At 45.4% G+C, this 144,179-nt stretch overlaps 1 protein-coding gene across 1 annotated transcript; it reads left to right on the forward strand.

The window, feature by feature from the left end:
* The first annotated feature begins 98,652 nt into the window (after positions 1-98,652).
* Positions 98,653-99,628, forward strand: LOC123161857 (uncharacterized). The gene has a single exon (XM_044579705.1). The coding sequence runs from the start codon at positions 98,832-98,834 to the stop codon at positions 99,306-99,308; it is 477 nt and encodes a 158-aa protein (XP_044435640.1). The 5' UTR covers positions 98,653-98,831; the 3' UTR covers positions 99,309-99,628.
* Positions 99,629-144,179: the final 44,551 nt, after the last annotated feature.

Genomic DNA, 144,179 nt, shown 5'->3' on the forward strand with positions numbered 1-144,179 from the left:
ATTACTACCAGTATGACCCTCCCAGGAGGGGCCGCGCCAGCCCTAATGATGGGTTACATAAGAAGCCTGATAAACATTCAAGATGATAGTTTACTAAAAGTATAGAAGGCCCAAAGGCATGGGGCTGGCTTAAGGCCTGATACTGTAAACCGCCGTATGTAAGGAATGACTTGTAAAGACAGGCATGTAAGGGAAGTCACCGAGCCGGACACGATTATGAGCCGGCCGGGATTCTGTAGGCCACTAGGCGTCAACCCGTGTATATAAGGGGACCACCCAATGGCGGTTTAGGAGAAGAGACAACCAAGTCGATAACCAAGCCGGCGAGTTGAGCCTCTTGGAGATTGAAACCTCAGCAATACCAATCCCAACTAGACGTAGGCTTTTACCTTCATTGTAAGGGGCCGAACTAGTATAAAAACTCTCCCGCGTGTCCTTTGTCCTGATTAACCCCTTTAAGCTTCCTAGTGCGATGGCCCTACAACTAAGTCCTTGCTCTAGGACATCTGCCGTGTCAATTCCACGACAGTTGGCGCCCACTGTGGGGCCTGACCATGGCGGATTTGAGTTCTTGAAGGGCAACTTCGAAGGGCTCAAGGGATACGCTGTGGGCCGGATGACCAAGAGTCGTCACAGAAAACTCTACATCGACGCCGAAGGCTGGGGCCCTGAGGCCGTCTCGATTGAGTACGGGTACCGGGTCCCCTTCGGCGGAATTCACGTCTTCATCGACCGGATCGGTGAATCAGGCCCTGAGCCGTACGTCCACACCAACCTCATCGAAACGGCTCAGCACGCCGGGTCCACCCGTGTTCAATCTGTCATGAAACATGCCTTCGTAGGCTGCATCCATGGAGGTGAATACTCCGAAAGATCAATGGAAGGCGGGGAGACGGCCGTCTGCTCTGATACTGCATCATCAACAGGTGAGACGGACTCGTTGTACCAGCTGCAAGACGGCATGCTCGGGGGCTGTTCCGATGGCAGCAGTATTCCGGACCCCCTTGAGCCGCCGAATTTGGCCGGAGTCTTCATGGCGGGGACGCAGCCCGGGCAGAACTCCACCGTAGCGACAGAAGTAGCTACCGGGTCGACAGCAGCCGGGTCAGGAGACCCCGCGCGCCCCCCGGCTCAGGTTCTAATGGACCTCATGGATAGGCTGACGACTCTGTTAACTATGATGGTAGAATTGGCGGATAAAGCCCAGCACGACGTAGAAGTGGCATGCGTGAGGGAGGAGATGGTGCATGCTAAGGAAAATCTTGCCGCGGAGGAAACCCGGATGGCAGCATAAGGAGCAACTTTGGATGCTCGTGCTCAGCAGCTTCAAGCGGAAATTTTCTGGCTCTCGGTGAATCTTAATGCATCAAACGAGGTCATGAGGAGGAGGCATCAGAAAACTCAGTCGCGTCTGCCTCTAATGCTGGATCCGAGGAACCTGTTCCATACACTCGGGGCCGAGGGGAGCAACCCGCCGGAGGCAAACCGGGTCACGACACCTGGTGCACCAGTTCAGCCACGCGCCATGGATCCACCTCGCATGAATACAGCTCCTCCTCGTTATGTATCAACACCTCCGGGTCACTTCTCCAACCCTATGGAAAATCTCATCGCAGCGTCGGCTCGTTCGGCAGCTCTCCCAATGGAAGGTGACTCACCAGCAGCAAATGAAACCCGGAGGGTAAGAGAACTACTTCAGACAACTTTGGCCCAGCAGGACGCATACTCCTACAGTCGAGACAGGATTCATTCAACTCCTCGCGCAAGCCGGAGCCCGAGTTACAGTAGGCACATGGAGTCTGAAGAGATGTCAAGTAATGCTCAACGCCACAACCGGCCATACATGCATGAGCCGGTGCGGGCTGGAGCCCTTAACTTGGCGGATCAGGAGAGGATTCGTCAAGAGGCGGAACGGGCGGCTCAGATAGCAGCAGAGCAGGCGGCTCACCAAACCTTTCCAGCTTATCCAGCAACCTCGGTTGAGGCCGGAGTGGCCACAAGAACCGGAGGCGTGCCTTGCCTGGTCCCAGCCATACGCAATGAGCGGTTGCCCAAGGATTTCAAGGGGCCTCGTAAGGTGCCTAATTACACGGCTGACCGACAGCCGAGGGCTTGGATTGAGAGTTATGAGATGGCTATGGAGCTGTTGGAGGTTAGCGATGCTGCAATGGCAAAGTATTTTACCATGATGTTGGATGGAACGGCTCGGACCTGGTTGAAGGGATTGCCACCCAATTCTATCGGCTCATGGGCAGAATTGAAAGCACAGTTCATCCAGAACCTTAAGGACACGTGTAAGAAGCCAATGTCGATTGTGGACCTGACCAATTGCAAGCAAGAGGATGGTGAATCTACAACCCATTGGGTGCGCCGGGTCAAGGAGATAATACATTCATCTGATAAGATGGATGCCGGCTCAGCAGTTTTGATGTTGGAGAAAAATTTCCGTTTTGATCCTCTGAAGCAGAAGTTGGGGCGGCTTAAACGTGACTGTAATGACATGGAAATGTTGATGGCAGCTCTTGTCAAGTATGCCGATTCTGATACCACCAAGGACCCGGTGTCTGACGAAGAAAAGGCAACGAAGGGAGAGAAGAACGGCAATGGCAAGGGTCACCAGCATAACCCGGCGAATCAGGGAGGTAATAAACGTAAGGCTAATGAGTTTGTTGCTAATACTAATGCACAGGGTGGTAATCAGCGGCGCAAGGGGAGACAACCCCCTCGATCGGGCAGGTCAGGCCCCACCCTTGAACAGTTGTTGAATGAACCTTGTCCAAAACACAGCACCCGGGAGAAACCAGCCACCCACTTGTGGAAGGATTGCACGATCATGAAGGCATTTAAAAATTCAAACGCATTCGATGGGGGTCACGGCCCAGGTGGCAGCTCAGGTGGAGGCGGCTTTCAGGGCCCGGGCGCCTGTTCAAGCGGAGGAGGTTTTCACGGTCAGGGTTATCCTGGTCACCAAGGAGGATATAATCAGCAACACGGCCAAGGGAATCAGCAACAGCAGTAATCTGGCTATCAGAGCGACCCAAAGCAGTTGAGTAGCGGACAATATCATGTTTTTACTACTATTTTATGTAAGAGGGACCAGAAACTCTACAAGAGGGACGTCAATGCCGTTGAACTGGCAATTCCATGTTATCTACGTTGGTCAGAGCAGCCTATTGTGTGGAGTAGAGAGGATCACCCGCCCCGGGTTGATAATCCAGGTCACTTGGCTTTGGTAGTGGCACCTCAGGTTGGTGGGTACAAGTTTACTAAGGTGCTCATGGATGGAGGCAGCAACATCAACATCCTCTACTATGAGACATTCCGCCGAATGGGATTAACGCATAAAAATCTTAAATAATCCAACACTATTTTTCATGGTGTGGTACCTGGTAAATCGGCATACCTAGTTGGTAAGATTGAGCTGGAAGTAGCCTTTGGGGATGAGTATGACTCCACAGCAGAAAAATTAACCTTTGAAGTGGTTAAGATCAAAAGCCCATATCATGCTCTGTTTGGGCGGCCGGCTTATGCCAAGTTCATGGCTGAGGCGTGTTACGTATATTTGCAGCTCAAGATACCGGGTCATAAGGGCACCATTACAGTACATGAGAGCCGGAAGATAGCCTTGGAATGTGAAGAAGGTGATGCTGCTTATGCTGAATCTGTTTGTGCAACAGAGGAGTTAAAATTCTACAAGGATCATGTTGACCCGGCGGACATGACGTCATTAAAGAAACCAACAACAGAGCATGAGCCGGAGTTGAAATTCAAATCACCTGATGACACTAAGATGGTTGACTTTGTACCTGGTGACTCATCCAAACAGTTCATCATCAGCGCAAACTTGGATCCAAAATAGGAAAGCACGCTCATCGAGTTCATCCGTGAGAACCGGGACATCTTTGCATGGAAACCTTCAGACATGCTGGGTGTCCCGAGGGAACTCGCTGAGCACACTCTTAATATCGATCCAAAGTTCAAACCTATCATACAGTTTCTCCGGCGGTTCAATGAAGAAAGGCACGAGGCCATTGGAGAAGAGGTGGCCCGGCTCTTGGCATCCGGGTTCATTGTGGAGGTCTTTCACCCCGAATGGTTAGCTAACCCGGTGCTTGTACTAAAAAAGAATGGCACCTAGCGTATGTGTGTGAATTACACAGATTTGAACAAGGCTTGTTCGGCTGATCCTTTTGCTCTCCCCTGTATTGATCAGATCATTGATGCTATGACGGGTTGCGCACGGTTGAGTTTCTTAGATGCTTATTCCGGTTATCATTAGATTAAGATGGCAGTCAAGGATCAATAGAAGACAACTTTTATAACTCCTTTTGGAGCTTTCTGCTATGTGTCTATGCCTTTTGGGCTTAAGAGTGCCCAGGCGACTTACCATCGGTGTGTGCAGAATTGTCTTCACGATCAAATTGGGCGCAATGTTCATGCTTATGTGGATGATATAGTGGTAAAATCCAGGGAAGAGGAAACCTTGGTCACAGACCTGAAAGAGACTTTTGATAATCTTCGGGTTTACAAAATGATGCTTAACCCGGCCAAGTGTGTTTTTGGAGTGCCAGCCGGCAAGCTCTTGGGTTTTTTGGTGTCTAACCGAGGTATTGAAGCTAACCCGGAGAAAATCAAGGCAATTACATCTCTATCCAAACCAACCTGCGTCAATGATGTTCAGCGACTGGCGGGTCATGTGGCTGCTTTGAGCCGGTTCATAAGCCGGTTAGGGGAAAAGGCTATGCCTTTGTATCAGTTGATGAAGAAAATGAATGTTGTTGTTTGGAGCGATGCTGCGAACACTGCTTTTGAGGATCTGAAGGCACAACTGGCTGAGCCGCCGGTCCTGGCTCCTCCAATTGAGAAAGAGCCGCTATTGTTATACGTAGGTGCCAATGCACGGGCTGTTAGTGTGGCTATTGTGGTAGAGCGCCAGGAGGCTGGCAAAGAGCATCCGGTTCAGCGGCTGGTTTATTATGTTAGTGAAGTGCTAATTGAGTCTAAGCAACGATATCCACATTGGCAGAAGCTTGTTTATGGGGTGTTCATGGCAAGCCGGAAGCTTAAGCATTACTTTCAGGGACATCCAATCACTGTGGTTAGCTCTGCTCCTTTGGGAGACATTATTCAAAACAGAGAAGCCACAGGGCGAGTTGCCAAGTGGGCAATTGAGCTTGGGTCTCATGGGTTGAAGTATGTTCCACGTACTACAATCATGTCTCAAGCCCTGGTTGACTTCATCAATGACTGGACAGAGATGTAGATGTCAGAAGAGAAGCCAGACAACACATATTGTACTATTCATTTTGATGGATCCAGGCAATTGGAAGGCTCGGGGGCTGGAGTCGTATTAACTTCCCCACGAGGTGATAAATTTTGTTATGTGTTATGGTTGATGTTTCCATGCACTAACAACGCAGCAGAGTATGAAGCCTTGCTCCATGGTCTTTGAGTGGCAAAGGAGATGAGCTTGAGCCGGGTGAGATGTCTTGGTGACTCGGATCTAGTGGCTCAATAGGTATCTGGCAAGTGGGATTCCAAAGACCCTCTCATGGCGGCTTATCGCCGAGAGGTCGATGCTGTTGCAGGATATTTTAAAGGTTATCAGGTGGAACACATTGACCGTCGAAAGAACGAAGCAGCTGATGCTTTAAGCCGGCTGGGGTCTCAGCGTAAGCCGGTACCACCCAACACCTTTTTGGATGTTTTGCATAACCCCACTGTCAAGTTGCCCACAGAAGAAGATTTTGCTGTTCCTGACCCAGAGTGTCGGGACCCCGATTCCAAGTCACATCGATCTAGCCGGTAACACCTCATATCACTTTGCGGCCTCACGCACGGTATTCCCACGGGTGTCGCCTTACCCTGGCCCGGGATCGTTTGCGCCTTTTGGCTCACGTATATGATTGTGTCACTAGCATCCATATGACAGAGAACCCGGGCTGACATAGCTAGTCGTGAACCCAAAGCGGCACTAACCCATGGGGACAGGCATACATGATTCACATCGAGCATGTCGGTCAGCAGCGTGTGAATCCGGGCTGTAGCACTAGGCTAACAGGACTCCGGATGTCACCGCGTGACATTTCCCCGAAGGGACAGACACAGGAACAAAGTGAAACACATGCCGGCCAGTCAAGTGTCCTGAGCAGTAGTGCTGGGCTAGCAGGACTCCGGTGAACAGGGCTGTAGTGGACTACTATGGCTCAAGGAAGCACTAGACTACATTTCCCCATATGAGAGGCTGCCAAGGATAAACAACTAGTTTGTCGGATCCCACACATAGCAATACATGTCACACGCACGCATAACATGCAAGTATGTGCTGTACAACATGGCATCACAACATAACGCAAACTCATATAGATAAAGGCTCAGAAGAGCCACATGGCATTAATACAAACAGGGGTCACATGACCCATCATTCAGAGCATACGAGCAATGGAAGCATTACATGTCTGAGTACAGACAACTACAAAAGAAAAAGGCCGAGAAGCCTGACTATCTACAAGTCCCTCCAAGGTACAAGATCGTAGCTGAGGTAACAAGCTACTCGTCGAAGTCCAAGCGGTACTACTAGTGAGACAGATGTCTCACCTGCAAAACATAAATAAAGCAAACGTGAGTACAAAGGTACTCAACAAGACTTACATCAGACCCTATCATACATGCATTGTATCAAGAAGGTAATGTGGGGTTTAGTTGCAGCAAGCCAGCTTTGACTCAGTGGCTATCCTGTTCTACGACAACGAGAAACTTCTTTGAGGTGAGGCAGCACACACGAGTCCACTAATCACCACATCAATACACTACTATGGATTCATCCTCGTCTCCTATGAGAAGGCCATCCATAGCACTCACACTTGTCTTGAGCATTTTAGTGTATCCACTTTAAGTTGTCTATGAACCACATAAGCATCCAAGAAGTCCATAACCGAGGACACGGCTATTCAAATAGATCATGAAAACCCTGCAGGGGTGTACTTCTTCACACACGCTCTCACCACTTATCACCATATACACGTCATGTATCTCGGCAACCTTCAAGCGGAAGCCTAGCGAGGGTGTCGGCCACGACCTGACTAACCACACAAGACTCTAGTACAGGTTCATCGCCTATTCGGGTTCCATCTGCAAGGAGATCCGGCCAGGGTGTCGCACACGGTCCCAAACGATGTGAGCAGGGTTCCCAAGCCCACCATCCGGGTGCCACTTGGTACACCATGCCACGGTGCCTAGTCTGTCCCAATCCCACCTGGCCGGGTGCCACTTGGTAAACTTCTAACACTACCTACAAATACCAGAAACTAATTACAACTCCTCGACAGAGATCAAGTTGGCTAATAAGTCGAGAGAGCTTGGAGCGCCCGGAGCCCAATGTGTGGTAGTAACTAGTCATTGGACAACTTACACCGAACTCAGTTCTTAAGGACGACTCCAGTGAGACAACCCACCATGTACTCCTACATGGCCTCTCACCGCTACCTTTACCAAATCGTGTTCACACGCTTAACTCTTAGCACCAGAACATATCGTACCACTCCAATTCATTCCCGATGAGTCAGACTTGACACAACTCTAAGAAATAGCAGGCACGACATGGCAAGAACACAACATGGCTCAATCAACTCCTACACATGCTAGTGGGTTTTAACTATTTAATGTGGCAATGACAGGTCATGCAGAGGAATGGGTTCAACTACCGCAGCATAAAGTAGCAGTTGAATCGTTGTTGTCCTAATGAAAAAAATGAGAGCAGGAGCGAGAGAGTAGGATTGTATCGGAATGAACAAGGGGGTTTGCTTGCCTGGTAGATCAACAGGGGGGCACTGCTCCTCAGACAGGTACTCTCGAACACTCTCCGGATCAGGACCTATCGAGAAGGAACGGTGTCGGAAATCAAACACAAGCATATGCAACAATATGATGCATGAACATGGCATGAGTAAGTGATGTTGTTTGAGTTAATGCATCTATCATTTATTTAGTTGAGGTCCATTTGAACCAAGGGTCCAAATGCAACTCCAAAATAAGCTCTTATAAATGCCATACATGTGTTTTCATATATACATCATGTATAGGTTGGTTTGTCATGTATGAAAATGGTACAGATGGATAGATTGAATTTTTCTGATCGTTTTTCATATATAAATTATTTCAATTTGAGCTACGGTTGAATTTCTATGAAGTTTTGAAGTTTTGAATATATTCTGGAATTTCCTGATTTAAAATAATACCAAAAAATGATATATTGCATCAGCACAGCGTCATGCTTACATCAACAGGTCAAAGGCGGTTGACCAGGTCAAACCTGATGTGTGGGGTCCACACGTCAGTGTCTGTGGCTAATCCTGATTTAAAATAAACCTAAACTGGTTTAGTTAATGGGGTTGGGCCTACGCGTCAGTGACCCAATTAGCTAAACAAGGTTTAATTAGTTGTTAAACTAATCCTAACTAAAACTTAACAGGGTCGGGCCCCACATGTCGGCGACCCACGGAAAAGGTCAAACCTCCTATCTGCGGGGTCAAAGCCCACCGGCGACTCAACGCCGGCGAGGCCAGATGCGGCGGAGGCGTCAGAAATCGCCTTCCGGCGACCAAACGCACGGCGGAGACTACCTACGTGAAGCTGGCGAAAGTGCGCAACCAACGGGGCAAGTGGGAGTGGCTGGGGTGGCCGGAGCTCGCCGAAAAAGAGCTCGTGGTGGCAGCCGGCTTGCGGGTGTGCTCGGGATCGGCGTTGCGGCTTGCAAACAAGCTGGCTATCGTGCTAGCATTGCTCCACGGGTCGTTGCGAGTGCAACAGACGCACGCGCGGGGCCACTTGGTCACCGGGGCTTCGCCGTGACGAGCCCGTGCGGCGACGACTACGGTAAGCAAGGGGGCGACGGCTACGGCATGCAAGCGAGCAAACAGAGAGGGGCAGGAGAAGCAGCAGCTCACAGCAGTCTCGGTGGGCTTGACGGCGAGCTCGGGGATGCACTGAAGACGGTGGGGCGGCGATGGGGATCCACGGTGGCCGGAGAAGAATATGGCGGCGATGGAGGCGCTCCAGGGCCTCCCGAGGCGCGTGGCTCGACGGAGAGCTTCGGGGCGAGGTGGCGGAGCTCGCAGACACGGAGAGAGGGCGAGGGGGAGGTGGTGGCTGCGGCAACGGTGGCCGGTGGCGACAGCAGCGCTCGGCCGTGAGCGGGGAAGCGAGGGAGAGGAGAGGACTAGGGAGAGTGAGCGGTGTTCAGGGGGGGTGCGTGGCGTCGTCGGGTGCCTCCAGCGGCGAGCGGGGAAGCAGGAGGTGGCCGGCGTGTGCTCACGCGCGGCGAGCGCGTGCCCCTGTCCTCCTGGCGCGAGGAAGGGGACGACTGGCAGTGCCAGTCGGCTGGGCCGGCCTGCTGGGCCGCTGGGCCAGGCCGGCTGCACAGTGCCAGGCCGCAGGTAAGCACAGGTAGGCTTTTCCTTTTTTTGTTTTCTTTTCTATTTTTCTGACATTTGTTTGGGTTAAATAAAATACTAAACCATTTTATTTTCTTATGCCAATTTTTGCAGGGGCTAATGGTATTATTCCAGAGCTCCTCAACAACTGGCATAATTTTTGGACAATATTATATATATAATATATATATATCCAAAGCAAATAATTACTGCATTAATTCCAAATTCCCAAAATAAATACTTTTGAGCTCATAAAAATATTGATTTGATTTTTATCTCTGTCCAATATTTTTAGAGAGCAACATGAGCATTTTCTTGGACCCTTTTGGAGCAATTTTTACTTGGGTCATTTTCAGAAATGATTCTGAGGGTTTCACAAATCCCCATTTCAAATTTTAAATGGAATTTAAACATGATGCAAACATGAAGGGCTAGCCTAGGTCATACCAAAACTAGGGATGTGACAACTTGCCCCCACTCGGAAGAATCTCGTCCCGAGATTCAGGAGTTGGCGGAAAGAAAGTGGGGTACTCAAGTCGAAGACTATCTTCACGCTCCCAAGTAGCTTCTCTTTCGGAATGATAAGACCACTGAACCTTGAGAAACTTGATGTTATGACGTCGAGTGACACGCTCTGCTTGATCCAGAATGCGGACATGGTACTCTCGATATGTGAGGTTATCTTGGAGATCAAGCGTTTCGTGGTCCACTCCGCGGATGGGATCCGAGAAGCAACACCTGAGTTGAGAGACGTGGAATACATCATGAACTCGGGAAAGATGTGGGGGTAGTTCCAACTGGTAGGCAACCTCTCCTCATTTAGCGAGAATGCGAAAATGACCAATGTAATGAGGAGCCAACTTGCCCTTGATACCGAAACAATGGGTACCCTTCAAGGGAGTAACCCGAAGATAAGCCTTGTCGCCAACTTCATAAGCCACTTCCTTATGACGACGGTCATACTGGCTCTTTTGACGAGATTGGGCTGTTTTCAAATTCCCACGAATGATGCGAACTTGCTCTTCTGCCTCCTGGATCATATCCGGTCCAAAGAATTGTCTTTCACCGGTTTCTGACCAGTTCAAAGGTGTTCGACATCTTCGTCCATACAGAACCTCAAAAGGAGCTTTCTTGAGGCTGGATTGGTAGCTATTGTTATAAGCAAACTCGGCAAAGGGAAGACACTTCTCCCAATCCATACCGAATGAGATAACACAAGCTCTAAGCATGTCTTCGAGAATTTGGTTGACCCTTTCCACCTGACCACTTGATTGAGGGTGGAAAGCGGTACTGAAGGAAAGATGGGTGCCCATGGCAGTTTGGAAACTCTCCCAGAAATGAGAAGTGAAAAGACTACCACGGTCTGAATTGATCTCTAGTGGAACACCATGAAGTGACACTATTCAAGAAATATATAAGTCAGCGAGCTGACTAGCAGTGATACTCTCTCGAACAGGTAGGAAGTGAGCCACTTTGGAAAGACGATCAATGATTACGAAGATAGCATTATTCCCTTTCTTGGTCCTGGGAAAGCTGGTGATGAAGTCCATACCAACTTTATCCCATTTCCATTCAGGAATAGCTAAAGGCTGAAGGGTGCCAGCAGGTCTCTGATGCTCTGCCTTCACGCGATGACAAACGTCACAGTTAGCAATAAACTGAGCGATTTCTCTCTTCATCCTAGTCCACCAGAACCTCTGGCGTAGGTCCTGATACATCTTAGTACTACCGGGATGAATCGTGAGAGGAGATTCATATGCCTCCTTAAGAATTAGTTGTCGCAGATGTTGATTCTTGGGAACCACAAAGCGATTCTCAAAGAAAACAACACCACGATCATCTATAAAGAAACTGCCACCAACTCCCTTGTTAATGTTTCTCTTGATCCGGGAAATTCCCGTATCCTGCTTCTGAGCAGAGATGATTTGATCCACAAGAGTAGGTTTCGCCACCAAGGTAGAAAGGAATCCGTGAGGAGCAATGTGAAGGTTATACTTACAGAATTCCTCATGAAGAAGTGGTTGGCCCTGCTGCAACATGAGATTGTAGCAATAGGACTTACGACTTAGCGCATCAGCCATGACATTGCCCTTGCCTGGGGTGTAGGTAATCCCTAAGTCATAATCTGAGATCAAATCCAACCAACGTCTTTGCCTAAGGTTCAAATCTGGTTGGGTGAAGATATACTTGAGACTCCGGTGATCGGTGTAAATCTCGCAATGTTTACCAAGAAGGTAATGTCGCCAGGTCTTAAGTGCATAGACTACGGCTGCAAGCTCTAGATCATGTGTAGGATAATTCTCCTCGTGTGGATGCAACTGTCGAGATGCATAGGCAATCACATGGCGATCTTGCATAAGGATGCAACCTAGTCCCTGTCGTGAGGCGTCGCAGTAGATAACAAAGTCTTTAGTGAAATCCGGTGGCACAAGTACGGGAGCAGAAGTCGGGCGTCTTTTCAGTTCCTGAAAACTGTACTCACACTATGGGGACCACTCAAACTTTTTATCTTTCTTGAGAAGTTCCGTCAGAGGTTTGGCCACTTTGGAGAAATTCTCAACGAAGCGGCGACAATAACTGGCTAGAACAAGGAAACTCCTAACTTGTTCAACTGTTTTAGGCGGAGTCCAGTCAAGAACGGCCTGAACTCTCTTGGGATTGACAGCAATGCCCTTACCAGAGATTACGTGGCCGAGATAGGTCACTTCTACCAAAATTCGCACTTGGAGAACTTGGCAAAAAGGCGGTGCTCTCTGAGTTTTTCGAACACAAGTCTAAGATGTTCGGCATGCTCTTCCTCGTTCTTCGAGTAAATAAGAATATCATCGAGGTAAACCATGATGAACTTATCTAAGTACTCCATGAAGATCGAGTTCATCAAGCGAGAGAATGTAGCTGGAGCATTGGTTAGATCAAAGGACATGACGGTGTACTCGTACTGACCATAACGAGTGACAAAAGCCGTTTTAGGAATGTCCCTGTTTCTGATCTTGATTTGGTGGTAGCCTAACCTCAAATCCATCTTGGAGAAGACTGAGGATCCAGCGAGCTGATCATACAGATCGTTGATCCTGGGGAGCTGATACTTGTTCTTTATCGTGACCAAATTAATGGGGCGATAATCTACAACCATCCGGTCCGTACCATCCTTCTTCTTGACAAAGAGGACGGGGCAAGCCCAGGGAGAAGAACTAGGACGGATGAAACCCTTTTGCAAGGACTCATCAAGTTGTTTCTTAAGCTCGGCTAGCTCTAGGGGTGCCATCTTGTAAGGTCTCCTAGAAATTGGGGCGGTTCCGGGGATAAGATCTATGACAAACTATACATCTCTGTCAGGTGGAATACCTGGCAGTTCCTCTGGAAAGACATCCAGAAAGTCACGGACTACTGGGATATCTTCAAGGTCAGGAAGAGGGCTGGCATTTAGAGAATAGAGCTGACGCTTTGCAACTCTGGTGGAGACAATGACTATCTTGCCAGATGAATGTGTGAGCTGAACAGACCTGGTGTAACAATCAATCTTGGCATAATGAGCTTTCATCTAGTCCATACCCAAGATGATGTTAATATCTGTAGACTTGAGGGCTATAAGTGATGTAAGGAATACAAGTCTGTCAACAAGGATTTCATTACCATGGCTTATGCTAGAAGTTTGCCATTTGGATCCAGGAGTTTGAATGACTAGGGGAGAGGGCATATCACAAAATGAAATGTTGTGCGAGTTAGCATAGCTTTCGGAAATGAAGGAATGAGATGCTCCGGTATCAAATAAAACCGATGCTGGATGGCAATTGACAAGGAGTGTACCAAGAACGACATCCGGATCATCATGAGCGTCTCTAGCTGAGACGTGATGCACATGTCCACGTTCAGTGGAAGCTGACTTGGCACTGATCATCTTGCGTGATGGCTTACTACGAAGAACAAACTTCTCAGGCTGGGGTGGGGCATAGTTGGCTTGAGAGTAGTCACGTGCATAGTGTCCTGGCTCTCTGCATGTGAAGCAAATCCCTGAAGTTGGACGTGGACCCGCATTGACAAGGGGTCTACCCATAGGTCTGGGTGGAGCATACTGCTGAACTGGGTGAGGCGCCACATAAGATGGCCTCGGTGAGTATCCGGGTGGAAGAGCGGAGTTCGGAACCCAAATCCGGCGCTTCTGCGAAGTAGAACCGGAGAAAGAAACCAAATCACGGGTGTGCTTACGAGACTCCATGTAAGTGAGTTGAGCTGTCTCTGCATTAATGGCCTTGTTCACAAGAGCCTGGAATGTATTGCAATGATGCAAGTGGAGATCACAACGCAACTTGGGGTTGAGACGCTTCCGGAACCTAGCCTGCTTCTTGGCGTCCGTGGACACCTCTTCTGTAGCATAGCGGGCAAGGTTCTCAAATTCCCTACTATAAGCATCAACAGCCATCTTACTCTGGGTGAAACTAAAGAACTCTTCTCTCTTGCGGTCAATGAGAGCCTGAGGAATGTGATGCTCGCGGAAAGCCTCAGTGAAATCTCTCCAGGTGGTTATCTGGCCAGCTGGAAGTATAGCCTCATAGTTCTGCCACCAAAGACTAGCAGGACCTTCCAGGTGATAAGAAGCATATGTGACCTTGTCACCTTCAGCTACGTTCGCAGAACGCAGCTTGTGTGTGATACTACGGAGCCAGTCTTCTGCATCGAGTGGTTCAATGGAATGATGGAAGGTAGGTGGTTTCAGACCAATGAAATCATAGATGGTCGCTGACTCTTTGTGCTGATGGGAGGTGTTCTCCTCAATACGTGCTAACAAGCGGTTAGACTCTCGCTTGTTCTTCTCCATCTCTAACATGAACTCTGCCAACGAAGGCTGGTCGGGAGGATCCTCATCCCTACCATCTCCGTGGTTCCGGCTACGAGCAACAGAACTTCGGTTAACTGACAACATCCTGAAGAAACCAACCAAGGAAACAAGGATGGATTCAGCATCATCATAAGGATGTAGAATATAGTACGAGGAAAATACTATCTCTTGAACTCCTAGGACAATTCCGGCAGCATAACGGCAGTAAAATGCTCAAAATGAGACATTCTGCAAAGACGGGGTAGCACCATACTCAACATCATCACTCAAGGTTCTGAGATATTACTAAACAGGCTACACCGGAGGTACTCAAACTGGGATAAGACTCAGATCAACCAAACCTTAGAGACTACGGAGTAGTAACACGTGATCCTGATAGACGGAAGAGAAAGCCTAGTTCCTTAACCCCGTAGGAAAGATAGGATGACTCAGATCAGAAGGCATGAGGTATAAGGAGTAAAAAGAGCCTTACGTTCCCTTCCACAATCAATTCCCCTATATAGCTAAAGAATTTCTAGACTCAACTTCGACCAGGTTGGCTTGGAAATCCTACAGGCAGTCAGGCTCTGATACCAAAGCTGTCGGGACCCCGATTTCCAAGTCACATCGATCTAGCCGGTAACACCTCATATCACTTTGCGGCCTCACGCACGGTATCCCCACGGGTGTCGCCTTACCCTGGCCCGGGACCGTTTGCGCCTTTTGGCTCACGTATATGATTGTGTCGCTAGCATCCATATGACAAAGAACCCGGGCCGACATGGCTAGTCGTGAACCCAAAGCGGCACTAACCTATGGGGACAGGCATACATGATTCACATCGAGCATGTCGGTCAGCAGCGTGTGAATCCGGGCTGTAGCACTGGGCTAACAGGACTCCGGGGAACCCGGGCTGTAGCACCGCGTGACATTTCCCCGAAGGGACAGACACAGGAACGAAGTGAAACACATGCCGGCCAGTCAAGTGTCCTGAGCAGTAGTGCTGGGCTAGCAGGACTCCGGTGAACCGGGCTGTAGCGGACTACTATGGCTCAAGGAAGCACTAGACTACATTTCCCCATAAGAGAGGCTGCCAAGGATAAACAACTAGATTGTCGGATCCCACACATAGCAATACACGTCACACGTACGCATAACATGCAAGTATGTGCTGTACAACATGGTATCACAACATAACGCAAACTCATATAGATAAAGGCTCAGAAGAGCCACATAGCATTAATACAAACAGGGGTCACATGACCCATCATTCAGAGCATACAAGCAACGGAAGCATTACATGTCTGAGTACAGACAACTACAAAAGAAAAAGGCCGAGAAGCCTGACTATCTACAAGTCCCTCCCAAGGGTACAAGATCGTAGCTGAGGTAACAAGCTACTCGTCGAAGTCCAAGCGGAACTACTAGTGAGACAGATGTCTCACCTGCAAAACATAAATAAAGCAAACGTGAGTACAAAGGTACTCAGCAAGACTTACATCAGATCCTATCATACATGCATTTGTATCAAGAAGGTAATGTGGGGTTTAGTTGCAGCAATCCAGCTTTGACTCAGTGGCTATCCTGTTCTACGACAACGAGAAACTTCTTTGAGGTGAGGCAGCGCACACGAGTCCACTAATCACCACATCAATACACTACTATGGATTCATCCTCGTCTCCTACGAGAAGGCCATCCATAGCACTCACACTTGTCTTGAGCATTTTAGAGTATCCACTTTAAGTTGTCTATGTACCACGTAAGCATCCAAGAAGTCCATAACCGAGGACACGGCTATTCGAATAGATCATGATAACCCTGCAGGGGTGTACTTCTTCACACACGCTCTCACCACTTATCACCATATACACGTCATGTATCTCGGCAACCTTCAAGCGGAAGCCTGGCGAGGGTGTCGGCCACGACCTGACTAACCACACAAGACTCTAGTCCAGGTTTATCGCCTATTCGGGTTCCATCCGCAAGGAGATCCGGCCAGGGGTGTCGCTCACGGCCCCAAACGATGTGAGCAGGGTTCCCAAGCCCACCATCCGGGTGCCACTTGGTACACCGTGCCACTGTGCCTAGTCTGTCCCAAGCCCACCTGGCCGGGTGCCACTTGGTAGAACTACTAACACTACCTACAAACACCAGAAACTAATTGCAACTCCTGGACAGAGATCAAGTTGGCTAATAAGTCGAGAGAGGTTGGAGCGCCCGGAGCCCAATGTGTGGTAGTAACTAGTCATTGGACAACTTACACCGAACTTAGTTCTTAAGGACGGTTCCAGTGAGACAACCCACCATGTACTCCTACATGGCCTCTCACCGCTACCTTTACCAAATCGTGTTCACACGCTTAACTCTCAGCACCAGAACATATCGTACCACTCCAATTCATTCCCGATGAATCAGACCTGACACAACTCTAAGCAATAGCAGGCATGGCATGGCAAGAACACAACATGGCTCAATCAACTCCTACACATGCTAGTGGGTTTTAACTATTTACTGTGGCAATGACAGGTCATGCAGAGGAATGGGTTCAACTACCGCAGCATAAAGTAGCAGTTGAATCGTTGTTGTCCTAATGCAATAAATGAGAGCAGGAGCGAGAGAGTAGGATTGTATCGGAATGAACAAGGGGGGTTGCTTGCCTGGTAGATCAACAGGGGGCACTGCTCCTCAGACAGGTACTCTCGAACACTCTCCGGAGCAGGACCTATCGAGAAGGAACGGTGTCGGAAATCAAACACAAGCATATGCAACAATATGATGCATGAACATGGCATGAGTATGTGATGTTGTTTGAGTTAATGCATCTAGCATTTATTTAGTTGAAGTCCATTTGAACCAAGGTTCAAATGCAACTCCAAAATAAGCTCTTATAAATGCCATACATGTGTTTTCATATATACAGCATGTATAGGTTGGTTTGTCATGTATGAAAATGGTACAGATGGATAGATTGAATTTTTCTGATCGTTTTTCATATATAAATTATTTCAATTTGAGCTACGGTTGAATTTCTATGAAGTTTTGAAGTGTTGAATATATTTCTGGAATTTCCTGATTTAAATAATACCAAAAATGATATATTGCATCAGCACAGCGTCATGCTTACGTCAACAGGTCAAAGGCGGTTGACCAGGTCAAACCTGATGTGTGGGGTCCACACGTCAGTGTCTGTGGCTAATCCTGATTTAAAATAAACCTAAACTGGTTTAGTTAATGGGGTTGGGCCCTACGCGTCAGTGACCCAATTAGCTAAACAAGGTTTAATTAGTTGTTAAACTAATCCTAACTAAAACTTAACAGGGTCGGGCCCCACATGTCGGCGACCCACGGAAAAGGTCAAACCTCTATCTGCGGGGTCAAAGCCCACCGGCGACTCAACGCCGGCGAGGCCAGATGCGGCGGAGGCGTCAGAAATCGCCTTCCGGCGACCAAACGCACGGCGGAGACTACCTACGTGAAGCTGGCGAAAGTGCGCAACCAACGGGGCAAGTGGGAGTGGCTGGGGTGGCCGGAGCTCGCCGAAAAAGAGCTCGTGGCGGCAGCCGGCTTGCGGGTGTGCTCGGGATCGGCGGTTGCGGCTTGCAAACAAGCTGGCTATCGTGCTAGCATTGCTCCACGGGTCGTTGCGAGTGCAACAGACGCACGCGCGGGCCACTTGGTCACCGGGGCTTCGCCGTGACGAGCCCGTGCGGCGACGGCTACGGTAAGCAAGGGGGCGACGGCTACGGCATGCAAGCGAGCAAACGGAGAGGGGCAGGAGAAGCAGCAGCTCACAGCAGTCTCGGTGGGCTTGACGGCGAGCTCGGGGATGCACTGAAGACGGGGCGGCGATGGGGATCCACGGTGGCCGAGAAGAAGATGGCGGCGATGGAGGCGCAGGGCCTCCCGAGGCGCGTGGCTCGATGGAGAGCTTCGGGGCGAGGTGGCGGAGCTCGCAGACACGGAGAGAGGGCGAGGGGGAGGCGGTGGCTGCGGCAACGGTGGCCGGTGGCGACAGCAGCGCTCGGCCGTGTGTGGGGAAGCGAGGGAGAGGAGAGGAGAGGACTGGGGAGAGTGAGCGCTGTTCAGGGGGGGTGCGTGGCGTCGTCGGGTGCCTCCAGCGGCGAGCGGGGAAGCAGGAGGTGGCCGGCGTGTGCTCACGCGCGGCGAGCGCGTGCCCCTGTCCTCCTGGCGCGAGGAAGGGGACGACTGGCAGTGCCAGTCGGCTGGGCCGGCCTGCTGGGCCGCTGGGCCAGGCCGGCTGCACAGTGCCAGGCCGCAGGTAAGCACAGGTAGGCTTTTCCTTTTTTTTGTTTTCTTTTCTATTTTCTGACATTTGTTTGGGTTAAATAAAATACTAAACCATTTTATTTTCTTATGCCAATTTTGCAGGGGCTAATGGTATTATTCCAGAGCTCCTCAACAACTGGCATAATTTTTGGACAATATTATATATATATAAAATATATATCCAAAGCAAATAATTACTGGATTAATTCCAAATGCCCAAAATAAATACTTATGAGCTCTAAAAATATTGGTTTGATTTTTATCTCTGTCCAATATTTTCAGAGCAACATGAGCATTTTCTTGGACCCTTTTGGAGCAATTTTTACTTGGGTCATTTTCAGAAATGATTCTGAGGGTTTCACAAATCCCCATTTCAAATTTAAATGGAATTTAAACATGATGCAAACATGAAGGCTAGCCTAGGTCATACCAGAACTAGGGATGTGACAACTCGCCCCCACTCGGAAGAATCTCGTCCCGAGATTCAGGAGTTGGCGGAAAGAAAGTGGGGTACTCCAGTCGAAGACGATCTTCACGCTCCCAAGTAGCTTCTCTCTCGGAATGATGAGACCACTGAACCTTGAGAAACTTGATGTTATGACGTCGAGTGACACGCTCTGCTTGATCAAGAATGCGAACAGGGTACTCTCGATATGTGAGGTTATCTTGGAGATCAAGCGTTTCGTGGTCCACTCCGCGGATGGGATCCGAGAAGCAACGCCTGAGTTGAGAGACGTGGAAGACATCATGAACTCGAGAAAGATGTGGGGGTAGTTCCAACTGGTAGGCAACCTCTCCTCGTTTAGCGAGAATGCGAAAAGGACCAATGTAACGAGGAGCCAACTTGCCCTTGATACCGAAACGATGGGTACCCTTCAAAGGGGTAACCCGAAGGTAAGCCTTGTCGCCAACTTCATAAGCCACTTCCTTATGACTACGGTCATACTGGCTCTTTTGACGAGATTGGGCTGTTTTCAAATTCTCACGAATGATGCGAACTTGCTCTTCTGCCTCCTGGATCATATCCGGTCCAAAGAATTGTCTTTCACCGGTTTCTGACCAGTTCAAAGGTGTTCGACATCTTCGTCCATACAGAACCTCAAAAGGAGCTTTCTTGAGGCTGGATTGGTAGCTATTGTTATAAGCAAACTCGGCGAAGGGAAGACACTTCTCCCAATCCATACCGAATGAGATAACACAAGCTCTAAGCATGTCTTCGAGAATTTGGTTGACCCTTTCCACCTGACCACTTGATTGAGGGTGGAAAGCGGTACTGAAGGAAAGATGGGTGCCCATGGCAGTTTGGAAACTCTCCCAGAAATGAGAAGTGAAAAGACTACCACGGTCTGAATTGATCTCTAGTGGAACACCATGAAGTGACACTATTCGAGAAATATATAAGTCAGCGAGCTGACTAGCAGTGATACTCTCTCGAACAGGTAGGAAGTGAGCCACTTTGGAAAGACGATCAATGACTACGAAGATAGCATTATTCCCTTTCTTGGTCCTGGGAAAGCCGGTGATGAAGTCCATACCAACTTTATCCCATTTCCACTCAGGAATAGCTAAAGGCTGAAGGGTGCCAGCAGGCCTTTGATGCTCTGCCTTAACGCGACGACAAACGTCACAGTTAGCAATAAACTGAGCAATTTCTCTCTTCATCCTAGTCCACCAGAACCTCTGGCGTAGGTCCTGATACATCTTAGTACTACCGGGATGAATCGTGAGAGGAGATTCATGCGCCTCCTTAAGAATTAGTTGTCGCAGATGTTGATTCTTGGGAACCACCAAGCGATTCTCAAAGAAAACAACACCACGATCATCTATAGAGAAACTACCACCAACTCCCTTGTTAATGTTTCTCTTGATCCGGGAAATTCCCGTATCCTGCTTCTGAGCAGAGATGATTTGATCCACAAGAGTAGGTTTCGCCACCAAGGTAGAAAGGAATCCGTGAGGAGCAATGTGAAGGTTAAGCTTACAGAATTCCTCATGGAGAAGTGGTTGGCCCTGCTGCAACATGAGATTGTTGCAATAGGACTTACGACTTAGCGCATCAGCCATGACATTCCCCTTGCCCGGGGTGTAGGTAATCCCTAAGTCATAATCTGAGATCAACTCCAACCAACGTCTTTGCCTAAGGTTCAAATCTGGTTGGGTGAAGATATACTTGAGACTCTGGTGATCGGTGTAAATCTCGCAACATTTACCAAGAAGGTAATGTCGCCAGGTCTTATGTGCATAGACTACGGCTGCAAGCTCTAGATCATGTGTAGGATAATTCTCCTCATGTGGATGCAACTGTCGAGATGCATAGGCAATCACATGGCGATCTTGCATAAGAATGCAACCTAGTCCCTGTCGTGAGGCGTCGCAGTAGATAACAAAGTCTTTAGTGAAATCCGGTGGCACAAGTATGGGAGCAGAAGTCAGGCGTCTTTTCAGTTCCTGAAAACTGTGCTCACACTATGGGGACCACTCAAACTTTTTATCTTTCTTGAGAAGTTCCGTGAGAGGTTTGGCCACTTTGGAGAAGTTCTCAACGAAGCGGCGACAATAACTGGCTAGACCAAGGAAACTCCTAACTTGCTTAACTGTTTCAGGCGGAGTCCAATCAAGAACGGCCTGAACTCTCTCGGGATTGACAGCAATGCCCTTACCAGAGATTACGTGGCCGAGATAGGTCACTTCTGGCAACCAAAATTCGCACTTGGAGAACTTCGCATAAAGGCGGTGCTCTCTGAGTTTTTCTAACACAAGTCTAAGATGTTCGGCATGCTCTTCCTCGTTCTTCGAGTAAATAAGAATATCATCGAGGTAAACCATGACGAACTTATCTAAGTACTCCATGAAGATCGAGTTCATCAAGCGAGAGAATGTAGCTGGAGCATTGGTTAGACCAAAGGACATGACGGTGTACTCGTACTGACCATAACGAGTGACAAAAGCCGTCTTAGGAATGTCCCCGTTTCTGATCTTGATTTGGTGGTAGCCTAACCTCAAATCCATCTTGGAGAAGACTGAGGATCCAGCGAGCTGATCATACAGATCGTTGATCCTGGGGAGCGGATACTTGTTCTTTATCGTGACCAAATTAACGGGACGATAATCTACAACCATCCGGTCCGTACCATCCTTCTTCTTGACGAAGAGGACGGGGCAAGCCCAGGGAGAAGAACTAGGACGGATGAAACCCTTTTGCAAGGATTCATCAAGTTGTTTCTTAAGCTCGGCTAGCTCTAAGGGTGCCATCTTGTAAGGTCTCCTAGAAATTGGGGCGGTTCCTGGGATAAGATCTATGACAAACTCTACATCTCTGTCAGGTGGAATACCTGGCAGTTCCTCTGGAAAGACATCCGGAAAGTCACGGACTACCGGGATATCTTCAAGGTCAGGAAGAGGGCTGGCATTAGAGAATAGAGCTGACGCTTTGCAACTCTGGTGGAGACAGTGACTATCTTGCCAGATGGATGTGTGAGCTGAACAGACCTGGTGTAACAATCAATCTTGGCATAATGAGCTTTCATCCAGTCCATACCCAAGATGATGTTAATATCTGTAGACTTGAGGGCTATAAGTGATGCAAGGAATACAAGTCTGTCAACAAGGATTTCATTACCATGGCTTACGCTAGAAGTTTGCCATTTGGATCCAGGAGTTTGAATGACTAGTGGAGAGGGCATATCACAAAATGAAATGTTGTGCGAGTTAGCATAGCTTTCGGAAATGAAGGAATGAGATGCTCCGGTATCAAATAAAACCGATGCTGGATGGCAATTGACAAGGAGTGTACCAAGAACGACATCCGGATCATCATGAGCGTCTCTAGCTGAGACGTGATGCACATGTCCACGTTCAGTGGAAGCTGACTTGGCACTGATCATCTTGCGTGATGGCTTACTACGAAGAACAAACTTCTCAGGCTGGGGTGGGGCATAGTTGGCTTGAGAGTAGTCACGTGCATAGTGTCCTGGCTCTCCGCATGTGAAGCAAATCCCTGAAGTTGGACGTGGACCCGCATTGACAAGGGGTCTACCCATAGGTCTGGGTGGAGCATACTGCTGAACTGGGTGAGGCGCCACATAAGATGGCCTCGGTGAGTATCCGGGTGGAAGAGCGGAGTTCGGAACCCAAATCCGGCGCTTCTGCGAAGTAGAACCGGAGAAAGAAACCAAATCACGGGTGTGCTTACGAGACTCCATGTAAGTGAGTTGAGCTGTCTCTGCATTAATGGCCTTGTTCACAAGAGCCTGGAATGTATTGCAATGATGCAAGTGGAGATCACGACGCAACTTGGGGTTGAGACCCTTCCGGAACCTAGCCTGCTTCTTGGCGTCCGTGGACACCTCTTCTGTAGCATAGCGGGCAAGGTTCTCAAATTCCCTACTATAAGCATCAACAGCCATCTTACTCTGGGTGAAACTACAGAACTCTTCTCTCTTGCGGTCAATGAGAGCCTGAGGAATGTGATGCTCGCGGAAAGCCTCAGTGAAATCTCTCCAGGTGGTTATCTGGCCAGCTGGAAGCATAGCCTCATAGTTCTGCCACCAAAGACTAGCAGGACCTTCCAGGTGATAAGCAGCATAGGTGACCTTGTCACCTTCAGCTACGTTCGCAGAACGCAGCTTGTGTGTGATACTACGGAGCCAGTCTTCTGCATCGAGTGGTTCAATGGAATGATGGAAGGTAGGTGGTTTCAGACCAATGAAATCATAGATGGTCGCTGACTCTTTGTACTGGGGTGCGGTGTTCTCCTTGATACATGCTAACAAGCGGTTAGTCTCACGCTTGTTCATCCCAACCTCTAACATGAACTCTGCCAACGAAGACTGGTCGGGAGGATCCTCATCCCTACCATCTCCGTGGTTTCGGCTACGAGCAACAGAACTTCGGTTAACCCGCAACATCCTGAAGAACAAAACCAAGGAAAACAAGGATGGATTCAGCATCAACTATAGGATGCGGAAGGTAGCACAAGAATTTAGTATCTCTTGAACTCCTAGGACAAATCCGGCAGCATAACGGCAGTAAAAAGTTCAAAATGAGACATTCTGCAAAAGACGGGGTAGCGCCAAACTTAACATCATCACCCAAGGTTCTGAGATATTACTAAACAGGCTACACCGGAGGTACTCCAACTGGGATAAGATTCAGATCAACCAAACCTTAGAAACTACGGAGTAGTAACACGTGATCCTGATAGACAGAAGAGGAAGCCTAGTTCCTTAACCCCGTAGGAAAGATAGAATGACTCAAATCAGAAGGGCATGAGGTATAAGGAGTAAAAAGAGCCTTACGTTCCCTTCCACAATCAATTCCCCTACATAGGTAAAGAATTTCTAGACCCAACTTCGACCAGCTTGGCTTGGAAATCCTACAGGCAGTCAGGCTCTGATACCAAAGCTGTCGGGACCCCGATTCCAAGTCACATCGATCTAGCCGGTAACACCTCATATCACTTTGCGGCCTCACGCCCGGTATTCCCACGGGTGTCGCCTTACCCTGGCCCGGGATCGTTTGCGCCTTTTGGCTCACGTATATGATTGTGTCACTAGCATCCATATGAAAGAGAACCCGGGCCGACATGGCTAGTCGTGAACCCAAAGCGGCACTAACCCATGGGGACAGGCATACATGATTCACATCGAGCATGTCGGTCAGCAGCGTGTGAATCCGGGCTGTAGCACTGGGCTAACAGGACTCCGGATGTCACCGCGTGACATTTCCCCGAAGGGACAGACACAGGAACAAAGTGAAACACATGCCGGCCAGTCAAGTGTCCTAAGCAGTAGTGTTGGGCTAGCAGGACTCCGGTGAACCGGGCTGTAGCGGACTACTATGGCTCAAGGAAGCACTAGACTACATTTCCCCATATGAGAGGCTGCCAAGGATAAACAACTAGATTGTCGGATCCCACACATAGCAATACACGTCACACGTACGCATAACATGCAAGTATGTGCTGTACAACATGGCATCACAACATAACGCAAACTCATATAGATAAAGGCTCAGAAGAGCCACATGGCATTAATACAAACAGGGGTCACATGACCCATCATTCAGAGCATACAAGCAATGGAAGTATTACATGTCTGAGTACAGACAACTACAAAAGAAAAAGGCCGAGAAGCCTGACTATCTACAAGTCCCTCCAAGGTACAAGATCGTAGCTGAGGTAACAAGCTACTCGTCGAAGTCCAAGCGGTACTACTAGTGAGACAGATGTCTCACCTGCAAAACATAAATAAAGCAAACGTGAGTACAAAGGTACTCAACAAGACTTACATCAGATCCTATCATACATGCATTGTATCAAGAAGGTAATGTGGGGTTTAGTTGCAGCAAGCCAGCTTTGACTCAGTGGCTATCCTGTTCTACGACAACGAGAAACTTCTTTGAGGTGAGGCAGCGCACACGAGTCCACTAATCACCACATCAATACACTACTATGGATTCATCCTCGTCTCCTACGAGAAGGCCATCCATAGCACTCACACTTGTCTTGAGCATTTTAGTGTATCCACTTTAAGTTGTCTATGAACCACATAAGCATCCAAGAAGTCCATAACCGAGGACACGGCTATTCGAATAGATCATGAAAACCCTGCAGGGGTGTACTTCTTCACACACGCTCTCACCACTTCTCACCATATACACGTCATGTATCTCGGCAACCTTCAAGCGGAAGCCTGGCGAGGGTGTCGGCCACGACCTGACTAACCACACAAGACTCTAGTACAAGTTCATCGCCTATTCGGGTTCCCTGTGCAAGGAAATCCGGCCAAGGTGTCGCACACGATCCCAAACGATGTGAGCAGGGTTCCCAAGCCCACCATCCGGGTGCCATTTGGTACACCTTGCCATGGTGCCTAGTCTGTCCCAAGCCCACCTGGTCGGGTGCCACTTGGTAAACTTCTAACACTACCTACAAACACCAGAAACTAATTACAACTCCTGGACAGAGATCAAGTTGTCTAATAAGTCGAGAGAGGTTGGAGCGCCCGGAGCCCAATGTGTGGTAGTAACTAGTCATTGGACAACTTACACCGAACTCAGTTCTTAAGGACGGTTGCAGTGAGACAACCCACCATGTACTCCTACATGGCCTCTCACCGCTACCTTTACCAAATCGTGTTCACACGCTTAACTCTCAGCACCAGAACATATCGTACCACTCCAATTCATTCCCGATGAGTCAGACCTGACACAACTCTAAGAAATAGCAGGCACGGCATGGCAAGAACACAACATGGCTCAATCAACTCCTACACATGCTAGTGGGTTTTAACTATTTACTGTGGCAATGACAGGTCATGCAGAGGAATGGGTTCAACTACCGCAGCATAAAGTAGCAGTTGAATCGTTGTTGTCCTAATGCAAAAAATGAGAGCAGGAGCGAGAGAGTAGGATTGTATCGGAATGAACAAGGGGGTTTGCTTGCCTAGTAGATCAACAGGGGGGCACTGCTCCTCAGACAGGTACTCTCGAACACTCTCCGGAGCAGGACCTATCGAGAAGGAACGGTGTCGGAAATCAAACACAAGCATATGCAACAATATGATGCATGAACATGGCATGAGTAAGTGATGTTGTTTGAGTTAATGCATCTAGCATTTATTTAGTTGAGGTCCATTTGAACTAAGGGTCCAAATGCAACTCCAAAATAAGCTCTTATAAATGCCATACATGTGTTTTCATATATACATCATGTATAGGTTGGTTTGTCATGTATGAAAATGGTACAGATGGATAGATTGAATTTTTCTGATCGTTTTTCATATATAAATTATTTCAATCTGAGCTACGGTTGAATTTCTATGAATTTTTGAAGTTTTGAATATATTCTGGAATTTCCTGATTTAAAATAATACCAGAAAATGATATATTGCGTCAGCACAGCGTCATGCTTACGTCAGCAGGTCAAAGGCGGCTGACCAGGTCAAACCTGATGTGTGGGGTCCACACGTCAGTGTCTGTGGCTAATCCTAATTTAAAATAAACCTAAACTGGTTTAGTTAATGGGGTTGGGCCTACGCGTCAGTGACCCAATTAGCTAAACAAGGTTTAATTAGTTGTTAAACTAATCCTAACTAAAACTTAACAGGGTCGGGCCCCACATGTCGGCGACCCACGAAAAAGGTCAAACCTCCTGTCTGCGGGGTCAAAGCCCGCCGGCGATTGAACGCCGGCGAGGGCAGATGCGGCGGAGGCGTCGGAAATCGCCTTCCGGCGACCAAACGCGCGGCGGAGACTACCAATGTGAAGCTGGCGAACGCGCGCAACCAACGGGGCAAGTGGGAGTGGCTGGGGTGGCCGGAGCTCGCCGGAAAAGAGCTCGTGGCGACGGCCGGCGTGCGGGTGTGCTCGGGGTCGGTGTTGCGGCTTGCAAACAAGCTGGCTGTCGCGCTAGGGTTGCTCCACGGGTCGTTGCAAGTGCAACAGACACATGCACGGGGCCACTTGGTCACCGGGGCTTTGCCGGCGACGAGCCCGCGCGGCGACAGCTACGGTAAGCAAGGGGGCGACGTCTACGGCATGCAAGCGAGCAAACGGAGAGGGGGAGGAGAAGCAGCAGTGCACAGCGGTCTCGGTGGGCTTGACGGCGAGCTCGGGGATGCACTGAAGACGGCGGGGCGGCGATGGGGATCCATGGCGGCCGGAGATGAAGACGGCGGTGATGGAGGTGCTCCAGGGCGTCCCGAGGCACGTGGCTCGACGGAGAGCTTCGGGGCAAGGTGGCGGAGCTCGCAGACACGGAGAGAGGGCGAGGGGGAGGCGGTGGCTGCGGCAACGGTGGCCGGTGGTGACGGCAGCGCTCGGCCGTGTGTGGGGAAGCGAGGGAGAGGAGAGGAGAGGACTGGGGAGAGTGAGCGGTGTTCAGGGGGGTGCGTGGCGTCGTCGGGTGCCTCCAGGGGCGAGCGGGGAAGCAGGAGGTGGCCGGCGTGTGCTCGCGTGCGGCGAGCGCGTGCCCCCTATCCTCCTGGCGCGCGGAAGGGGATGACTGGCAGTGCCAGTCGGCTGGGCCGGCCTGCTGGGCCGCTGGGCCAGGCCGGCTGCACAGAGCCAGGCCGCAGGTAAGCATAGGTAGGCTTTTCCTTTTTTGTTTTCATTTCTATTTTTCTGACATTTGTTTGGTTTAAATAAAATACTAAACCATTTTATTTTCTTATGCCAATTTTTGCAGGGGCTAATGGTATTATTCCAGAGCTCCTCAACAACTGGCATAATTTTTGGACAATATTATATATATAATAATATATCCAAAGCAAATAATTACTGCATTAATTCCAAATGCCCAAAATAAATACTTATGGGCTCATAAAAATATTGATTTGATTTTTATCTCTGTCCAATATTTTCATAGAGCAACATGAGAATTTTCTTGGACCCTTTTGGAGCAATTTTTACTTGGGTCATTTTCAGAAATGATTCTGAGGGTTTCACAAATCCCCATTTCAAATTTTAAATGGAATTTAAACATGATGCAAACATGAAGGGCTAGCCTAGGTCATACCAGAACTAGGGATGTGAGACGGAGGCGCAGTTGGTAGCGGCTCTTCATGTCATCCCAGATTGGATGGTGCCGTTCTTGGCTTACATGACTGGGGGAGAGTTGCCAGCGGAAGAGACCCTGGCTCGGCAGATAACCTGGCGATCTAAGTCCATGACAACTTCGGATGGAGAGTTATTTCATCGTAGTGTTTCCGGAGCGTTTCAACGGTGTGTTTCCGCCGAAGAAGGTCAAGAAATCCTTCGTGAGATCCATGAAGGAGATTGCGGTCATCACGCCGGGTCAAAATCTTTAGTGGCCAAAGCGTTTCGTCACGGTTTTTACTGGTTGACGGTCATGCTGATGCAGAAGATCTGGTCAGTAGATGTGATGGATGTCAAAAATTTGCACGACGAGCGCATGTGCCGGCTCAAGAGCTTCGGATGATTCCAATCACTTGGCCGTTTGCGGTCTTGGGGCTTGACATGGTGGGACCTTTCAAAAGGTCTAAGGATAAAAAGACAAATCTCTTGGTGGCAGTTGATAAGTTCACCAAATGGGTTGAGGCGGAGCTTATGAGTAAGTGTGATGCAGCCACGGCAGTTCAGTTCATGAAAAAAGTAATCTTCCGTTTCGGTTTTCCACGTAGTATTATCACAGACAATGGCACTAATCTTTCCCAAGGGGCTATGGAAGAGTTTTGTCAGCGAGAGCACATCTGGCTTGATGTTTCTTCTGTAGCTCATCCTCAATCTAATTGTCAAGCTGAGAGAGCCAATCAGGAAATTCTAGAAGGGCTAAAACCCCGCCTTATGGTTCCTTTACAGCAAACGCCGGGTTGTTGGGTAGAGGAGTTGCCCTCAGTGTTATGGAGCATCAATACTACGCCCAACAGGTCTACGGGTTACACACCCTTCTTCATGGTTTATGGAGCAGAAGCAGTGTTGCCTAGTGACATCCGTCATGACTCGCCCCGTCTAGCGGCTTATGTTGAGGCTAACAATGAAAAAGCCAGACAGGATGCGCTTGACTTGTTGGATGAAGAAAGAGACTTAGCAGCGGTGCGGTCAGCAATTTATCAACATGACTTGCATCGTTATCACAGCCGCCGGGTTAAGTCTAGGACTTTTCAGGAAGGCGACTTGGTGCTCTGGCTCATCCAGGATCTTTCAGATGCACACAAGTTATCCCCACCTTGGGAAGGACCCTTTGTGGTCAGTAAAAATTTAAACAATGGGTCATACTACCTCATTGACGTTCGAGAGCATGCAGACTCACGTAAGTCGGAAGAGGAGACCCGCCGGCCATGGAACATTGCTCAACTTCGGCCATATTACACCTGAGCCACCGGCTCTCAACATGTACATACGTTCACATTTTATATACTATGATAAGCAATAAAGTAAGACCATCAGTCTCTTTTCTTTTCACAGACTATACATCTTTATTATTTCTTACTTACAAATGACTATTAAGGAGCTGATCATATTTGAATCAAGTTTAACCTTTTTGGTCCGGCTTATGATCGTATCCGAATCTAGCTGCAAATCTCAAGGTCACTTGGGGGCTTCCTGTTCAAACATAGGTCGTATTCGAACCAAAGAGAACATAGTTGTCGTAACCCTCTTGATCGGCTCAAGGCCAAACTCACTTGGGGGCTTTTTGATCGTATTCGAATCATAGCTTAACCCCTTTTGAGTCCGACTTGGATCGTATTCGAATCAAGGTCGTTAAAAACCTCTCAAGGTCATTTGGGGGCTTCCTGTTCAAACATAGGTCGTATTCGAACCAAAGAGAACATAGCTGTCGGTACCCTCTTGATCGACGCAACGCCAAAGCCACTGGGGGCTATATGGTCGTATTCGAACCTTAGCTTAACCCCTTTGGTCTGGTTTACTGATCGTATTCAAATCAGAAACCCCCAGCATTTTGAATACAGAGTTAAAATTATGTTTGTTACCTATTGCCCGCCTTTTAGCTTTTGTTGTTTCAATTTTACAAATAAGATAGCCTGGTTTTCTTCACCGGCTCAATTATTGAACAACACAGCCGCCCGGGTTATTCAAGCCGGTGGCTCAAGGATCCAAAGGTATGAGCTACTAAGATATGATGATCATTGAGTATTCAAGAAGTATTAACTTTTCATACATATTGAATTATCAAGTTCACCACAACCCGGTGATCTAAGGATCAACAAGGACAAGGTATGATTCTTACTTATACGCACTTACCCGCTACGTTAACTCAAGAATCCGGATTAACCCTTATCCTTTCTTTATATTTGTCTCCGTTTTTTATTGAGGTAAATATATTGGCTGTAAATTAGGGTGTTTAAGCCCGTTTGGTTCTAAACCGCCTTGCCAGTCTTTTTCTTGTATTCGCAGGAACAGAGTTCAAATATCGCAGAGACAAATATTAAATGATGCACACATTGGCATCTGGAAGCAGATTCACATAGAAGTATTTTATGCACGATGGCATAAGCAAACATGCGGTGTTTTAGCAACTAAAGTTATTACAAGGCTTTATAAGCCTATGAAGATGATCATCGTCCCTCCCTCGCCGGTTCACCACCTTCTGTTTGCTGGAAGTTGGATTTTGACCAATCAAAGCCGTTCATGGCGACAAATTCGGCTTCGTCGTCAATCAGGCTGACCGGGTCAATTTCCGGGGCAAAGGTATCTTCTCTCACTGGTGGGATCAGATCTGCTACTTTGTATGAAGGAGTGGCCATCTTCTTATTTTCACTATCAAAACCCGGCTGGTACTTGTCAACATTGGTGTCATCTCCAAGACTAGTCGCCTGAGGCCGGACTTCGCGTACGCATGCTATGAAATCATCCTGATCAAACGGAGACCCGTCCTCCTTCACAGTAGGGTAACCTCTTGCTACGTCCGCCGGGTCTAGGTCTGGCACCCAAGCCTTGGAGCGGCTTAGGGCAGTCAAAGCTCCGGCTCACGCGCAGGAGCGTTTTACTTCTTGGAATCTAGCAGGAAGGATGGACAGCTTCTTCAGGACATCGCTAAGCCGGTTGGGTCCTTGATTTGCAGGAGAGATAGCGGCCAGAGCCCGTTGTGCACCAATATACAATTGTTCAACCAAGGTGTATACTGCCTTCAGTTTAATCAACGGGTCTTGGCTCAGATTTTTACTTCGCAGACCTGCATATTTTTTTAACAGAGTAAGTTGGCGGATCATATTCCGGTTTGGAAAAAATTATACGAGAGGTCAAATCAGGCAGCTTACCAAAGATAGCAGCAACCATCTGAGACACCCGGCCCTTCAAACTGTTCAGCTCTGTTGAAATTTCTTTCAGAGCTGTTTCGGCTGTCTCAGCTCGTCGGGTCAGGAGTGTTTTCTCATTTTCCCAAGCCTTCTCCTTGGTAGCAAAGCTGGTCTTCAAATTTTCCGTTGCAGAAAGGCTCATTTGCAGTTTGGAAGTGGAAGATTTGATTTCAGACTCTTGACTTGCTAGCCGGGTCTTTGCGTCCGACAATTGAGAGTTCAATTCCGACAAGGCATTCTGTGAAACGCCCGGATAAGTCAAGGCTTGGTTTCAAATTCAAATATCCAAATTCAAGATTCAAGTCTCAAAGTACTTTACGAGTAAACCACTTGACACTTGGGGGCTAATGTATGCCAAATCAAATTTTTACGACTCTACAAACATATTTAAAGTCCCAAGTCCCTTACAAGTAACAGCACTTGGCACTTGGGGGCTAATGTACGCAGTTCAGCAAGTTTATCAAGGTTAAACCGGAGGATTAAGTATTTTGAAGACGATTTTAAATTCTAAAGTACCGATTCATTGATGGTCAAAATAAACCGGTCCTTGGGGACTATAGGTGAAGTTTTTGTTTCTATCAATATCAGGCAAAGATTCAGAGGTAAAAGTCTCGGACTATACTTTAAGCCTACAGGTTATTCTGTTTCTCTCATAATCTGAAGGCTTGGGGGCTGAAGAAATATTAGTAAACCAGAAACAACGTACCTCATACTTCAACTGAAGCTGCTTGACCATCTCGATCTCAGACTCACGACTGGAGTGTACATGACTGAGATAGCCGGATAAGATATCACTGGCATTGAGACGGTCATAATTGGCAACATCAAAGTGAACCTTCTGCCTCTCCAATGCTTCTTGCTTTGCTGTGCACCGAGCCAACACCGTTGGGTTCCCCGGCTCAACAAAGCGGCTCCCAGTAATTTGAACATCTTGAACACGTGGAGACGGCGGGTCGGTTGAGCTTGACGGTCCAGCTGTAGAAGGATTCATAGTGGCTTTGTCAAGGGACGGCTCCGGAGGATTTGCTTCATTGACAATAGGCGGGTCTTCTGGGGCGTCAGTTAATGGAGAAGGCGGCCTAGCCGGGTCAGATGCTAGTACTGGCGGGTCTTCCGCCGGTTTTGCTGCCTTCGCCTTCTTGGATTTAGCCTGGCCGCTAAGGAAAAAATATTGCAGGATAGTCAGCATCAAGATACAATTGATCAACCCGGAAGAAAAGAGGATTTCTGATTACCCAGGAGCAGTCTTGAAAGCCGGAAATTGTGTTTGTGATGAGTCGCCTGAGGAACGAGACACCTCCTGAAAAGGTAAAAGAAAGGAGTTAAAAGAAATACAAGGAGCAGGATTCATTAAAACAAGTTAAGGACAGTAATAAGTAAACCTCGTTCGGGTGTTTCGAGGGGTCTGTTGAAGGACGACAGCCGGTTCATCTTCAATCTCAACTTCACGGCGGCTTTCATGTTGCTGCTTTTTCAAATGAAAGTTGGGATCCAAGTGAGCTAAGGGGTTAGAAAACCTTACTTTACGGATCACTCGTCGAACTTTGTGTCTTGGTAAGGGCTCTGAGTCGGAGGAAATGATAGTTACCTCTGCTTCCCCGGCCTGACTGGCCCCAGTGTCATCCTGGTAAGGATCAGTGTCAATAAGATTGTTAAAAAGTTGGCCAAGGGAATCAAGGGCTACCTCCGAGTCAGACGTGTCATCAAGTTTCATTAAATCTTCAACAGTGGTTTTCTTCTTCTTCTTCGTTCTCCGGGTCGATTTCTTGGCGTTCATGGCGGCAAGTTTCACCTTCTTGGCAGCTTCGTGATCATATTTGACTTTCCAAAAGTCAGAGTTGGCCTACAAAGGCAAGATGAAGGATCAGTGATAAACAATACGGCTGGACAAAATACAAAGGAAAAAAGATCAGAATATCCTTACTTCTGGTACCGGGTTAAATTTACAGAAGGGATTTAACCCAACAACACTGCAATCTTCATACTTCGCATTCACCAGAACATTTGACATTGCGACAACGTCCTCCTCGGTTAGTTGAACCGGGGTATGACGGAGAGAGTCGTCCAGGTCTCCACCATATTCATACATCAACTTTGAACGACGGCTTAATGGAATAATCCGCCATGAGATCCAGCAGCGGGTTAGATCGACTCCGGTTAAACCGTTCCCCAACAAACCGTTGATTCTTCTGATAGATGGAAGCAGCTTCTTGCGTTCAGCAACGGTAAGTTTATCTGGCAGGGCGAACTTGGTGTCAAGACGATCGGGGCGGTAACCCGACAGTGGCTTCTCGTTGGCGGGTGAGATGTCCTGACAGTAAAACCAAGTTTGGTTCCAGTCCTTTGGGTGACTTGGTAAAACTATGAGAGGGAAAACCACACCCTGCCGTCGCTGAATTGAGATGCCTCCAAGTTCTAAGCTAAGGCCATTGGTGCTCTCGTTCTGCTGGTTCAGAGAGAAGTACTCTCTAAATAGTTCCATAGTCGGCTCTTGCTGAAGATATACCTCACAGAGCACTTGGAAGTTACAAATATTGGATATGGAATTGGGCCCAATATCCTGAGGATGGAGTTTGAAAAAGTGAAGAACTTCTCTGAAAAACTTTGAGCCGGGCGGTGAGAAGCCCCGGTTCATGTGATCAGTAAAGACGATCACTTTGCCGTTGGATTGGGTCGTTCTTCTTCCGGGTCAGGAGCACGATAAGACATGATGTTTCTTGAAGGCAGAAACCCAATGAGGAAGAACTCTTTCAGACGCTCCTCAGTTATGGTTGAGGGGACCCAATTGCAGATGGTGGGTGTCTTTGACAACATGATGTGCAAGGGACTGGAAAAGGAAAAACAACATGCCGATTCAATTTACGGCAAAAGGTTGAAGTTATAAAACAAGTAACGGCAGCTTAAACTAAAGGCTAATGACATATAAGGAAAAGAAAGCCGGAGTGGTAAGCCGCCATGACTACAGACTTTCTCAGAAAGCAGATTCAGCTAAGTGTTGGCATAAACAAGTTTCACCAAGCTATCATCATTATTTTGGATCAAAAGGCTGTACCAAAATGAAAATATTCTAGACCTAAAAGTCCAGTACAGATGAGTTTATCAGCTAACAAAGCATCTATATAGGAAAAAGGGATCTACTACTATCAAAAATGAATGCAAGACAGCTACCGCAGCAGTTCTACATTATCTGACGATCAGGAAAGGGCATCGGAGGTGAAATCTATCAAGAGTCTGTAACAGGCAGCGACGAACACCGACGAACTCGAGAAGCCGTAATGCAGATCTAAGGCAGAGAAGGAAAGGGACTTACAGATGCAGGGCTACCGTGGAGGTTCGTCGTGTTTCTCTGGTCAAATTAGGTCGATGCAGCGGCCTGAGGTGGAGAAGATGAGGAGATCTGCGGCGGTGGCAACGACAGAGCTCGAGCAGCAGCGAAACAGTGAGAGGAGGAAGATGACCGAAGGGGGAGAATGAAAAAGACCTAGGTCGTGCCTATTTATAAGGGAGTACGCGAACAGGCGGGCACGAAAATCAAGGAGACCCGAATAATGATTATCCAACTAAATGGGCGCCTCGATTCTCGAAAGGTATTAAAAAATAAAAGATCCGTTGGAAGATGACATCATGAAAGTTTTGTGTTTTCAGAATATGACGTCACGGCGGGTTACAGAAGTTTTCAGAGAGAGGATGAATTCCATCTAAGTATTGAAGATTGACAAAGAACAAAGTTCAAAGTCAACCTGGGGCCTAATGTTGGGGATATTACTACCAGTATGACCCGCCCAGGAGGGGCCGGGTCAGCCCTAATGACGGGTTACATAAGAAGCCCGATAAACATTCAAGATGATTGTTTACTAAACGTATAGAAGGCCCAAAGGCTTGGGGCCGGCTTAAGGCCTAATACTGTAAACCGCCGTATGTAAGGGAAGACTTGTAAAGAAAGGCATGTAAAGGAAGTCACCGAACCGGACACGATTATGAGCCGGCCGGAACTCTGTAGGCCACCAGGCATCAACCCGTGTATATAAGGGGACGACCCGGCGGCGGTTTAGGAGAAGAGACAACCAAGTCGATAACCAAGCTGGCGAGTTGAGCCTCTTGAAGATCGAAACCTCAGCAATACCAATCCCAACTAGATGTAGGCTTTTACCTTCATCATAAGGGGCCAAACTAGTATAAAAACTCTCCCGTGTGTCCTTTGTCCCGATTAACCCCTTTAAGCTTCCTAGTGCGATGGCCCTACGACTAAGTCCTTGCTCTAGGACATCTGCCGTGTCAATTCCACGACACAATATATCTCGGAATGGCTATGGAAATGCCATGATAGGTAGGTATGGTGGCTGTTTTGAGGAAGATATAAGGAGGCTTATATGTGATAGAGCGTATCGTATCACGGGGTTTGGATGCACCGACGAAGTTTGCACCAACTCTCGAGGTGAGAAAGGGCAATGCACGGTACCGAAGAGGCTAGCAATGATGGAAGGGTGAGAGTGCGTATAATCCATGGACTGAACATTAGACATAAAGAACTCACATACTTATTGCAAAAGTCTATTAGCTATCGAAACAAAGTACTACACTCATCCTCCAAGGGGGATAGATTGGTAGGAAAATACAATCGCTCGTCCCCGACCGCCACTCATAAGGAGGACAATGAAAAATAAATCATCCTCCGACTTCGTCACATAACGGTTCACAATACGTGTATGCTTCGGAAATCACAAACCTTAACACAAGTATTTCAACCAATCCACAATTACTCACTAGTGAAGGAAATATGCCCTAGAGGCAATAATAAAGTTGTTCTTTATATTTCCTTATATCATGATAAATGTTTATTATTTATGCTAGAATTGTATTAACCGGAAACATAATACATGTGTGAATACATAGACAAACAATATGTCACTAGTATGCCTCTACTTGACTAGCTCGTTGAATCAAAGATGGTTAAGTTTCCTAGCCATAGACATGAGTTGTCATTTGATTAACGGGATCACATCATTAAAGAATGATGTGATTGACAAGACCCTTCCGTTAGCTTAGCATTATGATCGTTTAGTTTCATTGATATTGCTTTCTTCACGACTTATACATATCCTCTGACTATGAGATTATGCAACTCCTGAATATCGGAGGAACACCTTGTGTGCTATCAAATGTCACAACGTAACCGGGTGATTATAAAGATGCTCTACAGGTGTCTTTGAAGGTGTTTGTTCAGTTGGCATAGATCAAGATTAGGATTTGTCACTCTGTGTATCTGAGCGGTATCTCTGGGCCCTCTCGGTAATGCACATCGCTATAAGCCTTGCAAGCAATGTGACTAATGAGTTAGTTGCGGGATGATGCATAACAGAATGAGTAAAGAGACTTGACGGTAAGAAGATTGAACTAGGTATGATGATACCGACGATCGAATCTCAGGCAAGTAACATACCGATGACAAACGGAATGACATATGTAGGAGCCAATATGTAGGATCTTCGTAGAATATGTAGGAGCCAATATGAGCATCCGGGTTGCTCTATTGGTTATTGATCGGAGATGTGTCTCGGTCATGTCTACATAGTTCTCGAACCCGTAGGGTCTGCACGCTTAACATTCGATGATGATTTGTATTATGAGTTATGTGTTTTTTGTGATCGAAGTTTGTTCGGAGTCCCGGATGAGATCGGACATGACGAGGAGTCTCGAAATGGTCGAGAGGTAAAGATTCATATATTGTAAGGTTATATTCGGACATTGGAATTGTTCCGAGTGATTCGGGTATTTTTCCGGAGTACCGAGGGGTTACTGGACCCCCCTGGGGAAGTGTTGGGCCAACATGAGCCTAAGGGAGAGAGAGGGAAGCCCGCAGGGGGTGGCCATGCGCCCCCTCCTAGGGAGTCCGAATAGGACAAGGAGGAGGGGGCGGTTCCCCCTTCCCTTTCCCTCTCCCTCTCCTTCCTATTCCCTCCGGTGGAGAAAGAAAATGGGAGGGGGCGAATCCTACTTGCACTAGGACTCCAAGTAGGACTCCCCTCATGGCGCGCCCCTCTAGGCCGCCGGCCTCCTCCTCCCCCCTTTATATACGGGGGTGGGGGGGCACCCCAAAGGCACACCAAGAAATCTCTTAGCCGTGTGCGGTGCCCGCTCCACATTCTATTCCTCTGGTCATATTGTCGTAGTGCTTAGGCGAAGCCCTGCGCGGATCACATCACCATCACCGTCACCACGCCGTCATGCTGTCGGAAGTCTCCATCGACCCTCTACTGGATCAACAACTCCAGGGACGTCATCAAGCTGAACGTGTACTGAACACGGAGGTGCCGTACATTCGGTACTTGGATCGGTTGGATCATGAAGACGTTAAACTACATCAACCGCGTTAACCTAACGCTTCCGCTTTCGGTCTACGAGGGTATGTGGACACACTCTCCCCGTCTCGTTGCTATGCATCTCCTAGATAGATCTTGCATGATCGTAGGAATTTTTTTGAAATTGCATTCTACGTTCCTGAACAGTGGCATCCGATCTAGGTCTATGCATAGATGATATGCACGAGTAGAACATAAAGAGTTGTGGGTGATATTTCTTACCACCAACGTCTTACTTTGATTCAGCGGTATTGTTGGATGAAGCGGTCTGGACCGCCATTACATGACCGCGTTCATGAGACCGGTTCTACCGACGTGCTTTGCACACAGGTGGCTGGCGGGTGTCTCTTTCTCCAACTTTAGTTGAATCGAGTTTGACTACGGCCGGTCCTTGTTGATGGTTAAAACAACACACTTGATGAAAAATCATTGTGGTTTTGATGCATAGGTAAGAACGGTTCTTGCTAGAAGCTCGTAGTAGCCACGTAAAGCTTGCAACAACAGAGTAGAGGACGTCTAACTTGCTTTTGCAGGGCATGTTGTGATATGATATGGTCAAGACGTGATGAGATATAAATTGTTGTATGAGATGATCATGTTTTGTAAAAGTTATCAGCAACTGGCAGGAGCCTTATGGTTGTCGCTTTATTGTATGAAATGCAATCGCCATGTAATTGCTTTACTTTATCACTAAGCGGTAGCGATAGTAGTAGAAGCAATAGTTGGCGAGACGACAACGACACAACGATGGAGATCAAGGTGTCAAGCCAGTGATGATGGAGATCATGACGGTTCTTTAGAGATGGAGATCAAAGGCACAAGATGATGATGGCCAAACCATTTCACATATTTTGATTGCATGTGATGTTTATCCTTTATGCATCTTATTTTGCTTAATACAGTGGTAGCATTACAAGATGATCCCTCACTAAATTTCAAGGTACAAGTGTTCTCCCTGAGTATGCACCGTTGCTACAGTTCATCGTGCTGAGACACCACGTGAGGATCGAGTGTGATAAGCTCTACGTTCACATACAACGGGTGCAAGCCAGTTTTGCATGTGCATAATACTCGGGTTAAACTTGACGAGCCTAGTATATGCAGATATGGCCTCAGAACACTGAGACCAAAAGGTCGAACGTGAATCATATAGTAGATATGTTCAACATAGTGATGTTCACCATTGAAAACTACTCCATCTCACGTGATGATCGGACATGGTTTAGTTGATATGGATCACGTGATCATTTAGATGACTAGAGGGATGTCTATCTAAGTGGGAGTTCTTAAGTAATATGATTAATTGAACTTTAGTTTATCATGAACTTAGTACCTAATAGTTTTTGCATATCTATGTTGTTGTGGATCAATGGTGCGTGCTACCGTTCCCTTGGATTTTAATGCATTCCTAGAGAAAGCTAAGTTGAAAGATGATGGTAGCAACTGCATGGACTGGGTCCATAACATGAGGATTATCCTCATTGTTGCATGAAAGAATTACGTCCTAGAAGCACCGCTAGGTGCAAGACCCGCTGCAGGAGCAACTCCAGATGTTATGAACGTCTGGCAGAGCAAAGCTGATGACTACTCGATAGTTCAGTGTGCCATGCTTTACGGCTTAGTATCGGGACTTCAAAGATGTTTTGAACGTAATGGAGCATATGAGATGTTCCAGGAGTTGAAGTTAATATTTCAAGAAAATGCCTGAGTTGAGAGATATGAAGTCTCCAACAAGTTCTATAGCTGCAAGATGGAGGAGAATAGTTCTGTCGGTGAACACATACTCAGAATGTCTGGGTACCATAACCACTTGACTCAACAGGGAGTTAATCTTCCTGATGATAGTGTCATTGACAGAGTTCTTTAATCACTGCCACCAAGCTGTAAAGGCTTCGTGATAAACTATAATATGCAAGGGATGGAAAAAAACAATTCCCGAGCTCTTCCGACGCTAAATGCTGTGGAGGTAGAGATCAAGAAGGAATATCAAGTGTTGATGGTGAACAAGATCACTAGTTTCAAGAAAAGGGCAAAGGGAAGAAGGGGAACTTCAAGAAGAATAGCAAGCCAGTTGCTGCTCAAGGGAGGAAGCCCAAGTCTACACATAAGCCTGAAACCGAGTGCTTCTACTGCAAACGAGAGTGGTCACTGGAAGCGGAACTGCCCCAAGTATTTGGCGGATAAGAAGGATGGCAAAGTTAAAGGTATATTTGATATACATGTTATTGATGTGTACCTTACTAATGCTCGTAGTAGCGCCTGGGTATTTGATACTAGTTCTTTGCTCATATTTACAACTCGAAACTGGGGCTACGGATTAAACGAAGATTGGCTAAGGACGAGGTGATGATGCGCGTGGGAAATGGTTCCAAAGTCATGTGATCTCTGTCGGCATTCTAACTCTACGTCTACCATTGGGATTAGTTTTAGACGTAAATAATTGTTATTTGGTGCTAGCGTTAAGCATGAACACTATATCTGGATCTTGTTTGATGCGAGACGGTTATTCATTTAAATAAGAGAATAATGGTTGTTTTATTTATATGAGTAATATCTTTTATGGTCATGCACCCTTGATGAGTGGTCTATTTTTGTTGAATCTCGATTGTAGTGATACACATATTCATAATATTGAAGCCAAAAGATGCAAAGTTAATAATGATAGTTGTTGACCCACAAGTATAAGGGATCAATTGTATCTCTTTTCCATAATTAAGAGTGTCGAACCCAACGAGGAGCGGAAGGAAATGACGAGTGGTTTTCAGCAAGGTAATGTTTGCAAGTGCTGAAATTGTAAGTAGTGGAATAGTTTGATAGCAAGATAATTTGTAACGAGCAAGTAACGATAGTAGTAACAAAAGTGCAGCATGGTATCCCAATCCTTTTGAGGCAATGGACAAGCCAAATGGTCTCTTATGATAAGCAAAGTGTTCTTGAGGGTACACGGGACTTTCACAAAGCACATACATTGATAAAGTTTTGAAGAAGTTCAAAATGGATCAGTCAAAGAAAGGGTTCTTGCCTGTATTACAAGGTGTGAAGTTGAGTCAGACTTAATGCCCGACCACTGCAGAAGATGGAGAGAAAATAAAAGTCATTCCCTATCCCTCAGCCATAGGTTCTATCATGTATGCAATGTTGTGTACCAGTCCTGATGTGTGCCTTGCTATAAGTTTAGCAGGGAGGTACCAATGTAATCCAGGAGTGGATCACTGGACATCGGTCAAGAACATCCTGAAATACCTGAAAAGGACTAAGGATATGTTTCTCGTTTATGGAGGTGACAAAGAGCTTATCGTAAATGGTTACGTCGATGCAAGCTTTGACAGTGATTCGGATGACTCTAAGTCACAAACCAGATACGTATTTATATTAAATGAGTATCCTGCCTTGAGGCTCATTATATGTCACTTGGGGGCTTCCTGCTCAAACATAGGTGTATTCACCAAAGAGAACATAGCGTTACTACCCTCTTGACCAAATATGTCACTTGGAGGCTTCCTATTCAAACATAGGTGTATTCACCAAAGAGAACATAGCGTTACTACCCTCTTGATCGAATATATCACTTGGGGGCTTCCTGTTCAAACATAGGTGTATTCACCAAAGAGAACATAGCGTTACTACCCTCGTGATCCGGCTATCAAGCCAATATTATCATTTCATAAGAGCACAACTCTGATTACCTTGGTAATTCGGCTATCAAGCCAATATGATAATTTCATAAGAGCAGAGCTCTGATTACCTTGCTAATTCGGCTATCAAGCCAATATGATAATTTCATAAGAGCACAGCTTTGATTACCTTTGTAATTCGGCTATCAAGCCAATATGATAATTTCTTAAGAGCACAGCTCTAATTACCTTGGTAATTCGGCTATCAAGCCAATATGATAATTTCATAAGAGCACAACTCTGGTTACCTTGGAATTTCGTCTATCAAGCCAGTATTATAACTTCATATGAGTATAGCTCTGACCTACTTGGAGGCTTAATGATCGGGTTACAAAGACCAAAGAGAGTCTGTTGCACAGCACAGCTCAAACATAGGTATATGATGAGCCGGCAGCATATGATGATATTAAGTACTTGGAAGTATTGTCTTCTAGGTTTTGGGTTATCACCCTGACTGCTTTGGTATGGAAAGCCGGCAGTTTAATCACACGTCACAGGTATGATATCTTTGATTATGTCTAATTATGATTGAACCGACCCTGCTTGTGCACTATTTTAGTCACCAGTGGTTTTATATGGGTATTATGACCCGTCCTGCGGTAAACTGCCAGGGCGCTTGTTATTTACTTATGTGCAGGGTAATAATACATCTCATCTGCATAAATCGACGTTATCATAAGCATAAAATCGATGTTAAGTCGCCAGGATATCTTTGCCTTGAGCAATCAAAATCATGATATTGCATGCCTACGGGTCAATACATGCGACGGACTATAATTATTGAGATATCGCTATGATGTCAATCTCTAGGTATGTTTTTTCAATAATGGTATGAATATGCGAGGTTTGATAACCCACCTGGTCTTTGGACTTTAAGTCGCCCATACATTTTGGCTTGAATGGCCTTAATTTTAGTCTTTTCTATAAATGCATAAGACTATATTATGTTTGGGTTGTTACCTACCCTGGCTTTTGACGTTAAGTCGCCAGGTCATATGTTGTTTAACCTCTGTGCAAGATTTGCAGAGCTAGGACTTATATAAATGATTAAGTTCAAGCCATCATCAAAAATTGAAATCGGTGTTTCAAAAGGGTTATCAATTATTGATTTTCACACAGGCTATAAGCCGTCGGGTTACAAAAATCCTGGATTACAATAGATGGGCATTAAGTCACCATCGGCCAAGAGCCGCCAAGTATTTAACTCTGGATTTACTTGTCAACAGACAAAGTATTCAAATCTTTAATAGCCAAACTTGGCTGGATTTTCATTATGATATTGAATGATTGAGGTTTTCATACAGGATTATATTATTCAAATCTTGAATAGCCAACATGGCTGGATTTTTATTATGGTTATCATAACCAGTATTATGATTAAGGTCTTCAAAGTCGCTTTAGTGCAATGGCTATTATTTTATCAATGTATATGATTTATTCTACAATGGAAGGAATAGTCCCAAGTCGCTGCAGGCTTACGACCCGACACTTGGGGGCTACATTATTCAGATTGAGATTACATCAAATATGCAAGTCCCATGTCACTACGAGCATGCACCATGGCACTTGGGGGCTAATGTAAAGTCATTTTTTTGCTCGCCTTATTAAAGACCCGACTCATCACATTATAATGAGCCGGCCCTTGGGGGCTACACGTTGTTGCTCAAGTCTACATGATCATATCTACAAAGTCCCTGCTGATTATTGCACAATGACCCGGCCCTTGGGGGCTACACTGGTTGAAGTTTTAATGAGCATAAGGCAATTACAAGTCTCAGGTTGTTGCAAGCATGACAACCCAGCACTTGGGGGCTACATATATGGAATATCCAGTTTTTACTAGTAACCGAGTTGAACAACTTGGATTTCTTCAAGGTTGCAACATTTATATTGAAGCAAGTCTTAAGCTGTTACTACGCCCCCTTCTTAAGACTTGGGGGCTACAAGTAATATGGATATAATGGAGAAATATCTTCAAATTCTCAGTTTTAAGCAAACCAGATTGACCCGGTGTCTGCAACAATCATGACCCGGTGTCACCAACAATTATGACTCATGATCATCTGTTTATAACCTGGCAATTTGGGCAATGATAAACCGGCAAGGACTACATCTTTAAGCCGGCTGAAGATCAGATGAGTATTTCAAAGACCACTATTTTTATTAAGCATTGGGAGCTGAGTCAAATGAATTATTCTTCACAATATTTCTGTGAGAAACCACTGTCAGCAAATTGATTATGAAGATGGCCTATTGACCCAGACTTTCTAGAAGAAGGAAATGACAAGGACTTTAGGATGATCAGGTGCCGGCTTACAAGATTTTTTAACCCGGAGCACAACCTGTCAAATTTGTTCTTGTGTTTATTTTGCAGGAAAAGTTTAACATGGATACATCCAAATTAAACTGGGGCTAATGTCGGGGATATACCCCACGGTATGACCCGGCCGGATATATTAGCCGGCCGGACTTGGCGACTAACTAGTGACCCGCCCTGACTTGGTGACTCACTAAGTGACCCTCTCGGATCTCTCCACTCGCTGATGACCGGGCCAGGCCTGGTGACTCATTGGTGACCCGGACAGGCGGGGCAGAGGAGCGACAAGACCCAGTGGCCCAGAAGGCCGGCTTATGTTATGGTGGCCGGCTTAAGAGGAAAGCATAAGGAATATTCCCTTACAAAGGAAGCAAGACTAGAACTCCACTTGTAATAGAGTAATCCTAATCCTACTAGGACTAGTCATGTAAGCCGCCCTTTGAACTTATATAAGGAGGGGCAGGGCACTCCAAGAGGGACAAGGACCACAAGTTTTCCAAGTTAGGTTTAGACAGACAAGTCTACAGCTCTCGAGATAGAGCACCCATGTAATCGTTTTCATCATCATCAATATCAATGAAGCAGGATGTAGGGTTTTACCTCCACTGTGAGGGGCCGAGCCTGGGTAAAACCTCACGTCTCTCGTTCCGCTCAACCCCTCTCAAGCTACCACATAAATGCGTTGGCCTCACGACTAAGTCCTCACACTAAGGACATCTGCCGTGACAAATCCACGACAGTGGAGCTGTCAGTTGGTGCAGTTCCAAGCAGAGTGTTGTGGCAGGATCTACGTGTGAAGCGGAGTACATAGCTGCTTCGGAAGCAGCAAATGAAGGAGTCTGGATGAAGGAGTTCATATCCGATCTAGGTGTAATACCTAGTGCCTCGGGTCCAATGAAAATCTTTTGTGACAATACTGGAGCAATTGCCTTGGCGAAGGAATCTAGATTTCACAAGAGAAACAAACACATCAAGAGACGCTTCAATTCCATCCGCGATCAAGTCAAGGAGGGAGACATAGAGATTTGCAAGATACATACGGATCTGAATGTTGCAGAACCATTGACTAAGCCTCTTCCACGAGTAAAACATGATCAGCACCAAGACTCCATGGGTGTTAGAATCATTACTATGTAATCTAGATTGTTGACTCTAGTGCAAGTGGAAGACTGAAGGAAATATGCCCTAGAGGCAATAATAAAGTTGTTATTTATATTTCCTTATATCATGATAAATATTTATTATTCATGCTAGAATTGTATTAACCGGAAACTTAGTACATGTGTGAATACATAGACAAACAAAGTGTCCCTAGTATGCCTCTACTTGACTAGCTCGTTAATCAAAGATGGTTAATTTTCCTGACCATAGACATGTGTTGTCATTTGATGAATGGGATCACATCATTAGAGAATGATGTGATGGACAAGACCCATCCATTAGCTTAGCATTATAATCGTTTAGTTTTATTGCTATTGCTTTCTTCATGACTTATACATATTCCTCTGACTATGAGATTATGCAACTCCCGAATACCAGAGGAACACCTTGTGTGCTATTAAATGTCCCAACATAACTGGGTGATTATAAAGATGCTCTACAGGTGTCTCCGAAGGTGTTTGTTGAGTTGGCATAGATCAAGATTAGGATTTGTCATTCCGTGTATCGGAGAGGTATCTCTGGGCCCTCTCGGTAATGCACATCACTATAAGCCTTGCAAGAAATGTGACTAATGAGTTAGTTGCAGGATGATGCATTATGGAACATGTAAAGAGACTTGCCAGTAACGACATTGAACTAGGTATGATGATACTGACAATCGAATATCGGGCAAGTAACTACCGATGACAAAGGGAATGACATATGTTGTTATGTGGTTTGACGGATAAAGATCTTCGTAGAATATGTGGGAACCAATATGAGCATCTAGGTTCTGCTATTGGTTATTGTTCAGAGATGTGTATCAGTCATGTCTACATAGTTCTCGAACCCATAGGGTCCGCACGCTTAACGTTTGATGACGATTTCTATTATGAGTTATGTGTTTTTGGGTCTCGGATGAGATCATGGACATGACGAGGAGTCTCAAAATGGTCGAGAGGTAAAGATTCATATATTGGAAGGTTATATTCGGACATCGGAATTGTTCTGAGTGATTCAAGTATTTTTTCGGAGTACCGAGGGTTTACCGGAACCCTCCGGGGAAGTGTTGGGCCAACATGGGCCTAAGGGAGAGAGAGGAAAACCCGCAGGGGGTGGCCGCCCCCCCCCCTCTTAGGGTGTCTGAATAGGACAAGGAGGAGGGGCGGCGTCCCCCTTCCCTTTCCCTCTCCCTCTCCTTCCCATTCCCTCCGGTGGAGAAATGAAAGGGGGGGCGAATCCTACTTGGACTAGGAGTCCAAGTAGGACTCCCCCATGGCGCGCTCCTCCTGGCCGCCGACCTACTCCTCCCCCCTTTGTATACGGGGGCGGGGGGCACCCCAAAGGCACACCAAGAAATCTCTTAGCCGTGTGCAGTGCCCCCTCCATAGTTTACTCCTACAGTCATATTGTCGTAGTGCTTAGGCGAGGCCCTGCATGGATCACATCACCATCATCATCACCACGCCGTCGTGCTGTCGGAACTCTCCCTCGACCCTATACTGGATCAAGAGGTCGAGGGACGTCATCGAGCTGAACGTGTGCTGAACACGAAGGTGCCGTACGTTCGGTACTTGGATCGGTTGGATCATGAAGACGCTCGACCACATCAACCGCGTTAACCTAACGCTTCCGCTTTCGGTCTATGAGGGTACGTGGACACACTCTCCCCATCTCGTTGCTATGCTTCTCCTAGATAGATCTTGCGTGATCGTAGGAATTTTTTTAGAATTTCATGCTACGTTCCCCAACAACTAGCATGACTCTGATATCCACCATCTTCATATCCCAAAACAATTGCAAGGAATCAAACATATTATATTCACTGATCTACAAGTTTTATGTATGCTTTTATGACTAACCATGTGAATGACCAATTCCTGTCAACTCTCTAAATAGATATAGGTGAAGCAAGAGAGTTTAATTCTTTCTATAGAAGATATGCCCACGCTCTAACAAATATAAGTGAAGCGAAAGAGCATTCCACAAATGGCGGTTTTCTATGTGTAGAGAAACAGGCAATCCAAACTACAAATGATATAAGTGAAGCACATGAAGCATCCTATAAAGCCATACTCAAAAGATATAAGTGAAGTGCAAAGAGCATTCTATAAATCAACCAAGGACTATATCATACCAGCATGGTGCATAAAATAAATAGGAAAAATAAACACAAAAGACACTCCAAGATTTACGCATATCACATGATGAATAAAAATATAGCTCCAAGTAAAATTACCGATGATTGTTAGAAGAAAGAGGGGATGCCTTCCGGGGCATCCCCAAGCTTAGTTGCTTGGGAGTCCTTGAATATTACCTTGGGGTGCCTCGGGCATCCCTAAGCTTAGGTTCTTGCCACTCCTTATTCCTTCATCCATCGTGATCTCACTCAAAACTTGAAAACTTCAATCACACAAAACTTAACAAAACCCTAGTGAGATCCATTAGTATAATAAAGCAAATTACAACTTTAAGTACTGTTGCCAACCAATTCATATTTTGTTTTTGCATTTTAGCTACTGTAATATAATATTTCCATGGCTTCTACCACTGATACAAACAATAGTTTCATCAAAACGAGCAAAACAATGCATCAAATACAAAATCTTTCATAAACAGGACAGTCTATAGCAATCTGAACATCTACCATTCTTCTATAACTCCAAAAATTCTGAAAAAGTAGGAAAAAATAAAAAAAATTCTATGAAGTACTGTGCAAAAAGTTTCAGAAGCGTTGACTTTCTAGTAAAAAATTTAAAATCGCGCACTATAGCCAAAGTTTCTGTTTTTTGCCCCAGACAAACCAAACAAGCAATCTAATCACCCTAAAGGCAAATCTTGGCACATTATTTTTATAATACAATCGATTTATACATGGGGATAATTATTTTAGTTGAAAAGTTTTTGTAATTAAGATTCACAAAGTTTCCACGGGCATGAACAAAGTTCAAGGCATGCTCCCACTTTAACAATGCTTGTCTCTCTCACTTTCACTTTTCTTCTTGAAAAAGTTTTAGGTTCCCCTATTTATTTATTTTTGTTTTAAAACTATTTAAAAGCACATAATAGAAATAAACGACTCTCTAAAACTTCCGGGTTGTCTCCCTGGCAACGCTTTCTTTAAAGCCATTAAGCTAGGCATATAGTGCTCAAGTAATGGATCCACCCAGATCCCAAGGTATATCAAAGCCAATTTTAATTAACAATGATTTGTGATTTAGTAGTGAGCACAAAGTAACATATATCATGTAATGATGAAGTCTAAATCTCTTCCTATGCATCGGCATGTCATAAAAGAACAATTCACGCCCACAAAGTAAAGGCCAATGCATAGTATAAACAGTTTGTTGCAATTTTATCGTATTGGAAACATAGAGAGGCAGAGATGTAGTTCCTCTCTCATAATAATTGCAAGTAGGAGCAGCAAGCACATGCATATTATATCTATCAAAACCATCAGGTGTAGTAGTAAAACGAAACCCATCAATATAATCCTTAATAAGCGCAAACTTCTCCGATATAGTGTAGTAGGGAGAATTCAAAAAGATAATAGGACTATCATGCGTGGGTGCAATACCAACAATTTCATTCTTAACATAAGGAACTATAGCAAGTTCATCGCCATAAGCATCATTCATATTGGCATCATGGCCACAAGCATAGCAAGCATCAAGTTCATCAAAAAGGGATATTTCAAAGGAATCAAAGGGATCATAGCAATCATCCTTCGGTAAGCACGAAGGAAAATTAGACAATGTAGGAGTTGAAGAGTTACTCTCATTAGAAGGTGGGCACGGGTGATCAATCCGCTCTTCCTCCTTTTGTTCTTCGCTCTCCTCGTCATCTTTTTCATCTAATGAGCTCACAGTTTCCGCAATTTCTTCTTCCATAAATTCATGCAAAATATTAGTATCTTCTTGGACAACGAAGACTTTCTCAATAACTGCATCAATATTGGAATTATATTCATAATTCTCATAGCAGTATTTAAGCATAGAAAAAATTTTAGGTCTATAAACATCATCATCAAAAGCTTCATACTTTTTAAACAAAGATACAATTTCATAAGCACCCTTAAAAGCAATGAATTCTTCTATTCGTTCCACATCATAGTAATCATAAATATCATTAGCATAAGAAGCCAAGGTTTGATTGTCATTAAATTTACATGAAAAGGGAAGGTGTGGAGCCTTCATCCTAGAGCAACAAGTATAATCATATCTCAAGCATAGTTCCCGAGCATACCAATGCAACATATGAATTTGATCCCATAATAGTTTTCCTTTATGAGTCAAGCGATAATACCTAAAGTATTCACGTTGATCCAACATGTCTCCCATTATATAGTTGGATGGGGTTTTCTCAGGATTATTAAAGTAGTACATAATATCTTTCACATAATGAGCATCGAGGGTTTTAGGAGATTCCCCATCTCCATGAGTAGCAAGTACACCTAATTTTTTTGGTATTTTGTGTTCCATATCTATAACTAAAGATAGAGAACAACTTAGAACAGCAAATAAAATCTACTTAGTGAATAAAGCAAACAAACACACACGAGAATATTCATCCCACGCTATTGCTCCCTGGCAACAGTGCCAGAAAAAGGTCTTTATAACCCACAAGTATAGGGGATCAGTTGTATCCTCTTTCCATAAGTAAGAGTGTCAAACCTAACAAGGAGCTAAAGGTAGAACAAATATTCCCTCAAGTTCTATCGACCACCGATACAACTCTACGCACGCTTAACGTTCGCTTTTCCTAGAACAAGTATGAAACTAGAAGTACTTTTTAGGTGTGATAGGATAGGTTTGCAAGTTAATAAAGAGCACATAAATAAAATCTAGTTGCTTTTTAGATAAAGACACAACTAAGTTAGTTTTAGTAGAGAGCTTCTTGTCACAATAAAGTTATTTGTCCCTAGGCAATCGATAACTAGACCGGTAATCACTATTGAAATTTTATATGAGGGAGAGGCATAAGCTAACATACTTTCTCTTCTTGGATCATATGCACTTATGATTGGAACTCTAGAAAACATCCGTAACTACTAAAGATCATTAAGGTAAAACCCAACCATATCAGTAAAGTATCAAGTCCTCTTTATTCCCATATGCCATAACCCACTTATCCGTGTTTGTGTTTCTATCACTCACGCAACACAGACAAGAAGCAAACCATGAACATATTGCAAACCCTACAGCGGGGATCCCTCATGCGTGCACGACATGGAGAGTACCATATGACAACACCAATAATAAAACATGCAACTCAAACCAATCACGATCATCAATCAACCCATAGGACAAAACGGATCTACTCAAACATCATAGGATAACTGAGGGAGTCCTGGATTAGGGGGTCTCCGGACAGCCGGACTATATCCTTTGGCCGGAGTGTTGGACTGTGAAGATACAAGATTGAAGACTTTGTCCCGTGTCCGGATAGGACTCTACTTGGCGTGGAAGGCAAGCTAGGCAATGCGGATATGCATATGTCCCCCTTTGTAACCGACCTTGTGTAACCCTAGCCCCCTCCGATGTCTATATAAACCGGAGGGTTTTAGTCCGTAGGACAACATACAATCATACCATAGGCTAGCTTCTAGGGTTTAGCCTCTTCGATCTCGTGGTAGATCAACTCTTGTAATACTCATATCATCAAGAACAATCAAGCAGGACGTAGGGTATTACCTCCATCGAGAGGGCCCGAACCTAGGTAAACATCGTGTCCCCTGCCTCCCATTACCATCCACCTTAGACGCATAGTTCGGGACCCCCTACCCGAGATCCGCCGGTTTTGACACCGACATTGGTGCTTTCATTGAGAGTTCCACTATGTCGTCACCATAAGGCTTGATGGCTCCTTCGGTCGTCGCTAGCAATGCGGTCCAGGGTGAGGCTTTCCTCCCCTGACAGATCTTCATATTCGGTGGCTTTGCACTGCGGGCCAATTCGCTTGGCCATCTGGAGCAGATTGAGAGCTACGCCTCTGGCCGTCAGGTTGGATTTGGAAACTTGAAATACATGGCCGATATCCGTGGAGACTTGATCTTCGATGGATTCGAGCCCATGCCGGACGCGCCACGCAGTCACGACGAGCAAGACATAACTCTACCGTCGGACAGTGTTCGGGAGATTGCATCCGCAGCTACTCCGGCTTTTAATCTGGAGCAAGTCATGCCATCCGACAGCGGAGGGATGGACCCTGCCATGGAGGCCGCACTCTCAGCGGCGATAGAGCCAGATACTGACTTCACCCCTTACGAGAGCCGTGTTGCCGAACCACTGGATTCATCTTCGTCCATGGACTTCGAGCCGCTCGTACTCGTGCCCGTCGAGTCCGACTGGGCGCCGATCATGGAGTTCACCTCCGCGGATATCTTTCAGCACTCACCCTTTGCAGATGTGCTAAATTCATTAAGGTCTCTGATACGTCTCCAACGTATCTATAATTTTGTTTGCTCCATGCTATATTATCTACTGTTTTGGACTATATTGGGCTTTATTTTCCACTTTTATATTATTTTTGGGACTAACCTATTAACCGTAGGCCCAGCCCAGAATTGCTGTTTTTTGCCTATTTCAGTGTTTCGGAGAAACAGAATATCAAACGGAGTCCAAACGGAATAAAATCTTCGGGAACGTAATTTTCTCACCGAACGTGAACCAGGAGACTTGGACCCTACTCCAAGGAGTCAAAGAGGAGGTCATGAGGGTGGGGGCGCACCCCCTAGGGCGTGCCCCTGCCTCGTGGGCCCCTCGGTGCTCCACCGACGTACTCCTTCCTCCTATATATACCTACGTACCCCCAAAAGATCAGAACAGGAGCCAAAAACCTAATTCCACCGCCGCAACTTTCTGTATCCACGAGATCCCATCTTGGGGCCTGTTCCGGAGTTTAATACCCTCGATGCCACTATAGCTCCCACGTGTCGAGGCACGACTTAGAGACATAATCGCATTGAAGGCATATGTCGCAAGTTAGGCAATCTTCACAAACATCCCATGTAATATAATAATAAAAGGGGAGATAACATAGTTGGCTTACACTTGCCACATCAATCAAGTACATAAATAACATTACATCAACCAAACACTCATGGCCCGACTACGACGCCAAAATAAAAGATAACCCAACAAGCGACACGGTCCCAATCACCCCCAACTGGGCACCACTACTGATCATCAGGAAAGGAAACATAGTAACATTGAGAGTCTTTGTCGAACTCCTACTTGAGCTCATACGCATCTTCTGGAGCGGAATTATCAGGCCCTGCATCTGGTGTAATAGTAATCTGTGAGCCACAGGAACTCAGCAATCTCGCACCCTCGCGATCAAGACTATTTAAGCTTATAGGTAAGGCAAAGTAAATATGAGTGCAGCTGCAGCAAGCGACTAGCAAGATGTGGTGGCTAACTTATACGCAGAAGAGAGCGAGAAGAGGAGGCAAAGCGCGAGCGAGAAACTAGAGAGCAACCTGCACAAACATTACTCCAACACCGTGTCCACTTCCCGGACTCCGCCGAGAAGGGGCCATCACGGTAACACACTCAGTTGATTCATTTTAATTAATTAAGGTTCAAGTTATCTACAACCGGACATTAACAAATTCTCATCTGCCCATAACCGCGGGCACGGCTTTCGAAAGTTCAATCCCTGCAGGGGAGTCCCAACTTAGCCCATGACAAGCTCTCATGGTCAACGAAGGAATAGACCTCCTCCTAAGACGTTCCGATCAGACTCGGTATCTCGGTAATTCAAGACACTTCGACAGGTTAAAACAAGACCAGCAACACCGCCCGAATGTGCCGACAAATCCCGACAGGAGCTGCACATATCTCTTTCTCAGGGCACACTCAGATTGTCTTAGGTACGGGTAGGCCAGCCCAGAGTTGCCCCTGGTGGCCACCGGCAGCTGACAGGTGGACCAACACTCAGAGGAGCACTGGCCCGGGGGGTTAAAATAAGATGACCCTTGAGTCTGCAGAACCCAAGGGAAAGAAAAGGCTAGGTGGCGAATGGTAAAACCAAGGTTGGGCATTGCTGGAAAAGCTTTAATCAAGGCGAACTATCAAGGGGTTCCCATTATAACCCAACCGCGTAAGGAACGCAAAATCTGGGAACATAACACCGATATGACGGAAACTAGGGCGGCAAGAGTGGAACAAAACACTAGGCGAGAGGCCGAGCCTTCCACCCTTTACCAAGTATGTAGATGCATTAAGATAACATGGCAATATAATGATATCCCAACAAGTAAATAAATGTTCCAACAAGGAACGGCCTCCAATCTTCACCTGCAACTAGCAACGCTATAAGAGGGGCTGAACAAAGCGGTAACATAGCCAATCAACGGTTTGCTAGGACAATGGTGGGTTAGAGGTTTGACATGGAAATTTGGGAGGCTTGCAAGCAAGTGGTAGGCATCATAGCATTGGCATAGCAAAAGAGCGAGCAAACTAGCATAGCAAAGATAGTAGTGATTTCGAGGGTATGATCATCTTGCCTCCACAGTTGTCAGAGTTGACTGGATCCTCAAAAGCAAACTCAATGGGCTCCTCGTTAGCAAACTCTTTTCCTGGCTCTACCCAAACAAGATAAACAAGCAATAAGGATACAATCAACCACGTGCAAACTCAAACAACACAATGCAAAGATGATATGCTATGCGGGATGCGATGCGGGATGCAAAATGCAAGATATGACAGGAAATGCATGAACTTAGCCTCAACTTGGAATTCCAAGTGTGCCACTGGAAAGATGAGATGAAATCGCTTGAAAACGATATAAAGAACGCCGGAATCGGAGTTACGGTTTGGAAATGGCAAGCGATTCAAAAATGACACCGGTCTGCGATTTACAGCAAGTAGGCATCTAAATGCAATGAGATGAACATGCTACAGCAACCAAACATGACAACAAAATACATGGTAGGGATGCACACAAGATGCTTAACAAAAGTCTAGCATTGAGCCACGGCCAATTCATCCATTAACAGGTTCAAACAAGCATGGCAAAAATGCATATGGCAAACAGATCTCAGACTTAGTGAAATTAACACTTGTCTGGAATTTCAGATCAGGTAGCCCTCTTCGGAGCAACAAAACTACATGCTACAGGACCTGAACATGGCAAACTAAAGCATGGCATGGAGCTACTCAAAGAGCTTAACAAAAGTCCCTTAGTGACCTTGAGCCAAAAGGGATCAGAAAATACAATTGCAATCATGTGAACATAGCAAAAACATAATCAGTTTTCAGACTTAGTGAAAACTGGCACATGCTGAAATATAACTCAAGTAGGCATGTTTACAAGATCGATGCACTCACTACGGTGCAAGTCATGGCAAGACAAGCACACACCCAACAAGAAGGCACAAAATGCAAGCTAGACATGGCAAGAACAATAACATAGCATACACGGATCAACTACAACAACACCGGCAAAATTGCAAACAAGTTGACAATCTGCCCAGATTCACAAAGTGGCAAAAGTAGAGCTCGATTGACTCAAGCTAGGGTGCTCCATAATTGCAAACAAAGACATGGATGGATAGAGCACTACAATATTAACAAAACATCCTTACTGATCATCCTCAAAAGAGGCACGGATCACTAGGAAATAACATGAACATATGGCATCATGAAATAAACAGCTCCAGGACTTGGTGAAATTACAAAGTCCCTGAAAACAGAATTAGCAAGTGCACCACTTTACAAGCTTGCACAAGTCACCACACACATCCTAAAAATACATGGGTTGCACCTCTGGAAAGATGACAAAACCCTTAACAAAACACATGTAGAGCATCAGGGCATATCATGCACACAATAATCATGGCAAAAATGACAAAAGCCTAAATGGAGTAGCAGATCTGACAATTAACTCAAGTAGCCCTCTTCTAACATCATTTCGGGCATCAAGATGAACTCAAATGAAAATGATGCGATGGAATGAAATGATGTACTCTCTGAGGTGAACATTTTGATATGCTATATGCATGAATCGGAGCTACGGATGCAAAGTTACGGAGCTACGAACATGGCAACTTGGATCTGAGAAAACTGGGACTTAGAGAAAATTCAACCTCCGATCTAGGGTTTGACCCGGAGCGGAAATCGAGGCGGGGTCAGGGCACTGTAGCTGGCCGGATCCGTCGGGGAAGCAGCGGCCGGCGGGAGAACGTGGTGGCCGGCTCCGGTGGCCGACGACCGGATCTGGCCGGGGCGGAGTCGCCGGAGCGACGAGGAGGAGGCGGCGGCCGGTGGAGCAGTCCGGCGGGGTCGGACGGCGAGGCGGCGGTGAGGTGGCGCGGCGAGGAGGTGTCGGCGGCGGCGAAGAACCGCGGCGGTGCGGCGAGCTGGGCGAGGAAGCCGGCGAGGGGCGCTGGCGGCGGGACGAGCCGGGGGCTGGGCGAGGGACTGGGTCGCGGGGGCCCGCGCTGGGCTCGGCGGGCCTCAGCGGCGGCGGCGGCAAAGCGGTCCCGCAAGGACACGTGGCGACTGTTGGCTGGTGCGGGCGGCGGAGCGGACGCGTCCGGTCCGTCCGGACGTGTCCGGCGGCGGCGGAGGAGAAACATCTAGGGTTAGGGGGGGAGGAGACCCGGGATTTCGTGGAGGGATCTATTTATAGGCATAGAGGGAGCTAGGAGAGTCCAAATGAGGTGCGGTTTTCGGCCACGCGATCGTGATCGAACGCTCTAGATGATGGAGCAGAGTTTGGTGGGTTTTGGGCCAAATTGGAGGGGTGTTGGGCTGCAACACACACGAGGCCTTTTTGGTCCCTCGGTTAACCGTTGGAGTATCAAACGAAGTCCAAATGGTACGAAACTTGACAGGCGGTCTACCGGTAGTAAACCAAGGCCGCTTGGCAAGTCTCGGTCCAATCCGGAAATGTTTAATCCCCACACACGAAAGAAAGCTAGAAATGGCCACCGGAGGAGAACGAAGCGCCGGAATGCAAAACGGACAACGGGGAAAATGCTCGAATGCATGAGACGAACACGTATGCAAATGCAATGCACATGATGACATGATATGAGATGCATGACAACGATAACAACACACGGAGACAAAAACCCAAACCCGAGGAAATAAATATAACTTAACGCCGGAAACGGCAAGAGTTGGAGTACAAATTGGGAAAGTTATATCCGGGGTGTTACAACACTCCACCACTATGAAAGGATCTCGTCCCGAGATCTAGGACTGAAAGAACGCCGGGTACTCAGAACGGAGGTGATCCTCGCGTTCCCAGGTAGCTTCACGGTCGGAATGGTGTGACCACTTGACTTTGAGAAATTTGATTGACTTGTTGCGAGTCTTGCGTTCAGTCTCTTCAAGAATAGCAACTGGGTGCTCACGATAAGAGAGATCTTCTTGGAGCTCAATGTCCTCGAAGTTGATGGTGCGGTCAGGAGTCTTGAAGCACTTTCGAAGCTGAGAGACATGGAACATGTCATGAACATTTGCAAAGTTTGAAGGAAGCTCGAGTTGATAGGCGAGGTCGCCTCTCTTGCTGACAATCTTGAAAGGTCCCACGTATCTGGGGGCAAGCTTCCCTTTGATACCGAAGCGACGAGTACCTTTCATAGGAGAGACGCGGAGGTAAACATGATCTCCGATCTCGAAAGCCAAATCACGGTGCTTACTATCATAGTAGCTCTTCTGACGGGATTGGGCTGCTTTGAGGTTATCTCGAATGACTTTGCACATTTCTTCTGCCTCTGTGATTAAGTCATTACCCAACAGATGACGTTCACCGGTTTCGGACTAGTTGAGAGGGGTACGACACTTCCTGCCATACAGAATTTCAAATGGGGCCTTGCCCGAACTTGCTTGAAAACTGTTGTTGTAGGAGAATTCAGCATAAGGAAGGCAATCCTCCCACTTCATGCCGAAGGAGATCACACAAGCCCTGAGCATATCTTCAAGAATCTGGTTGACACGCTCGACTTGACCGCTAGTTTGAGGATGGAAAGTTGTGCTGAAGCGGATGTTCGTGCCCATGGCCTTCTGAAAAGAATCCCAAAACTTCGAGGTAAAGATGCTGGCACGGTCTGAAGAGATCACTTGTGGAATACCGTACAGAGAGACAATACGAGAGGTATAGAGTTCCGCCAATTGAGCTGCAGTGATCGACTCTTTAATAGGCAGAAAATGAGCCACTTTGGTGAGTTTGTCGATGACAACGAATATAGCATCATTGCCACGCTTGGACTTTGGAAACCCAGTCACGAAGTCCATTTCAATGTGGTCAAACTTCCATTCTGGAATGGAAAGAGGTTGGAGGAGACCTGCTGGCCTTTGGTGTTCTGCCTTGACTCTTCTGCAGACATCACATTCATTCACGAATTGAGCAATCTCGCGCTTCATTCGAGTCCACCAATAAGCTTGCTTGAGGTCCTGATACATCTTCGTGCTCCCAGGGTGGATGGAGAGGAGAGAATTGTGAGCCTCGTTCATGATCACTTTACGGAGGTCACCTTTGGGTACAACAATACGATCCTCGAAGAAGAGAGTGTCCTTGTCATCAAGGCGGTAGCACTTGTACTTGGACTGACTCTTGGCAATCCCAATCTTCACCTTTTTCACCATAGCATCAAGAAGCTGGGCTTGGCGAATCTGGTCTTCCAAGGTAGGAGAGACTAGAAGGTTGGCGAGGAAACCTTGAGGAACAACTTGCAGATTAAGTTTGCGGAAAGCTTCACAAAGCTCGGGTTGATAAGGCTTGAGAATCAGACTGTTGCAGTAAGCCTTCCTGCTCAAAGCGTCAGCAATCACATTGGCCTTGCCTGGAGTATACTCGATACTCGGATTATACTCTTGAATCATTTCGACCCATCGAGTTTGCCTGAGGTTGAGATTAGGCTGAGTGAAGATGTACTTGAGACTCTTGTGATCAGTGAAAATGTCCACTTTTCTTCCCAATAGAAGATGTCTCCAAGTCAAAAGAGCATGCACAACTGCCGCCAACTCGAGATCATGAGTGGGGTAGTTCTTCTCATTAGGCTTCAACTGGCAAGATGTATAAGCAACAACTTTCTTCTCTTGCATCAATACTGCGCCAAGACCTTGGAGAGAGGCATCACAAAAGACCTCGTACGGCTTGGATTCATCAGGCGGAGTCAGAACTGGAGCAGTGATCAATTTCTCTTTCAAAGTGTTGAAAGCAATATCACACTCCGGAGACCAAACGTACTTGACGTGCTTCTGGAGAAGATTTGAGAGAGGCTTCGCGATTTTGGAAAAGTTTTCAACGAATCTTCGGCAATAGCTTGCGAGACCGAGAAAACTGCGGAGTTGCTTCACATTCTGAGGAGGTTCCCAATTCACAATTGCAGACACCTTCTCAGGATTCACGGCAATGCCCTTGGCAGAGATGATATGACCAAGATAAAGTACTTCATCGAGCCAAAATTCACACTTGGAGAACTTGCCATAGAACTGATGTTCCCTTAGCTTATCAAGAACCAAACGCAAGTGCTTGGCATGATCTTCCTTGTTCTTGGAGAAAACCACAATGTCGTCGAGATAGACCAAAACGAAGTCATTGGTGTAGGCGTTGAAGATGAAGTTCATCATGCGAGAGAACGTCGGAGGAGAGTTGGCGAGACCAAAAGACATGACAGTGTATTCATATGAACCAAAGCTTGTCCTCAAAGCCATCTTGGGAATATCTTGCTCACGGATTCGAATCTGATGATAACCCATACGGAGATCAAGCTTGGAGAATACTTGTGCACCTTTGAGTTGTTCGAACAGCTCATTGATATTGGGAAGTGGGTATTTGTTCTTGATGGTCTTCTTGTTCACTGGACGGTAATCAACACAAAGTCGGTCCATTCCATCCTTCTTCTTCACAAAGAGAACACCACAACCCCACGGAGAAGAACTAGGCCGGATGAGACCCATTTTCTCTTGAATATCGAGTTGCTTCTTCAGCTCCTTCAACTCTTCAGGTCCGAGCTTGTAAGGACACTTGCACACAGGTTCCGTGCCAGGCTCAAGATCAATAACGAATTCAACTGGCCGGTGCGGAGGCATTCCTGGAAGCTCTTCTGGAAAGACGTCTTGATATTCGCAAACGACTGGAATTTGAGAGATAGCATCCAATTCACCCTTCTCATTGGGAGAAAACAGACGAATGGTATTATCCCGAGCGGCAAAGACAATTACATCCTCAGACGAATGAGTCAATTGAATCTGCCTGGCTGCACAATCAAGATGAGCCTTGTGCTTAGAAAGCCAATCCATTCGGAGAATAAGATCAATATCCGAGTCACCAAGAACCATAGGAGAAGATAGAAACTTGTAGTCTCCCAAGGTGATAGTAACATCCGGAGCAATGGAGTTAGCATGCATGCACTTACCGGGAGAGACAACTGCTAAAGGACTGGGCAAAATTTGCAAAGGCAAGCCATGCTTAGATGAAAACAGTCTCGAGATGAAACAATGCAATGCACCCATGTCAAAAAGAACTTTTGCAGGAACATCGTTAACAGGAAGGTTACCCATGATGACATCTGACGAGTCCACTGCCTGAGCTGCATTCATCAAGTTGACCTTGGCATGCTTGGGATTATGCTTGACCATAGTTGTACTTGCCGATCTAACAGGAGGAGTAGGAGGAAGACGCCTCTGGTTGAAACACTTGTTGGCATAGTGACCCTTCTGTTGGCACTTGTTGCATGTGACCTCTGAAAGAGGACGGTGATACGGAGCACTCGATCTTGGAGCTTGAGACGAAGTCTTGTTCTGAAAGCCAGGGTTGGGTGGGTGGGAAGAAACACTGCCACCTTTGCTCTTCTGCTGATACGGCTGACGGAACGGAGGAGGAGGAAGCCAATACTTCTGCTGCTTGGCCACTTGAGTAGAGGAAGAAGAAGTAACATCTCTGACTCGCTTCTTGGAAGCATCACACCTCAACTGAGCAGCCTCTTGCTTCAGTGCCATGTTGTAGAACTCATCGTATCTCAAGGGCTCAAAGAGGACAAGAGCTAGCTGAATTTCTTCTCTGAGATCACCCCTGAACTGATATATCATGCTCTTCTCATCAGGGACGTCCTGCTTAGCAAAGCGGACGAGCTTCTGAAACAACTTGTTGTAGTCATAGACAGACAAAGAGCCTTGCTTCAGATTGCAGAATTCCTCACGCTTGCTTTCAACCACGCTCTGCGGAATATGATGAGCTCGGAAATCTCGACGGAAATCATCCCAAGTGATAACACGTCCACCTCTGGAGTCCTTGTACTGCTGGAACCATTCTGCAGCTTGATCTTTGAGTTGGAAGGAAGCGAACTTGAAGAAGTCCTCAGGCCTGACGTTACTGCACTCGAAATGCTTGCACAGATCCACAAGCCAATCGTCGGCATCGGTTGCCTCAACACAATTGCTGAAAGTCTTTGTCCCGCTAGCAAGGAACTGGTTGAGTGTAGCAAAGTGACTCTGATTGCTGCATTGATTCCCATGGTTGCCTTGATTGCGCTCTTGAAGAATTTGCATGATCAACTGTGTGTTTGCATTGGTTGCGGCCATCATAGCTTGCCATGCCTCCGGAGGAGGTGGAGGTGGTGGCGGATCAGGATTCGGAGTCGTGCGCATTGGAGGAGCCATCCTGAAGAGGTTGACGTCCATTAGCACAATGACAGACAAATATTGAAGCTGAATCCAACGGAATGAAAATTGTAACATATAGTCTTCACATCCGAACAAAATGAACGAATGCATTCCTCTTGAAATGGTCACATATCCATAAATTGAGAAGCCACGTAGAATTAAGGTAGAGAAATAAATCAACAAGGTACGGATCAAGAACGAATAATCGGTAAGAAATCCCAATCTCAAACCAATATCCGTGGAAGAAGAACTAGAGCTACTAGAATTCCCACCTATGAAACTCCCGAACCTTTCCGGTTATGCAATCAGGTGTTGGGGATACAGGGGAAGCATAATATCTCACCCAAACTAGCAAATCCTACATCCAGCTGTATCCATCCTTCAACACATAACCAAGAAAACCTTCGGAAACCATCTACCTCAACCTTCGAAAAGCATCCGTTATACAAGTTATGGCGATACTCCCGAACTCCCGCCCCAGTACTGGGTGGCGTCGAGGTTATCTCACCAACGAACTGCATAAAAGAGATTTTCGATGTCGGCGTACTAAACTCAGGTATTCCAGAACTGCAACGATAAAATTATGATGACAACACCTCAGAGCTCAACTCCCCGGGACACTTCCACTAAACCCCTGACAGGAGGCACCAAGACAATGTTCTCATCATAAAACCATCGGAACGATTCCAAGATACCCGCGTGATCCTAAAATTTTTTTAGTGAAATTTGAGAAGAGAAGAGTCAAAACTCTACGTCAGGATGCCTTACCAGAGCGATGAGGAGACTGGGAAGTAAAAAGAATTCCTAAACTCTGCGATATATAATTCCTAAATGACTCAAAACATTTTTCTAGACACAACTCGGCCGCTAAAAACGATCAAGCAATGGGGCTCCTAAGGGCGGGGAAGGCTCTGATTACCAACTTGTATTACCCTCGATGCGACTATAGCTCCCACGTGTCGAGGCACGACTTAGAGACATAATCGCATTGAGGCATATGTCGCAAGTTAGGAAATCTTCACAAACATCCCATGTAATATAATAATAAAAGGGGAGATAACATAGTTGGCTTACACTCGCCACGTCAATCAAGTACATAAATAACATTACATCAACCAAACACTCATGGCCCGACTACGGCGCCAAAATAAAAGATAACCCAATAAGCGACACGGTCCCAATCAGCCCCAACTGGGCACCACTACTGATCATCGGGAAAGGAAACATAGTAACGTTGAGAGTCTTCATCGAACTCCCACTTGAGCTCATACGCGTCTGCTGGAGCGGAATCATCAGGCCCTACATCTGGTGTAATAGTAATCTGTGAGCCACAGGGACTCAGCAATCTCCCACCCTCGCGATCAACACTATTTAAGCTTATAGGTAAGGCAAAGTAAATATGAGTGGAGCTGCAGCAAGCGACTAGCAAGATATGGTGGCTAACTTATACGCAGAAGAGAGCGAGAAGAGGAGGCAAAGCACGAGCGAGAAACTAGAGAGCAACCTGCGCAAACATTACTCCAACACCGTGTCCACTTCCCGGACTCCGCCGAGAAGGGGCCATCACGGTAACACACTCAGTTGATTCATTTTAATTAATTAAGGTTCAAGTTATCTACAACTGGGCATTAACAAATTCCCATCTGCCCATAACCGCGGGCACGGCTTTCGAAAGTTCAATCCCTGCAGGGGAGTCCCAACTTAGCCCATGACAAGCTCTCACGATCAACGAAGGAATAGACCTCCTCCCAAGACGTTCCAATCAGACTCGGTATCTCGGTAATTCAAGACACTTCGACAGGTTAAAACAAGACCAGCAACACCGCCCGAATGTGCCGACAAATCCCGATAGGAGCTGCACATATCTCTTTCTCTGGGCACACTCAGATTGTCTTAGGTACAGGTAGGCCAGCCTAGAGTTGCCCCTGGTGGCCACCGGCAGCTGACAGGTGGACCAACACTCAGAGGAGCACTGGCCCGGGGGGGTTAAAATAAGATGACCCTTGAGTCTGCAGAACCCAAGGGAAAGAAAAGGCTAGGTGGCGAATGGTAAAACCAAGGTTGGGCATTGCTGGAAAAGCTTTAATCAAGGCGAACTATCAAGGGGTTCCCATTATAACCCAACCGTGTAAGGAACGCAAAATCCGGGAACATAACACCGATATGACGGAAACTAGGGCGGCAAGAGTGGAACAAAACACTAGGTGAGAGGCCGAGCCTTCCACCCTTTACCAAGTATATAGATGCATTAAGATAACATGGCAATATAATGATATCCCAACAAGTAAATAAATGTTCCAACAAGGAACGGCCTCCAATCTTCACCTGCAACTAGCAACGCTATAAGAGGGTCTGAACAAAGCGGTAACATAGCCAATCAACGGTTTGCTAGGACAATGGTGGGTTAGAGGTTTGACATGGAAATTTGGGAGGCTTGCAAGCAAGTGGTAGGCATCGTAGCATTGGCATAGCAAAAGAGCGAGCAAACTAGCATAGCAAAGATAGTAGTGATTTCGAGGGTATTATCATCTTGCCTACATAGTTGTCAGAGTTAACTGGATCCTCAAAAGCAAACTCAACGGGCTCCTCGTTAGCGAACTCATTTCCCGGCTCTACCCAAACAAGATAAACAAGCAACAAGGATACAATCAACCACGTGCAAACTCAAACAACACAATGCAAAGATGATATGCTATGCGGGATGCGATGCAGGATGCAAAATGCAAGATATGACAGGAAATGCATGAACCTGGCCTCAACTTGGAATTCCAAGTGTGCCACTGGAAAGATGAGATGAAATTACTTGAAAACGATATAAAGAACGCCGGAATCGGAGTTACGGTTTGGAAATGGCAAGCGATTCAAAAATGACACCGGTCTGCGATTTACAGCAAGTAGGCATCTAAATGCAATGAGATGAACATGCTACAGCAACCAAACATGACAACAAAATACATGGTAGGGATGCACACAAGATGCTTAACAAAAGTCTAGCACTGAGCCATGGCCAATTCATCCATTAACAGGTTCAAACAAGCATGGCAAAAATGCATATGGCAAACAGATCTCAGACTTGGTGAAATTAACACTTGTCTGGAATTTCAGATCAGGTAGCCCTCTTGGGAGCAACGAGACTACATGCTACAGGACCTGAACATGGCAAAGTAAAGCATGGCATGGAGCTACTCAAAGAGCTTAACAAAAGTCCCTTAGTGACCTTGAGCCAAAAGGGATCAGAAAATACAATTGCAATCATGTGAACATAGCAAAAACAGAATCAGTTTTCAGACTTAGTGAAAACTGGCACATGCTGACATATAACTCAAGTAGGCATGTTTACGAGCTCGATGCACTCACTACGGTGCAAGTCATGGCAAGACAAGCACACACCCAACAAGAAGGCACAAAATGCAAGCTAGACATGGCAAGAACAATAACATAGCATACACGGATCAACTACAACAACACCGGCAAAATTGCAAACAAGTTGACAATCTGCCCAGATTCACAAAGTGGCAAAAGTAGAGCCCGATTGACTCAAGCTAGGGTGATCCATAATTGCAAACAAAGACATGGATGGATAGAGCACTACAATATTAACAAAACATCCTTACTGATCATCCTCAAAAGAGGCACGGATCACTAGGAAACAACATGAACATATGGCATCATGAAATAAACAGCTCCAGGACTTAGTGAAATTACTAAGTCCCTGAAAACAGAATTAGCAAGTGCACCACTTTAAAAGCTTGCACAAGTCACCACACACATCCTAAAAATACATGGGTTGCACCTCTGGAAAGATGACAAAACCCTTAACAAAACACATGTAGAGCATCAAGGCATATCATGCACACAATAATCATGGCAAAAATGACAAAAGCCTAAATGGAGTAGCAGATCTGACAATTAACTCAAGTAGCCCTCTTCTAACAGCATTTCGGGCATCAAGATGAACTCAAATGAAAATGATGCAATGGAATGAAATGATGTACTCTTTGGGATGAACATTTTGATATGCTATATGCATGAATCGGAGCTACGGATGCAAAGTTACGGAGCTACGAACATGGCAACTTAGATCTGAGAAAACTGGGACTTCGAGAAAATTCAACCTCCGATCTAGGGTTTGACCCGGCGCGGAAATCGAGGCGGGGTCGGGCACTGTAGCTGGCCGGATCCGTCGGGGAAGCAGCGGCCGGCGGGAGAACGTGGTGGCCAGCTCCGATGGCCGGCGACTAGATCTGGCCGGGGCGGAGTCGCCGGAGCGACGAGGAGGAGGCGGCGGCCGGTGGAGCAGTCCGGCGGGGTCGGACGGCGAGGCGGTGGTGAGGTGGCGCGGCGAGGAGGTGTCGGTGGCGGCGAAGATCCGCGGCGGCGCGGCGAGCTGGGCGAGGAAGCCGGCGAGGGGCGCTCGCGGCGGGACGAGCCGGGCGGCGGGCGAGGGACTGGGCCGCGGGGGCCCACGCTAGGCTCGGCGGGCCTCATCGGCGGCGGCGGCGAAGCGGTCCCGCAAGGACACATGGCGACTGTTGGCTGGTGCGGGCGGCGGAGCGGACGCGTCCGGTCCGTCCGGACGTGTCCGGCGGCGGCGGAGGAGAAATATCTAGGGTTAGGGGGGAGGAGACCCGGGATTTCATGGAGGGATCTATTTATAGGCATAGAGGGTGCTAGGAGAGTCCAAATGAGGTGCGGTTTTCGGCCACGCAATCATGATCGAACGCTCTAGATGATGGAGCAGAGTTTGGTGGGTTTTTGGGCCAAATTGGAGGGGTGTCGGGCTGCAACACACACGAGGCCTTTTTGGTCCCTCGATTAACCGTTGGAGTATCAAACGAAGTCCAAATGGTACGAAACTTGACAGGCGGTCTACCGGTAGTAAACCGAGGCCGCTTGGCAAGTCTCGGTCCAATCCGGAAATGTTTAATCCCCACACACGAAAGAAAGCTAGAAATGGCCACCAGAGGAGAACGAAGCGCCGGAATGCAAAACGGACAACGGGGAAAATGCTCGAATGCATGAGATGAACACGTATGCAAATGCAATGCACATGATGACATGATATGAGATGCATGACAATGATAACAACACACAGAGACAAAAACCCGAACCCGAGGAAATAAATATAACTTAACGCCGGAAACGGCACGAGTTGAAGTACAAATTGGGAAAGTTATATCCGGGTTGTTACATGGAGCTCCGCCGGAAGAGGGCTGTCATCACGGAGGGCTTCTACATCATCATAGCCTCTCCGATGAAGTGTGAGTAGTTTACCTCAGACCTTCGGGTCCATAGTTAGTAGCTAGATGGCTTATTCTCTCTCTTTGAATCTCAATACAAAGTTCTCCCCCTCTCTTGTGGAGATCTATTCGATGTAATCTTCTTTTTGTGGTGTGTTTGTTGAGACCGATGAATTGTGGGTTTATGATCAAGTCTATCTATGAATAATATTTGAATCTTCTCTGAATTCTTTTATGTATGATTGGTTATCTTTGCAAGTCTCTTCCAATTATCCGTTTGGTTTGGCCAACTAGATTGGTAGTTCTTGCCATGGGAGAAGTGCTTAGCTTTGGGTTCAATCTTGCGGTGTCCTTTCCCAGTGACAAAAGGGGCAACAAGGCACGTATTGCATCATTGCCATCGAGGATAACAAGATGGGGTTTACTTCATATTGCATGAATTTATCTCTCTACATCATGTCATCTTGCTTAAGGCGTTACTCTGTTTTTAACTTAATACTCTAGATGCATGTTGGATAGTGGTCGATGAGTGGAGTAATAGTAGTAGATGTAGAATCGTTTCGATCTACTTATCACGGACGTGATGCCTATATACATGATCATGCCTAGATATTCTCATAACTATGCTCAATTTTGTCAATTGCTCAACAATAATTTGTTCACCCATAGTAGAATACTTATGCTCTTGAGAGAAGCCACTAGTGAAACCTATGGCCCCCGGGTCTATTCTCATCATATCAATCTCCAGCACTTTAATCTTGCTTTGCTTTTTTACTTTGCCTTTACTTTTTACTTTGCATCTTTATACCAAAAATACCAAAAATATTATATCTATTAGTTCTCACTCTCATAAGTGACCGTGAAGGGATTGACAACCCCTAATCGCGTTGGTTGTGAGTAGCTATCGTTTTGTGCAGGTACGAGGGACTTGAGCGTGGCCTCCTACTGGATTGATACCTTGGTTCTCAAAAACTAAGGAAAATACTTACGCTACTCTGCTGCATCATCCCTTCCTCTTCGGGGAAAACCAACGCAAGCTCAAGACGTAGCAAGAAGGATTTCTAGCGCCATTGCCGGGGAGGTTCGCGCAAGTCAAGATTTGACTCCCGACAGCAAGCCATTTCTGGCGCCGTTGTCGGGGAGTCTACGCAAAAAGTCATCATACCAAGTACCCATCACAATCCCTATCTCTCGCATTACATTATTTGCCATTTGCCTCTCGTTTTCCTCTCCCCCCACTTCACCCTTGCCGTTTTATTCGCCCTCTCTCTCTATCCTCCCTCTCTATTTGCCTCTTTTGCCCGCTTGCTTTTTGTTTGCTTGTGTGTTAGATTGCTTTTTTGTCGCATGGCTCAAGATACTACCAAATTGTGTGACTTCACCAATACCAATAATAATGATTTCTTAGCACTCCGATTGCTCCTCTTACCGATGCTGAATCTTGTGAAATTAATACTGCTTCATTGAATCTTGTTATGAAAGATCAATTCACTGGCCTTCCTAGTGAAGATGTCGCTACTCATCTGAATAGCTTCGTTGATTTATGTGATATGCAAAAGAAAAAAGATGTTGATAATGATGTTGTTAAATTGAAGCTATTTCCTTTTTCGCTTAGAGATCATGCTAAAGCTTGGTTTTCGTCTTTGCCTAAGAATAGTATTGATTCTTGGAACAAGTGCAAAGATGCTTTTATCTCTAAGTATTTTCCTCCCGCTAAGATCATATCTCTTAGAAACGATATTATGAATTTTAAGCAACTTGATCATGAACATGTTGCACAAGCTTGGGAGAGAATGAAATTAATGATACGTAATTGCCCTACTCATGGTTTGAATATGTGGATGATTATACAAAAAATTTATGCCGGATTGGATTTTGCTTCTAGAAATCTTTTAAATTCGGCCGCGGGAGGCACTTTTATGGAAATCACTTTAGGAGAGGCTACTAAACTCCTAGATAATATTATGGTTAATTATTCTCAATGGCATACTGAAAGATCTTCTAATAAAAAAGTGCATGTGATAGAAGAAATCAATGTGTTGAGTGGAATGATGGATGAACTTATGAAATTATTTGCTACTAAGAGTGTTTCTTCTGATCCTAATGATATGCCTTTGTCTACTTCGATTGAGAATAACAATGAATCTATGGATGTGAATTATGTTGGTAGGAATAATTTTGGTAACAACACTTATAGAGGGAATTTTAATCCTAGGCCATATCCTAGTAATCCTTCTAATAATTATGGGAATTCCTACAACAACTCTTATGGAAATTATAATAAGATGCCCTATGAATTTGAGAATAGTGTTAAAGTGTTTATGAATTCACAAAAGAATTTTAATGCTTTACTTGAAGAGAAATTGCTTAAAGTTGATGATTTGGCTAGAAACGTTGATAGAATTTCTCTTGAGATTGATTCTTTAAAGATTAGATCTATTCCTCCTAAGCATGATATCAATGAGTCTCTCAAAGCCATGAGAATTTCCATTGATGAGTGCAAGGAAAGAACCGCTAGGATGCGTGCTTCCAAAGATGCCTTTATTAAAGCGTGTTCTTCCAATTCCTATGAAAATCAAGATGAAGATCTAAAAGTTATTGATGTGTCCCCTATTAAATCTTTGTTTGGCAATATGAATCTTGATGAAACTGAATATGATCTTCCTTTACCTAGAAGGCGTTCTAAAAATTCGGAGTATTTAGATCTTAATGATGAAATTGATGAAAGTGGGATTGAAAGAAATAAAAATCTAGATGTTGCTAAACCCACTATATTGGATTTCAAGTAATTTAATTATGAAAGTTGCTCTTTAATTGATTGTATTTCGTTGTTGCAATCCGTGCTAAATTCACCACATGCTTATAGTCAAAATAAAGCCTTCACCGAACATATTGTTGATGCCTTGATGCAATCTTATGAAGAAAAACTTGAGTTGAAAGTTTCTATCCCTAGAAAACTCTATGATGAGTGGGAACCAACTATTAAAATTAAAATTAAAGATCATGAGTTATATGCTTTGTGTGATTTGGGTGCTAGTGTCTCTACTATTCCCAAGACTTTGTGTGATTTACTTGATTTCCGCGATTTTGATGATTGCTCTCTAAACTTGCATCTTGAGGATTCCACTATTAAGAAACCTATGGGAAGGATTAATGATGTTCTTATTGTTGAAAATAGGAATTATGTGCCCGTAGATTTCATTGTTCTTGATATAGATTGCAATCCTTCTTGCCCTATTATTCTTGGTAGACCTTTCCTTAGTACGGTTGGTGCGATTATTGATATGAAGGAAGGGAATATTAGATTTCAATTTCCATTAAAAAAGGGCATGGAACACTTTCCAAGAAATAAAATAAAATTACCATATGAAACTATCATGAGAGCCACTTATGGATTGCCTACCAAAGATGGCAATACTTAGATCTATCCTCGCTTTTATGCCTAGCTAGGGGCGTTAAACGATAGCGCTTGTTGGGAGGAAACCCAATTTTATTTTTATTACTTTCTTTTTGCTCCTGCTTAGTAATAAATAAATTATTTATCCTCTTTTTTGTTTGTGTTTTTTGTGTTTAATTAGTGTTTGTGCCAAGTAGAACCATTGGGAAGACTTGGGAAAAGTCTTGTTGAACTTGCTGTAAAAAACAGAAACTTTAGTGCTCACGAGAACTGCTGTTATTTTTATTTGAAGAGCGCTATTTAGTTAATTCTTTTTGAATATGATTAACAGATAAATTCCTCACGTTCAGAAATTTATTTTATAATTTTTGGGGTTCCAGATCTTGCGCTAGCTACAGATTACTACAGACTGTTCTGTTTTTGACAGATTCTGTTTTTCATGTGTTGTTTGCTTATTTTGATGAATCTATGGCAAGTAAAATAGTTTATAATCCATAGAGAAGTTGGAATACAGTATGTTTAACACCAATATAAATAAATAAGGAGTTCATTACAGTACCTTGAAGTGGTCTTTTGTTTTATTTCGCTAACGGAGCTCACGGGTTTTCTATTTTGAGTTTTGTGTTGTGAAGTTTTCAAGTTTTGGGTGAATTCTTTTGATGGATTATGGAACAAGGAGTGGCAAGAGCCTAAGCTTGGGGATGCCCATGGCACCCCCAAGATAATCCAAGGACACCAAAAATTCAAAGCTTGGGGATGCCCCGGGAGGCATCCCCTCTTTCGTCCACTTCTATCGGTAATTTACTTGGAGCTATATTTTTATTCACCAACATGATATGTGTTTTGCTTGGAGCGTCTTGTATTATTTGTGTCTTTGTGTCTTAGTATGCCACAATCATCCTTGCTGCACACATATTTTGAGAGAGCCATACATGAATTAAAATTTGATAGAATACTCTATGTGCTTCACTTATATCTTTTGAGCTAAGTAGTTTTTCTCTATGTGCTTCACTTATATCTTTTGAGCTAAGTAGTTTTGCTCTATGTGCTTCACTTATATCTTTTGAGCGTCATAATTTTGCTCTATGTGCTTCACTTAGATCTTTTAGAGCACGGTGGTGGATTTGTTTTAAAGAAACTATTGATCTCTCATGCCTCACTTAAATTATTTTGAGAGTCTCGTAATAGCATGGTAATTTGCTTAATAATAATATGCTTGGTATTCAAGATTTGTGAAACTTTCTTTTGAGTGTGCTGAATACTAAGAAAAGATTGAAACATGATAATTGTTTTGAGATATGGAGGTGATAATATTTAAGTCATGCTAGTTGAGTAGTTGTGAATTTAAAGAATACTTGTGTTAAAGCTTGTGATTCCCGTAGCATGCACGTATGGTGAACCGTTATGTGATGAAGTTGGAGCATGATTTATTTATTGATTGTCTTCCTTATGAGTGGCGGTCGGGAATGAGCGATGGTCTTTTCCTACCAATCTATCCCCCTAGGATCATGCGCGTAATACTTTGCTTTGATAACTTCTAGATTTTTGCAATAAGTATATGAGTTCTTTATGACTAATGTTGAGTCCATGGATTATACGCACTCTCACCCTTCCACCTTTGCTAGCCTCTCTAATGCCGCACACCTTTCGCCGGTATCATACACCTACCATATACCTTCCTCAAAACAGCCACCATACCTACCTATTATGGCATTTCCATAGCCATTCCGAGATATATTGCCATGCAACTTTCCACCGTTCCGTTCATGACACATTCCATCATTGTCATATTGCATATCCCGGTACAATGCCGGATGCATTCATATAGAGTCATATTTTGTTCTAAGTATCGAGTTGTAATTGTTGAGTTGTATGAAAAATAAAAGTGTGATGATCATCATTATTAGAGCATTGTCCCAAGTGAGGAAAGGATGATGGAGACTATGGTTCCCCCATAAGTCGGGATGCGACTCCGGACGAAAAATAAATAAAAGAGGCCAAAGAAGCCCAAATAAAAAGAGGCCATAAAATAAAATAAAGAGAAAAGGCCCAAATAAAAAATATAAAAAATGAGAGAAAAAGAGAGAAGGGACAATGTTACTATCCTTTTACCACACTTGTGCTTCAAAGTAGCACCATGATCTTCATAGTAGAGAGTCTCTCATGTTATCACTTTCATATACTAGTGGGAATTTTACATTATAGAACTTGGCATGTATATTCCAATGATGGGCTTCCTCAAATTGCCCTAGGTCTTCATGAGCAAGCAAGTTGGATGCACACCCACTTAGTTTCTTTTTGAGCTTTCATATACTTATAGCTCTAGTGCATCCGTTGCATGGCAATCCCTACTCACTCACATTGATATCTATTGATGGGCATCTCCATAGCCCATTGATACGCCTAGTTGATGTGAGACTATCTTCCCCTCCTTTTGTCTTCTCCACAACCACCATTCTATTCCACCTATCGTGCTATATCCATGGCTCACGCTCATGTATTGCGTGAAGATTGAAAATGTTTTAAATACTTTGTGTGGTGAAGATAGAGCATAGCCAGACTATATGATTTTGTAGGGATAACTTTCTTTGGCCATGTTATTTTGAGAAGACATAATTGCTTTGTTAGTATGCTTGAAGTATTATTATTCTTTTGTCAATATGAGCTTTTGTCTTGAATCTTCCGAATCTGAATATTCATATCACAATTAAGAAGATTTGCATTGAAATTATGCCAAGTAGCACTCCGCATCAAAAATTCTCTTTTTATCACAAGCAGGAATTAAGCTTGGGGATGCCTGATACGTCTCCAACGTATCTATAATTTTTGATTGCTCCATGCTATATTATCTACTATTTTGGACTATATTGGGTTTTATTTTCCACTTTTATATTATTTTTGGGACTAACCTATTAACTGGAGGCCCAGCACAGAACTGCTGTTTTTTGCCTATTTCAGTGTTTCGGAGAAACAGAATATCAAACGGAGTCCAAACGGAATAAAATCTTCGGGAACATGATTTTTTCACCGAACGTGATCCAGGAGACTTGGACCCTACTCCAAGGAGTCAAAGAGGAGGTCACGAGGGTGGGGGCGCCCCCCCTAGGGCGCGCCCCCTGCCACGAGGGCCCCTCGGTGCTCCACTGACGTATTCCTTCCTCCTATATATACCTACATACCCCCAAACGATCAGAACAGGAGCCAAAAACCTAATTCCACTGCCGCAACTTTCTGTATCCACGATATCTCATCTTGGGCCCTGTTCCGGAGCTCCGCCGGAAGAGGGCTGTCATCATGGAGGGCTTCTACATCATCATCGCCTCTCCGATGAAGTGTGAGTAGTTTACCTCAGACCTTCGGGTCAATAGTTAGTAGCTAGATGGCTTCTTCTCTCTCTTTGAATCTCAATACAAAGTTCTCCCCCTCTCTTGTGGAGATCTATTCAATATAATCTTCTTTTTGCGGTGTGTTTGTTGAGACCGATGAATTGTGGGTTTATGATCAAGTCTATCAATGAATAATATTTGAATCTTCTCTAAATTCTTTTGTGTATGATTGGGTATCTTTGCAAGTCTCTTCGAATTATACGTTTGGTTTGGCCAACTAGATTGGTAGTTCTTGCCATGGGAGAAGTGCTTAGCTTTGGGTTCGATCTTGCAGTGTCCTTTCCCAGTGATAGAAGGGGCAGCAAGGCACGTATTGCATCGTTGCCATCGAGGATAACAAGATGGGGTTTATTTCATATTGCATGAATTTATCTCTCTACATCATGTCATCTTGCTTAAGGCGTTACTCTGTTTTTAACTTAATACTCTAGATGCATGCTGGATAGCGGTCGATGAGTGGAGTAATAGTAGTAGATGCAGAATCATTTCGATCTACTTGTCACAGACGTGATGCCTATATACATGATCATGCCTAGATATTCTCATAACTATGCTCAATTCTGTCAATTGCTCAACAGCAATTTGTTCACCCACCGTAGAATACTTATGCTCTTGAGAGAAGCCACTAGTGAAACCTATGGCCCCCGGGTCTATTCTCATCATATCAATCTCCATCACTTTAATCTTGCTTTGCTTTTTTACTTTGCCTTTACTTTTTACTTTGCATCTTTATACCAAAAATACCAAAAATATTATATCTATCAGTTCTCACTCTCGTAAGTGACCGTGAAGGGATTGACAACCCCTAATCGCGTTGGTTGCGAGTAGCTATCGTTTTGTGCAGGTATGAGGGACTTGAGCGTGGCCTCCTACTGGATTGATGCCTTGGTTCTCAAAAACTGAGGGAAATACTTACGCTACTCTGCTGCATCATCCCTTCCTCTTCGGGGAAAACCAACGCAAGCTCAAGAGCAGTCTCTCTCCCTATCAGGAGAACCTTGGCCGAACTATGTCCGGCTAGAATGGGATGCGGACGATGAAGAAATTCGATGCCCACCCACCACCCACTTAGTAGCCACTGTCGATGACTTAACCGACATGCTCTACTTTGACTCCGAAGACATCAACGGTATGGACGATGATGCAGGAGACGAACCGGAACCACCGCCCACAGGGCGCTAGACCGCTACTTCATCACATGATGTATACATGGTGGACACCCGCAACGAAGCCAATGGCAACGAGAAAGCGGAGGATGAGCCCTCCAAGAAGCAACCCAAGCATCAACGTCAGTGGTGCCGCTCTAAGTCCCACCATAGCAAAAACAGCAAAAATAATAGTCCACGCGACTCTTGAAGAGACGACAACTGCACCACCCCGGTGGCAGAAAATGATCAAGATGCAAACTGCAAACATAGTACGGATCCGACGTCCGAACACGATGACGCCGAAGATAAGCCTCATCAATCCCTGTCTAGGGAAGAAAACAGTTCGGACGAAGATGCACCCATCATCCCGGAAAGACACTTGGAGCAAGAAAACCTCCGCAGAAGGCTTACTGCCACAGCGAGAAGCCTGAAGAAACAGAAGCAAAGGCTCAAGGTTGCACAAGATACGCTCAACAACAAGTGGAACAAAGTAACAAAGTATGGTAGAAGCTACCACCCAAATAGCTATCCAAAGCGCAAGCTATTACCGGAATTTGACGATGAGGCCTTAGAGCCCATACAACCGATAAGTGATACGGCCAACCAGCCGGATCCACCACCCTGTGAACGCGATAGAGCGGCTAACAAAGTCACGCATAAGTCAACACACGTTCTACGTGAGAACTTGCGTCAAAAATCTGGCGCGACCAGATCTATCTATGGATCTAGGAAGCGCGATACGGTACACAACCAACACCGAATACTACAAACGTCCCAACACTATGGCGCATCCCAATACAGGGGTGCCGCACACCCACTATGTTTCACTGATGAGGTGCTGGATCACGAATTCCCAGAGGGATTCAAATCGGTGAACATAGAGGCGTACGACGGAACCACAGACCCTAGAGTCTGGATAGGACTTCATCCGCCATATTCATATGGCTCGTGGAGACGATCTCCATGCCATTAAATACTTGCCCCTCAAGTTTAAAGGGCCAGCTAGGCATTGGCTGAAAAGCCTCCCCGAAAACTCAATTCGAAGTTGGGAGGAGCTCGAGGACGCTTTCCGGGCCAATTTTCAAGGGACTAATGTCCGACCTCCAGATGCAGACGATTTAAGTCACATAATCCAACAGTCCGGAGAGTCTGCCCGAAAGCTTTGGAACAGGTTCCTCACCAAGAAGAACCAAATAGTCGACTGTCCGGACGCCGAAGCCTTAGCAGCTTTTAAACACAGCGTGTGAGACGAATGGCTCGCCAGACACCTCGGTCAAGAAAAACTGAGAACAATGGCAGCCCTAACAAGCCTCATGACCCGCTTTTGTGCGGGCGAGGATATCTGGTTGGCCTGTAGCAGCACCAGCGACCCAAGCACATCCGAAGTAAGGGATGGCAATGGTAAACCATGACGCAACAAAAACAAGCGTCGAAGTAAAGAAGGTAGCCCAGATAACATGGCGGTAAACGCTAGATTCAGGGGCTCCCAACCAGGTCAGCGGAAAAAGCCTTTAAAGGCAGCAGAGAAGGACAATCTGGCCTAAACAAAATTCTTGACAAACTCTGTCAGATTCACGGCACCCCAGACAAACCTGCAAATCATAACCACAGAGAATGTTGGGTCTTCAAGCAGGCTGGTAAGCTAAACGCCGAACATAAAGGGGAAGAGACACCAAGCGAAGACGAGGATGAACCTCGCCAGCAAAGCATCAGAAAAAGTTCCCACCAGAGGTTAAAACAGTAAACGTGATCCATGTGACAAAGAGGAGAAGCAATCACGCACTCCGATGCACACGCGCCATAGAGCCCGTCACCCCTAGGTCCAACCCCTGGTTGGCTTGCCCGATCACTTTTGATCGTAGGGATCACGATACACATATCCGGCATGAAGGACTGACGACCTTGGTGTTAGACCCAATAATAAATGGGTACCATTTCACAAGGGTCCTCATGGACGGCGGCAGTGATCTCAATCTGATATATCAGGACACAGTTCGCAAAATGGGGATAGACCTGACACAAATAAGCCACAGTAATACTACCTTCAAGGGAGTAATACCAGGCCAAGAGGCCCGCTGCACGGAATTGCCAAGAGGCCCGCTGCAGGTTAAAATCGTGCTACACCCGTCCAGGACACGGCACAATGGAGACATAGGCGTAGACATGCAGCAGGGACCGCCCAAAGGTTTCTTTTTAGATTAAGGCCCTGCATAAACCTTTTTACTGTCTCTTGTTGCTCACATCCTCCGGATACTCCACACAACCGAGAAGGATGCCGGCGTTATTGGCATGTGGCCACGCCAGGATTTTGCACGTACCTGGACACATGGGGTTTCTTATAAAGGGCATTGTTTAGCCCGGTATATGTTATAAAGACCAAACACCTTAGGGAGTGTTCGGCGTCACGAGTTTGGCCCTATATGCATCAGCTCTGAATCATGTCTTTGGTCAAATGTTGGGTTTGCCCGGCTCCCACGTTTTGGTACCTTATGTTCCGTTACATCGGCTAAGGTAGCACTGGGAGAACTACTGCGATTGTGCCCTGGTTCATCCGGATGAGCACCTCAGTAGAGAAAGCCAAAAACTGATTGTCATGATATAGCTGAGACTGTCCAACCACCCGATGACTAATCGGAATCTTCGGGATTCCTCCGCATTAACGAAGGACCGTTTCCCGGTCATGTACGTATGCGCACCATATTCGGACGAGCGTAGAAGTACCAGGGGCTATATAGTAGCCCCCCTGTCAAACTCCTATGCCTAAGTGAAAGAGTTAAAGCAATATAGTCTGATTGCCTCGTTCGCTATGCTATCACCTCCTTAACGGACCAAGACGTTGGATCAAGTGTGGATATGCATCTTTTGCGAACACCCCGCATTATATGCGTGGGGGCGGAAGCCGACGACTGCAAACTTTCAGGTTATATACATATATACATAAACGTCTGCACAGGAGGCATCATAGTACTTTCGAGCAAAAGTATAAATACAGCCTTGATTAATTCAGAAAAACATTGTTTGTACAATGGGACTACATGTCACTAGAAAATAATATTCTTCGAGCACTGAGCCTCTATCGAACGAGCGCCTTCAAGGACTTCTTCAAAGTAGTGCTCGGCAGCCACTCGGCCTATGGCCGAACCCTGTGCGGAAACAGTGGTGGCCTCCATCTCCGCCCAGTATGTTTTGACACGGACAAGGGCCATCCGCGCACCTTCTATGCACACTGATATCTTTACAACATCGATGCGTGGCACAACTTCAAGGAATTGTTGCACTAAGCTAAGGTAGCTACTCGGCCTTGGCCCTCCCGGCCACAGGTGATCCATAACAGATCTCATGACAAGTCCAGATAACCTATGGAGCTCGGCCCAACCGGTCAATGGCTCATTCAGCAGTAGCTAACGGACTGGAGCATGAAACTGTGACCAGAACAGCTTTTCCACTTCGGGACCTTTCTAATCCTTGAAGTACTCGGCTGCATTAGCAGCACTTGCGGCCAAATCCATGTACGCGTCCGCAGAACTCCATAGCCGGTCCAGAGGAGCATACTTCAGATCTCCGAACTTAGTTCGCAACAAGAAGGGCTTCTCAGACACGATATCTGCAGCTTGATTCAGCTCCTCCTTCGTCGCTCTAATTTTGGAGAGGGCTTCCTTGGCATCCACCCGGGCCTTCTCCAGGTCCGTCGCCTTCACCCGGTTTTCTTCTTCAAGAAGCCGGTAATGGTCAGCAGCATATTTTAACTCTACAGCCATCTTGGCTATTTTTTCCTTGATCTCGCAATGCGCAGCCTGTTCGGCCCTTAACTCTTCGGCCACCTGTAAAGAGGCCGCATTGCTACTCCTTGCTTGCTCCTTGTCTCCGGCAAGCTCCGCCCGAAGGGTCTCCATGGTGGCAGCTCCATCTGAAGTCACAACATATTAAAGATACTGGCATCATGCTGCTCTTATTATGTGACGATCACTAGAAAAATCACTCACCCTGTGCCTCGTCAAGCCGCTTGTTGACAAGCGCAATGTCGGCATCTGCCGCATCCAGTTGCCGCTTTAGTTCAGCAAACCCATCAGTCCGACTAGCCGCCGAAACTTCAACCACCTGCACATAAAGGCGGTCTGGTTATTACCTGGGACTATGATCCTCTGTTTGCCGCCGTTCTCGATGACAACTAGAGTCTCAGGGGCTACTATCTGCATGGGCATACCTAACGTATGCGGTACTGTTAAAGGCATATATTATTCCACGTACCTCGAAGCCTCTCAGCAGACTCATAAAACCTTCGTGCAAACCTCTTTCAGCGGATGAAATCCTTTCAATTACCGTACCCATTAGCGTACGATGCGCTTCTGAGACGATAGCTTGCCCCAGAAGATCCTTCAGCGTGTCCGACCGCACACAGCACAGACCCTTGCTATGCTCTTCTCAGGAGCTGGATACTGGGGATGCCGGGCAGCCAAAGGGTTATCCTCTGGCAATATTGGATCCGGAGATACCCTCCGCGACGACATTTCAAGGTCGCCCGCTTCTTGAGCTGGGGAGTCCAGGGAAGGCGTTTCGCTCTCCATCATCTCCGGAAGATCCCCCGAAGATGAACTCTGTCGAGAAGGGCTGCGATCCGGACTACAATTTACAAGCATCGGCTATTGTCTTTGGAAGTAAGGTAGGATATCTTCACTATTAAGTACTTTTTGATTACTTACCGCTCGGTAGAGGGCTGATCCCCGCACGGACATTGTGAGGCAAGAACACCCTCCGAGGCAGGACCCTCTAGCGGAGATTTCTTCTCCCGTTTGGAAACCTTAGTTTCCGGATCTTCAAAGGTAGTCCTCTTCCTTCCCCGGGGAGAGAGAATGTCAGATTCTTCCCCTTGGTTATCCTCCCTCACGGAGACGCTCATTCCCTCCATTGGAATAGGTAGCGCTGGAGGCCCGCTTTCGCCCTCTTTATTCCCCCCTTCATCTTCCTTTGAGGGCACTAGACAAGGTGCTGGCTCGAGCATCTTTTCCAGCACCGGATTGTCCAAGCCTTCAGGAAGGGGGGCCGAACACCGGATCATCTTCGCCTTTGTTATCCAGTCCTAGTCAAAGAGCGATTCTTCAGAATGATGTCATGATAAATAAAAGGATAGTGTGTTCGGCCAGGGGATTACTTACTTGGGCAGTGGGGCGGTTGCAGCTCAGGCCCACGTCCTCGGTAGTGTCCGGACACTCTATTTGGGGTCCGAAGAACGATTTGTACATCTCCTCGTGCGTCATGCCGAGGAAATGCTGAATAGTGCGCGGTCCTTCCGGGTTGAATTCCCACATGCGAAGGGGCCGGCGTTTGCAAGGCTGGACTTGACGAACCAACATAACTTGCATTACCATAACCAGACTGAAATCTCCCTCGAAGAGATCTCGGATACGGCTCTGCAGTATTGGCACGTCCTTGGCTGGACCCTAGCTCAGCCCCCTGCTGATCCATGACATCAGTTGTGGTGGGGGGCCCAAGCGAAACGTGGGGGCAGCTGCCCATTTGGCACTTCGGGGAGCTGTGACGTAAAACCACTCCCGTTGCCACAATCCGGACACCTCTAGAAAGGAACCCTTTGGCCATGGAGCGTCACAATTTTGCTTATTAGAGCACCTCCGCACGCTACGTACTGCCCCTCGACCATCTTCGGCCTCACATCGATGGTCTTGAGCCACAGGCCGAAGTGAGGGGTAATGTGGAGGAAGGCCTCACATACGACAATAAATGACGAGATGTGAAGAAGGGAATCTGGGGCCAGATCGTGAAAATCCAGCCCATAATAGAACATAAGTCCCCTAACGAAGGGATCCAGAGCGAGGCCTAGCCCTCGGAGGAAGTGGGAGACGAACACAATGCTCTCGTTGGGTTCGGGAGTAGGGACGACCTGCCCTCGGGCAAGCAGCCTATGCGAAATTTCGGCGGTCAAATATCTGGCCTCCCTCAACTTCTTGATGTCCTCCTCCGTGACGGAGGAAGGCATTGCAACCTCTTGAGCTTGCGTTGGATTTCCCCGAAGAGGAAGGGATGATGCAGCAGAGTAGCGTAAGTATTTCCCTCAGTTTTTGAGAACCAAGGTATCAATCCAGTAGGAGGCCATGCTCAAGTCCCTCGTACCTGCACAAAACGATAGCTACTCTCAACCAACGCGATTAGGCGTTGTCAATCCCTTCACGGTCACCTACGAGAGTGAGATCTGATACATATAATATTTTTTGTATTTTTGGTATAAAGATGCAAAGTGAAAAGTAAAAGATAAAGTAAAAATCAAAACAAGATTAAAGTGATGGAGATTTATATGATGAGAATAGACCCGGGGGCCATAGGTTTCACTAGTGGCTTCTCTCAAGAGCATAAGTATTCTACGGTGGGTGAACAAATTACTATTGAGCAATTGACAGAATTGAGCATAGTTATGAGAATATCTAGGCATGATCATGTATATAGGCATCACGTCCGTGACAACTAGACCGAAACGATTCTGCATCTACTATTATTACTCCACTCATCGACCGCTATCCAGCATGCATCTAGAGTATTAAGTTAAAAACAAAGTAACGCCTTAAGCAAGATGACATGATGTAGAGACATAAATTCATGCAATATGAAATAAACCCCATGTTGTTATCCTCGATGGCAACGATGCAATACGTGCCTTGCTGCCCCTTCTGTCACTGGGAAAGGACACCGCAAGATCGAACCCAAAGCTAAGCACTTCTCCCATGGCAAGAACTACCAATCTAGTTGGCCAAACCAAACAGATAATTCGAAGAGACTTGCAAAGATAACCAATCATACATAAAAGAATTCAGAGAAGATTCAAATATTATTCATAGATAGACATGATCATAAACCCACAATTCATCGGTCCCAACAAACACACCGCAAAAAGAAGATTACATCGAATAGATCTCCACAAGAGAGGGGGGGGGGAACTTTGTATTGAGATCCAAAAAGAGAGAAGAAGCCATCTAGCTACTAACTATGGACCTGAAAGTCTGAGGTAAACTACTCACACTTCATCGGAGAGGCTATGATGATGTAGAAGCCCTCCGTGATGATGACCCTCTCCGGTGGAGCTCTGGAACAGGACCCCAAGATGGGATCTCATGGATACAGAAAGTTGCGGCGGTGGAATTAGGTTTTTGGCTCCCCTTCTGATCGTTTGGGGGTACGTAGGTATATATAGGAGGAAGTAGTACGTCGGTGGAGCTCCGAGGGGCCCACGAGGCAGGGGGCGCGCCCTAGGGGGGCCCCCACCCTCGTGACCGCCTCTCTGATGCCTTGGCATAGGGTCCAAGTCTCCTGGATCACGTTCGGTGAGAAAATCACGTTCCCGAAGGTTTCATTCCGTTTGGACTCTGTTTGACATTCTGTTTCTTTGAAACACTAAAATAGGCAAAAAAAACAGCAATTCTGGGTTGGCCCTCCGGTTAATAGGTTAGTCCCAAAAATAATATAAAAGTGGAAAATAAAGCCCAATATAGTCCAAAATAGTAGATAATATAGCATGGAGCAATAAAAAATTATAGATACGTTGGAGACGTATCAGGCATCCCCAAGCTTAATTCCTGCTCGTCCTCGAGTAGGTAAATGATAAAAAGAGAATTTTTGATGCGGAGTGCTACTTGGCATAATTTCAATGCAAATCTTCTTAATTGTGGTATGAATATTCAGATTAGGAAGATTCAAGACAAAAGTTCATATTGACATAGAGAATAATAATACTTCAAGCTAACCAACAAAGCAATTATGTTTCCTCAAAGTAACATGGACAAAGAAAGTTTATCCCTACAAAATCATATAGTGTAGTCATGCTCCATTTTCGTCACACGAGAATGCTCTCATCATGCTCAACCCCGATGACAATCCAAGCAATTGTTTCATACCTTAATAATTTCAAACTCATAAACTTTCACACAATATATGAGCGTGAGCCATGGATATAACACTATGGGTGGAATAGAATGATGGGGGTTATGTGGAGAAGACAAAAAGGAGAAAGTCTCACATCAACGAGGCAAATCAATGGGCTATGGAGATGCCCATTGATTGATGTTAATGCAAGGAGTAGGGATTGCCATGCAATGGATGCACTAGAGCTATAAATGCATGAAAGCTCAATAAAAGAAACTAAGTGGGTGTGCATCCAACTTGCTTGCTCACGAAGACCTAGGGCACTTGAGGAGGCCCATTATTGGAATATACAAGCCAAGTTCTATAATGAAAATTCCCACTAGTATATGAAAGTGATAACTCAAGAGACTCTCTATATGAAGAACATGGTGCTACTTTGAAGCACAAGTGTGGAAAAAAGGAATAGTAGCATTGCCCCTTTTTTGGGCCTTCTTTTTTTTCTTTGGCCTTTCTCTTTTTTTGGGACAATGCTCTATTGAATGATGATCATCACACTTCTATTTATTTAAAACTCAATGATTACAACTCGATACTAGAACAAAGCATGACTCTATATGGATGCCTCCGGCGGTGTACCAGGATATGCAATGAATCAAGAGTGACAAGTATGAAAAATTATGAACGGTGGCTTTGCCACAAATACTATGTCAACTACATGATCATGCTAAGCAATATGACAATGATGAATGTGTCATGATAAACTAGATGGTGGAAAGTCGCATGGCAATATATCTCGGAATGGCTAAGGAAATGCCATAATAGGTAGGTATGGTGGCTATTTTGAGGAAGATATAAGGAGGTTTATGTGTGAAAGAGTGTATCATATCACGGGGTTTGGATGCACCGGCGAAGTTTGCACCAACTCTCGATGTGAGAAAGGGCAATGCATGGTACCGTAGAGGCTATCAATGATGGAAGGGTGAGAGTGTGTATAATCCATGGACTCAACATTAGTCATAAAGAACTCATATACTTATTGCAAAAATCCACAAGCCATCAAAAACCAAAGTATTACGCGCATGCTCCTAGGGGGATAGATTGGTAGGAAAAGACCATCGCTCGTCCCCGACCGCCACTCATAAGGAGGACAATCAAATAACACCTCATGTTTCAAATTTGTTACATAACATTTACCATACGTGCATGCTACGGGACTTGCAAACTTCAACACAAGCACTTCTCAAATTCAAAATTACTCTACTAGCATGACTTTGATATTATTACCTCCATATCTCAAAACAATTATCAAGCATCCAACTTTTCTTAGTATTCAACACACTCAAAAGAAAGTTTCACAAATCTTGAATACCAAGCATGTTATTATTAAGCAAATTACCATGCTATTAAGACTCTCAAAATAATTTAAGTGAAGCATGAGAGATCAATAGTTTCTTTAAAACAAATCCACCACCGTGCTCTAAAAGATCTAAGTGAAGCACATAGAGCAAAATTATAATGCTCAAAGATATAAGTGAAGCGAGCAAAACTACTTAGCTCAAAAAGATATAAGTGAAGCACATAGAGTATTCTATCAAATTCTAATTCATGTATGGCTCTCTCAAAAGGTGTGTACAGAAAGGATGATTGTGGCACACTAAAAACCAAAGACACAAATAATACAAGACGCTCCAAGCAAAACACATATCATGTTGGTGAATAAAAATATAGCTCCAAGTAAATTACCGATGGAAGTGGACGAAAGAGGGGATGCCTTTCGGGGCATCCCCAAGCTTTGACTTTTTGGTGTCCTTGGATTATCTTGGGGGTGCCATGGGCATCCCCAAGCTTAGGCTCTTGCCACTCCTTGTTCCATAATCCATCACAAGAATTCACCCAAAACTTGAAAACTTCACAACACAAAACTTAAAGTAGAAAACTCGTGAGCTCCGTTAGCGAAAGAAAACAAAAGACCACTTCAAGATACTGTAATGAACTCATTCTTTATTTACCTTTGGTGTTAAACCTACTGTATTACAACTTCTCTATGGATTATAAACTATTTTACTAACCATAGATTCATCAAAATAAGCAAACAACACACGAAAAACAGAATCTGTCAAAAACAGAACAGTCTGTAGTAATCTGTAGCTAGCGCAAGATCTGGAACCCCAAAAATTCTAAAATAAATTTCTGGACGTGAGGAATTTATCTATTAATCATATGCATAAAGAATTAAATAAATAGCACTCTTCAAATAAAAATGACAGCAGTTCTCGTGAGCGCTAAAGTTTCTGTTTTTTACAGCAAGTTCAACAAGACTTTCCCCAAGTCTTCCCAACGGTTCTACTTGGCACAAACACTAATTAAACACAAAAACACAACCAAAACAGAGGCTAGATAATTTATTTATTACTAAACAGGAGCAAAAAGCAAGGAATAAAAATAAAATTGGGTTGCCTCCCAACAAGCGCTATCGTTTAACGCCCCTAGCTAGGCATAAAAGCGAGGATAGATCTAGGTATTGTCATCTTGATTCTTAATTCTTTTTGCGATAGTATGCTCAAATCCGGGAGGTTCCTTTCGTTTCCCTTCATATTCAGAGATCTTGAGATCTAAATAATCCAACCGCTTATTGCAAAAGTAATCAACATATTCATGAGGTGAAGATTTCCGCTAACGCTCTTAAGAGGTTCAAGAGATTTTTGTAAAATCTTAGTTACTTCGCAAATTTTCTCAAAAACTCGTGTTTCCTCTTGGGTATGATGGGGCCCCTTTTGTTTAGGTAAAGTTCCTACTATACCTTCTGTAATTTCATGCGCTATACTGGGATCAATTTCAATAAAATTGCCTTTGGCAACACAATCCAAAAGTTGCCTATGAGACATATTAAGCCCAACATAAAAGTTGTGAAGCAAAATTTTGAAATTTACTTCTAGGGTGCATTTACGATAAGATTCCATCATTCTAAACCAAGCATCCTTTAAGTTTTCTCCTTGCTTTCGTTTGAAGTGAAGGACTTCAAACTCGGGGGACAAAGGAGCAGAAAGAGGACTAGCCATGACGACAAGCAAACAAACTAGCACACTAGCAAACAAGAGCAAATGGAAAAGAGAGGCGGAGAAGGAGAAGGAGATTGGGAAAGAGAGAGGGCGAATAAAATGGCAAGGGTGAAGTGGGGGAGAGGAAAACGAGATGCAAATGGCAAATAATGTAATGCGAGAGATAGGGATTGTGATGGGTACTTGGTATGTTGACTTTTTGCGTAGACTCCCCGGCAAAGGCGCCAGAAATCCTTCTTGCTACCTCTTGAGCTTGCGTTTGATTTCCCCGAAGAGGAAGGGATGATGCAGCAGAGTAGCGTAAGTATTTCCCTCAGTTTTTGAGAACCAAGGTATCAATCCAGTAGGAGGCCACGCTCAAGTCCCTCGTACCTACACAAAACGATAGCTACTCGCAACCAACGCGATTAGAGGTTGTCAATCCCTTCACGGTCACTTACGAGAGTGAGATCTGATAAATATAATATTTTTGGAATTTTTGGTATAAAGATGCAAAGTGAAAAGTAAAAGGTAAAGTAAAAAAGCAAAACAAGATTAAAGTGATGGAGATTGATATGATGAGAATAGACCCGGGGGCCATAGGTTTCACTAGTGGCTTCTCTCAAGAGCATAAGTATTCTATGGTGGGTGAACAAATTACTGTTGAGCAATTGACAGAATTGAGCATAGTTATGAGAGTATCTAGGCATGATCATGTATATAGGCATCATGTCTGTGACAAGTAGACCGAAACGATTCTGCATCTACTACTATTACTCCACTCATCGATCGCTATCCAGCATGCATCTAGAGTATTAAGTTAAAAACAGAGTAACGCCTTAAGCAAGATGACATGATGTAGAGACATAAATTCATGCAATATGAAATAAACCCCATCTTGTTATCCTCGATGGCAACGATGCAATACGTGCCTTGCTGCCCCTTCTGTCCCTGGGAAAGGACACCGCAAGATCGAACCGAAAGCTAAGCACTTCTCCCATGGCAAGAACTACCAATCTAGTTGGCCAAACCAAACGGATAATTCGAAGAGACTTGCAAAGATAACCAATCATACATAAAAGAATTCAGAGAAGATTCAAATATTATTCATAGATAGACTTGATCATAAACCCACAATTCATCGGTCTCAACAAACACACCGCAAAAAGAAGATTACATCGAAAGATCTCCACAAGAGAGGGGGAGAACTTTGTATTGAGATCCAAAAAGAGAGAAGAAGCCATCTAGCTACTAACTATGGACCCGAAGGTCTGAGGTAAACTACTCACACTTCATCGGAGAGGCTATGATGATGTAGAAGCCCTCCGTGATGACGGCCCTCTCCGGCGGAGCTCCGGAACAGGCCCCAAGATGGAATCTCGTGGATACAGAAAGTTGTGGCGGTGGAATTAGGTTTTTGGCTCCCCTTCTGATCGTTTGGGGGTACGTAGGTATATATAGGAGGAAGGAGTATGCCGGTGGAGCTCCGAGGGGCCCACGAGGCAGGGGCGTGCCCTAGGGGGGGCGCCCCCCACCCTCGTGACCGCCTCTCTGATGCCTTGGCGTAGGGTGTAAGTCTCCTGGATCACGTTCGGTGAGAAAATCACGTTCCCAAAGGTTTCATTCCGTTTGGACTCCGTTTGATATTCTGTTTCTTCGAAACACTGAAATAGGCAAAAAACCAGCAATTCTGGGCTGGGCCTCCGGTTAATAGGTTAGTCCCAAAAATAATATAAAAGTGGAAAATAAAGCCCAATATAGTCCAAAACAGTAGATAATATAGCATGGAGCAATCAAAAATTATAGATACATTGGAGACGTATCAGGCATCCACCGGCCTTGAAGGCTAGATCCGGACATGATTGAAGGTCCGAAGCACCTGACCTGAGATTTGGGTGTTAGAACTCGTGGCGGGGGAAGGATTCGATTGAGCACGGGAGGGAAAAAAGAAAAGGCATTGTCCCTTTATAAAGGGGATGAATATCAGGCGTCCTCCTCGTGGTCGCTTGAGACTTACCTAAGATCTAGGAGTCATACCAATAGGCACGGTTGGGTTACCCATGTTTGCATTGATGAGAATCCCGTGATAAGGAGAACACGATCTCTGCTTTGACAAGACGTGTCAAGAAACCGCCTCGCATTATGTGCGGGGCTGGTTAAAGAAAATGGTTCAAATAATTACCGGGCCGTGGCGTGATGTCATGCTGCCAAAACGTGTCAGTAGATTAGATTTGTGGAAATATTATTCTCTCTATGGTGGTATGTGGAACTTATTTTTGAGGGTCGGACACTATCCTTGTATTCAAACTCTTCTGTGGTGTATTCGGAGGAGGAACCCGCCTTGCAATGCCGAAGACAACACTGCGCGCCGGACTCATCGTCATTGAAGCCTGGGTCAGGGGCTACTGAGGGAGTCCTGGATTAGGGGGTCTCCGGACAGCCGGACTATATCCTTTGGCCGGACTGTTGGACTGTGAAGATACAAGATTGAAGACTTCCTCCCGTGTCCGGATGGGACTCTACTTGGCGTGGAAGGCAAGCTAGGCAATGCGGATATGCATATACCCCCCCTTTGTAACCGACCATGTGTAACCCTGGCCCTCTCCGGTGCCTATATAAACCGGAGGGTTTTAGTCTGTAGGACAACATACAATCATACCATAGGCTAGCTTCTAGGGTTTAGCCTCTCCGATCTCGTGGTCGATCAACTCTTGTAATACTCATATCATCAAGAACAATCAAGCAGGACGTAGGGTATTACCTCCATCGAGAGGGCCCGTACCTGGGTAAAGATCGTGTCCCCTGCCTCCTGTTACCATCCGCCTTAGACGCACAGTTCGGGACCCCCTACCTGAGATCCGCCGGTTTTGACACCGACAATAACCATACATCATTGGGAAATAATATATAGAATTGAGCACCATGTTTAAGTAGAGATTACAACAGGGAGAAGAGGTGTTACACCACTGCATAGAGGGAGAGAGAGTTGGTGATGATGGCGGCGAAGTTGTTGGTGTAGATCGTCGTCATGATGATGGCCCCAGCGGCGTTCCGGCGCCACCGGGAGAGAGCGGGAGATAGCCACCCTCCTTCTTATTCTTCCTTGACCTTCCCCCTAGATGAGAGAAGGATTTACCCTCTGGTCCATGGCCTCCATAGCAGTGGAGGGGCGAGAGCCCCTCTGAGATTGGATCTCTCTCCGTGTTTCCTTTTGTTTCTGCGCTCCCAGATTCTGCCCTTACACCATTTCTTAAATTCCAGGAGATCCATAACTCTGATTGGGCTGAAATTTTAACACGATTTTCATCCGAATGTTAGCTTTCTTGCGGCGAAAGAAGGGCATCAATTTCCATTCGGGGTTACCACAAGGGCCGAGGGCGCGCCCCCTGCCTTGTGGATTCCTCAGGCATTGTCTCGCGTTGATTCTTTTTCCCCAAAATCACATATATTCCAAAAAAATCTCCGTAAGTTTTTATCCCATTTGGACTTCCTTTGATATGGATTTTATGCGAAACAAAAGAACATGCAACAAAGAGGAACTTGCACTAGGCACTGGATCAACATGTTAGTCCCAAAAATAGTATAAAAATTGCCAAAAGTATATGAAAGTTGTAGAATATTGGCATGAAACAATCAAAAATTATAGATACGATAGAGACGTATCAGTCACTCTAGAGTCATTGCACATCCTGATACACCGCCGGAGGCATTCATATAGAGTCATATTTTGTTCTAGAATCGAGTTGTAATTCTTGAGTTGTAAGTAAATAAAATTATTATGATCATCATTATTAGAGCATTGTCCCATGTGAGGAAAGGATGATGGAAGCTATGATTACCTCACAAGTTGGGTTGAGTCTTCGGACTTCACAAAAAACAAAAGAGGCCAAGAAGCCCACCAATAAAAAAATGAGAGAAAAGAGAGAAGGGGCAATGTTACTATCCTTTTTCCGCACTTGTGCTTCAAAGTAGCACCATGATCTTCATGATAGAGAGTCTCCTATGTTGTCACTTTCATATACTAGTGAGAATTTTTCATTATAGAACTTGGCTTCAATGATGGGCTTCCTCAAATTGCCCTAGGTCTTCGTGAGCAAGCGAGTTGGATGCACACCCACTTAGTTTCTTTTTGAGTTTTCATACACTTATAGCTCTAGTGCATCTGTTGCATGACAATCCCTACTCACTCACATTGATATCTATTGATGGGAATCTCCATAGCCCGTTGATACGCCTAGTTGATGTGAGACTATCTCCTTCTTTTTGTCTTCTCCACATCCACCATATTCTATTCCACCTATAGTGCTATGTCCATGGCTCACTCTCATGTATTGCGTCAAAGTTGAAAAGGTTTGAGAACATCAAAAGGATGAAACAATTGCTTCGCTTGTCATCAGGGTTTTGCACGATTTCAATATTTTGTGTGATGAAGATGGAGCATAGCCAAACTATATGATTTTGTAGGAATAGCTTTCTTTGGCCATGTTATTTTAAGAAGACATGATTGCTTTTTTAGTATGCTTGAAGTATTATTGTTTTTTGTGTCAATATTAAACTTCTGTTTTGAATCTTATGGATCTGAACATTCATGCCACAATAAAGAAAATTACATGGATAAATATGTTAGGTAGCATTCCACATCAAAAAATTTGTTTTTATCATTTACCTACTCGAGGACGAGCATGCATTAAGCTTGGGGATGCTTGATACGTCTCCAACACATCTATAATTTTAGATTGTTCCATTCTATTATATTATATGTTTTGGATGTTTTAGATGCATGATTATGCTATTTTATATTATTTTTGGGACTAACCTATTAACCTAGAGCCCACTGCCACTTTCTGTTTTTCCTTGTTTTTTAGCTTCGCAAAAAAGGAATATCAAATGGAGTCCAAACAGAATAAAACTTTCACGATAATTTTTCTTGGACCAGAAGACACCTAGGGGACTTGGAGTGCAAGCCAGAAGAGCCATGAGGTGGCGGCAAGGGTGGAGGGCGCGCCCCATGGGGTGGGGGGTGCCCCCTACCTTGTGGGCCCCTTGGTGACTCCCTGACCTAGATCTTCGTCCTATATATTCACATATATTCCAAAACCCTCAGAAGCATCCATGAAAACACTTCTCCACCGCCGCAACCTTCTATTCCCGTGAGATCCCATCTTGGGGCCTTTTCAAGCATCCTGCCGGAGGGGGATTCGATCACGGAGGGCATCTACATCAACCCTATTGCCCTTCCGATGAAGCGTGCATAGTTTACCACAGACCTACAGGTTCATAGCTAGTATCTAGATGGTTTCTCTCTCTTTGATTATCAATACCATGTTCTCCTCGATGTTCTTGGAGATCTATCCGATGTAATCTTCTTTTGCGGTGTGTTTTCAAGTTCCGATGAATTGTGGATTTATGATCAACTTATCTATGAATATTATTTGAATCTTCTCTGAATTCTTATATGCATGATTTGATATCTTTGTATTTCTCTTTGAATTATCAGTTTGGTTTGGCCAACTAGATTGGCTTTTCTTGCAATGGGAGAGGTGCTTAGCTTTGGGTTCAATCTTGCGGTGTCCTCACCTAGTGACAAAGTAGGGGCAGTGAGACACGTATTGTATTGTTGCCATCGAGGATAAAAAAGGTGGTTTTCATCATATTGCTTGAGTTTATTCCTCTACATCATGTCATCTTACTTAAAACATTACACTGTTCTTTATGAACTTAATACTCTAGATGCAGGCAGGAGTCGGTCGATGTGTGGAGTAATAGTAGTAGATACAGGCAGGAATCGGTCTACTTGACACGGCCGTGATGCCTATATTGCATAATCATTGCCTTGGATATCGTCATAACTTTGCGCTTTTCTATCAATTGCTCGACAGTAATTTGTTCACCCATCGTATTATTTGCCTTCAAGAGAGAAGCCTCTTGTGAAACCTATGGCCATCAGGTCTCTTTTGCATCATATTAGTTTCTGATCTACTATTCTTGCAATCTTTTATTTCCAGATCTATAAACCAAAAAACCCAAAAAATATTTGATCTTTTGTTTAGTTGTATTTACCTCTATCAGATCTCACCTTTGCAAGTGACCGTGAAGGGATTGACAACCCCTTTATCGCGTTGGGTGCAAGTGTTTGATTTGTTTGTGTAGGTGCATCTATTGGGGACTTGCGCATTTCTCCTACTAGGTTGATACCTTGGTTCTTAACTGAGGGAAATACATATCTCTACCGTGCTGCATCACCCTTTCCTCTTCAAAGGAAAAACAAACGCAAGCTCAAGAAGTAGCAACTTCCTCTCTCTCTCTCTCTCTCTCTCTCTCTCTCTCTCTCTCTCTCTCTCTTTTGATTCTCAATACAATGGTCTCTTGGAGATCTATTTGATGCAACTCTTTTTGTGGTGTGTTTGTTGGGATCTGATGAACTTTAAGTTTATGATTAGATCTATTTTATCCATGAAAGTTATTTGAGTTTTGATCTCTTATATGCATTATTGCTTATAGCCTCATGTTTCTCCTTAGAATCTTTGGTTTAGTTAGGCCAACTAGATCGATTTTTTTTTGCCATGGAAAGAGGTGCTTTGTGATGGGTTCGATCTTACAGTGCTCAATCCCAGTGACAAAAAGGGACATGACACATATGTATCGTTGTTGTTAAGGATAACAAGATGGGTTCTATTCCTACATGAATAGATCTTGTCTACATCATGTAACTTATGTCAAACAAGAATTTCCTTAGTGCTAACAAAAAAGTTCCTTAGTTCTAACAAGAACGAAACGCACATGTCAAACAAGAATAACAAGTAAGTTACAAGTAAGTTGCATCCATGCCCATCTTTGCTATGTGTTGCAAACTGGAAAATGATTTGTAAGTTGATAATATTGCCTTGCTCATCAAACAAGAATAACAAGTAAGTTGATAATAATGCCAATCAAAGTATGGCAAGTGATCTAATGCCAGTCATAACAATAATAACAGGTAAGTTGATAATAATGCCAAACAAAGTATGGCAAGTGATCTAATACACCTATACAAATTCTACAACCTAACTGATCTATACAGAGACATGTCAACTTGTTAAGTAAACAAAGGAAATTATGTTCTTTTATGGGAGTAAACAATGGAACCCTGATCTAAACATCCACATGATGATCATTGATGCAAAATGCAGATACAAAATGCCACTGCCACTGTCATATGTTCATTCATGTTACCATACAACTAAAAGGCCTTTGATAATGATACCACCTGCTATATTTATTTATCCTTAGTTCTGTTTCATTTTAGTTATGGTGAAGAAACCTAAGAAAGTGATAAACAAGAAAAGAAATTTTATATACTACGAATACTGGTAGTGATAACTAGCAAGTCCTTTTAGCATTAGCAACACTACATTTCAGTTTGTTTTACACTCTTCCTTTACCAAAGACCCTATAATTTAGCATTAGGAACACTACAATTTAACAATTTAACACTACAATTTAGTATTAGGAACACTACAGGAGGCGAAGATGGAGGCGACGAACTCACCGAGGGACGAAGATGTAGGCGATAAACCCTAGCAGTTTGTCCCTTCCGCCGCCGTTGTTGTCTCTTCCGCCGCCTCCGTCAAAGAAACCCTAGCTCAAAATGAAATGAACTCCAATCAAATTGGAGGGCAACGAGCGGCAAGAGAGGGAGAGAGGGAGAGCGCCGAGGACGAGCGGAGAGAGAGGGATAGGAAGGGGAACGAGAGAGAGAGTGGGGTGAGGGTGTCGTCGCCCTGGTTTTGACCCCCACAGCCTCCAAATACTCGGGCTTGCCCAATGCTATAAAAAGATCACCACATAAAAAATTAAAAAGAAAAAAAATGGAAGTGTCAAACTTCATATTTGAAGGCTCAAAACTATATATTTCAAGTCTTAAAATGAAAAGGGGAAAAGTAAATTTAAAGTCTCAAATACATATTTTTTAAAAATGTCATTATTTCCATTTAAAAAATAGAAATTTAATAAAAGTAAACTATAATGTACTATAAAAAAGATCACCAGTACATAAAAAACTAAAAATAAAAAATTTTGGAAGTGTCAAACTACATATTTGAAGGCTCAAAATTATATATTTCAAGTCTTAAACTAAAAAAGGAAAAAGTTATTTAAAGTCCCAAAGTACGTATTTTAAAAAATGTCATTATTTCTATTTAAACTAATATAAATTTAATAAAAGTAAACTATAATATACTATAAAAAAGAATATACCAAAAATAATATAAGAATGCTGGCATTATCAAAATAATAATACTGGCGTCGGAACCAACAACACACCACAACCAAATATAATAGTACTGAGTTCCATGCTATTCCACGATAGCACTATATTACGCCTGGTACAAATTATTGATCCCATAAACTTCTGACGCTACCCTGTTTTCCAATGCCACCATTATGCCCCTACTAATGTCGTACCAAATAAGCCAACGCCACAACTATTTGAAAAAATAGTGGTGGCGTTGGTTGTAAATGTCACGCCACCAACGAAAGTTGTGGCTAGCACTTTTTCCACTAGTGAAATATTATTTATTATTATATAAAAGAGTAAAAATGATTAAATGCTACGGCCCTACCCAATGCTTCAAGGTGTACAAGTGTTAAGGATGCCACATAGACAAGAAATAATGTGGCATAGCAATTAAAGAGGAGAGACAACATTATCGTGACCAAGGAAGAAACGATGCTAAGCACGTTGATCTATGCAAAATGCATATCTACAAATGAATGAAGAAGTTTAGGAGTTAAACAATTGAATGAGGAAAGCTAGCTACAAAAGCTAAACACCTATGCATTGGGAAATTAGTTGCTAAAGTTTTTAATGCACTTAGCATCGCACTTAAGCACCAATGCATTGGAAGAGGCCTAAGAGCATCTCCAGCCGTTCGCCCCCCAGGACGCATAAAAATCGCCCCCTGGGGGCGAGCCGGCGATACAATCGGCGCTGGGGGCGGTTTTGCGCCCAGTCGTCGCCCCCAGGCGCCGATATTGGCCCACTTTTCAGCCACATTTCGGCAAATAAAGGGCCCATATGGGTGACAATAGGCCCATATTCGGCGTGGTTCGCCGTTGTTCGGCATTCAATTATCCACATAAATTTTTTTATCACATATTTCATCACAGAAATATCAAATACTTCAACAAAATAGTACAACAACAAATAGTTCAATACAAATTATATAGTTCAATAAATAAAAACTCATATTTCATCACACGTCGCGCCCGGCGTCGCCCTTGGGCCTCCATAGGTTCTCTATCAGATCTTGCTGCAGTTGATGATGCACCTGTGGGTCTCGGATCTCCTGACGCATACTGAGATAGGCAGTCCAGGTTGCCGGTAGCTGGTGATCAACTTCGGCTAGAGGACCCTGCCTGTAGTATGGTTCAGTGTCAAACAATGGGTCTTCTTGCTTGCTCTCGATGATCATGTTGTGCAAGATGACACAGCAAGTCATAATCTCCCACATTTGATCTTTCGACCAGGTCTGAGCGGGGTACCGGACAACAGCAAATCGATATTGGAGCACACCAAATGCCCGCTCGACATCCTTCCTGCAAGCCTCCTGAACCTTCGCAAAATAGGCGTTCTTGCCTCCTGGCACAGGGTTTGAGATCGTCTTCACAAATGTCGACCATCTCGGATAGATGCCATCATCTAGATAGTACCCCTTGTTGTAGTGCCGCCCATTGATCTTGAAGTTCACCGGAGGAGAATGACCTTCAACAAGCTTGGCAAAGACAGGAGAGCACTGCAGCACGTTGATGTCATTGTGAGTTCCTGACATACCAAAGAAGGAGTGCCAAATCCAGAGGTCCTGTGTGTCCACCGCCTCAAGTACCACACTGCAACCGCCTTTGCCGCCTTTGTACATCCCCTGCCAAGCAAATGTGCAATTCTTCCATTTCCAATGCATGCAGTCGATGCTTCCAAGCATCCCAGGAAATCATCTTGCTGCATTATGTGCTAGGATCCGAGCAGTGTCTTTCGCATTGGGTGTTCTCAAGTATTGCGGTCCAAACACTGCCATCACTGCCCGACAGAACTTGTAGAAACACTCCATGCTGGTGGACTCGGCCATGCATGCGCCCATAGTCGTGCAGTGAATCACCGGGAGCTCCGTATGCAAGCATCCTCATCGCTGTCATGCACTTCTGGATCAAGGTGAATCCAAGTTTGTCGGTGCAATCCATCTTGCACTTGAAGTAGTTGTCGAACTCCCGGATGGAATTCACAATCCTGAGGAAGAGCTTTCGGCTCATCCGATAACGGCGCCGAAATGTTTTGTCGCCGTGAATTGGAGCATCGGCAAAGTAGTCGGAGTAGAGCACGCAGTAGCCTTTGAGACGATGCCGGTTTTTTGGTTTCACCCGCCCTGGCGCCGAGCCACCTCGCCGCGGCTTTTCATTGCTCGCCAGTAGCTGGGCGAGGGCGGCGAGCACCATCAGATGCTCTTCTTCCTGGACATCGACCTCGGCTTACTCCTCCAGCAGCGCGGCGAGCGCTTCCTCATCATCCGAGTCCATCGCCGAGGCAGGCAAATCGCCGAACACCTTGCGCCCGATGGGCGTGCACCCGCCGAACTGCCCCTCCGCGGCCGAAAACGGCGGCCGGAAATGCCCAGCTGTTGTTGGAGGGGCTGGCGCGGCGAACCTCTGCTATTTGTCCGGTGGGGAATGGCTACCTAGCGGTGAATGGCGGTGGGCGGTGCCGGGATATAGCTAGTGGCGGCCGAGGGCGCGGGGGTGGAAGGCGGGTCGGGTAAGAAAATCTTGACTTTTCGCCGGACAGTGTGGGCCAGCCACGCTTTTCCCTTGCGCCAGAGCCCCCGATCCCCCCCCCAGTGCGCCGGGTTCGGCTTGCGGCCGCCGGGCGGAAAATAGGGCCGAACCGGCGCTTTTCGTCGTCCTGGGGGCGCGACTGGGGCGTTTTTTGGCGTCGGCGCCGAAAAAGTGGCCTGGGGGCCTGTTGGGGGTGCGGCTGAAGATGCTCTAAGAGTGGCTATAATGGGAGTAACTTCAACAGTAACATGGAGTCCAACTCAGCAAATTTGCCTATGTGACAATGAGTTAATGAGAGAGGTAATTTGAGTAATTTAGCTAGTTACCGTAATATCACATATCCCAGTACAATATGAGTCTATAACCTAATAAATTAAGTTTTGCATGACACCACACTTGCTCCCTCCTATCCTTTTTATTATGTATATAAGGTTTGTTCGAGGTCAAAGTATCTCTACTTTGACTAAACTTATCAAAATAAGTATCAACACTCACAATACCAAATCAACATTGTTAGACTTATGAAATGTAGTTTTATACTCTATATATTTGGTATTGTAGATGCTGACCTTTTGTATATATAAAAATTTGGTCAAACTTTACAAAATTTGACTTGACACAAATCTAATACGTGAAGTAAAAAGAATCGGAGGGAGTATGTTATATAAAGATAGTAACATAGCCTAAGATCATGTGTATGTTACTAGTGTAAGTTACTTTTCACTATGAGTTTATGACTAGTCTAAGATGTTGTTAAAGCCCGGGACCAGAGGACTGTGACCAAGGACTCGTGCACAGATCCTCAGGCTGTCCATTGCCATGTCTGTTTTTGTCCGCTACTGTAGAGCGCGCAGTACGTTGCTTCCTCGTCCGATGGAGTACATTCCATATCACCCAGCTCAGTGCCGTTTGCTCATACGCCTAAACTGTCAGTTACTGTGCGTATACGATTGTCCCCGAATATTTAGGTCGCGAAAAGGGTTCCGCGTGTGTTCCCTTCTTGGCCGATCACGCGGCTCGAGCCACCCCCGACGGTGGGCGGCCACATCACGGTGGGCCCACGTAAAACTGCCAGCGCCAGGTATACACTCCTGAGCGGGACAGTTCTCAAAAAATATTGTAATCGCGAAAGAGTTCACAGCGCATTGCCTTTTGCGGCCGAACACTCGCCAGGCTCCTGTCCCGTTCAGCGGCCCCAGCCTACAGGGCGGGGCCGTGTGTCAGCGAGGTCGATATAGTTGTACGGACGGAGGGGTAAGGGATGGTGGGCGGTGAGAAAAGGGCGGGGCGCACTGGTGGCAGCCCCAGTTGGTTCGGCCTTTGGCGTCAGCGGGGGCCCCCCGCGGTGACGGGAATCCGACCCATGCAAGCGCGGCACGTCACGGATTATTATCTCTGCATTGATCTCTGCTTTTGTTCCCAATCGCATTACCCCAACCCAACCCAACCCCTCTGTGCCTGCTGCTGGGTTTCCTGTCCCGCCTGGCATCTGATTCCCCTCGCCCTTCTCGTCACTCGCTAGCCTCACTCTAACAAGTGCACACAAGTGCTTGGAGACAAAATCACATGTGCCCGGAAAAGGGCCTCTGCGGATGGCGATATTGCTTTGTCCTACGCGTGATTAGAACAACTCTAGGAGAGTCGCCATAATCCCCAGCTCCATATCCGTATGACATATTCGCAATATTCACTTTGCTAGAGTTGCTCCTACTCTTATCAGGGTATTTTTTTTAGTAGGGACCAAAGTTCACCCTACAAAATTCTGGCTAACCAAATATTTGGTGGGACAAGCCTGGGCAAGAACCAAACATACCCTAAATGTCTTAGTCAATTACACATAACATTGCTATATCTTGGTTGGACTAGTTGTCATTCTTCTTTTTTTCCGCGGCTAAAATTTCGAAGGTACAATCATGCAAGTCTTTAGTCATTGCACATCACATCGACAAACATACATCTGCTTAAGTATATGTTAATCTATGCCCAATGAAGTCCAAGAAGCATCTAAGAGAAAACAAAAACTATTGAAAGCCATATGCACTATCTTTATCTAGCATGTGTTGTAAGACTTTAATGTTGGTTCATGGCGAGGATTGTATTGCACTCTGCCTGATTGGTTTTATTAATTTAAAGTTGTGTGTTCCTTGCGCTTTCTTGTTCTAAAAAGGGCCATATGTGATACCGCTCGTTGTGAAATACCATGCTTGTAGTTAATCGATCAAGCACACCTTATTTAATAATTTTATGCGAAAAGAGCTTTCACGAGTCAAATTTGATACTATTTAAAGATGCGTGACATATTTTCTCCTGAGTTAAAGGGTCACACCACATTTGAAAATATGGGATCTAAATAAAAAATGCAACATCCTTAGAGTTGGTCTGCAATTTGACCATTAGCCTTAATTAAACACCTATCCCCTCAAAAAATGGTACTGAGCGCGTATGCTATCAACAGGTCTAATTGACACGAAGATTTGTGTATCACAAAAGAAGTAGAAGGAAACTCATTAGTCAGTTGCATATATAGCAATGATGAACCATAAATATTCCATCCAAACAAAATTAATTTCACATCAAGACTAGAAGCATAATTATTTTTAAAAACACGCGGATCTTCTCTCTCACACACACACTCACTCATCCCTATGAACACACACACACACACACACCTTACCCTATGAGCACCTTCGAGAGACCGAGAAATATGTGAGTACACGTGTCAAGTCTAGGACTTGGAACCGGGCGGGTTGATTCCATCACAAAGAATCTATCTGTTTAAGCTAAGCTTAATTCACACTAGAAGCACAATTGACAAGCCAATCTTCTTGTAGCTAGCTAGCTACAACTCTTTTGTAATAAAATAGATGGCTCAACAGAAAGTGTGTTGTCAAACTTCTTGTAAACTTTGACTTATCGGTTGAAAATAAGCACAAACAGATTGGTGATAAAAAGTAAAAAAAAACTGCAATATCAAAGTTTGCATTTTTTTAATAAACTTTTTTTTCAGTAAAAGGTAGTCAAAGCAAGATGATGGGTTACTCTTGTATGCCCCATATTAAAGATATTTTAGTGTCTATATATCAACCTAGAGAGTATATTTTAGACACATAACGGCATGAGTGCATTTGGGGGTTTCCTGATCATCATCGCTGGGTAGACGTAACAAATTACACCCCCATCTGACCATGCATTATCCAAGGCGCCTCTCCACCCACATTGCACACCGTCCCTTTCTCACAGCGTGTGTGAGGAGAGGAGTTTGAGTAACCTCTCATCCAGAGAACACTGTTCATATAAAATCCACTGGTTTACTACCACTTCTATCCACTGTCCTTTCATGGCTTCTAAAAGTAGAAACCAGAACCGCCCGCCGTCCTGCACTCTCCAGCCTCCGTTACAAATGCGCGAGAGCTCGGCCAAATCAGCACACTCCTCCCTCCTTTCCCTTTCATCTCCTGTGTGAACATCAACCACCACAGGAAGAAGTCGCCTCCTCCGCAGCCCATACTTTGCTTGATCGATCTTGGTCATGGAGAAGATGCAGTGCGGTTCCAAGGGCATTGCTCACCGGGCCTCGGCGGCCAGCGGCTCCGGCAAGCAAAAGCGGAAGGGCGGCGGCGGCGGGGACAAGCCGATCAAGGTGGTGTACATCTCCAACCCGGTGCGGGTGTCGACCAGCGCGGCGGGCTTCCGCGCGCTCGTGCAGGAGCTCACCGGCCGCAACGCCGACCCGTCCAAGTACACCGGCAGCGGCGCCGCCGACGTCGGCGAGAGCAGCGCGGGGAGCCCGGCCGGGCCGCAGATGGGCCCCGCGCCCAGCCCCGGCAGCACGGCGGAGTCATCGGAAGGCGCCGCCGCTTGCAGCCACAACGTCCCGGCCACAGCAGCGCCGGCGGGCTACGGGTATGAGGAGGAGGAGGACAGCTTCCCGCCGCAGCTGATCGACAACAGGTACTCCGTATTCTCGCCGCCGACGTTCCTCTACGGCTCGCACGCCGAGTGGTGATCGATCTGTGATCCATCCATCCAAGTTCGCCGAGCCCCCGCAGCAGAAACATGTATGTATTGCGCTTAATTGCATGAGGGGTACTCGTATCATATGTCATGTGTGCATGTGCGTTCGATTCTAGTAGCAGCTAGTAGCTAGGTAACTTAGTAACTAAAACTAAATTGTGTATTATTGCTCCAGATTGGTTTATACTCCACTGTGGCAAAATTGTAGCCAGCGCTCTACCCCTTTTAATTTCTGCGAGTGAGAAATGTGTCCTGTTGGATTTCGTGGGTGCAAGCCCGGTTGGCTGTTAATTAATTAATGATGATTTGCAATGTGGATCCAAATAATGGAGTGTTTGAAACAAAGGGGATCGGATTCTTCTCTTTTTTTTCTATCAGTTTCAACACCGATTTAATGGTTTTTGATTTCATGCACGGTGGAGAGCGACACATGTACACAAAAAGGACCGGCTAGAAAGATTGACTTTGATGCAAAGCTTTGCTTTTGGCATGCATAGCTTGCAGTGTGCCAGTGATATATGTCGCCACCACATTGGTGTCAACATGGCAAAGCCGCAAAGGCCTATTTCTAGCTTAGCTCTGAGGGGCTTGCAGAACTAGGATGCATACGTGTCCCTCACTCCGACACTCCACTGGGAGTAATGTATATGCCTCTCATGCCAAGATGCGCATGGTTTAGATTTTGGGATGCTAATAACATCGGTGTGATTTTAGTGCTATAATTTGCTTTTTAAGGAGAGTACTCTTTTAGAACGATATAATCTTAGTACTATAACTATCCAAAAATATAGAACCAAATAACCACATTGACATTTTCTAGAACTTCCAAAGAAAAGGGTACGTGCTGTGCAGCATAGTGCAAAGATTGATGATCATTTTGTAGGCTTAAGTTGACCATTAGGCCACGCAGTTGTGCAGCATGATCTAATGGGCGTTGCTGATTAGTGGTAAAGAGGACCCACCGAATTAGTGGGGAGGTTTTCCTACTGAAATTTTATTGTAGCATATGTCTTTTTGTTGTGATGACTTTTAACGCAGAATCACTCTTTTCATTGTACAATATACTACAAAACTGTGATTTACTTAGTTTTGTCCTTTTGGGATCCACTAAGGGGGGAAATTGTACTATTAATGAGTATAGTTAACATTATATTCTAGGTTTTGAGGACAAGTGAGATATACTCCTTCTGAGTATAGTTTACATGATGAGTAATAATCTTAAGACTTTCAGATAATGGTTTATACTGTTTAATTATGTAGCTGGAGCTACTTATATGCTTCATTCTTGAAAATTGTAGAAACAATAACGTAATAAGCGAGTAAGATTATATATTTGCATCTAATCAACCCTTCTCAGTATACGTGCACATATTTGCTATAACATGATTACATTGTTCATATCTCAGGCTAGAAGTCATACAGCGGATATATTCACTTCAATCACCTAGATCAAGCTTCTGGTTTAAATGATATCTAATTAGCAAACTTTAGAAAAGATAATTCTGGAAGAGTCGAGTTTTTTTTTGGTGGGAAAGGGAGAAGTCGAGTTAATTCAAGGGATTTGGCAGTTTTATGACAAGTTTTCAGGTAGCAGCTAGCTAGTACATTTTCCTGTATATGCTAGTAACCTTGCATATGCAAATTACGTTTGAGTAGAATAACATAAACATTATAAAAAATAAAAATTGTTCTCTTGACATTTAACTGTAAACATTCTTACCATTTTAACTTCCCCTCTTGTGTTGAAATTGTTGACTTAGACGAAACAATGTATAAACATGTATATGTACACACATTTTAATAAATAATAGTAACATGCATACTGCAAAAGGAAAAAAATCTTAAGCTTGCACAGTATGGATTATCTTTGAATTTCAACTTAAATTTACAGTAACATCATTTAAAAAGTTAGAAAGGATGCACTTCCCAAGAGCGAAGACAAGGATACTAGAATTGCAAAGAAGTGCTTCCTCCATTTTTCTATTAGTAGTGCATCTATCATAAATGCATGCCTTGCCTTGCCTTGTCTCGATTCCCAGATATACACACCGTAATGTGGAGAAGAAGTAAAAAGATAAGACATGATCAATGATGAAAGGGAGGGAGTATCATGAAAGAATAGACTACGGGACTATGAATTTAGAATCATGAATTTGCATTGAGAATTTTGTTGGCGTATATCAAAACTAGCCCATCCTTAACTCTGTTTTTGTATTGTTACATGAATATGGTTAAAAATGATGATCGCTAATGCGCGTGGCTTGAGAGCTAAAACTTGGAAACAATTTTTTTTAAGATGCATCACATTAATGACAAGTTATGTAAGCACAAAATAGTAAGTCGTCAAGTAAGCAAAACAAGTTAGGAAATAACTTAGGTAATAAGTACAATAAATAGGCTACAGATATAAGATTGATTAGGATATGGTATAGCATATGTCGATAATCATTGGATGTAATGATATTAAATAATTTGGAAAGTTCGGTCCAATTGTATCCTATCTTAACTCTTTTTTTTGTTGACATATTATGCTTATGATGTTGGAAGGAGATTTTGATAGTGCATATTCTAGTGTGTCAAGACTGTGTAGAGTGATTAGTCTAGCAATATTGTTTGTGTAAAGAAACTTAAAAGACCTAATGCCTTGCAGATTTTAGTCTCTAGAATTTATTCTTGTTTGTGTACATTACCCTCAATGTGATGCATTGGTGAAATCAATATACTCGGTTTATCAATCAAAATGGTAATTATGTGTTTAATTTGGACCTTGTGTTGCAACTTTGGTGGTGATGATCCTTATCATTAACGGTATATGGAAAGAGTGTGGTTAACAATATAGCCAGGTTTTTTTACATATTATCTCCATGTAATTTATATATATCATTAGTAACCAATCATATAATGAGTTAGGTGCTCATGTGATCCCGTTCCTCCCATTTTTCCTTGTGGATAATGGGCCACCGACAGAAGGGGTCCCACCCATGTTGTTAATGGGCCACCGACAGAAGAGGAGCATCCGGGGTGTTGGAAACCCACCTAGTATATATATGACCCACATGCAATTGCAATGTACAACCTATAACCACATTCGTATTATAGGAAATAAAAGACACCACTAGTTAAAATTATGCTAGTCGTTGGATCTGTGTGAAGCTTGCTTCTCCCGCTCGTCGACGACGCATGAAAAGATCCTAGAGATGGAAGCCCAATGGCGGCGGAGTAGCTCAAATCTGTTTCAACCACCTTTCTCCTCCATCCCGGTGAAACCTAGGTGGAGGGAGGGCGTCGAAGCCTCAGGAGGCGACGAAGCTTGGAAAAGGTACACACTAGGTGGGGGAGGGGGGGGGGTCCCTCCATCCCATCAAGGATATAGGTTAAAGCCACGGTGAATGTCGACCACTGGATTAGGAAGTCGAGAGACGTGGGATGACGCACGTTGTTGAGAGAGGCTAGGTAGCCCTGGTCGAGGGAGGTGAGGAGCCACATATGTCGAGGGAAGCGAGATGACATACATAGGATGTCGTATGTTGTGATCCAGATTCAAGTATAAAGATAAGAGCTAACTTGCCGGAGGCTTGTGCCCAAGCGGAGCGTATATATATCATTTTTAAGCCACCGCACGGGATAAGTTGATCAGTTGTGAATCCCCAGCGTTTGTAACCTCCCTCGACATAGTGAAGATCTGTTGCCTGGCGTGCGTGTTTTTCCCTTTCGTGTTGGAGGGGTTTTCTACGTTAAAATCCTTGTATCCCTGTGTTTGATTTCGTTCTTCATTGTGTTCGATTGCGTGTTGTATCTCTAACGGGACGTAGGAGAGGAAAAATCTTGGAAGGGGGTCCAATTTGGTGACTGTGCCACATCTACTTATCAGATATGAATAGGTAATAGGGATCGATTGATTATCTCTAAATCTACCTTGGAATAGCGTAGTTTGAGATGAAACAGATATGAGTGCTTTTGGTGAAGCCCTGGAACGGAGTCTCATCTCAGAGTGTGAATGTAAGTGCAAATATAAATGGGCGCACCATAGCATTTTATACCCTACTTCTCTCATATTATATAATTTTCTAAGGTGACTCCAGCGCTTGGCTATTATTAGCTCGGTTTATAGTAAAATGTGGAGGTGACACAGTAATTGAAGAAGAGACAATATGTTAGTATACGGCTCTTAATTTGTTGTCCTATCGAGTGAAATTAATGTTCTCAACCGTTGTGGCTTGTGTCTCTATTGTATCCTCATTTATTTCTCTCCACAAGTAGGCCACAATGTCGAGATGCAACCATGACCTCTAAACCGACAAAATGCAACATCACTTAGGTAGAATATCTAAGCCATAATGCATTGGGAGTGGTTTTCTCTAAAAAAAAATCCGCCACCTAAGATGACTTGTCATGAGGCAATGTATTGGGAGTGCCCTAAATCCATACTAGATTCACAGTTTGACCAACATAACATGAGTTATATATCATTGGATTTTCTAATGGTATAACTTTTGTGAGATACATTTTGTATTATATTATTTGAATTGTCGATCTAGGGGTACGTGTGACTGTTTTAAAATAAAAAGGAGGGAAGCCAAGTAGGCTAACCCGCTTTTGAATGAATTTGCCAGTTGTAAGTGGACCATAACATGGATAAATAAATAATGACCATACAGATCAAGAAAAGACATCTCCATGTTATTTTGTTAAGTAAGAAAGGGGAAAAGGCTGTGTCATGAGGACCAGAAAAGGTTTAATCAATTTGCCAATCAATCCACCATGCACGAGTCTGCGGAAAGCTACACATGCATGTCACATATACAACAGCGGAAAGTCAGGTAGTCTAACTTTTAATCAAAAAGGAAGAAGCTTTTGCCAGTTGCTCCAATCGTAAGCTAGCTACTGTTTGGTGAGATCAAGATATATTCTTTTTGGGAGTACTTATGAGTTTGTTGGTGTAAGGTTGAAATCCTACAATTATGCAAACTAAGCATATCTTAGATGGAAAGAGGTTTCTTGTGGCGGAGCCGAATTTATCTGGGTTCAAGTTTTAGATTTCGCACGTATGCTCATATATTTTCTAAATTTGTTATAGATTCTTCCGCACTATTTTTTCAGCGATAGGGCGTGCTTGACAACTATGAGACATTTGTGGTGACTTCGTCAATTTCAAGATCTATCGGCTCAGTTTCTTAGAGATGCTCATAGGGATAAAGAGTGTGTGTCTATGTTCACAGCGGTGAGTGTGCATGCGTGTATGTGAGCGTCTGGTCTGTATTAAGTTTCTCCGCAAAAAAACTACAATAATTATGGTGTGTATTTCCTTAGATGAAGTATCAGAGTTGAAACTTTCATATGAATTTTGATTATTTTTTCCCTTCACATCCAGGTTTCATTTCGTTGCATAAGTGTAAGGGCATCTCCAACGATGTATATCAAATCTGCGGACACGGACAAATGTCCAAATTCCACAAATTCATCACAAAAGTAGAAGTGGTTTGGAGGAATCTAGACGCACTAGGACAAGCTTGGGGCCCAACACAAACCCATCACCCTCCCTCTCTCTCTCCCTTCTCTCCCCTCTCTTCATTGAACAAGGGGTGGACATTTGGTGCACCGGTTTGGAAGGTCTGCTCCGTTACCCCCGTCTGTGGACATGTCAGAATGTGCCCAAAGACGTTTGTGTTGGAAATATGAGCAAATTACTACGATATTTAATTCGAATGAACACAAGATAAATCATGACAGCAATAGCAGAGATTAAACCAATCATGTGAACTAGCATAGTAGATGAACAGATCACATCTAGGGCACATACTAGAAACATGAATTCTATCATGATCTCGGACAGGAAGGATAGGATCACATACGGTGCAGCGGGAGCAGCACCGCCGGCGTTTACGTTGTCGCCCATGTCGTCGAGGATGAGGTTGCCGAGGTCGGGGAAGAAGTCGGCGTTCGCGAAGTCGTCACTGCCAGCAGTCGCGCGAGTGCGCTCCCCAAAAACCTGATCACCCCTCTCTCATACAGGATCACGAGAGACGGGGTTCCGGAGGCCTGCTGTCCCTTCTCCCGGTGCACGCCGAAAGGAGGGATGGAGAAGACTTGCTTGGCGGCGCAATAATCTGGAACGGTGGTGAGAAACCATACGAAGCGGCGGCGGCTAGGGTAGACGTCTGCCTGACTATATAGTGCGAGCCAGGTAGGTCGTGGGAGTAAACCCCACATTCGAGTCGTCATGATCCAAAAGAATCGGAAACGGATCAGTAATTAATGTGTCCGTTAATTATTAATTAATGACTCATTAATTTTTCCCGAGCAGCAAAAATATAGACAACACGCATAGCTCTGTCCTCGGCTCGGCTCAATCCCGCAACCCGCGGCGCGGTACGACGAGCGAGGAGGAGGAGCGCGCGTGTAGGTCTCCTCTTCTCATGCTCATACAAGTGGTAGAAGAGCTCACCTTATAAAGAGGTGCAACTCTCTCTCAACTTCTGGGGTGGGACTAAACTTTAGTCTCACTCACTCCACTCACATGTGTGCATGAATGGGCCAAGAGAATTTCAGAATTTCGGTTGGGCTTTGGGCCAAAGGCCTAGTAGTAAAATTCCAACAATCTCCCACAAAGTCTCATTGGCACATCTCATCTTTTAGTTCCAAAACATTGTTTATATACCGGTGCTTAGTGGAGACTGTGAACTTGAACTTCCACTTAGATTTTTTGCTACACTAGATCACAACTTGAATAGTGGACTATGCCTTGAACTACAAGTTTTCCGTGAAACTAGTTTCACAAATTCTTGACCGATACTGGGCTGCCGCAAGGCTTCCCCGCGGGTGGAGCATATACGTCATACTCCAGGGCCTTTCATGAATTTATTAGAGAACACCCAATTCTCATAGACTGCGACGTTAATAGTCAATTCATATAGGTGTGTTCCTCAGGAGATGTTCTGCAGGACAACATCTCTGCTTACCCGAATAAGCCACCTGGAACACATTAAGATAAGTATCAACCTGTCATGCAGATTAGGAGAGAGTATTGCATCTTTACCGAGTGGGATAATTATTATAGGGATACTCTCCTCCCAGCTGACCAACAGCTTGTCTCCCACGTCTACTTCACGGGATCTCCGATCACATAGAGTGGGTTACCACTATGGACAACTCATGCGGTGGGTCTCAAGACCATCTCCATCGATGCATTATCTATCATGTTACGTGATAGACCCTTTGTGAAGGGATCTGCCAAGTTTTTCTACGTTTGGATATAATCCAACGTAATAACTCCGGAGTTCTTCAATTTTCTAACAGATTTTAGTCTCCTCTTCACATGCCTTGAGGACTTCATATTGTCCTTAGAACTGTTTATCTTGACAATCACGGTTTGATTATCACAGTTCATTAGGATAGGGGGTATTGGTTTTTCAACCATAGGTAAGTCCATCAAGAGCTCATGAAGCCACTCTACGTCAACAGTGGCAGTGTCTAATGATGTGAGTTCTGCTTCCATAGTTGACCTCATTAAGATGGTCTGCTTGCAAGACTTCCAGGAAAGAGCGCCACCACCAAGTGTAAAAACATAACCACTTGTGGCTTTAATCTCATCAGCATCAGATATCCAGTTTGAGTCACTATAACCCTCCGGTACCCTTGGATACCCGGTGTAGTGAATCCCATAGCTCACAGTGCCTTTCAAATAGTGCATAACTCTCTCAAGCGCATGCCAATGATCATCTCCCGGTTTTGACACAAATCGACTCAGCTTGCTTACAGCAAAAGAAATGTCAGGCCTCGTGGCACTCACCAAATACATAAGCGAGCCAATAATATGAGAATACCTCAGTTGATCTCTAGCAATCCATCGATTCTTTCGAAGCAACACACTAGCATCATATGGAGTTGGAGAAGGCGTGCAATCGCTATACCCAAAACGACTCAAGATCTTTTCCACATAATGAGACTGAAGCAGTGTGATCCCACCATTCTCATCTCTTAACAGCTTGATGTTTAAGATAAGATCAGCTACTCCTAGATCCTTCATCTCAAAGCAACGAGATAAGAAATCCTTAACCACATTGATTAAATCAAGGTTGGTTCCAAAGATCAGTATGTCGTCGACATACTGACAAAGAATAACTCCTTTGCCCCCACCATGGAGATAGTACACGCACTTGTCACCGTTATTTACTACAAAGCCGGCAGCAGTTAATGTTCTTTCGAACTTCTCATGCCACTCCTTAGGAGCTTGTTTAAGGCCATATAAAGACTTTAATAACTTGCACACCTTTCCTTCCTGACCAGGTACTACAAAACCATCTGGTTGATCCATATAAATTTCCTCCTTCAACTCTCCATTGAGGAAAGCCGTCTTAACGTCTGAGGGAGTCCTGGATTAGGGGGTATCCGGATAGCCAGACTGTTGGACTATGAAGATACAAGAATGAAGACTTCGTCCCGTGTCCGGATGGGACTCTCCTTGGCGTGGAAGGCAAGCTTGGTAATACGGATATGTAGATCTCCTTCCTTGTAACCGACTCTGTGTAACCCTAGCCCCCTCCGGTGTCTATATAAACCGGAGGGTTTTAGTCCGTAGGACAACATACAATCATACCATAGGCTAGCTTCTAGGGTTTAGCCTCTCTGATCTCGTGGTAGATCAACTCTTGTAATGCTCATATCATCAAGAACAATCAAGCAGGACGTAGGGTTTTACCTCCATCAAGAGGGCCCGAACCTAGGTAAATATCGTGTCCCCTACCTCCTATTACCATCCGCCTAGACGCACAGTTCGGGACCCCCTACCCGAGATCCGCCGGTTTTGACACCGACATTGGTGCTTTCATTGAGAGTTCCTCTGTGTCGTCATCGTTAGGCTTGATGGCTCCTTCGATCATCAATAGTGATGCAGTCCAGGGTGAGACTTTTCTCCCCGGACAGATCTTTGTATTCGGCGGCTTCGCACTGCGGGCCAACTCGCTTGGCCATCTGGAGCAGATCGAGAGTTATGCCCCTGGCCACCAGGTCAGGTTTGGAAGCTTAAACTACACGGCCGAGATCCACGGTGACTCGATCTTCGACGGATTCGAGCCCCTGCCGAGTGCGCCGCACGGTCACGATGAGCATGATTTAGCTCTATCATCGGATAGTGTCCAGGAGACCGCACCGGCAACCGCTCCGACCCTTAATTTGGAGCCAACTGCGCCACCCATGGACGGGTGGATAGACCCTGCCACGGAGGCCGTATCCTCAACGGCGATCGAGCCGAGTATCGACCTTACCCTTCAAGGGAGCCGTGACGCCGAACTGCCGGATTCTTCCCCGACCATGGACTTTGAACCGCCTGCGCCCGTGCCTATCGAATCCGATTGGGCGCCGATCATGGAGTTCACCTCCGCGGATATCTTTCAGCACTCGCCCTTCGGCGACATACTGAACTCATTAAGGTATCTCTCCTTGTCAGGAGAGTCCTGGCCAAACTATATCTGGCAGGATTGGGATGCGGATGACGAAGAAATTTGCCGCCCACCCACCACCCACTTAGTAGCCACTGTCAACGATTTGACCGACACGCTCGACTTCGACTCCGAAGACATCGACGGTATGGACGACGGTGAGGGAGATGAACAGGAACCACTGCCCACAGGGCACTGGATAGCCACCTCATCATATGATATATACATGGTGGACACACCCAAAGAAGGCAATGACGACGGGACAGCGGAGGATGACCCCTCCAAGAAGCAACCCAAGCGCCGACGTCAGCAGCGCCGCTCTAAGTCTCGCCAAAGCAAAAGCGGTGATACCGGCACAGGAGATAATAGCACTCTGGACAGTGCCGAAGATGACAACAATCCCCTCCAGCAAAATTTAGAGCAGGAGGATGGAGAAGCCAGCCCTCCCGAGAGAGCGGCAGATGAGAGGCGGAGGATGATAATTACATGCCTCCCTCCGAAGACGAGGTAAGCCTCGACGATGACGAATTTGTCGTGCCTGAGGATCCCGTCGAGCAAGAGCGCTTCAAGCGCCGGCTTATTGCCATGGCAAATAGCCTTAAGAAAAAGCAACAACAGCTTCAAGCTAATCAAGATTTGCTAGCTGACAGATGGACTGAAGTCCTTGCGGCCGAGGAATATGAACTCGAACGCCCCTCCAAGAGTTACCCAAAGCGCAGGTTGCTACCCCGACTGAAGGAGGAAGCATTAAAACCTACATCTCCAGCATATGACGCGGCTGATCGGCCACCTCGTGGCCACGACAGAGAGGCATTTCAGCCAAAATCTCAGCCCGCACCCCGACGCCACTCAAATAAAAATGTCAAGGCATGGGGAAACACGCTAGACCTGCGGGACGTATTGGAGAACAAAGCAAAACACGCAAGATCAATCTACAGATCACGAGGGCGCGCCACTAGGCGAGACGATAACCGTCACGCCGGATACAGTAAAAGTAAACACAGCGGACAAGACTCATTTGAGCTGCGTCGTGACATAGCCCAGTACAGAGGCGCCGCACACCCCCTATGCTTCACAGACGAAGTAATGGATCACCAAATCCCAGAGGGTTTCAAACCCGTAAATATCGAATCATACGACGGCACAACAGATCCTGCGGTATGGATCGAGGACTTCCTCCTGCACATCCACATGGCCCGCGGTGACGATCTATACGCCATCAAATACCTCCCACTCAAACTCAAAGGACCATCTCGGCACTGGCTCAATAGCCTGCCAGCAGAATCCATTGGCTGCTGGGAGGATCTGGAAGCCGCATTCCTCGACAACTTCCAGGGCACTTATGCGCGACCACCAGATGCCGATGACTTGAGCCACATAATTCAGCAGCTAGAGGAATCGGCCAGGAAATTCTGGACATGGTTCCTAACAAAGAAAAATCAAATCGTCGACTGTCCGGATGTAGAGGCCCTAGCAGTTTTTAAGCAGAACATCCGCGACGAGTGGCTCGCCTGGCACCTTGGCCAAGAAAAGCCGAAATCTATGGCAGCCCTCACGACACTCATGACCCGCTTTTGCGCGGGAGAGGACAGCTGGCTGGCTCGAGGCAATAACATATCAAAGAACCATGGTACTTCGGATACCAAGGATAGCAATGGCAGGTTACATCGCAACAAACACAAGCGCCGCATCAACAACGACAATACCGAGGATACAACAGTCAATGCCGGATTCAGAGGCTCTAAACCCGGTCAGCGGAAAAAGCCATTCAAAAGAAGCACCCCGGGCCCGTCCAGTTTGGACCGTATACTCGATCGCTCGTGTCAAATACACGACACCCCCGACAAGCCAGCCAACCACACCAACAGGGAATGTTCGGTTTTCAAGCAGGCCGGCAAGTTAAATGCCGAAAACAAAGATAAGGGGCCACATAGTGATGACGAGGAGGAGCCCCGGCCGCCAAACACCGGAGGACAGGAGAGGTTCCCCCCACAAGTGCGGACGGTGAACATGATATACGCAACCCACATCCCCAAGAGGGAGTGGAAGCATGCGTTAAGGGACGTATATGCGTTGGAGCCAGTCGCCCCAAAGTTCAACCCATGGTCCTCCTGTTCGATCACCTTCGATCGCAGGGGCCATCCCACCAGTATCCGTCATGGGGGATTCGCCGCACTGGTCCTAGACCCAATCATCGACGGATTTCACCTCACTCGAGTCCTTATGGATGGCGGCAGCAGCCTGAACCTGCTTTATCAGGACACAGTGCGCAAAATGGGTATAGAACCCTCAAGGATCAAACCCACAAAAATGACCTTCAAAGGCGTCATACCAGGTGTAGAGGCCCATTGCACAGGCTCAGTCACACTGGAAGTGGTCTTCGGATCCCCGGATAACTTCCGAAGCGAGGAGTTAATCTTTGATATAGTCTCGTTCCGCAGTGGCTATCATGCACTTCTCGGGCGAACCGCATTTGCGAGATTCAATGCGGCACCGCATTATGCATACCTCAAGCTCAAGATGCCAGGACCTCGGGGGGTCATCACAGTCAATGGAAACACATAGCGCTCTCTTCGCACGGAGGAGCACACTGCAGCCCTCGTAGTAGAAGCACAAAGCAGCCTCTTCATGCAATCCACCAGTTCAGTGATTAAACGCCCGGACACCGTCAAGCGTGCTCGGAGTAATCTGCAACAAGACCGCCTGGCATGCTCCGAGCTCGCATAGAAATGCGGCCCCCACCCCAGTCCCAGCCAAATGGAGAAATCCGTGCCACGCGTACATAATTACGCATTAAAAATACCATGGGCATAGGTGGGGGAGGGGGGCACGAGTACAGCACGCCCAGAACGCGGCTCAACCGCACTAGGGGCTTCCAGCCTTATTATTTTTTCTCTTTCGGGACTTTACTCTCTGGAAACCCCGTCCGGCAGTATGATCGCCGGACACACGATACAACAACCAAGGAGGCAGAAAGCTACGTCGCACCATGGAACTCCCAGGTGGTCTCTGATAACGAGTGAAATACTTGCTTTAAATATCATTCCTTAGCTTTCCCTTGGAGGGGACATGTCAAATAGTCCTACTTTTTGCTTATCGCACTACTTGTATCATTCTGCTTGGACGCACCTTTTTGAATAAACAATGCATAGCACTAAGTCTATTATAGCATTCTCTATTCTTCTTATATATATATATATATATATATGTTCATTCATGACATTCAGCACCCGTACACTCTGGTATGGCCAATACGCCAGGGGCTTAAGCGTACCCCATAATACGGCGTGAGAAGTTCGAACACTTTCGATAGTGCGGCACCCCGAACTTATAGCATTATATGCATCAGCTCCGAATCATGTCTTGGGTCAATAGTTGGGTTTTGCCCGGCTCCCATGTTTTGGTACCTTACGTTCCTCTGTATCGGCTAAGGTAGCACTGGGAGAACTACTGCGATTGTGCCCCGGTTCATCTGGGCAAGCACCTCAGTAGAGAAAGCTAAAACTGACTATCATGATAAGGCGAGAGCTGGTCGCTGTTCGAGAGGTCTCGAGTCCCTAAAGACTTATGCCGCTTAGAGCGAAGAGTCGGCTTTGTCCGGCTTAAGGCGTGTATAGCGCCCCGAATTCGGCCTTCCGAATACTAGGGGCTTCGCCAAAATTTAAAGTTGTAGACTTCTATGGCCAAGTGAGAGTGATAAAGCATTATAGTCCGATTGCCTTGTTCTTTGTGCTGAGCACCTCCCTCGAAGGACCCAACAATGGGAAAAAGAGTGCTCAGATTTATCCTGAACACTCCAGCACTCGTGGCATGGGGGCAGAAGCCGACGACTGGCCATCTCTTAGATTTAATAAACAGCCGCACAGAAGGTAATATTTTAAATTCAAACAAGCGTTGCATAGCGCATATGAACAAGTTTTCATAATACGGAATCACACAAGCAAGTTCATTCAAAAATTACATCCTTCGCACCCTTCAGAACACCCTCGTAATACATTTCAGGGTGGCGATGCTCCTTGCCCTGCGGCGGCCCCTCCTTCACCAGCTTCTCGGCATCCATCTTGGCCCAGTGCACCTTCGCACGGGCAAAAGCCCGGCGTGCACCTTCGATGCAGATGGACCGCTTAATGACTTCCAGCCATGGGCAGGCATCCACAAGCCGCCTCACCAGGCCGAAGTAGCTGTTGGGAAGGGAGTCGCTAGGCCATATCCGGACTATAAGGCCCCTCATGGCTTGTTCAGATGCCTTGTGCAGCTCGACCAGTTGCTTCAGCTGGTCGCTCACATCCATCGGGTGTTCGGTCCCAGTATACTGAGACCAGAACAACTTCTCTGTCAAGCTTCCCTCCTCGGCCTGGTAATACTTCGCGGCATCCGACACGCTGCGTGGCAAATCTGCGAATGCTCCTGGAGAGCTCCGGACTCGAGTAAGTAACAAGTAATTTACTTTCACATGATTGCTTTGCATATTGAATGCCTTACCCGCCGCTATCTTCCTCATCGCCTCAATTTCTTGGACGGCCTTTTGGGCTTCAGCCTTGGCATGCTTTGTGCTTTCGACGGCTGCGGCAAGCTCGAACTCTCGCGTCTTCGAGTCAAGCTCCAAATCCTTGTGCTTCTTCACGAGAGCCTGGAGCTCTTGCTGCACCTCGCCCACCCGTGCCTCTTGTTTTTCCTGCTTGGTGTGCTCCTTGGCCACTTTGTTTTCGGCCTCGGACAACGCTTGCTTCAGGGTCGCCACTTCGGTCGTGGTCCCTGGCACATCCATGATGATACTATCATTTTGCAACAGCATCTTGTATATATATATATATATATATATATATATATATATATATATATATAGACAAGGCATTACTTACCTTTGTTCTCCTCGAGCTGCCTCTTGGCAAGGCCAAGCTCTTTCTTAGACCGCTCGAGGTTCTGCCTCAGTGCGGCGACCTCTGCAGTCAGTGCGGCAGAGGTCAGCAGCGAAGCCTACATACGCATACAGACATACTTATATTAGACCCATGCAAATATTATTTGATCCTCTATTCGGCTTTTCTTTGTGAACACCAAACAGAGCATCAGGGGCTATTGTCTATGCGGTAATATTTTCCTATATTTTAAACACTTACCTCAAAGCCTGTTAGAAGGCTGGCACAGGCTTCAGTCAGTCCGCTCTTGGCGGACTGAACTTTCTTGATCACCGCACTCATAATAGTGCGGTGTTCTTTGTCGATGGAAGCGCCGCGAAGCGTTCCCAGCAGGTTGTCCGGTGCCTCTGGATGGACATAGGTCACCGGCACGGGCGGCTTGCCCCTCTTGGAAGGGGGCTGCCTACCTGAGTCTGGAACCACTGGAGGTTCCAGCGCGGTGTTCGGCTGAGGGCCGAACTTGGAGCCCTTGGGAGTCTCGCTCCCTTCGCGCCTGGAGTCCGGATGGTCGCCTTGAGGCGCCTCCGGGACTATCTCCCCCCGGCTCGGTGCCCCTTGAGACAATACCTCGACATTGTCCGTAGGGCAAGGAGAGGAGGCGGTTGGAAGTGTATCACTATCCATATCCGACGAGTCCAAGGAACCGTCCGACGAGGATACGTCGATACGGGCTCGGGGCGGACTGCATGATCATATTCGACGTTAGGAGAAGCAGTGCAATAAAAGTATGATGTGAGTTACTCTGGTATCCGAATACTTACGACTTCGCCAGGGGCTTGGCCCTGAGTAACCACTCGTCTCCGCCGTCGGCGGCGGTGGTGGAACAGTCCGGAAGGAGAGTCCTTCCCTTCATGGACCCTTCGGCCTCCCCGGTTGGGGCGGCCTTCCTTTTCTTGTCTCCCCGGGCTGGAGGGGGAGAGTCTTCATCTTCCTCCTACTCGTTTTCACAGGAGGAGTGCGTCTCGGAGTTACCGGACGATGAGTCCAATACCACCTGGCGCCGGGAACTCTTTCGGGTTCCCTTGGCCTTCTTCTTGGTCTTCTCCGGCACCTCATAGGGAGGTGGAGTCCGCATCTCCGTCAGGAGAGCGTCTGCAGGGTCTTCGGGCAGAGGGGCCGAACAGTTAATCTGCTCCGATGTCTCCACCCAGTCCTGTCAAAGGCATGGGAGCTCAGACCCCGCACATGGTTAAGCTATGGGAAATAAATACTCCACCAGATGTACAGAACTTACCGGATTCGCAGGGCGCTTCGCGCTTAGCCCGCGGTCCTCGGTAAGAGAAGGAGGGACCTCGGCGCCCTTGAACAGCACCTTCCAGACATCCTTATGCGTCGCATCAAAGAGCTCGCGTAGAGTCTGGTGCTGAGCCGGGTCGAACTCCCATGAGTTGAAAGCCCGTTATTGACACGGGAGGATCCGGCGGAAGAGCATGACCTGGACTATGTTGAAAAGCTTAAGTTTCTTGCTTATCATGTTCCGGATACACTTCTGGAGTCCGTCCAGCTCCATCGATGAACCCCAGGACAAGCCCTTCTCCTTCCAAGAAGTGAGCCGCGTGGGGATTCTGGATCGAAACTCGAGGGCCGCCACCTAGTTGGTGTCACGCGGCTCGGTGATGTAGAACCACCCCGATTGCCACCCCTTTATGGTCTCCACGAAGGAGACCTCGAGCCATGTAACGTTGGGCATTTTGCCCACCATGGCTCCACCGCATTCCGCTTGTTGGCCGCCTACTACCTTCGGCTTGATATTGAAGGTCTTCAGCCACAGGACGAAGTGGGGCCAGATGCGGAGGAAAGCCTCGCACACGACGATGAACGCCGAGATGTTGAGGATGAAATTCGGGGCCAGATCATGAAAGTCCAACCCGTAATAGAACATAAGGCCGCGGACGAATGGATGGAGGGGAGACCCCAGTCCTCAGACGAAGTGGGGGACAAAAACCACCCTTTCGTGAGGTTCCGGGGTAGGGACGATTTGCCCCGTGGCTGGCAGCCGGTGCGCGATATCCGCGGCTAAGTATCCGGCCCCACGTAGTTTTTTTATGTGTCCCTCCGTGACGGAGGAGACCATCCACTTGCCTCCCACTCCGGACATGTTTGGAGAGAGTTGAGGAGAAGGATGTGGACTTGGGCGCTGGAGCTCGAGTGCGCGAGAATGGATGAGCAAGGAGGAAGAAGGCGTGGGTAGAAAAAGGTGAAACCTTATCCCTTTATAAGGGCGGACGAAACTATGCGCCCCCACCAGCCTGGTAAAACTCGCTTATCCCCCAAGCGTCGTAATTGATGGCGCGGTTGGGTTACCTACGTCCGTATTGATGGGAATCACGTAATAAGGGGACACGATCTCTGCTTCGACAAGACGTGCCAAGGAAACCGCCTCGCGAAACACGCTGAGATAGGTTATGAAAAACAATTCGAATAAAGACCTGGCTGTGGTGTGATGTCACGCTACGGGGTACGTCAGAAGATTGGATTTGTGGAAATATTATTCTCTCTACGGTGGTATGTGGAACTTGTTTTGCAGAGCTAGACACGATCCCCGTGTTCAAAATCTTCTATGAAGTATTCGGAGGAGGAACCTGCCTTGCAATGTCGAAAACAATCTGCGCGCTGGACTCATCGTCATTGAAGCCTGGTTCAGGGGCTACTGAGGGAGTCCTGGATTAGGGGGTATCCGGATAGCCGGACTATATCCTTTGGCCGGATTGTTGGACTATGAAGATACAAGATTGAAGACTTTGTCCCGTGTCCGGATGGGACTCTCCTTGGTGTGGAAGGCAAGCTTGGCAATACGGATATGTAGATCTCCTTCCTTGTAACCGACTCTGTGTAACCCTAGCCCCCTCCGGTGTCTATATAAACTGGAGGGTTTTAGTCCTTAGGACAACATACAATCATACCATAGGCTAGCTTCTAGGGTTTAGCCTCTCTGATCTTGTGGTAGATCAACTCTTGTAATACTCATATCATCAAGAACAATCAAGCAGGACGTAGGGTTTTACCTCCATCAAGAGGGCCCGAACCTGGGTAAACATCGTGTCCCCTGCCTCCTGTTACCATCTGCCTAGACGCACAGTTCGGGACCCCCTACCCGAGATCCGCCGGTTTTGACACCGACAACGTCCATTTGATGAACGAGAATACCATGTGAGGCAGCCAGTGATAGTAGCACCCGAATTGTGGTCAGCCTAGACATGGGTGAGTAAGTATCAAAGAAGTGTCTTCACCTTCTTTCTGGGTATAACCCTTAGCCACAAGCCGTGCCTTGTACTTTTCAATCGTACCATCAGGTCTAAGCTTCTTCTTGAACACCCACTTACATCCTACAGGTTTGCACCCATAAGGACGGTTAGTGATCTCCCAGGTTCCGTTAGCTAAGATGGAATCCATCTCGCTACGAACAGCCTCCTTCAAGTAGTAAGCATCAGGAGATGCATAGGCTTCTGAAATAGTCATGGGTGTGTCATCCACAAGGTACACAATGAAATCATCACCAAAGGACTTTGTAGTCCTCTGTCTCTTACTCCTCACAGGAGTTCCATTGTCACCCTCAATAGGATTCTCAACGTGTTCCATCGCAATGGTGGGTTCAGGAATTACAGGGAATTCCTCACTAGATGGAGTAGGTATCTCCTGGTTTGATGAACTCGACATATCCTTCATAGGAAATATGTCCTCAAAGAAAGTCACATCATTTGACTCCATAATCATACAAACATGCATGTCGGATACCTCAGATTTTATTATCAAAAATATATAGCCAACGCTATGAAAATCATAGCCCAGAAGAACACAATCCACGGTTTTTGGTCCAAACTTGCGCTTCTTGGGAATTGGTATATTGACTTTCGCCAAACAACCCCAAGTATGTAGGTAAGAGAGTTTCAATCTTTTCCTTTCCCATTCCTCAAATGGAGTCATGGTCTTATGCTTTGTGGGAACTCGGTTTAGGACATGATACACAGTCATTAGCGCCTCCCCGCACCATTCCTTGGAAAGACCCGATGTGTCTAACATGGTGTTAACCATATCAGTTAGAGTTTGGTTCATTCTTTCGGCTACCCCATTTGACTGAGGTGAGTAGGGAGGCATCCTCTCATGGATTATACCATGTTCCGCACAGAACAGATCAAATTCATTGGAAAAATACTCTCCACCACGATCGGACCTAAGTCGTTTAATTTTTTGATCAAGTTGGTTCTCTGCTTCAGCTTTATAGTTTTTGAAGAAAGTTAAAGCCTCATCTTTTGATTTCAGAAGATACACGTAACAATATCTAGTAGAGTCATCAATCAACGTCATGAAGTATCTCTTTCCACCTTTTGTCAACACGCCATTCATCTCACAGAGATCAGAATGTATCAGCTCTAGTGGCGCCAAGTCTCTTGCCTCTGCAGTCTTATGGGACTTGTGAGGTTGCTTAGCTTGCACACGTACTTGGCACTTAGAACCTTTGACAGTAGAGATTTTCAGAATAAAATTCATATTGGCCAGCGGCGTCATGCAACCAAAGTTATTGTGACAAAGTCATGAATGCAAAATATCAGACTCATTATTGTGGCAAACATTATTAATAGCTTTTGTGCAAATATCTGACAAAGACAGGCTGAACAAGCCTCCACTTGATACGTCTCCAACGTATCTATAATTTTTTATTGCTCCATGCTATATTATCTACTGTTTTGGATGTTTATGGGCTTTATTATACACTTTTATATCATTTTTGGGACTAACCTATTAACCCAGAGCCCAATGCCAGTTTCTGTTTATCCTTGTTTTAGAATATCGCAGAAAAGGAAAATCAAACGGAGTCCAATTGACCTGAAACTTCACGAAACTTATTTTTGGATCAGACGAAGCCCAGAAGACCTGGAGTCCACGTAAGGGAAGCTTCGAGGAGGCCACGAGCTAGGGGGCGTGCCCACCCCCCTGGGCGCGCCCTCCACCCTCGTGGGCCCCTCGTGACTCCCCTGACGTACTTCTTCCGCCTATATATCTCCATATACCCTAAAAACATCCGGGAGCATAATAGATCGGGAGTTCCGCCACCAGAAGCCTCCGTAGCCACCGAAAGCCAATCTATACCCGCTCCGGCACCCTGCCGGAGGGGGGGATCCCTCTCCGGTGGCCATCTTCATCATCCCGGTGCTATCCATGACGAGGAGGGAGTAGTTCTCCCTCGAGGCTGAGGGTATGTACCAGTAGCTATGTGTTTGATCTCTCTCTCGTGTTCTTAGTTTGGCACGATCTTGATGTATCGCGAGCTTTGCTATTATAGTTGGATCTTATGTTTCTCCTCCCCCTCTACTCTCTTGTAATGGATTGAGTTTCCCCTTTGAAGTTATCTTATCGGATTGAGTCTTTAAATATTTGAGAACACTTGATGTATGTCTCGCCGTGCATATCTGTGGTGACAATGGGACATCACATGATTCACTTGATGTATGTTTTGGTGATCAACTTGTGCGTTTCGCCCATGAACCTATGCATAGGGGTTGGCACACGTTTTCGTCGTGATTCTCCGGTAGAAACTTTGGGGCACTCTTTGAGGTTCTATGTGTTGGTTGAATAGATGAATCTGAGGTTGTGTGATGCATATCTTATAATCATACCCACGGATACGTGAGGTGACATTGGAGTATCTAGGTGACATTAGGGTTTTGGTTGATTTGTGTCTTAAGGTGTTATTCTAGTACGAACTCTAGGGCTGTTTGTGACACTTATAGGAATAGCCCAACGGATTGATTGGAAAGAATAACTTTGAGGTGGTTTTGTACCCTACCATAATCTCTTCGTTTGTTCTCCGCTATTAGTGACTTTGGAGTGACTCTTTGTTGCATGTTGAGGGATAGTTATGTGATCCAATTATGTTATGATTGTTGAGGGAACTTGCACTAGCGAAAGTATGAACCCTAGGCCTTGTTTCAACGCATTGGAATACCGTTTGCGCTCACTTTTATCATTAGTTACCTTGCTGTTTTTATAATTTCAGATTACAAAAACCTTTATCTACTATCCATATACCACTTGTTTCACCATCTCTTCGCCGAACTAGTGCACCTATACAATTTACCATTGTATTGAGTGTGTTGGGGACACAAGAGACTCTTTGTTATTTGGTTGCAGGGTTGCTTGAGAGAGACCATCTTCATCCTACGCCTCCTACGGATTGATAAACCTTATGTCATCCACTTGAGGGAAATTTGCTACTGTCCTACAAACCTCTGCACTTGGAGGCCCAACAACGTCTACAAGAAGAAGGTTGTGTAGTAGACATCACCGCTCATAGCCTTTTTCAACAAATTTTCCATACTTAGAAATTACAACTTTATTGGATTCGAAAACCAACTTAAAACTTCTTGACATAAACGGGAACCGCTAACGATATTTTTATTGATGGACGGCACATGATGAACGTTCTTCAGACGCACGGTCTTCCCCAAAGTAAACTTCAGATCGACTGTACCAACACCTCGAACGATGGCATGTGACCTGTTCCCCATCAGCACGGGAGAAGTCCCTATGACCTGGTAAGAAGAAAACATGGAGGCATCAGCACAAACATGTACATTGGCACCGGTGTCAATTAACCAATCAGGAGATTGAAATACTGAAAGGATGGTAAGAAGAATACCGTACCCAGAATCCTTCATATCAGTATCACCGATGACAACATTAGGGGACTTGCCGCTCTTCTCATGTTCGCACTCCTCAAAGTGGTTAGGACACTTCGGAGCCCAGTGATTAGGATCACCGCAGACATGGCAAAGTCCCTTCCCTTTCTTATGAGAATTCTTCTTGAAGTTGGTAGAATGTGACAACTTGTTCTTTGTATCAAACTTGCCTTTGCCCTGAGTTTTGTTCTTGTTGTTTTTGAACTTGTTGGGCTGGAAGTTCTTCTTCTGTACCATGTGGGCACTAGAAGCTCTCTCAGCAACTCGAGCACGTGTGTCCTTTGCTCTCGCCTTCTCTTCAACATCGAGAGTACCAATGAGATCCACAACAGAAAACTCCTGTCTCTTGTGTTTCAGGGAAGTAGCAAAATTATTCCACGAAGGTGGAAGCTTGGCAATGATGCCTCCGGCAACAAATTTGTCCGGCAACGCACACTTGAAGTACTCAAGTTCTTTCGCGAGCGACTGTATCTCATGAGCCTGCTGTACAATAGAGCGCTCATCAATCATCTTGTAGTCATAGAATTGCTCCATGACGTACAACTCGCTGCCGGCGTCCGAGGCACCAAACTTGGCCTCGAGCGCAACCCACATGTCCTTGCCGTTTTCAAATGACATATACGAATACACAATGGAATCATCCAGAACACTCAGAAGAGTGCCTTTAAAGAGAGTATCGATCTTCTCAACAGCTTCCAGTTGTGCTCGATTAAGATCGCCCTCAGGCTTGCCCTTGGTGGCGTCATAGCAGCCCATGGTCTGAAACCAGTAGACTGCTCTCGTGCGCCACCTCTTATATTGCGCCCCCTTGAAGGCAGACGGCTTCAGATGCACAGCAAAACCACTCAGAGTAAATTGCCTATAATTAGGTTTTTGGATTGCTGGAAATATGAGCAAATTACAGCAATAGTAGAGATTAAACTAATCATGCGAACTAGCATAGTAGATGAACAAATCACATCTAGGGCACATACTAGAAACATAAATTCTACCACGATCTCGAACAGGAAGGATAGGATCACATACGGTGCAGCGGGAGCAGCACCGCCGGCGTTGACGTTGTCGCCCATGTCGTCGAGGATGAGGTTACCGAGGTCGGCGAAGAAGTGGTCGCTCGCGAAGTCGTCGCTGCCAGCAGTCGCGTGAGTGCGCTCCCCAAAAACCTGATCGCCCCTCTCCCGTACAGGATCACGAGAGGCAGGGTTTCGGAGGCCTGTTGTCCCTTCTCCCGGTGCACGCCGAAAGGAGGGATGGAGAAGACTTGCTTGGTGGCGCAATGATCTGGAACGGTGGTGAGAAACCATACGAAGCGGCGGCGGCTACGGTAGACGTCTGCCTGACTATATAGTGTGAGCCGGGTAGGTCGTGGGAGTAAACCCCACGTCCGAGTCGTCACGATCCAAAAGAATCGGAAATGGTTCAGTAAGTAACGCGTCCGTTAATTATTAATTAATGACTCATTAATTTTTCCCGAGCAGCAAAAATATAGACAACACGCATAGCTCTGTCCTCGGCTCGGCTCAATCCCGCAACCCGCGGCACGGCGCGGCGAGCGAGGAGGAGGAGCGCTCGTGTAGGTCTCCTCTTCTCATGCTCATACAAGTGGTAGAAGAGCTCACCCTATAAAGAGGTGCAACTCTCTCTCTCAACTTATGAGGTGGGACTAAACTTTAGTCTCACTCACTTCACTCACATGTGTGCATGAATAGGCCAAGAGAATTTCAGAATTTTAGTTGGGCTTTGGGCCAAAGGCCTAGTAGCAAAATTCCAGCAATCCCCCACAAAGTCTCATTGGCACATCTCATCATTTAGTTCCCAAACATTGTTTATATACCGGTACTTAGCGGAGACTGTGAAGTTGAACTTCCACTTAGATTTTATGCTACACTAGATCAGAACTTGAATAGTAGACTATGCCTTAAACTACAAATTTTCCATGAAACTAGTTTCACACAAATTTCCAACAGTTTGGGGTGTCCACTTTGATGGACAGCGTTGGAGATACCCTAATACTATATCTCTCTTTGTTTCGCACATCATCAATCAAGAAGCTTTTTATCCAAACCTTTTAAAGGAACCATAATAATATTTGAGTAGAAGTCGTTGGCGAAATCGATGTCCAGTTGTGTGGCTATACGGTATACCCTCAATCCACCAGGGAAAAATGTTTGACGCCATGTGCATCTCTTTAAAAGGGCTTTGTCTTTTAGTGTGTGGGACGTTCTAGTTGATACCAAGATGTTTGTGCTCACTTTGGTAATCTTGAAGTACTGTGACCACTAACTTCGTTAGATGTTGTTTTAATTTAAGTGTGTAGTGGTAATTTGCATTATGTGCCATTATTTGTACTCGATGTTAAAAAATACCATTTTAATACAAAGTCTAGCTTATGTTTGTGTCTCGCTAGATCATTGCATTCCACCGGGCATGTTATCAATCACTATTTTAAACTGCCTGTGAAACGGCCCTATCATGTCACAACAGTTGTTGTGGAGCCTCCGCCCTATCATGTCACAACAGTTGTTGTGGAGCCTCCAAGCTATGCTACGGCCAGTTCTGCGAAATCCTTCCAATGTCTCGCTAAACAACGCTGAATTCAGTAAGAACCTATGAAAATCCTCTCTTTCGACTGGAAAAGTGCCCACTATAACTGCTGAGAGAAGCCACTATGAAATCATTTCTCCCGATATTTGAAACTTTGTATATTTATTATTATTCACATGATTCCAATTTTGGGTGTCCGGAATTACGTCTTACTGCTGGGAGGTCAACTCTCTTCAAGTGAGTGCAGTCCAAAATTGTAAGATCATATCTCTAGGTTGCATGATATTTTGAAGAAAAAATGTAACACGTACATATAGATATGCCTGCCATGTATGTTCAATTTCATGAAATATATACCGCCTGGAATAAGCGGGTAGCTTCCTCAAAAAACAATCAACAACTCAAAAAAATTCATGAAATATATGTCCATTCTGCATAAAAAAATCAATTGTCGGTATCTTCATACCAAAATAATACTACATCCATTATAGATCATATTTGCACTTTTTGTGTGTCTACACAAAAATATTTGTTTGTTACATTTACATACTACATCTGTTGTGAACTTTTATCCCGACAAAGGGTGAATTTTACTGAATTGAAATGAAGCATCAGGTGGATACAGACACAATGAGAACACACCTGATCTCGGATGCACACAACCAACACCAACACACACAAAATATATGCCGGTAAAGAGCAAAGTCATACAAACCAAATCTATGCCTAAGTGAGCAAAAAGGATAAAACATTAAGTGATCAAAAGAGTGATCGCAAACTTCAAGAACGAAAATATCCACACGAAACCATATCTTGACACCACAAGGACAACGATGCTCTTCAGTAGCGACGCCTTTAGGAAATGACGCTCAAGTGTCGTCGTCACTAGATCCAACCATCAAAGGCCAAACTCCAGGGTTTCACCCTGAAGAACAAGTCCAAGTATATCTGAGCAATGCCTCCGACAAGGTGACAATGCAAAACATCATGATGGCCTGCAAGTGCACATGATTTAGTTGTAGCTTCTTTGAAGTAAGTGTATTGATCCCACGGGAAGCACACGAAATGGACTTTGCTCTTGTAAAGAATTATGAGATTGTGCCTGAAGTTGTAAATGAAAAGCAAAATGATAGCGGAAATTTGTAATATTTTGAGCAAAGAGCGGCTACAAGTAAAACATGCAAAAAGAAGTAAAAGAGCAACACATGGTAAATGAAGCGACGAGACTGACAATAGGACTAAGGCATTCTTAGGTTTTTTGTTCTGGATGTGTTTCTTGTTGAGAAACGTAGCATGGAAAACAAAAAAAATCTACGCACACGCAATGACCTATCCATGGAGATACATAGCAACGAGGGGGAGAGTGTGTCTACGTACCCTCGTAGACCGTAAGCGGAAGTGTTTCTCAATGCGGTTGATGTAGTCAAACTTCTTCGCGCTTCAACCGATCAAGTACCGAATGCACAGCACCTTCGTGTTCTACACACGTTCAGCTCAGTGACGTCCCTCGCCTTCTTGATCCAGCAAGACGTCGAGGTAGTAGATGAGTTCTGTCAGCACGACGCCGTGGTCACAGTGATGGTGAAGTGATCCTCGCAGAGCTTCGCCTAAGCACTACGAAGATATGACCGTGGGAGTAAACGGTGGAGGGGGGTGCCGCACACGGTTAACAATTGTCTAGTGTGTGCTAGCCCCCCCCCCCCCCACATAAATATATAGGTGGGAGGGAGAGGGGAGAGGTCAGGAGGCGCTGTAAGTAGGACCGAATCCTACTTGGGTTCCTCCTAGGCCGATGCCCCACCCCCTTCCTTATGTACCAGAGGGGGAAGAAAAGAGGAGGGATGAGGGAAGGAAGGGGGAGGCCGAATCCCCCCTTTCCTTCTCCTCTGGTTCGGCCCATATGGGGGCGCACCAGCCCCTGGTGGCCGGTGCATTTCCCCTCTTGGCCCATTTGGCCCATATCTTTTGTCGAGGGTGGCCCGAAACCCCTTCCGGTGACCCGATATGTACTCGGTACCCTCTGGAACACTTCCGGTGTCCGAATACTATCGTCCTATATATCAATCATTACCTCTCGACCATTTCGAGACTCCTCATCATGTCCGTGATCTCATTCAGGACTCCGAACAACATTCTCTCACCAAATCACATAACTCATATAATACAATATCGTCATCGAACGTTAAGCATGCGGACCCTACGGGTTCGAGAACTATGTAGACATGACCAAGACACCTCTCCAGTCAATAACCAATAGCGGAACCTGGATGCCCATATTGGCTCCTACATATTCTAAGAAGATATTTATCGGTTGAACCGTTATGACAACATACGCTATTCCCTTTGTCTGTCGGTATGTTACTTGCCTGAGATTCGATCATCGGTATCTTCATACCTAGTTCAATCTCGTTACCGGCAAGTCCATTTACTCATTCCATAATATATCACTTCGTGACTAACTCCTTAGTCGTTTGCTTGCAAGCTTATGATGTGTATTACCGAGAGGGCCTAGAGATACCTCTCCGATACTCGGAGTGACAAATCCTAATCTTGATCTATGCCAACTCAACAAACACCTTCGGAGATACCTGTAGAGCATCTTTATAATCACCCAGTTATGTTGTGATGTTTGATAGCAGACAAGGCATTCCTCCGGTATCTGGGAGTTGCATAATGTCATAGTCGAAGGAATATGTATTTGACATGAAGAAAGCAATATCAATAAAACTGAACGATCATTATGCTAAGCTAACGGATGGGTCTTGTCCATCACATAATTCTCTTAATGATGTGATCCCGTTATCAAATGACAACTCATGTCCATGGTTAGGAAACCTTAACCATCATTTTTTTGACCTGGAACCTTAACCATCATTGATCAACGAGCTAGTCAAGTAGAAGCTCACTAGGGACACGGTGTTTGTTTATGTATTCACACATGTATTAAGGTTTCCGGTCAATAATTCTAGCATGAATAATAAACCTTCATCATGAACAAAGAAATATAAAATAACAACTTTATTATTGCCTCTAGGGCATATTTCCTTCAGTCTCCCACTTGCACTAGAGTCAATAATCTAGATTACATTGTAATGAATCTAACACCCATGGAGTCTTGGTGATGATCATGTTTTGCTCATGGAAGAGGCTTAGTCTACGGGTCTGGTACATTCAGATCTGTATGTATTTTGCAAATTTCTATGTCTCCCTCCTTGACTTGATCACAGATGGAGTTGAAGCGTCTCTTGATGTGTTTGGTTCTTTTGTGAAATATGGATTCCTTCGTTAAGGCAATTTCTCCAGTATTGTCACAAAAAAATTCATTGGACCCGATGCACTAGATATTACACCTAGATTGGATATGAACTCCTTCATCTAGACTCCTTCATTTGCTGCTTTTGAAGCAACTATGTACTCCGCTTCACATGTAGATCCTGCCACAATGCTCTGCTTGGGACTGCACTAACTGGATCAGTGTCAAAGCTAGCATCGACGTAACCATTTACGACGAGCTCTTTGTTACCTCCATAAACGAGAAACATATCATTTTTCCTTTTCAGGTACTTTAGAATGTTCTTCACCTTTGTCCAGTGATCCACTCCTGGATTACTTTGGTACCTCTTTGTCAGACTTATGGCAAGGCACACATCAGGTCTGGTACACAGCTTAGCATACATGATAGAACCTATGGCTAAGGCATGGGGAATGACTTTCATTTTTTTCTCTATCTTTTGCAGTGGTAGGGCTTTGAATTTGACTCAACTTCACACATTGTAACACAGGCAAAAACCCTTTATTTGACTAATCCATTTTGAACTTCTTCAAAACTTTGTCAAGGTATGTGCTTTGTGAAAGTCCTATTAAGCGTCTTGATCTATCTCTATATATCTTGATGCCCAATATATAAGCAACTTCACCGAAGTCTTTCATTGAAAAACTATTATTCAAGTATCCTTTTATGCTATCCAAAAATTCTACATCACTTCCAAATAACAATATGGCATCCACATATAATATTAGAAATGCTATAGAGCTCCCACTCACTTTTTTGTAAATACGGGCTTCTTCGAAAGTCTGTATAAAACCATATGCTTTGATCACCTTATCAAAGCGTGTATTCCAACTCCGAGATGCTTGCACCAGTCCATAGATGGATTGCTGGAGCTTGCACACTTTGTTAGCACCTTTAGGATCGACAAAACCTTCTAGTTGCATCATATACAACTCTTCTTTAAGAAATCCATTAATGAATGCAGTTTTGACGTTCATTTGCCAGATTTCATAATCATAAAATGCGGTAATTGCTAACATGATTCATCTGTCTACAGACTTAAGCATCGCTACGGGTGAGAAAGTCTCATCATAGTCAATTCCTTGAACTTGTCAAAAACCTTTCGCGACAAGTCAATCTTTTAGACATTAACATTACCATCAGCGTTAGTCTTCTTCTTGAAGATCCATTTATTCTCTATGGCTCGCCGATCATCAGGCAAGTCCACCAAGTCCACACTTTGTTCTCATACATGGATCCTATCTCAGATTTCATGGCCTCAAGCCATTTATCAGAATCTGGGCTCATCATAGCTTCTTCATAGTTCTTAGGTTCGTCATGGTCTAGTAACATGACTTCGAGAACTTTCTTTTGTCCCTTTTGATTACTTCTTGTAATCCATGTACATCGTATCTTTGCTTTATGAATAAATTATGATTGTTGTGGGGGGTTTTCCCTACAGTCACCAGTCAAAAAAACATGACTTCCAGAATAGGATTACCATACCACTCTGGTGGGGAACATTCTCTGTTTGACCTACGATGTCCAGTAGTAACTTGATCTGCAGTTTCATGATCATCATCATTAACTTCCTCTCTGGTTGGTGTAGGCATCGCGGGAACGGATTTCTCTGGTGTGCTACTTTCCAAATTGAGAGAAGGTACAATTACCTCATCAAGTTCTACTTTCCTCCCACTCACTTCTTTCGGGAGAAACTCCTTCTCTAGAAATGTTCCATTCTTGGCAACAAAGAGCTGGCCTTCGGATCTGTGGTAGAAGGTCTACCCAATTGTTTCCTTAGGGTATCCTATGAAGAGGCACTTCTCCGATTTCGGTTCGAGCTTATCAGGCTAAACCCTTTTGACATAGGTGTCGCAACCCCAAACTTTAAGAAACGACAGCTTAGGTTTCTTGCCAAACCACAGTTCATATGGTGTCATCTCAACGGATTTAGAAGGTGTCCTATTTAACGTGAATGCAGTTGTCTCTAATGCATAACCCTAAAACAATAGTGGTAAATTGGTAAGAGACATCATAGATTGCACCATATCTAACAAAGTACAGTTACGACGTTCGGACACACCATTACGCTGTGGGTGTTCCAGGTGGCGTGAGTTGTGAAACTATTCCATATTGTTTTAAATGAAGGCCAAACTCGTAACTCAAATATTCGCCTCCACGACCAGATCGTAGAAACTTTATTTTCTTATTACGATGATTCTCTACTTCACTCTGAAAGTTTTGAACTTTTCAAATGTTTCAGACTTGTGTTTTTTAAGTAGATATACTCATATCTGCTTAAATCATCTGTGAAGGTTAGAAAATAACGATACCCACCGTGTGCCTCAACACTCATTGGACTGTATACATCAGTATGTATTATTTCCAATAAGTCATTGGCTCGCTCCATTGTTCCAGAGAACAGGGTTTCAGTCATTTTGCCCATGAGGCATGGTTCACAAGTATCAAATGGTTCATAATCAAGTGATTCCAAAAGCCCATCTGCATGCAATTTCTTCATGCACTTTACACCAATATGACCTAAATGGCAGTGTCACAAATATGTTGCACTATCATTATCAACTCTGCAGCTTTTGGCATCAATATTATGAATATTTGTACCACTACAATCGAGATTCAACAGAAATAGACCACTCTTCAAGGGTGCATGACCATAAAAGATATTACTCATATAAATAGAATAACCATTATTCTTCGATTTAAATGAATAACCGTTTCGCACTAAACAAGATCCAGATATAATGTTCATGCTCAATGCTGGCACCAAATAACAATTATTCAGGTCTAAAACTAATCCCAAAGGTAGATGTAGAGGTAGCGTGCCGACGGCGATCACATCGACCTTGGAACCATTCTCGGCGCACATTGTCACCTCATCCTTAGCCGATCTTCGTTTAATCCGTAGTTCCTGTTTTGAGTTACAAATATGAGAAACTGAACCAGTATCAAATACCCAGGCGCTACTACAAGCATTAGTAAGGTACACATCAATAATATGTATATCAATTATACCTTTGTTCACTTTGCCATCCTTCTTATCCGCCAAATACTGGGGCGGTTCCGCTTCCAGTGACTAGTCCCCTTGCAGTAGAAGCACTCAGTTTCAGGGTTGGCTCCAACTTTGGGCTTCTTCCCGGGAGTGGCAACTTGCTTGCCATTCTTCTTGAAGTTCCCTTTCTTTCCCTTGCCCTTTTTATTAAAACTAGTGGTCTTGTTAACCATCAACACTTGATACTCCTTCTTGATTTCTACCTCCGCTACTTTGAGCATTGCGAAGAGCTCGGGAATTGTATTCTCCATCCCTTCCATATTATAGTTCATCATGAAGCCTTTGTAGCTTGGTGGCAGTGATTGAAGAACTCTGTCAATAACACTATCATCTGGAAGATTAACTCCCAGCTGAGTCAAGTGATTATGATACCCAGACATTTTGAGTATGTGTTCACTGACAGAACTGTTCTCCTCCATCTTGCAGCTATATAACTTGTTGGAGACTTCATATCTCTCAACTCGGGAATTTGCTTGAAATATTAACTTCAACTCTTGGAACATCTCATATGCTCCATGACATTCAAAACGTCTTTGAAGTCCCAATTCTAAGCCATAAAGCATGGCACACTGAACTATCGAGTAGTCATCAACACATGACTGCCAGGCGTTCACAATGTCCGCAGTTGCTACAGGGGGTGGCACACCGAGCGGTGCATCAAGGACATAATTTTTTTGTGCAGCAATGAGGATAGTCCTCAAGTTACGGACCCAGTCCGTGTAGTTGCTACCATCATCTTTCAACTTAGCTTTCTCTAGGAACGCATTAAAATTCAGGGGAATGGTAGCACGGGCCATTGATCTACAACATAGATATGCAAATACTATCAGGACTAAGTTCATGATAAATTAAGTTCAATTAATCAAATTACTTAAGAACTCCCACTTAGATAGACATCCCTCAAGTCATCTAAATGATACGTGATCCATATCAACTAATCCATGTCCGATCATCATGTGAGATGGAGTAGTCATCAATGGTGAACATCTCTATGTTGATCATATCTATTATATGATTCACGTTTGACCTTTCAGTTTCCAGTGTTCCGAGGCCATGTCTGTACATGCTGGGCTCATCAAGTTTAACCCAAGTACTTCGCATGTGCAAAATGGTCTTGCACCCATTCTATGTGAATGTAGAGTCTATTACACCCGATCATCACGTGGTGTCTCAACACGACGAACTGTAGCAACGGTGCATACTCAGGGAGAACATTTTTACCTTGAAATTTAGTTAAGGGATCATCTTATAATGCTACCATCGTACTTAGCAAAATAAGATGCATAAAAGATAAACATCACGTGTAATCAAAATATGTGACATGATATGGCCATCATCATCTTGTGCTTTTGATCTCCATCTCGAAAGCATCGTCATGATCTCCATCGTCACCGGCTCGACACTTTGATCTCCATCGTTGCGTCATGGTCATCTTGCCAACTATTGCTTCTACAACTATCGCTAACGCATAGTGATAAAGTAAATAAATTACATGGCATTTGCATTTCATACAATAAAGAGACAACCATAAGGCTCCTGGCGGTTGCCGATAACATTTACAAAACATGATCATCTCATACAATAACGTATATCACATCATGTCTTGACCATACCACATCACAACATGCCCTCCAAAAACAAGTTAGACATCCTCTAATTTGTTGTTGCAAGTTTTAAGTGGCTGTTATGGGCTTCTAGCAAGAACCGTTCTTACCTACGCATCAAAACACAATGGTGTTTCGTCAAGTTTGCTGTTTTAAGCTTCTTCAAGGACCGTCCACACTCAAATTCGATTCAACTAAAGTAGGAGAAATAGACACCCACCAGACACCTTTATGCAAAACTAGTTGCATGTCTGTCGGTGGAACCGGTCTCATGTACATGGACATGTAAGGTTGGTCCGGGCCACTTCATCTTACAATACCGCCGAATCAAAATAAGACGTTGGCCGTACGCAGTATGACTATCACCGCCCATAACTCTTTGTGTTCTACTCGTGCATATCATCTACGCATAGACCTGGCTCATGATGCCACTGTTGGGAAATGTAGCATGGAAAACAAAAAAATTCTACGCACACGCAATGATCTATCCATGGAGATGCATAGCAACGAGGGGTAGTGTGTGTCTACGTACCCTCCTAGACCGTAAGCGGAAGCATTTCTCAACACGGTTGATGTAGTAGAACTTCTTCGCACTTCAACCGATCAAGTACCGAACGCATGGCACATCCGCGTTCTGCACACGTTCAGCTCGGTGACATCCCTCGCCTTCTTGATCTAGCAAGAAGTCAAGGTAGTAGATGAGTTCCATTAGCACGACAGCCTGGTGATGGTGATGGTGAAGTGATCCTCGCAGAGCTTCGCCTAAGCACTACGAAGATATGACCGTGGGAGTAAATGGTGGAGGGGGCGCCGCACACGACTAACAATTGTCTGGTGTGTGCTAGCCCCCCCCCCCACACACACACATATAGGTGGGAGGGAGAGGGGAGAGGCCAGGAGGTGCCCCTAGTAGTACCGAATCCTACTTGGGTTCCTCCTAGACCGGCGCCCCCTCCCTCCTTCCTTATTTACCGGAGGAAGGAGGGAAGGAAGGGGAGGCCGAATCCCCCACTTCCCTTCTCCCTTCCCCTCTTTCCTTCTCCTCTGGTTCGGCCCATATGGGGGCGCACCAACCCCTGGTGGTTGGTGGTGTTTCCCCTTTTGGCCCATTAGGCCCACATCTTTTGCCGGGGGTGCCCAGAACCCCTTCCGGTGACCCGATATGTACCTGGTACCCTTCGGAACACTTCTGGTGTCCGAATACTATCGTCCTATATATCAATACTTACCTCTCTACCATTTAGAGACTCCTCGTCATGTCCGTGATCTCATCCGGGACTCCGAATAACATCCGGTCACCAAATCACATAACTCATATAATACAATATCGTCAACGAATGTTAAGCGTGATGACCCTACGGGTTCGAGAGCTATGTAGACATGTCTAAGACACCTCTTCGGTCAATAACCAATAGCGGAACCTGGATGCCCATATTGGCTCCTACATATTCTACGAAGATCTTTATCGATTGAACCGTTATGACAACATATTCTATTCCCTTTGTCTGTCGGTATGTTACTAGCCCGAGATTGGATCGTCGGTATCTTCATACCAAGTTCAATCTCGTTACCGGCAAGTCTCTTTGCTTGTTCCGTAATATATCACCTTGTGACTAACTCCTTAGTCGTTTGCTTGCAAGCTTATGATGTGTATTACCGAGAGGGCCCAGAGATACCTCTCCGATACTCTCAGTGACAAATCCTAATCTCTGAAGGAAATATGCCCTAGAGGCAATAATAAAGTTATTATTTATTTCCTTATTTCATGATAAATGTTTATTATTCATGCTAGAATTGTATTAACCAGAAACATAATACATGTGTGAATACATAGACAAACAGAGTGTCACTAGTATGCCTCTACTTGACTAGCTCGTTGATTAAAGATGGTTAAGTTTCCTAACCATAGACATGAGTTGTCATTTGATTAACGGGATCACATCATTAGGAGAATGATGTGATTGACTTGACCCATTCCGTTAGCTTAGCACTTGATCGTTTAGTTTGTTGCTATTGCTTTCTTTGTGACTTATACATGTTCCTATGACTATGAGATTATGCAACTCCCGTTTACCGGAGGAACACTTTGTGTGCCACCAAACGTCACAACGTAACTGGGTGATTATAAAGGTGCTCTACAGGTGTCTCCAAAGGTACTTGTTGAGTTGGCGTATTTCGAGATTAGGATTTGTCACTCCGATTGTCGAAGAGGTATCTCTGGGCCCACTCGGTAATGCACATCACTATAAGCCTTGCAAGCATTGCAACTAATGAGTTAGTTGTGGGATGATGTATTACGGAACGAGTAAAGAGACTTGCCGGTAACGAGATTGAACTAGGTATTGAGATACCGACGATCGAATCTCGGGCAAGTAACATACCGATGACAAAGGGAACAACGTATGTTGTTATGCGGTCTAACTGATAAAGATCTTCGTAGAATATGTAGGAGCCAATATGGGCATCCAGGTCCCTCTATTGGTTATTGACCAGAGAGGTGTCTCGATCATGTCTACATAGTTCTCGAACCCGTAGGGTCCGTATGCTTAACGTTCGTTGACGATATAGTACTATATGAGTTATGTATGTTGATGACCGAATGTTGTTTGGAGTCCGGGATGAGATCACGGACATGACGAGGAACTCCGGAATGGTCCGGAGATAAAGTTTGATATATGGGATAATAGTGTTTGGTCACCAGAAGGGTTCCGGAAATCACCGGAAGGAGTTCCGAATGTTTCCCGAAATGTTTGGGTACGAGAACACTTTATTTGGGCCAAAGGGGAAAGCCCATAAGGTTTTTGGAAAGCGCAAAAAGGAAGTTTTGCGGAGTCCAGGGGCCAGACGCCAGGGTCCCTGGCATCTGGGTCCAGACGCCGGGAACCCTGGCGTCTAGCCCTGGAGTCCGAGAAGGACTCTTGCCTTTCGGGTGAAACCGACTTTGTGGAGGATTTTACTCCAAGTTTCGACCCCAAGGCTCAACATATAAATAGAGGGGTAGGGCTAGCACCTAAGACAGATCAAAAAACACCAAGCCGTGTGCTGGCAACCCCGTCCCCTCTAGTTTATCCTCCGTCATAGTTTTTGTAGTGCTTAGGCGAAGCCCTGCGAAGATTGTTCTTCACCAACACCGTCAGCATGCCGTCATGCTGTCGGAACTCATCTACTACTTCGCACCTCTTGCTGGATCGAGAAGGCGAGGACGTCACCGAGCCGAATGTGTGCAGAACTCGGAGGTGCCGTGCTTTCGGTACTTGGATCGGTCGGACGTGAAGACGTACGACTACATCAACCGCGTTGATATAACACGTCCACGAACGGTCTACAAGGGTATGTAGACAACACTCTCCCCTCTCATTGCTATGCATCACCATGATGTTGCGTGTGCGTAGGAATTTTTTTAAAATTACTGCGTTCCCCAACAGTGGTATCAAAGCCAGGTTTTATGCGTTGATGTTATATGCACGAGTAGAACATAAGTGAGTTGTGGGTGATATAAGTCATACTGCTTACCAACATGTCATACTTTGGTTCGGTGGTATTGTTGGATGAACCGGCCCAGACCGATATTACGCGTACGCTTACGCGAGATTGGTTCTACCGACGTGCTTTGCACACAGGTGGCTGGCAGGTGTCAGTTTCTCCAACTTTAGTTGAACCAAGTGTGGCTACGCCCGGTCCTTGTGAAGGTTAAAACAGCATCAACTTGACAAACTATCGTTGTGGTTTTGATGCGTAGGTAAGAACGGTTCTTGCTAAGCCCGTAGCAGCCACGTAAAACTTGCAACAACAAAGTAGAGGACGTCTAACTTGTTTTTGCAGGGCATGTTGTGATGTGATATGATCAAGACATGATGCTAAATTTTATTGTATGAGATGACATGTTTTGTAACCGAGTTATCGGCAACTGGCAGGAGCCATATGGTTGTCGCTTTATTGTATGCAATGCAATCGCCCTGTAATGCTTTACTTTATCACTAAGCGGTAGCGATAGTCGTGGAAGCATAAGATTGGCGAGACGACAACGATGCTACGATGGAGATCAAGGTGTCGCGCCGGTGACGATGGTGATCATGAAGGTGCTTCGGAGATGGAGATCACAAGCACAAGATGATGATGGCCATATCATATCACTTATATTGATTGCATGTGATGTTTATCTTTTATGCATCTTATCTTGCTTTGATTGACGGTAGCATTATAAGATGATGTCTCACTAAATTTCAAGATAAAAGTGTTCTCCCTGAGTATGCACCGTTGCCAAAGTTCGTCGTGCCCAGACACCACGTGATGATCGGGTGTGATAAGCTCTACGTCCATCTACAACGGGTGCAAGCCAGTTTTTGCACACGCAGAATACTCAGGTTAAACTTGACGAGCCTAGCATATGCAGATATGGCCTCGGAACACTGAGACCGAAAGGTCGAGCGTGAATCATATAGTAGATATGATCAACATATTGATGTTCACCATTGAAAGCTACTCCATTTCACGTGATGATCGGTTATGGTTTAGTTGATTTGGATCACGTGATCACTTAGAAGATTAGAGGGATGTCTTTCTAAGTGGGAGTTCTTAAGTAATATGATTAATTGAACTTAAATTTATCATGAACTTAGTACCTGATAGTATTTTGCTTGTCTATGTTGATTGTAGATAGATGGCCCGTGCTGTTGTTCCGTTGAATTTTAATGCGTTCCTTGAGAAAGCAAAGTTGAAAGATGATGGTAGCAATTACACGGACTGGGTCCGTAACTTGAGGATTATCCTCATTGCTGCACAGAAGAATTACGTCCTGGAAGCACCGCTAAGTGCCAAGCCTGCTGCAGGAGCAACACCAGATGTTATGAACGTCTGGCAGAGCAAAGCTGATGACTACTCGATAGTTCAGTGTGCCATGCTTTACGGCTTAGAACCGGGTCTTCAACGACGTTTTGAACGTCATGGAGCATATGAGATGTTTCAGGAGTTGAAGTTAATATTTCAAGCAAATGCCCGGATTGAGAGATATGAAGTCTCCAATAAGTTCTATAGCTGCAAGATGGAGGAGAATAGTTCTGTCAGTGAACATATACTCAAAATGTCTGGGTATCATAATCACTTGACTCAACTGGGAGTTAATCTTCCTGTTGATAGTGTCATTGACAGAGTTCTTCAATCACTGCCACCAAGCTACAAGAGCTTCGTGATGAACTATAACATGCAAGGGATGGATAAGACGATTCCCGAGCTCTTCGCAATGCTAAAGGCTGCGGAGGTAGAAATCAAGAAGGAGCATCAAGTGTTGATGGTCAATAAGACCGCCAGTTTCAAGAAAAAGGGCAAAGGGAAGAAGAAGGGGAACTTCAAGAAGAACAGCAAACAAGTTGCTGCTCAGGAGAAGAAACCCAAGTCTGGACCTAAGCCTGAAACTGAGTGCTTCTACTGCAAGCAGACTGGTCACTGGAAGCGGAACTGCCCCAAGTATTTGGCGGATAAGAAGGATGGCAAGGTGAACAAAGGTATATGTGATATACATGTTATTGATGTGTACCTTACTAGAGCTCGCAGTAGCACCTGGGTATTTGATACTGGTTCTGTTGCTAATATTTGCAACTCGAAACAGGGACTACGGATTAAGCGAACACTGGCCAAGGACGAGGTGACGATGCGCGTGGGAAATGGTTCCAAAGTCGATGTGATCGCGGTCGGCACGCTACCTCTACATCTACCTTCGGGATTAGTTTTAGACCTAAATAATTGTTATTTGGTGCCAGCGTTGAGCATGAACATTATATCTGGATCTTGTTTGATGCGAGACGGTTATTCATTTAAATCAGAGAATAATGGTTGTTCTATTTATATGAGTAATATCTTTTATGGTCATGCACCCTTGAAGAGTGGTCTATTTTTGATGAATCTCGATAGTAGTGATACACATATTCATAATGTTGAAGCCAAAAGATGCAGAGTTGATAATGATAGTGCAACTTATTTGTGGCACTGCCGTTTAGGTCATATCGGTGTAAAGCGCATGAAGAAACTCCATACTGATGGACTTTTGGAACCACTTGATTATGAATCACTTGGTACTTGCGAACCGTGCCTCATGGGCAAGATGACTAAAACGCCGTTCTCCGGTACTATGGAGAGAGCAACAGATTTGTTGGAAATCATACATACAGATGTATGTGGTCCGATGAATGTTGAGGCTCGTGGCGGATATCGTTATTTTCTCACCTTCACAGATGATTTAAGCAGATATGGGTATATCTACTTAATGAAACATAAATCTGAAACATTTGAAAAGTTCAAAGAATTTCAGAGTGAAGTTGAAAATCATCGTAACAAGAAAATAAAATTTCTACGATCTGATCGTGGAGGAGAATATTTGAGTTACGAGTTTGGTCTACATTTGAAACAAAGCGGAATAGTTTCACAACTCACGCCACCCGGAACACCACAGCGTAATGGTGTGTCCGAACATCGTAATCGTACCTTACTAGATATGGTGCGATCTATGATGTCTCTTACTGATTTACCGCTATCGTTTTGGGGTTATGCTTTAGAGACGGCCGCATTCACGTTAAATAGGGCACCATCGAAATCCGTTGAGACGACGCCTTATGAACTGTGGTTTGGCAAGAAACCAAAGTTGTCGTTTCTTAAAGTTTGGGGCTGCGATGCTTATGTGAAAAAGCTTCAACCTGATAAGCTCGAACCCAAATCGGAGAAATGTGTCTTCATAGGATACCCAAAGGAGACTGTTGGGTACACCTTCTATCACAGATCCGAAGGCAATACATTCGTTGCTAAGAATGGATCCTTTCTAGAGAAGGAGTTTCTCTCGAAAGAAGTGAGTGGGAGGAAAGTAGAACTTGATGAGGTAACTGTACCTGCTCCCTTATTGGAAAGTAGTTCATCACAGAAACCGGTTTCTGTGACACCTACACCAATTAGTGAGGAAGTTAATGATGATGATCATGGAACTTCAGATCAAGTTATTACTGAACCTCGTAGATCAACCAGAGTAAGATCCGCACCAGAGTGGTACGGTAATCCTGTTCTGGAAGTCATGCTACTAGATCATGATGAACCTACGAACTATGAAGAAGTGATGGTGAGCCCAGATTCCGCAAAATGGCTTGAAGCCATGAAATCTGAGATGGGATCCATGTATGAGAACAAAGTGTGGACTTTGGTTGACTTGCCCGTTGATCGGCAAGCAATCGAGAATAAATGGATCTTCAAGAAGAAGACTGACGCTGACGGTAATGTTACTGTCTACAAAGCTCGACTTGTTGCGAAAGGTTTTCGACAAGTTCAAGGGATTGACTACGATGAGACCTTCTCACCCGTAGCGATGCTTAAGTCTGTCCGAATCATGTTAGCGATTGCCGCATTTTATGATTATGAAATTTGGCAGATGGATGTCAAAACTGCATTCCTGAATGGATTTCTGGAAGAAGAGTTGTATATGATGCAACCGGAAGGTTTTGTCGATCCAAAGGGAGCTAACAAAGTGTGCAAGCTCCAGCGATCCATTTATGGACTGGTGCAAGCCTCTCGGAGTTGGAATAAACGCTTTGATAGTGTGATCAAAGCATTTGGTTTTGTACAGACTTTTGGAGAAGCCTGTATTTACAAGAAAGTGAGTGGGAGCTCTGTAGCATTTCTGATATTATATGTGGATGACATATTACTAATTGGAAATGATATAGAATTTCTGGATAGCATAAAGGGATACTTGAATAAAAGTTTTTCTATGAAAGACCTCGGTGAAGCTGCTTACATATTGGGCATCACGATCTATAGAGATAGATCAAGACGCTTAATTGGACTTTCACAAAGCACATACCTTGACAAAGTTTTGAAAAAGTTCAAAATGGGTCAAGCAAAGAAAGGGTTCTTGCCTGTGTTACAAGGTGTGAAGTTGAGTAAGACTCAATGCCCGACCACTGCAGAAGATAGAGAGAAGATGAAAGATGTTCCCTATGCTTCAGCCATAGGCTCTATCATGTATGCAATGCTGTGTACCAGACCTGATGTGTGCCTTGCTATAAGTCTAGCAGGGAGGTACCAAAGTAATCCAGGAGTGGATCACTGGACAGCGGTCAAGAACATCCTGAAATACCTGAAAAGGACTAAGGATATGTTTCTCGTTTATGGAGGTGACAAAGAGCTCATCGTAAATGGTTACGTTGACGCAAGCTTTGACACTGATCCGGACGATTCTAAATCGCAAACCGGATACGTGTTTATATTAAACGGTGGAGCTGTCAGTTGGTGCAGTTCTAAACAAAGCGTCGTGGCGGGATCTACGTGTGAAGCGGAGTACATAGCTGCTTCGGAAGCAGCAAATGAAGGAGTCTGGATGAAGGAGTTCATATCCGATCTAGGTGTCATACCTAGTGCATCGGGTCCAATGAAAATCTTTTGTGACAATACTGGTGCAATTGCCTTGGCAAAGGAATCCAGATTTCACAAGAGAACCAAGCACATCAAGAGACGCTTCAATTCCATCCGGGATTTAGTCCAGGTGGGAGACATAGAAATTTGCAAGATACATACGGATCTGAATGTTGCAGACCCGTTGACTAAGCCTCTTCCACGAGCAAAACATGATCAGCACCAAGGCTCCATGGGTGTTAGAATCATTACTGTGTAATCTAGATTATTGACTCTAGTGCAAGTGGGAGACTGAAGGAAATATGCCCTAGAGGCAATAATAAAGTTATTATTTATTTCCTTATTTCATGATAAATGTTTATTATTCATGCTAGAATTGTATTAACCGGAAACATAATACATGTGTGAATACATAGACAAACAGAGTGTCACTAGTATGCCTCTACTTGACTAGCTCGTTGATCAAAGATGGTTAAGTTTCCTAACCATAGACATGAGTTGTCATTTGATTAACGGGATCACATCATTGGGAGAATGATGTGATTGACTTGACCCATTCCGTTAGCTTAGCACTTGATCGTTTAGTTTGTTGCTATTGCTTTCTTCATGACTTATACATGTTCCTATGACTATGAGATTATGCAACTCCCGTTTACCGGAGGAACACTTTGTGTGCCACCAAACGTCACAACGTAACTGGGTGATTATAAAGGTGCTCTACAGGTGTCTCCAAAGGTACTTGTTGGGTTGGCGTATTTCGAGATTAGGATTTGTCACTCCGATTGTCGGAGAGGTATCTCTGGGCCCACTCGGTAATGCACATCACTATAAGCCTTGCAAGCATTGCAACTAATGAGTTAGTTGCGGGATGATGTATTACGGAACGAGTAAAGAGACTTGCCGGTAACGAGATTGAACTAGGTATTGAGATACTGACGATCGAATCTCGGGCAAGTAACATACTGATGACAAAGGGAACAACGTATGTTGTTATGCGGTCTGACCGATAAAGATCTTCGTAGAATATGTAGGAGCCAATATGGGTATCCAGGTCCCGCTATTGGTTATTGACCAGAGAGGTGTCTCGGTCATGTCTACATAGTTCTCGAACTCGTAGGGTCTGCACGCTTAATGTTCGTTGACGATATAGTACTATATGAGTTATGTATGTTGATGACCGGATGTTGTTCAGAGTCCGGGATGAGATCACGGACATGAAGAGGAACTCCGGAATGGTCTAAAGTTTGATATATGGGATAATAGTGTTTGGTCACCGGAAGGGTTCCGGAAATCACCGGAAGGAGTTTCGGATGTTTCCCGAAATGTTTGGGTACGAGAACACTTTATTTGGGCCAAAGGGGAAAGCCCACAAGGTTTTTGGAAAGCGCAAAAGGAAGTTTTGCGGAGTCCAGGGGCCAGACGCCAGGGTCCCTGGCGTCTGGGTCCAGACGCCGGAACCCTGGCGTCTGGCCCTGGAGTCCAAGAAGGACTCTTGCCTTTCAGGTGAAACCGACTTTGTGGAGGCTTTTACTCCAAGTTTCGACCCCAAGGCTCAACATATAAATAGAGGGGTAGGGCTAGCACCCAAGACGGATCAAAACACACCAAGCCGTGTGCCGGCAACCCCGTCCCCTCTAGTTTATCCTCCGTCATAGTTTTCGTAGTGCTTAGGCGAAGCCCTGCGGAGATTGTTCTTCACCAACACCGTCACCACGCCGTCGTGCTGTCGGAACTCATCTACTACTTCGCACCTCTTGCTGGATCGAGAAGGCGAGGACGTCACCGAGCCGAACGTGTGCAGAACTCGGAGGTGTCGTGCTTTCGGTACTTGGATCGGTCGGACGTGAAGACGTACGACTACATCAACCGCGTTGATATAACGCTTCCGCGAACGGTCTACAAGGGTACGTAGACAACACTCTCCCCTCTCGTTGCTATGCATCACCATGATCTTGCGTGTGCGTAGGAAGTTTTTTGAAATTACTATGTTCCCCAACAATCTCAATCTATGCCAACTCAACAAACACCTTCGGAGATACCTATAGAGCATCTTTATAATCACCCAGTTACGTTGTGACGTTTGATAGCACACAAGGCATTCCTCCGGTATCCGGGAGTTGCATAATCTCATAGTCGAAGGAATATGTATTTGACATGAAGAAAGCAATAGCAATAAAACTGAACAATCATTATGCTAAACTAACAGATGGGTCTTGTCCATCACATCATTCTCTTAATGTGTGGTCCCTTTATCAAATGAAAACTCATGTCCATGGTTAGGAAACCTTAACGATCTTTGATCAACGAGCTTGTCAAGTAGAGGCTCACTAGGGACACGGTGTTTGTTTATGTATTCACACATGTATTAAGGTTTCTGGTCAATACAATTCTAGCATGAATAATCAACCTTTATCATGAATAAGGAAATATAAAATAACAACTTTATTATTGCCTCTAGGGCATATTTCCTTCATTTCTGGTGCCAGGTTGTATCCCCTCCTCATTCCGATTGCACATGGGCAATATACTTGACCAGGGAAGTCGACGACAGCTAGTACGACTTGTGGTACGAGCACGAAAGGACGTACCTGATGTCGTCACTTGCTCTGGAGCCTTTGCTGCATAACCATACCCTCTGCATCAAGTTGGCATCCGTAGTTTGCATCTCACCGCTGAAGGCAAACATGCTAGAGTGAGAACCGCCAAAACCCACAAAAGAGCCTTCTAGCTGCATCCCATAACCTCGCCAGAATGAGTCATGTTCTTATGCAACAGATCTAGAGAGAGGAACCTGTCACAAAGACCCATCAATTGCCATCGCAGTCCGTGGATGAAGTGAGATAGGACCACCACACATAGGAACTTGTTACCCCGTCCCAGGGAACCATTGTGAGGCCATACCACCACATGTATCTGAGGGAGCGTCTTTTCCTTGCCGACTCCCCACAAGGGAACCCCACCGAGAAGCCGCCGCATGCTTATCACTTAGCATTCCCGCCTAGGAGTCATCATGCTGCCATGATCACTGTTGAGAAAATCCCTATAGGTGAACCATAATTAGTGGCAGGCAGGGTAGGTTACCCGCCACAACTATTGACAATCCAGTGGCGAGCGCGAGCTAGCACCCGTCATAGGTAGGCTCTTCCAAATAAGCCCGCGGGATGGAAAGTGTAGTGGCGGGCTACAAGCTAGAGGCCATTACTGCTTTCTCATAAACCAGTGGCGGGTGTTGCCTCCCGCCCGCCACAACTACATTTTGGCATGCCGCGCCAAATAAATCCAAATTTTGGAAATGCTCCTAGTGGCGGGCTGCCGTTGTCGCCCACTACTGCTCCGCACGGACAGTTCCCCTTCCGCGCCAATCCAAATCGTCCATGATCTATTTTCATTTCCACTGTTTCATTTCAGTTAGGTCCTCTCCTCGCCCCTTCCTCACTGTCGTGCGCCTCAACCGCCACTGACGTCCCTCCGACCCATCCGATGCTCCTTCCACTCATCCGCCGATGCAACCGCCGCCCGATCTGCTCGCCTTCGCATCACACATCAGCCTTGACCCCCGCCGCGCCATTCTCTACCTCGACTGCGACCCCCGTCCTCCGCCTCGACCGTCGTACTTGCCTCCGCCATCAGGTTTGCGGCCAGAAAAGCCGCCAATGGTATACTATCTCCGTGACTAAATTATGCTCTAGGGTTTAGGAACTTCCTCTAGGTAATTTCTAGATTACATTATGATTTAGGGTTTCAACTTCAGCAACAGTACTACTTGTACATCACATAAGAGAGCAGCAGTGCAGAAACAACAGTAGTGCATCACCATTTACAAAAAAACACAACATAGGAGAGTAGTGCTTCTGTTCTTGGCACGGGTTAGTTTGGGCCAAAAAATGCTTCCTAGTTAATCGGCACAACCAACAATTCGGACTAATAGCCAATAAGTAGGTTGTCAGACCGATTAACCGGCCCTCCTAGTTAATGGACTCAAATAGCACTTTCTCGTATCGGGAGGCACTAGTAGAAAAAGGGTCAAATGTGAAGCACATTAGTGCTGGTTTGAATTTGAGCCGGCACTAATGTGACCATTAGTGCCGGTTCCAACGGCTAGGCGGGCGGGCATCATTAGTTCCGGTTCGTGGGTAACCTTTAGTACCGGTTCATGCTACGAACCGGTACTAATGAGGCTGTGTCAGCCTATGGTCAGTCTGGGGCCCCCACGAAGACCTTTAGTACCAGTTCATGCCATGAACCGGTACTAGAGTTTCTTTGTAAGCTGATTTTTAGTCCCACCTCGCCAAGAGAGAGGCAGTATGAGCGGTTTATAAGCCGTGAGTGCACAGACAATGACGAAGAGTTGCAATGCTCACCTACATGTTGATTAGCTTCAAGCCTTGCAGAATAGCATAAATTGCACTGAGCTATGTGCAGTGCAGTCTACACTATTCCGAATGGCTTGAAGCAAATTAACCAGCATTGCACCTCTTTTTTATTTTTAATAACTTATTTGAACTCTGGACTTCTTTTGTGTTTAGTATCCAGCATTCAAAGCGATGTCATCAATTTCCAACATGTTCTGACATCATTTTTTGTTTTTCGGTCATTTACCTAATTGTTTAGAGAGCTAAATGACCGTGAAATTGAAAATCACTACAAAATGAATCCTGAAAATTTTGAAACTTGGCATGGTATCATCATATCACCCGCATAGCATGCGCGAAAGAGTAGAGAGGGTCACGGCAAAAACTGGACGCACTTCGTGTACAAACTGGACAAACTCTTTCAGAGTATCAGGGTTTCGGACGAGAACTCATCTGTTACATGGCCACTTCAATGTTTTTTAAACTTATTTGAACTCCGGACTTCTTTTGTGTTTAGTATGCAGCATTCAAAGCGACGTCATCAATTTCCAACATGTTCTGACATCATTTTTTGTTTTTCGGTCATTTACCTAATTGTTTA

This window comes from Triticum aestivum, chromosome 1A (genome assembly GCF_018294505.1).
Source record: "Triticum aestivum cultivar Chinese Spring chromosome 1A, IWGSC CS RefSeq v2.1, whole genome shotgun sequence".
Taxonomy (NCBI): domain Eukaryota; kingdom Viridiplantae; phylum Streptophyta; class Magnoliopsida; order Poales; family Poaceae; genus Triticum; species Triticum aestivum.

Bases quoted from the DNA above. Each gene is read 5' to 3' on its own strand.
- LOC123161857 (XM_044579705.1), top strand. From the start codon at position 98,832: ATGGAGAAGATGCAGTGCGGTTCCAAGGGCATTGCTCACCGGGCCTCG.